The 144179-nt window shown below is 29.5% G+C and overlaps 1 protein-coding gene and 1 long non-coding RNA gene across 3 annotated transcripts; one reads left to right on the forward strand and one right to left on the reverse strand.

The window, feature by feature from the left end:
* Window positions 1-47575: 47575 nt before the first annotated feature.
* Window positions 47576-83115, forward strand: Cib2 (Calcium and integrin binding family member 2). The gene is made up of 5 exons (XM_075358923.1): window positions 47576-47624; window positions 63870-63904; window positions 72085-72202; window positions 78023-78170; window positions 82623-83115. Exons 3-5 carry the CDS (start codon window positions 72134-72136, stop codon window positions 82838-82840), a joined length of 435 nt encoding a protein of 144 aa, XP_075215038.1. The 5' UTR covers window positions 47576-47624; window positions 63870-63904; window positions 72085-72133; the 3' UTR covers window positions 82841-83115.
* Window positions 83116-90697: 7582 nt separating this feature from the next.
* LOC142320937 (uncharacterized) lies at window positions 90698-110670 on the reverse strand. Of its 2 annotated transcripts, none has more exons than XR_012755517.1 (3): window positions 110559-110670; window positions 98900-99027; window positions 90698-91030 (listed from the first exon to the last, which is right to left on the reverse strand). It is a non-coding gene; the product is annotated as an uncharacterized LOC142320937 (long non-coding RNA). The 2 variants fall into 2 exon arrangements; XR_012755518.1 differs by lacking the exon at window positions 90698-91030 and adding an exon at window positions 92233-92375.
* Between the last annotated feature and the right edge of the window lie 33509 nt (window positions 110671-144179).

Here is a 144179-nt window from a genome sequence, read left to right on the forward strand (position 1 = left end):
CTTTACTGTTGTATAGGCGATTAACTGCTAGAATGTTCATATGACTGTCTAATCGCTATCTGTAACTTGAACCGAACCGTTTGATTTTGCCACGAAATAATCCTCGTTCGAACATAATTCATGAACAAGGTAGTCGTGAATTTCATTGTTCCAAGACAACAACAGTGTCTCTGCAATGGATTCTGCCAAATTATTCTGGGAACGTTGTGTAATCTCAACGCTACTTTTGCTTGTCGTATCCCTTAGCTGTAGGCCAAAGTCCAAACAGATTTCAGATTCATCTTGTACATTAAAAGCTTGTTGTACATTAAAATGGTCGCATGCAGTTATTTTTACTATGGCTGTACTGCTGGCATCGCAAACACTGGGTTAAATCCGGAGGTTTTCATGGTATTTCAAAAGAAATACTGCAGTTGGCGACATACTTCAGGTTAAAAATATCTTTATTGTTATTTGGAGGTTCGAGGTTTACAAAGAACGTCGATTTTAATCTTTGACGTGCATTCACTATGCTTCTGATCCTATGTCTGGCCCTCTATTTCCTCCTTGATCATCTCCACCAGGACGGAGTAGTTTAGGATCCCTATAACTACTCGCAGGCTCTTTCGTCCTTCTTCGTGAACGTATATACAATCAACCTCCTGCTCACGAACCAAGTCTATAATAATTTTGTACACTACAATATCCTTTGAAAGGTTGACACCGACTAGCCGTACGTTGTAATCGTTATTTTTTTAATGTATTTTCAGTGTTCATAAAGCCGCAGGACATTAGGACCCCGTACAATAGGCGCAGTTCTGACAGTCTTCATCTAGCTCACATTACGCTGGATTCCTCCACGGCAAGGGTGTCAACTTTATACGACAAGGGTAAATTTATTAGGCACTGTTGGGGGTTTGTCTCAGTAGAATTTCGCGGTACAGGTACAGTCTGCGTACAATGAAAGTTGGTTGGAAGTCCATAATTTCATCCTCACTACCACTACCTGATCCTTCGGTTAAATTGGCAGCAACATCATCTTTAATTAACTTCTTAATTAATTAATTAATTAATTGGGACCCAAGAAAACTAATCGCAGAAAGTGATGACGCCAGTGATACACGTTATCGAGAGATTAGAACAACTTCCGCAAGACGAACTCTCACCATCGGCATTTAGATCAGCTGATGGCCGATCCATATCTACATTCCTCTGTGGCCTATAGGTTAGCCCCATCAAGGTAAAAAAGAAGCATTAAGATGACAGGTAATTATACCTAAGAAATCTATTTTCGCTCTCCCAGTCCACAATAGGTTTACAAAAGTCTTGTACACAAATATTTTTTCCACAAAGTATAAATAAATAACAGCATTCAAATACACACAACTATACTATACAGAACAGCTGATTAATTTAAAAACGTATAATGAATGACAAATAGTGATTTAATAATTTGCTGTATTTTTGCGTTGTCCTCTTAACACATTTTTGAAAATAACTGTGCTTCTTTATGACGGTTTTATTTAATATGACACATTACGAAAAATAAAAAACGTCAATTATTAAAAAAAAGTCGAAGGTTCTGAGGTTCAAATCCTAGTAAAGTTAGTTGCTCTTATACGAATTTGGATACTAGACGGTGGATACCGGTGTACTTTGGTGGTTGGGGTTCAATTAACCACACGTCTCAGGAATGATCAGCCTGAGTTCGTACAAGATTAGACCTAAGTGGACCATAGGGTGAGGGTTGCTTATTGTTCATTAGTTGAAAAGATTATTACAACGAACCAATAGGAAAATAAATAATTATTAAAATTGTTAATAAAACAGTTGTTTACTATCTCAACTACTGATATAAAATAATTATTTATATCATTTATATATATATATATATATATATATATTATATATATAGAGAGAGAGAGAGGGGGGGGGCGGGGAGGGGAAATACTTTTGGTTTGTAAAAAATTTATAAGAATCTTTTCTGGACTTCATTTATCATCTTCGTTAACTGATTCTGGATTATCATTTTCTTTGATCTAAAATCTAAATCTATTTCATTCTCACATTCTTTTTTATTTTTTACATTTTATTTAATATTTGTTTTAATGCAAATATTAAAATTAAGTTAAATTTTATTAATTTAATTTGTGATGTTAACTTTAAAAGCAATTTTTTATAATTCATTTTTTCTTTTCAGTGTTTTACTGTAGCTTTATAATTTAACGGAGTATTACAATTAATTCATTTATATCTTTTATATTATACCCAGTTTAATTCGATATGTATTTTATTAAATGAAATTCTTTATTTTATTAAGTATTATCATCTATATAGTTAATTCTGTATTAATCAAAATAAATTAGGTTGTATTTTGGTGGCATGGATGTATGATTTACTGTTTATTGTCGTTACATGTAGTAGATTTACTATTAGATTGTGCATTGGATTTACAGGTTGATTGTTATTGGTAAAAGTATAAAATTTATTGGTTACATAAAATAACAATGTAAAATAAACCGACTACAATATACGTTTTTAACATTTAACTTTTAAAAAATACTTTTACTTCATACAGACAACGTGTTTTTTGTATATCTATCTATATTTTAAATAAAACTAATGTAAAACAAAATATAATTTTTTAAAACTCTTAATTTTTGTTTTTTTTTTTTGTTTTTCAGCAGGAACCAAATTAAGGATGTTGATAATTGTACTTATTTTATTTTTCAATAAATTTTCCATTTTATCACAAGCTAGAAAATTATTGTTAACCATCATAGTAACTGTTACTGGCCGTCAATTTAAAAACAAAGTGCCCTTCTCGAATATTTTTAGCATTACTTGATTTTATAATTGTCTGAAACAATTAAAAATAATTCTTCAGATATACCCTATTAATGCTTAATAAATAACCTTTGATCGTTGTTTTCACTCAATACAATAAAATCTTTGAATCAATAATTTTTTGGTTATCGGTCTCTTATGTTACTTCTCTTGTGCCGCTTTCATTCGCTTAAATCATCTTTTCCTTCACCTGCTTTAAATGGACAGATCGTGAATATCCACATTCTCGGCTACCAAGATCGCCTGATCTAACGCCTTTAAGTTTTTTCGTCTGGGGATAGATGAAAAATATTGTATACAAAATAAAAATACATTCTTATGAGGATTAATTGTTTGAATTACGGATAGGTTAAGCAACTTAAGAACGGCCCCAAATAACTAAAAAAAGCAAAAAAGCAACAAAGCCTGCGTGCTAAGAAATGTGTTCTTAGTGGCGGGCTCATTTTTGTATATCTATTTTAAACTGGTACGTATAATGAACTTTGATCTAATGTACTCTTTCTAAACAGAATTCCAATTTTCTAACATTTCTTTGATTTATTCAACTTACCTTACATTGTTCAGAATTAAATTCTCTACAAGTTTTGTTTAAACGTTTTATGTGTTTATTACCCATTTAACAAAGTTATTGTACATCAAACATAAAAAGCAGGGTTTTTTACCCCAATTTTTTATTTTTAACTCATATTTCTTAAAACCTATGGCAGATAGGTTCTGGGTTCTGGGACCTATTTTATTCGATTTTCAGGTCAAAATCCATAGGAAATCACTAATTTTGCCCCTTAACTAAGTCCTAATACTTTCCGTGCTACCTCATTTCAGCGGGATAACTGAAATCAGAGTGAAATTTTTCATTAGCCGTAACTCGTAAACGAACCATTTTTGGATATATGTTACAGAACTTTTGCCATTATTTTCACGAGTAGAATAGGTTATGAAAGTTTCAGGAGAACTTCATGGTCCATCTGTATATATACATGTACATATACACGTATATATATATATATAAACATCAAAATCCCATTTTGAAAAATGTATCTTATTTATAAATTTGAGTTTGTTTGTAACAGCATCACGCGACCGATTCCTTTCAAATTTGCAAGTTACATTCTTATTATCCCAGGGAAAAGTTTAAGCCACAGAGCTAGGCAATAGCCCCCTTCGAAGTAAAATTGTTGATTTAAGATATTCATTATAGAAAAAGGAAATAAATCCATTTAATTCATTATTATATTTTTTCACCATGGCGATTGAAATAGGTTGTGGAGATTCCCTCACTAGTATATATACAGAGCCCCTTACTAGTATATATATAGAATGTCCCACGAAAAACCGAAAAAAACTTTCAGGACATATTCTACTGGTGAAAATAATGAAAAACGTTCATATAAATGTAGGTCTGGAAACGCTTTGTTTTCGAGTTACAGCTAGCGAAAGATTTCGCTCGAATTTCAGTTCTTCTCATAAAATAAAGCCATACTGTAATTTTTGCGATCCAATAAAGGAGTAAGGTTTGTGATTTCTTACGTAATTACAGCTGGGAAATAGAACCCAGAACTGTAACTCTAGTAGTTTTAAAAGATATGAAACTTTCAAAATTCAGTATCGAAAATCAAAATTCGGTTCTTTTTCAGTTTTTAATACAATAGTTTTGTTAAATGGCTAATAAATGCGGAAGATTTAGTAAAAAAAACTTGTACAGCGTTTAATTATGAGAAAACTAATGTAAATACAGTCAATAAAAAGTAAATAAAAACGTTTAAAAATCGGTTTATTATTGAAGCAAAACAAAGGAAAAATACAGAAAATGATTATTCATTGTCTATCTTCTTAACATTATTCCTAATATAAAAAAATAAATAAATAAAATATATGAAATTATAAATGATAACAGAATAACAAACCTCAGTTATATTAATTGTTTGATATTCCCTCCTTCATAATGTACACAGCACTGTGCCCGACGTAAAATATTTCCCGTGGCTTTTCGTATCATCTCAGGATCTTTTCCTTTAATATCAGTAGCATTTCGTATTTTAATGAGTGAATGTTGGTATACTATCGTAATTTAGTCAAGTTAAGTCGCAATCAAGTGAATGCTAGTTACTAAAGAAAAATGTAGATTGCACTAACGTGCTAAAAAATCATTTGCAATTTAGTTTGTAAAGGGATATCCTCCAAATGAGCCAGTAAATTATTTTTCAAGAAATGAACAAAAGCTTCTCCCGTAAGGTTTTAATTGAAAACAAACGGTCCCTGAATTGTGTCATCAAACAAAATTGTCAAATTTGTCATCAAACATAATTGTTTGATGTGAAACATCATTATGTGAAATCACATAAATATTGAAAACTAGTTTCGAGAACCATGTGAGATTGTCTTTGCTTTAGACTGTTTTTAAAATTGAAGACTCCGTTTCTCGTAAAAGTGTCTTCATCAGTAAATAAAATTGAATTTACCTTATCAGTACTGTCTAGAAACCAATGACAGAGATCATTGACAGAAGTCTGCTATGAGTAATCTGTTGGCCGCAAATTTTGATCCTTCTACAGGCGGAAAGGATATAGATTTTCTTTCCGTAGGATGCGTCATAGTTTGTTTTTTGACAAATCAGGCGACATGAAATTCGCCTTGTACTAGTGCCAGGATTACGCTCAATATGTTGAATCACATGATATTCATCATTAACACAATGATTTACTTAGTGTAACAGAAAACGAATACGTTGGAAATCACCCTTTCGTTCGTAAATGCTGATACACAGAAGAATTTTTAAAATGATTGCTTTAAAAAAATTGTTTATTACGTACAGAAACAATAATATGATTTTTCGTCTGTTTTGTTTCAATAAAATACCGATTTTTTAAAAGTTTTTATTTGCTTTTTATTAACTGTATTTACATTACCTTTCTCAGAATTAAATTGTCTACAATTTTTGTTAATCTTCCACATTTATTAGTCATTTAACAAAGCTATTGTACTACAAACCAAAAAAGAACTTGCTTTTCGACATCGAGTTTTGTATTTTACGTCGGATATCTAAAAAACTACAGGAGTTACAATTTTGGGAACAGTTTTAACCTATTACCCAGCTTAAATTACATAAGAAATTCCTCACTATACTCCATAATTTGGGTCTCAAGAATTACAGTAATGTGTCTTTTTACTAGAAGAGCTGAAATCCAGGCGAAAGTTTTCGCTAGCCGTAACTCGTAAAGAAAGCATTTCTAGATCTATGTTTGAATGAATTCTTTGCAGTATTTTCACCAGTAGAACATGTCCTGAAAGTTTCTCCGTTTCTTCGTGGGACACTGTATAATACAATCTTTGAAATTATTTTTATAGCACTGTATAAAATCCGTTGAAGCATATTAGGTATAAAGATAAAATTTAAAAAAAATGCTTTAAAAACTAATTAGCTACGTATTTTTTTAAAATCCTTCGAAATAGTAATTTTTTTTAAACATCTAGAATATTCCGATAATTAAAAAAAAAATAATCACATTGACGTAATCGTAATTACATGTTTGTCGTGATTATTATACAATTATTGACTTAAAAACAAGTTAAGTTACATGTTTTGATAGCATTCTAAAATTAATATGAGCAAAATTAAAATTAACGATTACGAAAAAATGAAAACACAAAACGGAACTATTAAATTGATGGTTTGTTGAATTTGTAGATAAATCATATACTTTATATATGATACTGTAGTTACATATTACACATTATTATTTTATTATTCTAAATTGTAGGTTCTTTGTTTTAATTACATCTATTTCTTTATTAAAAGCAGTTAAAACAATATCACACATTAAATTAAATACAAATACAAATCTTAATGCAAGTTTTAAAATCTGACAAGTTCATCTATTCTTAAATTTTTTTTTTTAAATTTGTCAAATGTTTTGAAAGTTTCCTGTTTACAATTTTCTTAAAGGTTTTTGATTCCTTTTGTCTAGTCTATATATATTTTTTAATTTGAAAATTTCATTACGGTGCAACGAAAATAAATTCTAAAACAGTCTTACCGGATTTTTATGACATTTTTACAGATCATAAAATTGATTCATCACACGCAGTTTCAAAAATGTAATTTTCTAATCCTTTATTTTTTCAAAAAAAAAAGATATATCTTTATACTGTACCAGCAAAGAGTTAAAAAATTCTAACTCAGATGTATCTTTTGAGAAAAACATATCAGTAAGATTTAAAATCTATTTATAAGTGGAAAAAAACAAAAAACTATCCCCGCTCTAGTAATAACTTACTTAAAATATAAATAATAATAATAAATGTTTAAATAAAGTATTTGAAAAAATAATTTATAAATCTTAATTTTTAATCAGTGATCTTTTTCATTATTTTTTCAAACGTTTTTCAATAGTATTTTTTAAAAACTAAAAATCATAAATAAAATTTTTAGAAATCCAATCCTTCCAAAAATAAAATTTTATCACACCAAATTTCATGTTTGTAGATTAAACATTTTCAATGATACAAAGTTAAATATACACCAATAAACTTACACATATACGAGTACATACCCGGAGTGAGAGAGAAAGACTCGTATACACAGTACAGATAAAGAATTTTGTAACAAAGATTTTCGGGATGAATAAATTTTACCAAAAGAAATAATTTTCCACCGTATAAAAGGAAAGTTAAAAATTGTAACATCTTGATAAACAAACAAAAATCCAAAAAGTTAAAAATATTAGAATTAAATTTAGTGAATTAAAAAAAAAAAAATAGTTTTATATTTAAATAATTTTATGTTACTTAATTTTAATTAAATATTTTTAAGTTGGCGATTTTTTATTTGTTTCTGAAATTTATTCAAATTTTTAAAATTGCTGTATATTAATTTATTCAATTTATAGATATTATTAATAATCTTCAATTATTTAATATCTACTAGTTACATTTTCACACTGTTTTCAATACAGCTAGTGTTAAGTAACTAGAGGATATTTAAAAAAAATATATATTAAAAATAAAAATTATTGAACAATTTAACAATTAATTTTTTATTCGTATAAACATCTAAGACCGAATAATTGTAAGAAAAACTTTTTTCAAAATTATTTTTAAATTATGAAATATCTGTTTTTAACAATCTGATAATAATGACAGCAGGAATATTATATTGATAATGACGGGAAAACGGGATAAAAAGAAAACATTTATCTTTTTTTGATGAAACTTTAAAGTAATTAATAAGCTAAAATTTAAATTTTCAATTTATAGATGCATTTAATCGTAGATTGTGATTAATTAAATGAGCTAAGTTAAATGACAGAAATGTCTGTGTCCTTATAAACATAAGAAACATAGATTCTCATGTTTAAGAAACACGTGTAAGCTACTCGTTTATAACTATAAAGTTGTTAAGTAAATTTTTTACAAGGTCTTGCATCAGTAATCTAATTTTTCAAGTATGTAGGAAGTATTTCTATGAATCTGCTCCTCGCTAATTCTTTAATAGATCGTTACAGTATTTTAACACGTAATTAATTCAAACAAATAATCCTTAATTAAACATCGCATAAAATTCAAGTTAAATCCAATTCAAGCAAGAAACATGTATTATTAAACAGATAAATTTACAGTTATGCCTTAATTCTGATTTATAATTTCATTCCTCAATAATGATACATCATTTTAATAAAAAAAAAGAATAGATAATAAATTTAGAATTAAATCTATTATGAATTATCTATTAGAATTAATCTATTATTTGAACGAAATAAAATGTTCTGTATTTATAATCTTCTTATCTGTCTACTGCAATTAAAAATCTGATGTGGACACTATGTGACTTCCTTGTATGCCTATTAAATTAAAATTACACATTTTCTTAAAATGAAAAGTACACAAAATTTTATTTCATTAATAACTTTTGATATTTTTTCTGTTTTTATTGTTATTATCGAATTATTATTTATTGTAAAAATTCTTTTACAATCAGAGGTTAATAATTATTAATAAATCAATATATTTAAATTAAAAAAAAAAAAGGGTTAAAAGAAAAAAGGAGATGAACTCGAATTCGAAACGATGTGCCTGCCTCTTGTAAATTCCAAATCTTTCATTAATTACATTTTTTTTTGCTATAACTGGAACCAATGAAAATAAGTACCACTTATGATATATTATTGAAAAGCTCTCAATCAGAGCTTATTACTGCGGCTAAGAAAGAGTCCAAAATCCAATTTTTTTTAATTTTTGACATATTTGGACACTTTTTGTCCAGTTGATTGCAATCAAAAGAGAAGGTGCACCAATTAGATGTTACAACAGTCCTAAATCCAAAATTTCAACATCCTACGGCTAATCGTTTTTGAGTTATGCGAGATACATACATAGGTATATACGTCACGCCGAAACTAATCAAAATGGATTCAGGGATGATCGAAATGGATAATTCCGTTGAAATCTGAAAACCGAAATTTTTCATGATCACAATACTTCCTTTACTTCGTACAAGGAAGTAAAAATATTACTATTACAAAAATTCTACGTATCATGTGATTTTTTATTAACAATTAAATGTTAACAAAAACAAATGAATCGTTACCGAATGAACTAGTGAATTTATTTTGTAAAATAGTTTATTCCAAACTAAATGAGTGAAAAATAAATGGTAACATTAAAATAATGAATAGTCTAAAATTTTATCTATAGTATAAGATGAAATATATTTTCCGAAAATAGCCCAGCCTTTCCTTAGAATAACAAGCGTACCACGGATCATTTTTAGTGTGGAAAGTGATGAGTGAAATGGTCTCCCATTACTTTCTTCATTAAAGAGAATATAAATTTATTTCTAATTCTAGTAGAGGTAAAAATAAATTAAAATATAAATGGATAGAACTGTAGTCTTTTTTAAACAGGTAGTTTAATTAGGAAAGGACATTATTTCGGGAGGTAATTCTAGAGCTAGAAACAAAAAACCTTATAAACGTAGGTCCGTAAATAATTTATTTTCAATTTACGGCTGGCGAAAAATTTGACACTGATTTTTACCCCGTATATAAAAGATAATGTAGTATCAAAATTTTTTGGACATTATTTATAGTAAAAAATTAATATATTTATATGTTTTTCTGGTCTGAAAATTATACAAAAAATGGATCGCAGAACTGTATCTCTAATAATTTTTGTTAAAAATATCGTAAAACTTAAATTGAGGTCAAAAAACACGATTCTTTAGGTCTTTCATAAAATAACTTTGTTAAATGGCCAATAGATAAATAAAAATTTGGAAAAAATTTGTAAAAAATTTGATTCTGTGGAATTGATGTAAATAAAAAACAAATACTACTTTGAGAATTGGACTTTTTTAAAAGCAAATTGCGACAGTAATTTTTGATGATTATTAGTGGTAATCAAACAAAAAATTTATATTATAAAGCAAGTAAAAGTTTAAATTTATTTAAATTTATAGTGCCTACAACTAAAATATAAGCTTGTGTTGGAGAAGGTCGAGACTGCATTACTACCGAACCAGAAAACATTTACACCCATCTAATAGGACAACAGTAATAATCGTTGTACTTTTTTATTCATGCATGTTTAATTCATTACCGTTTTCATGTTTTATAAGTTATAATTCATTATTACGTAATTAGTATTAATAATTCAATAAATAAAGATTCCAAAAATAAAAATTTTAATTTAGGTGTATTTTTAAACTAAAAAATATTTAACTAATACTTGAATGTATACTGTATCCGTAATTACACTAAATTAGATGTAAATTATTATTTTATAATATTTAGAATTTTCAAATTCATTTTTTGGTACGGTTGCTTTCATTGTTGATTGTACAATTATTATTATTATTAACACTTACTTGACATTTGCAATTACATGTTCAGTTCCTGTGCAAGTTCACCATCTTCTCTGTTTTCACCGGAACAGTCACTTTCGCAACCACTGTCGAGATTTGTGATAAATTTAACCTTCATTTCGTCGATTGGGGTTTCGATCTTCTTAAATTCAGTTTCAGCTTCTTTTTACATGTCCGCAATATGATTTCTAACCATCCTAATTGATTTCATTTATTTTTCCTCAACTAATTTTTTATTATCTGCCATTAAAAATGTGTTATTACTACCAACATACCTTTTCAAAGCCAACCATATTGTCTCGATCGCATTTAAATCGATATGGTAAGGTGAAAGTCGCATAATCTGAATCTCGTTTTTTTTTTAATAGTTCATCAAAATTTTACCTTATTTTTGAATTTCTATGTGATTTAATTATGTCGTGCAATTGTGGTTTTAACATTGCTTTATTAAACGGAATATTTTTCTATTCTAACCAGTTAATCATGCCGCTTTTCTTATCATTTGAATTCGGAGGCTTCTCTAGAACTGAATTTTGATAGGACGCATAATCAATAACCACCACTGACCAGAGGAGGTGCTACGGAATTAAGTTTTCATGTGCTCATTTTATGAAATTGTTGGTATTGACGCTGTCGTGATTTGCCACCGCTTTTTGAACTCGTTTTGCAAGTTAATAACGCGTTCGAATGAACCCTATTTCACCACCACTGTAGATTACGATCACCTTTATTAATCGGCACTTTTACTCCTGTATCACTGTCATCCGATCACGATTTTGTCCTCGAATGGGAAGTTAAAATAAACGATTCGTGCAAAAATTTTCTTTACAGCAGTCTGTCATTATTCTTAAATATTCTATCCTCCTCCTCTGAAAACTAGAGAACGTGTACATAAATTAAGATCAGAAGAATTACATCAAACCAAAGAACGATTAAATGATTGGCAACAAAAAACAAACGAAATGATGATCAACTCCGACTTAGGGAGAATATTGTCCGACAATATCAGAGGAGTAAGAACTAAAAGATAAGAATTTTTTTGCAATTTATTAAAGATCGCCGAAAGTAGTCAAAATGGATTCAGGGATAGTCAAAATGGATATTTCCGTTAAAATCTGAAAACCGAAATTTTTCGCGATCATAATTCTGTCTTTACTTTGTACAAGTAAATAAAACGGGAACTTCAAACAACAAAATTTACATCGGCATATGCCAAATGATATACATTTCGCATGCCAGCCCCTAGCTTAAACTTGTGACGTAATGTCGGGTAACAGATACTAACCACAAGGACGTGGTGCACTTAGTTGATAGTCGTAGCATGCACTAACGGTGTATCTGTTTGTGCCATAAGATATCCATGAATGATCCTATTCGTAAACGGAAAATAATAACTTACTCTCGACGGTTATTTTTGCACGAGGAGTTCCCCACGGTGACACAGTGTTCTTAATCGGGCGAAGTTTATTGCTGACGGTAGCAATCCATTCTCTTTGCCTCTCATCATGAACCACCCTCCTCAGAAAATAGACAAAATCGTTCGAAGCGACGCGATTGATGAAAGGAGGTGGAAACAATATTTCCTTTGCCGCACAATCAACGCGCTCACTGCTTGAAATTCTAATGTGGCTGGAGATCCAGCAGAAAATCACAATTGTATTACGGTGATTCTTTTGCGAAATAACACACCGAATCTCACAGACACAGGGTGTCTAGAGTACACATCAGTAATTGCCTATAAGGCATTCATGGTATCTGAGCAAACAAGAACATGTCGAAATGTTGGGCTAATTATATGCGAGGCCTTATTAATAGCACACAGCTTACACAACGAATATACTGGCGATGCTGGGAAGGCCAAACATGTATGTTCTGTTGTCAACCACAAACGCACAACCAACAGAATTAACGTTTCTAGAGCCGTTTGTAAAATCTACAGCATCAGAATTCACGCATTTACAATATTATAAAATTCGTTTTGTAAGATAAGCGGTTTGGATTCTTTTTACGACACTGATAATAGTCGTGAAAGTACACAGTGATTAACAATAACCATTCACAAAACTGCAGTGACGCATTATAATTTACTTGGTTGAAGGCGCTGCACTTTAACATGTCAAATTAATACAATCAATGAAAATTTAATGTTCGTTTACAGAAGTTTAAGGAGTATGAAGTTGCCTAGATATTTTTCACAAACTTGTTGTGGAACTAGTTTAACTGTTTTCAACTTTCTCTTCATGTTTAACTCCACGTTGCGAAGAAATATTAACAGAGTACCACTTTCAGTCATATTGTTAAAATTCTGATAAATATCTAGAACTCTGCGTCTAGGGCACCTAAGATGGTATTCTGCCTCTGATGCATTAGTATTTCCATTGCAAATTCACACACATAAATCACATGTGCATAATGGACATGAGCGAGGCAATGTTAAAACGCAGCTGAAACAAACTTTAAGTTTAAAAAGTCACTAATTGAATTTAAATTTTAAATATAAGTAAAGCATTAGAAATTAATTTCTTATAGTCGCTAATTGAATTCAAATTTTAAACAAAAATAATCACAATTTAGCAGACACAACAGCAGAGCGATTAACCAGCACAAAATTCCGAATTAAAAACAATGGATCACATTCAAACTAATTTTTAATTCATTTAGTCACTAATGGAATTCAATTGAAAATATTTCATAATAATCAGCTGATTTGTAAATAAAACAACTTATTATGTTAAATTGCAATATCACTTTTCTCTATTAGTTATTACCTTTGTTGTTTTTCTCGCTTTTAATTAAAATCGAATATCTCAAACTACTGTTTCAAACTAACTGTATTTTTTTATGACTACTTACCTAAATTTCTGAAAATTAAGTTCTCTATAAAGTATTTCAAATTTTTATTTGTTAATTGCAACAATTTACAATCCGGTAATTGCTAGAAAACGTCTTGGGAGAAAACAAACATTTAAAAAAAACCCTCAAGAATCGTATTTTTAATTTTAATTTTTTAAGTTTTAAGACTTTTCTCAAAAAATCATTTATATAATTCTGGAAACCAGTTTTTGTACAATTTTCAGGACAAAACCAAACAAATATACCAATTTTTTTTTTTATTATTATTATAATTTGAGTCAAAAAATGTTTTATATTATATTATTTCGATGCAAAAATCTGGGTAAATTTTTTTGCCTGCTTGAAAACAAAGCATCTCCGGATCTATGTTTATAAGACTTTTTTTCTCTTCCAAAATAATGTACTTTTTAAGGCAATATTCTATATGACCTTTTTATATATCAATTCCGGTAAGTGGGTATTACACAACCGCTCGTGTTACATTTATTCTATTTTATACATTTACTGAAAGAAGAAACGTTTTGCACTGGGAATATACGTACAACTAAATTATAATTATTTATTGTAAATAAATTATTATTTACAATAAATTGATTGTAAATTATTATATTGTAAATGCGTTTCATTGTTTAATGCATTGACAATTTTACATACAGTACTTATGTTTATACAGAATTAAGTGTTTGTATAAATTTGCAGAACAAAAATTAAAAGACGTAAAATTTTGAACTATTTGAGACTCAATTTTTTATTTTCTTGTACGAAGTAAAGGAATATTGTGATCGTGAAAAATTTCGGTTTCCAGATTTTAACGGAAATATCCATTTTGACCATTCTTGAATCCATTTTAACTAGTTCGGCGTGACGTCTGTAAGACTTTTTACTTTTTCTTAACTGCAGTAATAAGCCCTCATTGAGAGCTTTTCAACGATATATCATAAGTAGAAATTATTTTCATTGGATTCAGAGTTATAGCCAAATAAAATTTTAATTAATGAAATGGAATGAATAAAAGGATGCCGAGACCTGAAGAACCTGAGGACCCTAGGAGTTATCTAGAGACCAGCTGATTATAAACATTTCCGATAGTTGCACAATTAGTCTAGTAACCAGTTTGATAAACCTGAGACTACTAATTCTTCCCAAAAGATAAATTCTCGCTAGGGATGGAATTTTTAGCAAAAGATTTCAAGAGAAGAATTCAGCTAACAAATAAGAAAAAAGACTGAAAACAAAGAGTTTTTGTACTCTCCTGGTATTGGTTATTTGCTCTTACATAATGAAAAAATTAATAATACATGAAAAATACTTTTAAAAATCGCTAATTTAAATATTGATCGGCTCTCAAAGCACCCCCAATGTTGCCCCTAAGAATCTTCTTTGAGCCACATGCACTACTACTATGCTTACGATGACATAAAAAAAATCGTTTACAAATATGCAATATATAAAACAATATTTTTTTTAATTTTTGGGGAAGGGGAGAATTTGTTGACAAATTTTTTTTTTAATGGTTAGATAAGCATGTATTCATGTACTGAGCTTAATATAACGTGAATTAAATTTGTAAAATTTTGATGTAATCGATCCTAAAAACTATCTATTCTATCCCCCGTAGATATTGAACCCAACATTTTACCAACAGATTTCCGTATACACACGAGTTTGACCAAATTGAATGAAAATCGGTTTATCTAGTCAAACTTTATTAAGCTTCAAATACGCTACCATATGTATATGCATACGTTCGTACGAACATTACCCTCACTTTTTATTTGGGTGTTTAAAAAAAAACGACCCAGTCTCCTGGATCATGAAACGTCGAGAAACCCAAAAAACTCATGACCCAATTTTTATTGATTACTGTAGCTTCATTCTTGCAGCATAGCTCTAAAAGTATGACCCAGAAAAAAAATTATTTTTGTTTTTTCCATTCTTTTCTAGACGAATATATATATATATATATATATATATATATATATACAAATATACATTTAAGTTACTTTTGATGCTGGCCTCCGTGGCGCGAGTGGTAGCGTCTCAACCATTCATCCGCAGGTCCCTGGTTTGAATCCCGGTCAGGCATGGCATTTTCACACACGCTACAATTCATTCATCTCATCCTCTGAAGCAATACCTAACGGTAAACCCGGAGGTAAAAAAAAGAAAGAGTTACTTTAGGTACACAGGAATAAATAAGAGCTAAAATAGTAGCAAATTGAGTGGAACCATTGATATGTTACGTTCAATTAAATCTAACAGATTTACCTTTAAGGAAAAAACTAAAAATAAATGTACAGAATGATTAATGACACTAAGTACATAAAGGAAAGTGTTTTTATTTGTTTATTCATTCGTTCACGGCCCTTCTTTTTGTTGTCACTCAAGGATTACAAAATTATATTTATAATAAACTTCAAGTGTATTTTAATTATTTGGCAGTTTTTTGTTGTTGGATATAATATAACTAATACTATTAAAAAACGTCTACTCTTAATACAGTCTTGGCTCTTGGCAGCTGGTGCGTGTTAATCAAATAGCGTGACCTCCACTAATCATTACGGTAACTGGGCCAACCCGACAATAACCAAACTATTTAAATTCACCCACGTGTCTATAATACGACACTACATAAGTGTAAATATACATATACAATAAAAACTAAATAAATATGTTTTACGTTTTCTTTTTAAGTTGCGACTTGCAATTTTTTAATTTGCAATTTCAAAATAATTTTATTCATAAACAATGTTACCAACCTGTGATTTGCATATGCTGTTTGTTTCGTTAAAAAGGTGGTGAAAAAAACGGAGTCGGTTTAGCCTGCTAGACAATGGACTTGATTACCTAATCAAGTCGATTGTTCACATTAAATTTTAACCCCTGAAACGAAGATCTTCACATTGTACAATTATATTTGTGAAGAGTTTGGTTAAATCGAAGGGTACAAGTGGGTAGACTGTGAAATTTATACATACTTAATTTTGTTCGAAAACTTGTCTTTTGATCAATATATGTATATAAAAACTTCCTTTTATAAAGCTGTCTTCGACATTCTTTCTAGAATTTCTAATTCGTATTTTACGTTTTGCTGATTGCTAATAAATTATAATCAAAATTGTATTAACAATTTCAATGGTTGTGGTACGGCTTATTTTATCTAGTGTGTAAGGGAAAATAAAAATCTTCATTTTTACAGAAGTACAAAGTGGTAGTGATAAATAGCATCTATAATTTACGTCAAATAAATGCATTCCACCGGTATGGTCTAGTGGTCACTAGACCACAAACTCGCCGACACAAATCACTGTTTAACACCTGATTTTCGAAATCGAAAGTTCCGATGTATAAATCCTAGTAAAATGTATTTGCTTTTATACGGATCTGAATACTAGACAGTGGATATCGGTGTATGTTTATGGTTGAAGTTCAATTAACCACACGTATCAGGAATGGTCGGCCTGAGTCTGTAAAAGACTACATGTCATACATAACATCCTTATCTCATTGGAACACGGAGGGGTTGCTTATTGTTCACTAGTTGAACAGATTACAACGTACACATTAGAAATAAAAATAATTTAACGAGTACATCGGTATGATGTAAAATAACGTATAAGCAATATACACAAATTATAAAATTTTGTATAAAAAAATTAAATCTTTTAATAAAAAATATAAACTAACAATGAAATATACATATTATGAAAAATATTTATTTACATAAAACACAGACAAATTTAAACATAACACTGAAGTTTAATCATTATTACAAGTTGTGCTTTCTATAATGTACGGTCAGCTATATTGCATCACACAGTAGGCATAGCGGGGAATCAGCTACAGCGTGACGATTTTCGTGACGCTCGTTTTTTCTCAGTTGACTCCCCATTCCGAAGCATGTAATAAGAAGCTTCGCTCCAATAAAAAAATATATTGAAAGAAATTTCAGTAACTGATCATTGATAAAATCTGGTGGTAATTCAATATCATGTATACTACTACTAAATATCAAGAAAACTAAGGGGGATGAAAATTATAAAGAAAGAAAAGCAAGCTTTTTCTAAAATTAAAATATTCTATTAAATAAATTGTGGAAAAGTTAAAAAATATAAAACCGGAAACAGCTTTTTGAGAAAAAAAAATGTTTTACGTAATTAGCAGAAGGGCTTTATTCTTGAAATAAAATATGAAGAATAACTGGAAAAAGATAATTTAATTCGGCTAGAATTCTTCTAAATAGAATAGTATTAGAAAGAGAATTTTTTGAATTATTAATCCAATTTCATAATTTAAATTTCTGAAAATTTTTTATTTAGGTCATAAAAAAATGTAATAAAATAAATATCTTAAATTTTTTAATAGTTCAGTACAGAATGATCGTTATTTTGCATTCTATACTGCTGTATTCTTATGATGCGATGTTAATTTTTCAAGAACACAACAATCACGATGGAGATGAACAGGTGCAGTAATTAACAATCACTTGAGCTTTACTGTAGTTAAGTGAGACCACTAATGTAATCAGAATTCTATATTGTTGATTCATGATTTCAATAATTTATGTGTAAACACACACACACACACACACAGAGAGAGAGAGAGAGAGAGAGAGAGAGAGAGAGAGAGAGAGAGAGAGAGAGAGAAACGCGCGTTCACACACACACACACACACACACACACACACACACACACACACACACACACACACACACACACACACACACACACACACACACACACACACACACACACACACACACACACACACACACACACACACGTTTTTTGTGAAATAAATTCATGTTAGTGTTAAAAGTTACAAATACAAGGTCTTAAATTGAATTGTAAAAGGTTATATATGATGGGAAGACCAAAGATTTCATCTTATATCAATCAATAAAATAATTGTTTTGTTGCATTATTGCATTAGTATGATGATAAAAGTTGGATATAAAATAGCCGTAGGGAATTCCCAGTGCTATCATCGACCCAATTCCCCCCTGGAGGTCTAACCAGAAGGGTTTTATACAAAGTTCACCGACACACCTTGACATAGTTCTTTCCCCTCATGTAGCTTATAGGCTACGTAATACAAACTTATTCTCTACAAATATGCATTTAAACTAAACGAGTTTTATTTAATCACTTTTATTATGCTTCAATTTTAATGTTAAAACGATAATCTATTTTTTTTACGGTTTGCGAAGTTTTGTTTTACTATCTTAAGTACAAAATAAAAAGAAAAGGTAAATCTATAAAAAACAATCATTACCTAGCTATTATCTTGAAGGTAATAGATTGCATTAAATAATTTTCTAGAATATTATACTTCAGTTAATTATAAAACATAGTAATAATATTACTCAGCCGACCTCGGTGATATGCTTCTCTGTTTTTTATCCAAAAGAATCTGGTTCGAATCCCGATCAAGTTTAGCATTATTCACGTGCTACGAAACCCACAGGATATGATCAAATATAAATTGTAAGCTTAGGTGAAAAATTAAAATTACAACACTAGACATTTCATATTTGGCTGTGAAAGATGAAAATATCATCGCCGATTATGTACTGAGTGACCACAAAGTCCCTTCCCATGATATAACATACAGCTTGGTAATATTGATGTCATCAGGTGTCTGTAAAAGTTAATCAGCCGCTTTCATTTATTCAACAATCTGAAGGTTGGTTAGAATTTTATGCTATTTTCAAGTGTTCAATGAGAATGTTGATTTGATCAGCAATGTTAAAGTAGTAGACAAGCGAGTATTCAATTGAAGAAAGACTTATTGCTAGTGATTGGATACACGAGCCTACAAACGCATTATAGGCAGATTCGTTCATGGTTTATTAAGGAAGCTCCATCAACAGTAACACTCCGAAAGTGGGAAAAAGTTTTTTTCCAACGGTCAGTTCTTGATTTTGGTCATCCACGATTTGGTCATCCTTCCAATAGACTGAATAGCTCTGATGTTGTTGAGATATCCTGTTTTACGATCTCATCATAAGTACCACGAAAAAAGGTCTTCAGCGCTAAACATGCCCTGTTCAAAACTTCATAAAATAATGAAAAAACATCTTAGGCTTCAATCCTTTAAGCTGTTCATGTCAATGACTTTTTCGATAGGGTCATGGGTCTAAGAGAAATTTATTGCAAAGTTCTTCTAAGGCATTTTCCCGATGTTCATTTACAGACAACCAACCACATTAATGATAATAAGACATTTGACCTAAAAGCTTTGGACCATAGTTTTTGAAGGAATTAATAATTCAATTCCTAAATTTCGATTGATTACTATAGAGATAATTCCCATTTAAGGTTCAGCTCATTATATTGAGTTGCTAAAGGACTTCTTAGATAGTGGTGAATTTGGAGGGCATTGAAATTCAGTGGATGCTTAGAAATCCATATTTAACTACTGTGACAACTCCGTTTTGGGGCATAATGAAAAAAGATCTACTGTTTGTGGCTAAGTAATATTTATGCGTTGAAAACTGCTTTTAGAGACTGTTTTTAGGCCTCTTATTCTTCATGGAAGAATGGAAGAGACTGTCCAAACGCAGTTGGTGATAAATAAAACTGTGTGCGGACAATAAAGGAGCCCATACAGATGTAATTGAAAGTAAGTTTTATGTGTAAAAATATTAAATAAACTAATGAAAGACAATTAATGTTTATTTGTTTATATAGAAAAGCATTTTGTGGTTACTTTATACAATAAAAAATAACTTAGTAGCACATAAATGTAGTTAAATCCAGAAAATGGTACAAAGTGTTTCGCCTAACAAATGAAGGAAACAGGTAGGGAACTGATCTCTAAAATGATCTTAAATCTAACGTCTATTGCTTTATAAGTTATTTTAAAATTGTCTTGTGTACTAATGTTATAAAAAATATACTTCATCCATTAAAAATTAAAAATAAATTTAAACTCAGTTCCGGCTCGCGTATAGGGAGTGTGGAACTGCAGCACCCCCTATTTCCACTTGATATTATCGATAACATTTAATATAATGTGTCCTTTTTTATTTAATTCTTTCTTTATATTTGTACAATATATAATCCTTAAGCTTAATGTCAGTAGCCATTCTCCAGTTTAAGAAAAAGATACAAAAATATTTGTATGAAACTGTGTGCTTCACAGTTCCAGCGGCGTGGTGTTTGTCTGCTGTGCTTATGCGAACACAGGAAGCTGTACGCGAGGCCACGAGGGAGAGAGCACTGTTGCTCCCGCAGTGCCGACCCCGGCGTGCAGGTGGAAGGTAGTTTTTTTTAACTCTGCGTGTATATGGAACGTTCCTTGTTCGTTCTCTTTTCTAGTTTAGTCGGTAGTCAGTAGAAGGAACACGAAAGTGGTATAGTTGTTGTTTCAGTAGTAATCAGAAGATGGCGGAAAGCAAGGACTCTTTGATTATCAAATCTGTCCAGAAACACGCTAGAAGGGCGAAAGAGAAGGCAATTAGAAAAAAACAATTATGTATTTGTTTCCGTGTACATAGAAATTTAAATTAAGCCCATTGGACTATAATGTTTTTAAGCGGACATTTTATTAAGTTATCTAATAATACTAAAAATATTATATGTATTGACATTTTATTATTTATTCGGTTAAACCGAATACGGTTTTTAAGCACATTGTGCTTAAAAATCGTGTACAATATTCTTGAACGTGATAAAGTGTACAATTAGATTTTATGTTTCCAGCTGCTATTCTATTGATTCATTTTTTTTGGATCTTTTATTTTATAGAAAACTTTAACCATGACCTTGAAAAGGCCCCGAAAAAAAATTTTCTGGAGCACCACCACCACTAATTTTAGTTACGAGTCGCCACTGCTATAGATTATGATAAAGTTTACCAAAAACCCTATTTTATAAAAAACGATGATTATTTATAAGTTTTAATCATAATTGATTTAAAAACATTTTAAATGAAAAACGCCATAAAAACGCCACGTAAAAAAGGGTCTGCAGTCTCAATGGTTAGCAATAATAAAATAATAATCTAAAACTAGGAACAAATGAATAATTTCGTTTTACTATGAAAGATAAGAAGTGTTTAAAAAAACATGATTATAATTCAACATATTATTTGTTTTAAAGCCAAAATGTTCAAGTTATCTGCAATGAAAGAAAACGGAGAATGTTGGAATAGATTAAGAAATTTTATTTCAAACATTACTACTTTTCTAAGAAATTCTAATTTTTATTATATTACAAAAAAGTGTTCATTTTCAAAGATACAGCATCTCGTTTCAGAAGAAATGAAACACGACAACGGTGTTAATGGGATTGGCTAAATGGTAAATTTTATCAGTGCAGCAGTGACTGTGCTAATTCTCCTAATTTAAATTTGATAAAATTATTGCTGGCTGACCTAAAAGGCGTAGCAAAGAGACTCTTATTATCTGAGAACGAGATAAAAATAAATACAATACTTATCAAATTGGCTAACTCATTTTTAAAGAGTATTAAACACTTTTTACAATAACTCGTTTCAGATATTAACGTCATAAATATTAAAATGTGTGAGGGAGACCGGTTGAGGATATATTGATCATTGCCACTCACACTGATCGTCCAATCAATTGAAAACATTATTGTGAGATTTTTAAATACAACTATTATTATTCTGTAGACCCGATTAGGGTCTACACTATTATCTCCACTGAAAAATTTCTGATACTCCATAAAGTTACTCCAGAAATTAAAAAAAATACAAATTTTCATTAATATATATGAATCAAGAAAAGGTTTCTTTCTTATTATTATTTGGGTCTAAATAAAATTGTGAGAAACGTGATGTAGTAAAAAAAAAAAAATTTTTTTTTTTGAAACAAATATACAATTTTGCCTATCCGTACTTAGGATTAACTGTAAATAAATGGAATGAATGCTACCGTATATTTTAGTCACAGGACTTCAATTACCCCCATTCTTTTATGAAAACTGAGAAATTGACTGGACAAAACCAGTTGCTAAACTGTAACTACACTAGGCAACTTAACCCACCGTGTTGGTCCAGTGGTGAACGCGTCTTCCCAGATCAGCTCATTTGGAAGTCGAGAGTTCCAGCGTTCAACTCCTAGTAAAGTCAGTTATTTTTACACGGATCTGAATACTAGATCGTGGATACCAGCGTTCTTTGGTGGTTGGGTTTCAATTAATCATACATCTCAGGAATGGTCGAACTGAGACTGTACAAAACTATACTTTATTTACACTCATACATATCATCCTCATTCATCCTCTGAAGTATTATTTGAAAGGTAATTACCGGAGGCTAAAGAGGAAAAAGAAAAAGATTAGGCAACCTGTTGTCAAGGGTAATAATTTAAAAATAAAATTCAGTGACTACAGCCAATCAGAAAAATGAGTTTTTGTTAAATATAGCCTGACTACGGGATAGTGACACGATTGCGTTTCGGTAGTTTTTCTCTTCACCCTCATTCAATCCGCTTCCGAGTCAATTCCGTTAATTAAACACCAATATTTGAATCACGAGCATTCAAACGTTTGTTGAATTCCATAAATACTTGGTTGTACAAGTTAGGTTGCGACCAGATATAATATAAAAACTAAATAATAAAAAAAACTCCTTATTCCGGGCTCGTTAGAAAAGTGAGGTCTGGAGTGGTTTCACGTTCCCTTCTTCATTAAGCCCACAAATTGCTGCACCTCAGCGTGCAAAGCGCTTCGAAAAGCCCTTGATATACAACTTCACAAACAATCACCTCACTCTATTACCCATAGAAAATGGTAGAATAATGATCATCATTCCTCTCAGAGAATTCCTCTCCAGAGAGGACATCTCAGATTCATTTTGTCTCAGAGATTCCTCTCAGAGACATCAATTGATGTCTCATATACTTCAAATGGTTTACATGCATTTCAGTGATAAAGACTGATGTACGTAGTGTAAAACAAGAAGTGCAACAAAAAACATTATAATAAAACTTGTAGGATGAATTTAACTATGACTGAAATGTAAATTAGCTTAAAATAATACAAGGAATTTTTCCCCTCTTAATTGAAAACAGTTTTTAAAAATTTCTCAGAATGAATTTTATAAATAACCGATACGAACAATAGAGTTTGGTAGAAAATTTTTATGTTTATTTCTAAATGGAACTCAAATCTCTGAAACGATCTATAAGTTTCTTAATTAAAAATGAGTTTTAGTAACAAAATATTTCAAGGTAAAGATTAAATAAGAAAATTTTATTAATTCTAAATAATATTAAAAAACAAAAATTTTCGAAGGAGAAGCTTTTAGACTTCCAAAAAAGATCTTCTGTAAAAAAAATTATTTTTCTTCTTCTATTTACACGCTTAAAAATAAATTTAAGAAACACATTTTAAACTAATAAATTTAAATTTAATTAAAAATAACTTCACTTGAAAACAGTATTTAAAATTTAGAATTGGGTATCAATCATTTAAATAAAACATATTTTTATGCATACTTGGCAATTTACAATGCATTTACTTTAAGCATACATATTTTACAAAATCTTAAAGGGAAACAAGAAAATAGTATTTAATAAAAATAGGACGAGTTTTATAAGAAATGATTTTTTCAAGAAAATTCAATCTCTTTTCTTAGGAAAACATATTTTTTCTTTACTTACTCGCTGAGCATGTATTACATAAAAAAATGATAACAAATAAGATTGAAATTAAAATCTTTTATCTGTCATAAAAAAATTTGTTTAGAAAATTTTCCCCAGGTTAAGTTTGCCTATTCTGGGTAATAAATATGAATGAAGTTAAAATCGAGAAATTACGAAAGCTTTTGGAGAAATATTTCCAAGGAGAAATCGTTAAATAAAAAAATAATAATACTACACCCTAAAATATAAGCTCTTTTATTTTATAAATGCATAAAAAATATTTTTAAACTCTCGTAATTAAAATGATGGGCGTAAAAACACACATAAGCCAGTATGCCAAAATTACCAGTATGCAAAATAAGAAATTCAATTACTGTAGTTATTTAATTTACATATTAAAGGCCTACGTACACACACCGCTGTTGCTTTAAAAACGAGCAGTATGATCCGTATTCATGAACACGTTACGCCTATTTTAGTATTAACTTTTAATGGATTAGTAAACATTTTTTTTTGTCACTCGTTAGAATGGTTAGTCATTTCTTCCCATCGCACATCTTTAACAATTTTTCTTTGTCTTTTACACTTCTATAACCATAGTAAAAATATAAGTTTATGATCTTAAACCTAATTCATTTCTTTAAAAGATATTCCTATCAAATTCTCCCTTCGGTTTTATAAACTGATTTAATTTTAAACATCCATTTCGGAAAACCGTGTTTCTGAAATTTCTATTTTGGCTTTCTACCTCCATACTGAACAGAATTTCTGTAGATTGTGCTGAATAAAAATATTATTTTAGATTCTTTTTAATCGATAAATCTGTACTAGATTTTAATACAATTAATTATTTTCCGTACTTGAACTTTTCTTGCTCGGATACATATACTTTTCATATCTTCAGTAATCTTAATAGACTGTTTTTACTTTGTTTTGATCTTTTGTAATTTTTTTCTTTATAAATAATACATTTTTTACTTCTTGTCTTCCCATAATTTTTTTCCTTTCTCTCAGGTTTCACTTTCGATCCTTTTGTTTAATTCTTATTTATTTCTAAACTGAATTTTATCTCAGGAATTTGTTCATGATTTTCAGTAGATCCATTTCTTCTAACTGAAGAAGAAATGGTTTAAACAAAGTAAAAAATATCATCGGTAAAATATTATCTCTCCTTATATTTCTATTCATTTCAAAAATGTTTTCTTTCATTTTTTTACTGGCTTCTCTTACATACGCAAAGACAAAAAGGTAGAGGATGTATTGTGTCAACTGTATCTGTACTGGGGATAAAGCTTTCTTTTTTAATATATTTGAAGCTTTTTTCACGTTTTCTTTAGTTACTAGATTATTGTACTATAAGCATACTTCTAAATCTTTGGATCTTTTATATTCGACGATCTATAATATTCAAATAAGAAGATGGTAAAGCGCTAGATACCCATCTGGTAACTTAATAGTTCGCGACCTTACCGGCCCGGTTAAATTTCAACATCTTTTTGATAATATCCGAGGGCATTATTCTGCTGTTGAGTTTTAATTATTAACACAACTTGGCTTGGATATACACCTATATAGAATGCTATAGATACACTGTATATACGAATAACGAAAGAAGCTGCTTACAGACCCCAAATCAAGAAAATCTTTACACAAGACCTGAAGACCTACGGAATACCATAAGATTCTACAAAAAACTTTTCTTCATTTCAAATTTTTTATTTAATATTTTTTATCTGACCTGGCTTTCATATCTGATTATTTAATATTTTTAGCAGTTCTGAAGTGAAAAATAGCAAAAAAAACTATATCTTTTATGATGGCCTCCGCGCGTAGATCATTTCTTTAAGTTAGAAACTATCGGGTCCACATTCTTTAGATTCTTTAGTACCTAATTCATACATGAAATTACGTTTCAAAAAAAATTATTACATGGTTAAATTATCACAAAGTTGGAGAAATCAACCAATGAAAAGTTTCGGTCCTGAAAATGGTAATGTGATACATTAATACAAGATAAAATATGAATATTCGTCAAGTGAAATAGTGTAATTGTTCCGCTATAAACTAAAATATTTACTATCATGCTAAGCAATCTGGTTCTTTTTATTATTCCTGGACCCCCAACGAAGTGCTGTAATCAGAGCCCGGACACAATATTACTATCGTTAGTAATTAAAAAGTAACTTATAAATTAGACTGATGTAAAATGTCTATTCCGTATTCTAAAAGCAAATAAATAGTATAAATAGAATAACCATACTGTAGTAAAATTCAAATATTTGAATCTAAACGGAAAGCCTTAAGAAACCGAAAAACATTCAATAACGTCGTCTCATTGTTTCCAAACATATTTCGGACGTTAGCCTCTAGTTTTAACTTTGGACGCAATGCCTCATAACAGACACAAGCCATAACAATGTGGTGTACAATTAGTTGACAGTCGCAGCGAATAAAAACGGGTGTATAAGTCTGAGTCATGAGATATCCATGAGTACGCCTAGTGTCCCTATGCACAAACCAAATTAGTAACCTCCTCTCGACGGTTACTTCTGCATGAAGAGCTCCACGGTGGCAGTTTCCTTAATTGGACGAAGTTTATTGTTGATTAGAATTCCATTAACTTTGACACTCTTCCCGGATGACACTCTTCAGAAAACAGACAAGATCACCAGAAACAACACGATTAGTGAAAGGAGGCTGGAAAAAAGCCTCTTTGCCGCACTATCAGAGCGCTCATTACCTGAAATTCCAGTATGGCTACGGATCTAGCAGAAGCTCAGTTGTGTTACGCTGATTCGTTTCAAAGATAACAGATTGTATATCACAGACGATAGGGTGTCTGGAGTACATGTCTCTAATCACTTATAGGCACTCATGGAATCTGAACAGACAAGTACGAGTCGAAATGTTACGCTAATTATATTTAAGTCCTTATTGATAGCATGCAGCTCCGCAACGAAAATACTGACGATATTGGGATGGCCAAACATGTAACAACCAACAGAACTTAGAATTTAACATCGTGTTTAGAGCCGTCTTTATAAATTATAACATCAGCAGTCACGCTATTTATAATACTATAAAAATGTTTTCGGAATTTAACAGGATTTGTGTTCTTATGATACAGACAAATGCTAAAGCAGTAATTAACGAGAGAAGGCCGTCAAGGGGTATAACATGCAGCGATAGTAAGAACTGGAGGTGATTGTATACTTAGAGCTAAGAAAAGGCGCTGTACTCTGATACCTAGCGACGCAGTAGATCTCACCTGTTTCTAAGTAATCTGGTGAAAGGTTTTTCCAGCCCTATCAGGAAGGAAGATCAGCAAGACGACAGTCTTGCTGATCTATGTACTGGTGGCTGAGGGTTTACAGTTCTAAATTCTGATCTGGCAATTTTTTTATTTATAGTTGGGGGCCAAATCTATTTTGGCTCCACCTAACGAACCGGTTTTGAAGCGACTAATTTGAATTCTGAAACGACCAGTTTGGAATTCTGAAACAGAAGTTATAGAAGATATCAGCCCCTACCTTGTGCTCAACTGCTGAAAGAAAATCCTTTGTACAACTAAAATTTCTTTCATTAAAGAAATTTTGGAATTTGGGATGTGGAATGCTGAAGATTATAACGTAAAGAACAAGAATTTATAAGCCAGTTGAAACAAAACAAGATTAGATTTCTAGCACTGACAGAACAAAGAAAAAATTGAACCATTGAAATAAATATAAGTATGTATTAAATATATTATATACGTACGTATATATATATATATATATTAAATTCAAAAGTATAAAAATTATGTCTTTGACATAATTAGTACGGAGGGGAATATGGACAAATACAATAACAAAAACGTTAGTAAATATATATATATATATATATATATATATATATATATACGTATGTATTAAGTTTGTATAAATATCAAGCATATTATGTAATGTATGACCAAAGTGAATAAGAACTGATTTTGTAAATAGGTATAATGGTAGAAGTCTAGAGAACTAGGGGAGAGCCAAACGTAAGAACCAGAGTTAGACAGAAGGATAACTTTACTTTGAAGGAACACTTTACGTTACAGACGAAAGCGTACAGGTCTGTGTGCCAATAGTAAATGCGGTTTTAATAAAATAAAGTAAAATAACATTCATAATTCTTCTAAAATAACTGATCTGAAGTGAATTGTTAAGAAAACACTTACTTCTCTTCAGCATTTTCAAATTTTGAATCTATTTGGCTAAAAATCTTTCTTATCCATAGTCTCATAAATTCTCTGGCTTTTGGCTTTTAGTAAATATCATCCTATGATCAAGAATCATGATATAACCATATTAACGAACATAGACGCTGTTCATTCCACAAAATGAATAATCAATGAATAATGTTTTTTTCAGATTCTTCTTCCGAGCAATAATCTTCTATTACAGGGATAAATACACTATTCTAAATCTAAAAACTTCCCAATAAGCGGTTGGCTGCAGTGTAAAAGAATAATTATCATTTACTAACACTGACATATCATTGTAAATTTGCGTGGCTGATTTATCTTTTGACTGGCATTCCTTCTGACTGGCATTTTCTGACTGGCATTCCTTTGCACTGATACCTCATTTAATTTTTCATTTTAATTTAAAAGTGATGAAAAAATAAATAATCAGACTACAATTACGAAACTCATGGCAGATTCGGGAAAAAAAAAATATTTTTGACGGGAAATTAATAAAATTAATTTTAAAATTATAGCTGAATAAATAAATGAGAAATTTTGTTGTCCATTTTGATCGGCGGTGATTGGTGGGCGTAATTGCTTTTGTTCATTTTTTTCTTAGAAAATAATTTTGTTCAATGAAATAGTAGAATACATTAATAGAATAAATTAATAATAAAATTATACATCTGGATAAAAATCACAAGATTAATTAAAGGTAATTCTACTTATTAATTATTCTATTGTAATTCTAGCAGCTTCGTGAGGCGATAGTCACGGGAGAATGCGTTAAAAAAAGATTTAGAAGAGCGAGAATGTTACTTATTTAACTTGTTACTGAAAGAGTGAAGGAAGTTCAACTACCTTAACTCCCCTAGAAATTTAATTATCGATCAGAAAATTATAATCTCTTAGCTTTTTCCAGTGAACTCAAAGCTGATTAGTCTTAAAATATCGTTAAATAATAGGCTTATACGGACACTGAATCATAAAAAAGTAGCCTATTAGGCAATTTTGTAATTAACACTGTTACAAATATACTTTTATTTCAAAATTACATAGGGGAGTAAAAGTTTTTACAAAATAAATCTATCTTCAGATAAACCAAATAACAAAAAAAATGACATTATAAATACGATGAAATATCAACAAAATGTTAAAAAAATATTCTCATCAAATTACTACATGTTTTATAAATTTTATCTTTTGCATTTATGAAGTTTCTGAATCATGAGTCAAAAGGAAAATCCTTGCTTGACCTCCTTGACTGATTTTCATAAAAATTAAAAATAGCATCAATGTCAAACAAATGATGAGGCTCCCATAGTAAATTTCATGATAAAATATCAATTTGTTCCAAAAAATAACTGAAGTAATTGACAACTAATATACATCAACACATACCAAATTATAGTGCAGTCTCTTAATTTTTGGACTCAATAGATATAAAGATGTCAAGAATGAAAAAACTTACTACTTTTTTTCAATTTTCATTGGTTTCCCTTGTTATACAGTTGTATATTGCAATGGTAATATAATACATAGAATTTTAAAAAATTAGCATTTTTATTGGTGATGCATATTGCAATCTTTTTTTGTTTAGAATTTTGGAATAAAATCATAGATTATGAAAGAATAGGACTCTTAATTATTTAAGTAATAATTAATTTATTAGATCTGGCTTTATTTAGTGCTATATACTGCACACCCTACTGTTCTCAAAGACCACATAAAGATATGTTTATTGGCTCAAAAAAATACTGGGGCCAAATTGAATATCAGTTTAATTCTTTTAAATTATTTTTACTCTTATGGTTTAATATTGAATTGCATCCAAAACTACAAAAACCAACCATTTTTCATTAGAAATATGTTGAAATATCAATAAAATTTCGAATTAAAAATGAATGAAAAAATTATTTCACAATTTATATAATAATATCGCATCTCTTATTACTTCCTTGTACGAAGTAAAGGAAGTATTGTGATCACGAAAAGTTTATATTTTAAGATTTCAACGGAAATATCCATTTTGACCATCCCTGAATCCATTTTTACTAGTTTCGGCGTGACGTATGTATCTCGCGTAATTGAAAAACCATTAGCCGTAGGTTATTGAAATTTTGGATTTAAGACTGCTGTAACATCTAGTTGTGCACCTCCCCTTTTGATTGCAATCGACTGGACCAAAAGTGTCCAAAAGCCCAAAATCCAAAAACTTTGGATTTTGGACTTTTTCTTAACTGCAGTAATAAGCCCTCATTGAGAAAATTTCAACGGTATATCATAAGTGGTATTTATTTTAATTGGTTCCAGAGTTATAGCCAAATAGAATTTTAATTAATGAAATATTTGTATCTTACAAAGGGAAGGCACATCGATTCAAATCCGACTTCACCTCCTTTTTTTAATTTAATCATATTGATTTATTAATAATTATTAATCTCTAATTGTAAAAAATTAAAACAAATAATTCAATAATAACAATAATATATATATATATATATATATATATATATATATATATATATATATATATATATGAAGATATATCAGAAGTAATTAATGAAATAAAATTTTATGTACTTTTCATTTTAAAAAAAATGTGTATATGTAATTTAATTGACGTACAAGGAAGTCATGTGGTGTCCACATCAGACGTTTTTCATTTCATATGTTTCAAACTAACAAAAATTAGTTAATTGTTGTTGTTAAAAGTCAACGGTGTAAATATTATGAAATAAGGAGTGACTACATGTTTAGGATCGTTAAAACAAAATTATTGAAGGTATTAAAAATTAAATAATACCATGCAATTGAGTTTTTATTATTTATATAATGAAGTTTTAAAAGACTTTATTAAAATGATAAAAGGCTTGAGTCATGAAAGATCCATTCAGCCATGTTAAGAGGAACGATGTTGCAACTAAACTGTGATGAACCGACACAAAGATTAATATAAAACTGAACTGACAAGGCCAAAAGAAAAATATGCTGAGCTGTATTCGGCTGACCCATATTTTAATAAGTGCGTTGTATGTATATAAATATATATTTGAACAGTGTTTTTATTTTTGTATATAAGTAAATTCACTCATAATTTTCTAAAGAAAAAGAAGTAAATGCTTCATTAAAAGTATTATGTTTTGGGGAAACGTTAACTAAGAGAATTTAAGGAAAAAATCTTATTAAGACAAGTATAATTAACATATTGTTTCAGTAATTATTCTTTTACTTTTTTAGAAAAGACGTACCCTCCTTTGGTAAAAATTAAAAATTTACCTGACAAACATGGTTACAAATTTTATTCCCCTGTTTTTTTTTTTGTTTATTTTAATACTAAATCCGAATATTATTATTCTTTTTTTTTGTCACAAGGGGTATCCGTTTAAGTGATAATGGTGTTAGGAACAAATTTACTATTATTTCAAGTCGCTCCTGCATTTTATTTTATTTTTTCATTTACTACATATATTTAAATATTTGGACTCTTTTCTGTTATGTTTGTAGTGCTTTATTATTTCACTGAATTTTGTTCAATTAAAAGTGTTTAATTTCTTTTTGTTTTGTGTATATTTCTTTCTTTTAAAAAAATTAACCTTATTTATTATTTTGTAAACTATTTGAGAACATTTTAAGATTTAAATGACCAGGCGGATTCCTTTTTCTGTCTTAGAAGTGATTTCCCTCTTTAACTCTTTACAAACATACCATGACAGAATTCCATCTTCCTCTTCTATTAATATTAACAAGTTTTCCCTAAAAATATGAAGATATCTTGCCTGAGAGAGAGGTGTTCTGCTCGGTTTCTTGGCGTCGGAGAAGGAGGCTTTGATAGTACGGCTGCAAGTCACGGTTGACCTTGACGAGTTAGGCTGAGAGAGGAGATCGGTTCTCTCAAGAGAGTTATGGAGATGTTGTCTCTTGATAATAGAAATTACCGCAGCTCTTTTGAGTGTCGAGCACGGCCGGGCAGCGAGAGTTTCTGAGGCAATCTCTTGAGATTTGGCTGTCATCTCTTGTCGGTTCTCTTTCTGAGTTGGGAGAGGAGATATTTGACGGTGATGGCTTCACTGTCGTCAAGAAAAAAAAAGGCGGCTAAGGGTTACTAAGACCGGTCAGGCATGGTATTTTCAAACACGCTACAAATCATTCATCTCATCTTCTGAAGCAATACCTAACGGTGGACAAAAGAAAAAAAAGGGCTACTAAGCACCATAAAGTTCTTTTATTCGGCGACAGGCATGAAAAAGACTTGGCCAACCTTACACATAGTCATTTGGATTGGAGTTAAGTATGTCTTTATGGTTAGGCCGACAATGAAGGCGTCACGTCAGCTCTTCCAATTCAGAAACTGAACCGATGAGAAATGACAGCCAAATCGCGAGAACCGGTCTCATAAACTCCCGCTGTCAGACCGGGATCGACACTCTCAAGAGCATTAGGTTCGTAGCTAAAATTAGTGGGGTGTTGCTCAAGACAATTTTTTGTGGGACTTTTCAAGGCCATGGTTAAAGTTTTCTGTAAAATAAAAGAACCGAAAAAATTAATCAAATAGAACAGCTGGAAGCAGGATAATAATCTAATTTTACGCTTTATCACAGTCAAGAATATGGTACACGGTTTTTAAGAACATTATGCTTAAAAACCGTATTCGATTTCACCGAATAAATAATAAAATATCAATACAGATAATATTTTTTAGTATTATTAAATAATAACTTAATAAAATGTCCGCTTAAAAACACTATAGTCCAATGGTGCTTAATTTAAATTTATATGTACACAAAAACAAATACATAATTAGTTTTTACTAATTACCTTCTACTCACTGTCTAGGTAGACAGTGAGAACACGTTTAGGACGGTTCCATCATATATGCTGCATTCAGTGATTGCCTAGTCAGTAATACGGATTGGTCATCAAGTACAGAATGTCCATTGATTTTTAAACAATATTTTTATCTTTGTATGTGGGTTCATCGAATTTATGAGTACGTCCTACATCCATCTTTGTATGCGAGTCGTTCAAGAACGATCTGAAACTGAATACTTTGGTTTTCGTTACCTAATAAAATTATCATTAGACATAACTAAGATCATAACTATTATCATTAAACGTTAACTAAGAGAATTTAAGAAAAAAATCTTATTAAGACAAGTATAATTAACATATTGTTTCAATAATTATTCTTTTACTTTTTTAGAAAAGACGTACCCTCCTTTGGTAAAAATTAAAAATTTACCTGACTACACATTCTGACATGTGACACATGGCTGACAAAACATTCTGGGATTGTTATCTCACTGAGAATCTTAAAAATTAGCTACTGAAACTCTTATTAACCGCAGAAAAAATAAAATAATTATGTAATAAATTTGTAGATAATCCACTCACACCAACTCGAAGAAAGGTGTGGCGAAGTCAAGTCAAGGTTTTCCAATTCTATAAGTAATTTAGAGATTTGTTCAAAAAGGTTGATATTCTGGATCCTACATTCTTCATTGCTAACATCTATCTCATCGCCAGCCCCGACGGGGAGTTTTATTCTTTAAAACTTTTGCTGTCTTCACGACCCTAGACTGCAGCTTTACTTTCTATTGCAAACTGAGCTGCTGAACGTTTTACACCATATTCAAACACTACACCAAAAATACTACAAAGATTACAACATACACACTCATACAACAACACAAAAATATATTACACTGTCTCTTTTACACTTACATTCGGTGGTGTTGCGACATCTTACAAAACGCAATCGTAACCCAAGGTGTTAACTAACGTACCGAAACGATGTCTTCTCGAGACCAGGGTGAAAGCTGTATGTAGTCCTACTTCCAGTACGCGTGCTCTCTGCAGAAGTGGTCCATTAAATCGCCGGTACTCGTGGGAACCGTACGACAGTCCCAGTAAATAATCCTTCGGTGGTTATTGGTCCACTTGAAAAACTAGGAAATCCGGGAGTTTAAAAAGACTTCGACCGACCTTATCAGACAAAAATTTGACAAACAATAAAACAAGAAATGTAAATGACAGAGAGAGGTAAAGTAGCTAGTGTAGAGGATAAATCTTTATTAAAGTTTCTCCATTTCTTATAAATATGGGCCTGCGTCATAGAAGCTTGTGGCTCATCGAAATCTATTAAAAAGTTTAGGAGTGGTGCCCCCTCCTCATTGAGGTAAGTAATGACGAAGAGAGTCGGAAGCTTCTAGCCCTTAGGGACACAGGGAAGGGCGAGGTGATAGTGGACCCCACAATAAATTGAATTTCAATAAGGGTGTGATCTTTTGCCGTGAATTGGCTTGTATTATACAATAAAAAATACCATAAGAACTATCACCGCAGTTATTATGTTCTGTATAGAGGATCATGAAGAAGGAGAATGCTGTTGATGTGCAAACATCCTCACTTATCCTAACTTTTTCGACTCCAACTCTTACCGAGTAAATAAGAACTGTCTACCTCTTCTGTCCGTGTGCAACCGCATATATCAAACCCAAGGAACACGTTTGTGCGGGTTATGGGTGTACGGACATACACTGAAATAGAAAAATGTGTTATTGTAAACACTCGACAAGGTCTCAAGAATGCCTCTTTTATAAGGAAGGCTATATTAAATATGTGTACCGAGCAGAGTATCCTCTCATGTGGCTCGTCGGAAATACAAAAAATTCCTTAGAATGATGAATCCTGTACAACCCGGTGTTAATTTTGTCCAGGCTCCCTCTAACAAAGTAAAAAAGGAGAACCATAACAATGGTTTAAATTCCGGTCAAGTATGAAATTTTTCACCCACGCTGACGATCTCATCGTCTGAAGCAATACCCCAGAAGTTAAATAGGAAAAAACTCTACTTGTGAGAAACTTATCTCAGGTACTTTATATTTGTCAACGATAAGAAACGATGGAACAGACTGTGTAAAGTAACAAATTAATGTACATGCTCTTTTTAGTTATGTACAGTGAATTATACATATTGCCTCGACTCAGTAGGGAATGTGTCATTAATTTTTATTTTTTACAGGGAACATTATAAAGGGACAATTGAAAGAAGGAAAGAAAATTTAGCCCTTTTAAATAATTTTAGTAATTTCTTTACAAGCGTTAAAGGACTTTTAAATAACACTTATACAAGAAATGCTATAAATAGTAGACCTCACTCATTTTGTACCGAATTTAAGAAATTGAAAATTCAAATAAATTTCTGATCGACACTGATTGTGAAGAATTTAGCTAGTATCAAAAATTGTGGACGGTTTTTAGAACCAAACGTAATCTTACTGTACTACCAATATCGTAAGCACTGTTCCAGAGATACACTTATCCTAACTGTTCGAGTACTTTCACCATATCCCCATACTTTTCTTGTAAAGTATTTTTCAAAAAATGTATTGTAGTACAAAAAACAAATATACAACAAAGTCAATGTTTACCAAGCAGTAAGAACAAATCTCAAACGGGAAATTTTGTGAAAAATCGTTACACATAAGTCGTTTTAATTAATATCAAAGAATTTTACTACAGAACTTCATAAAAACTGGAACGTTACTACGTCATAAACATACAAAATACCAAAAAATTTAATAAAATAGGTAATTATTTTACAATTCTGTTTTTAACATTATCTGCATTATCAACCGATTCTCAGGTGAACAAATACCATCATAGTTAAGTAACATCAGAGTTAAGTAATAAATTATTGATAAAACATTCAATTATATTATAGCTCTTCCAGAAGGTTTGTTATTAAAACGGAAAGGCTACCGTAATATTCCTGTTAAATATATTCCACTTAAGCCAGAAAAACTATGATAAAGTAAACATAAATATAAATATATATACATTTTTATATGTTTTTACTATTACGCAAATTTAAATATCCTACATTTTATAAAATCAGTTCAATCACACTGGCCTAAATGATGTCAAAAATCTTGAAACATAATAACTGTTGCCATTAAAAATATAAATATAGATTAAATATATCATATTACAATCGAGCCTATACCATGTTTTTATCATCCTATACAATATTAAGCCTGTATTACTTCTATTAATAATAATACTATATATTATATTAGCTTACAGTCAAATAACCACTGCACAGTACAACTGCTTACAAAATTAATAACCAATATGATACTTAAGTGATCCAATTAATTTTTTTTCTTGGGAAATATCTTTAAAAAATATATAAAAATAATTCAAAAAAAAAATGAATGACGTAATAATAATGATAATATTCTGAAAGATCTGTAAAATAGATTTTCTTGACTCACTGACCCATAAATACAAAACTGAAGTATAACCAATAAGCCTCAATATGTAGGGTTTATAAGATTCGTTTATTGTAGGGTTTTATTTGATTGAATTGGATGTAGTCTACTAACGTCACATTTACGTCATCTTAGGGGTTGAACTGTCTTCAGTGGATATTAAATAAGATTATACGGTCGACAACATGTTAATAAAATAAAGTAGGTCACTCGTATACACAACAATCACCCTTCCCCGCAGCAGTTAAATTCACGTCACCTTTAAATAGTATTATATCATTATATTATCGGAATCAGGTGACTTTGCACTTGTTATTTGTACGCCTTGCACGGTACATAAACTTCCGCTATTTAATTCCGTTAAAGCGATAGTAAATTATTATAAAGCCTACGTTAACCTTTATTTTATTTCTATGAATGGAATTAATTCATAAACAATATAACCTTTTTTACATTTACAACACAAAATGCTGGAACAAAAGAATATGTATTTTACTTCATGACTGTTTTAAAATATTAATAAAGTTATATATTTTCCATAATCAATACCAAAACATGTAACATAGGAAGTCTTTCTAAAAGTAATGTTGTAATACAGAGCCTACAGTAGTAAAAATTGTAAAACTAATTTTGGATTTTAAATAGAATAAAAAAATAGTTAAAATTCAGGAAATAAAATTTTACGAGGAGCCTTATATCTAACCAAACGGTTTATATAATCCACAAAAAATAAAATAGTATAGAAGTTTTATTATCTTCGTTATTTATAAATCCTTCAGAGGAAGTTAGTAATACAATTAAATATAAAACAATGTCAAGAAAATAAAAAGAACAAACCAAAAACGTACTTCTAAAAGGTAAATATATTCCATGCAACTTTACTTTCTATCAAAATAAACAACAAAACTGAAAAATATCGAAACTGTCCACAGGTTTATTCATAATTCTTTGTAGATGTAATTTTAACAATAAAAACTTTCCCGGCTATGCCGGGAAAGTTATGCAATTAAAGTTAAGTTACGCCGGGAAAGTAATTTTGTCAATAATTTTAAGCTCTATTTGTAACTTTACGAAAAATAATTACTTTTTGCTGAAAAACAATAACCAAAATGATAATTCCGTTTTTTCCACATTTTTATGTAAAAATATTTATTTCTAATTTTATCATACACAGGTAAACATAAATACAAAAAAAAATTGATTATTTCTTATACTTGTGGACGACTGAAAGACAGTTGAACGTTGGGACTATTGTTCTGTGAACTTGAAAAATGAATTTTTTTTTTCATTTTGGGAGCTCCCATACTCAAAGGGAAGCATTCGGGTAAAATTAATTTTTATGAGAATAATCCCTACGTGGTGATAATGATTTTAAAAAATAACTTTTTAAAGTTGTTTGAAAAATACAAAATACAGCCATAATTCTAAATAAACAAAGTTTTAATTTTCTAGGAAGGGGGAAGATTTTTGTCAAATTTATTTTTTTAATTAGTACCAAGCCGTAAGTAAGATCTCTCAAAAAATTAAGATTTTTACATTTTAAATGCAATTAGTAATTTTCGAAATGGATTTAAATTTTAAATAAAATAAACGTTTTTTTTTAATTTAAAAAAATAATTTTGTTACACAGACTATTGGAGAAAAATGGGCAAAACGTTTTTAAAGTAATTTGAATATCTCTATTGATGTACAAAATATAGGTGCAAAAAATTTTCATTAATTTCTTTTCTAAAGCAAGATTTAGCTAAAAGAAGAAAAATATATATAGTCATTTTTGGGGGGAAAGGCGATGAATATTAAATAAAACGTTTTGATAATTTGTGATTAGATAAAAATTCAACTTTTGTAAGAAACCTTTTTTTGCTTAAGTGTCCCAATAAAGATTTGAAATTTTATTTGGGCCAAAACATCCCCACCCTTTTTTTCCAATTTTTATAAAAATTTAATACATTTTCCCCCAGTGTTTTGTCATCGATCTAACAAGTTTGAAGCAACTCGATCAACTAGGTTGTAAGATAAAACACAGGCCAACGTATACATATCTACTCATACATAGACACAAACGTCCGTTTGACAAAAATTGATTTTTTTTTTATTTGGAAGCATTAGAAAAAGCTTTTCGCAGATTATTTATAATTTATTTAAATCTATTTTTTTTAATGTCTCCTTAAAGCAAAAAGTTTTAAAAAAGACCAGTTTTTTTTAGATTTTTTTGACCGATCTATATACTTCTCTTTATAGCTAAAGCAGCTATACATCGCTAGAGCCGGGAAAGTAATAATAAAAAAATAAAAAATTAATATATTTAATTGCATTGCTGATTACTTCGTATCGATTATATTTTTTCAATAACGATTTTTTTATTTAAATATATACTTAAAAATTTATTAGGGTATGGATTGTAAACTGAATATAATAGCAAAGAATACTTTCAAATTCAAACATTAGTGGTATTAACTGCATATATGATAATTTAAAGGAAACAAAGATTGTAAAATTTGTACATTTTAATCTCCTTACCAATAAATTTTCATAAATTTCCACTAAAATAAGTTATAATTTTCCAACATAAGATATCTAATTATTCTCATTTTAGTAAAGCTGGTGTTTTCAAGTATTTCTGAATCTCTTTCGTTACACATGCACCACTATAAAATCCATGTTTATTGTATTATCATCTCACTGAAAACTGCATTTTTGCTTGACCCTAACTTTCCAAAATAATATAATACTGATCTCCTGACATTACAACTTCACATATCTTGTATTCCCAATAAAGATTAAACCATATTGTAACCGTTTGAAAAAAAAAGCGTGAATTACTCTTGGCATTAAGTACTTGTTTATATATGCATTATCTTATTACCACTAAAAAATCAACTGCCTTTTCACCAAAATTGTTTTTGCGAAGATAATAGAGGGACATTATGACAACTGAAAATTTTCATTACTACAATTATTAATAGGTATCAAATATTATTATCCATAAGATAATTATAACAGAAAACGAATTAAAATAAGTTTATCTCGCTTATGCGATATCAGGTAATAGTCCAGTCAATGAGGGGAAAAAAGGTTGATTTTTCAAGAAAATTAGTAAAGTTTAGTGAAGTATATGGGATTGTAGAATAAGGTAAGTATAACTTGTTTATATGCGACTGGACAAAATTTCGCTAACTTAACAAAATGGCGGCCGTTCCTAGGCGGTGAAAATCGGTTTTTCAATTTTGTAGGCCAAGGTAAACTTACTAGATGAAAACGTTCTCAATAAAAGTTGTGGGCATTTGCAGTACCTATAATTTAAATCCTTAACGATTGTAAAATTTAACGATTAAATTTCGTTAATTAGTTACTGAAAAGAGCCGAAAAACTGTTAAAAATGACCGTTTTTTGTAAAGCCAATATTTATTGCAAAAAACCAACCTTTTTTTCTATTTTTATTGTTTTAAAAGTTAGCTCTTGGAATTCCGAATTCAATGAGTGGTTACACATGAAAATTGGTTTATTCATTGCTATTGACTCTTCAACAACTGTAATTATTCTGGCTTTTAGGAACTTTTTCGGGTGTACAATAGGCGTTTTATACCGATGGGAATGTCACTAGTGGCACCTTGACAGCGGTCAGACTGAAAGGTGTCTTGAGGCTTTTGAAGACGACCCCGGTAAAGCCCCAAAGGACTAGATTAGGTACGAAGGGGATGGCGTGACACCGAACCCGTCATTTGGCGGGCGTCTTCCCCTTCAGGGTCAACATGTGTCTATTCTTCAAGGCTTGTATTTTCAAATGGTGAAAAGTTGTAGACCAAAAATGAATGTAACAGTCGTTTAAATTTCTTCGAAAAAATGAGCGAAAAATAAAGTGTCTCATGCGGTAATCGTGGAGGGGGAAGCGGTTCGCGGCAATCGCGAGCGAATAAAAGCTGAAATCGTATCTTCAAACGATTTTCTATTTTTCGTCTGTTTTGCTTCAATAAAAAACCGATTTTTAAAAGTTTTTATTTTCTTTTTATTGGATTAATTTTTTCAGAAATAAGTTCTGTACAAGTTTTATTACTAAATCTTCCGCTTTTATTAGTCATTTAACAACGCTACTGTACTACAAATCTAAAAAAACTTATTTTTTACACCGAATTTTGTGTTTTACGTCGGCTATCTTAAAGATTTTTGAAGTTAAAGTTCTGGGACCTAATTTATCCAATTTCCCAACTCAACTTATATAAAAAAAATCCATAAACTTTACTCTTTTATTTGGATTCCAAAAATTACAGTAGGAATATTTTTTAATTAGAGAGAAATCAAGATGAAATCTTTCGCTACCTGTAACTCGAAAACAAAGTGTTTCCAGATTTATGTTTATATGAACTTTTTTCGTATCTTTACCAGTAGAACATGTCCTGAAAGTTTTTGTTTCCTCGTGAGACACCCTATAAATAAAAACTTTCCAGTTGCGCTTTAATATTTACAAAGGGGGACAAGTGCAATGTTTCCCCACTTAATATTTTCTTGTATCCGTTTTTGCAGTGGGTACTATGCAGACACCTATTTATCATTATTTGGAAAGATTAAAACATTTATGGTGTTTAAAACGCAAAGAACTACTTTTGCATGACGAATTCGATTGTTCATATTAAATGAAACATTTCTAAACGGAACGGTAATTTTAGGGGAAAAAGGGGCAAAAAAAGTTGAATAACTTTCCAATGAAGCCAGTAAGTTACGCGATAACTTTATAATAAACATAATTAATAAAGTAACCAAAAATCATATAAATTACAATGTACTTTAATGTAATGCAATTTAAAAATGTAAACGTGTAATTTAAAAAAGTGTTTTTTGCCTCCACTCCTTTAGGGGATTTGAATAAAACCATCAGGAAGTATCTTATCAATCTAAGTAAAATTAGATTATATGAAAAAATTTGCCTGTACTTCGAATAGAATGTGGATATACCGGACCCATAAGGTCCGTATTTTCCGGTCCCCATGACCTATTGTGACCAGAGTTAAACGGCATTAAAGCCCCGTAGACAGAAATCGTCGCGCCAAATTTCATGCAGTCTGGAAATATCAAGTAAAAACCGGATCAACATACATACATCCGTCCGGAATTTTTCAATCCTGGAATTATATTTTTTAATTACGGGAATCATGTTAGTCAAAATTCTGAAACCACCACCAAGAAAAATTTGAATTTGTATCGCTGTTTAAACTGTACTGCTATATAGTATAACTTTACAGCCGGGAAAATAAAAATAAAATAATTTTATTAAATTCTAATACACATACATATACAATAAGTTCAAGAAAATACTAGTCATTCATCTAGAATAACAAAAATAGTAATTTTAAGTTAGAGCAATATATTTCAATACGTTTAATCTTACAAATTTCTATTTTAGTTCAATTTTGTTTTTAACGTAGGGCATTGAATCTTTCATCTGGATTACTTTGTATCAATTAGTATTTCAAAAATTTCGACTAAAAATTCAAAAATGTATTTTAAAATATCTGAAACCCTTTCAAAGTAACAAAAAATAAAAATAAAACTGATAAATTGATTTTTTTTAATAAATTCACACAGTAAAACATCAAAGGAATCACGCCGTAGTAGAACATCAAATTAAATTATAATATTTTTCTGCACATCAGCTCAGATTTTTAGAATTAAACTGTTTTATCATTCTAAAAAAAAGGCCTATCATAAGAAAGGTCAATAATTTTATTATCCTTTTATTTTAACTGCATGCGCACAGCTCTTAATGAATTTACAGGTAATTATAATTAGGTTTGAACTACAAATAGAAATACAGTCAATTTTTATGCCTTCTAATATTTTATAAATATCTCAGAATTTTATAAACATATTGTAATACACTGTATGTATATGTATACATGTGCGTACGTGCTTGCCTTTTATATTAGTAAATTAATAACATAATGTTGTATACGAAAATTACCCGAATGAACATAAACACTATACTAGATTGAATTTTATTTGTACGCTGCTTAACAGTAGAACATTAATAATATGAACATCGCTAATATGAGTATTATCAATATTATACCACTGCTTAAAGTTCGTTATTGTATGCATTATGAATGTAAAATGCAATAAAATTGTTCATGCAGCGAGTTTTTATTGTTAACACGATTTTTTCGTCATTGAAGTTTATAACGCGATAATGAAGGCATTAACAGAACGGATTTCACTATACTTTTCCTCGTAAAATCTTAAATCGAAATCATGTGTCATATGTCCACTTTACTATTTAAAAAAAATTAAGTTTGATTCAATAAGGCGGATCCAAGATAGCGGAAAAAAAATTAAAAACCCACATATGCAGATTTTTTTTTAACTATGTTGAACACCATTTCTTTCTGTTTCCAAATTCCTCTCAGATATGCAATATAAAGCCGTTTCCATACTTAAATATAACCCGGTATATAGTTACTGTCCATTCCATATGAATGGTTTAAACTTAGTTAACTGGAAAAATATACATTTTTTAACTGTTTGAACTCCGTGGCGCGGAGTGGTAGCGTCTCTGCCGCCTTTCATCCGGATGTTCAGAGTTCGACATGAAATTTTTCATATTAAAAATTATTATCGTCAGCCTACTGCTGTTATATAAATAAATAAAAAGCAGTGGAGAAAAATCCATACTACTTTTTTAGACTTCAACGTAATATTTTTAAAGTTTTAAAGGATAGTCCAACAGTCCACTTAAAGTGAAAGAGTTTGGTATAATTTAAACGCTCAGAACGGATTATAATTAAATATTTAAAAGGAAAATCGTACTAAAGAAAATTAAATTTGAAAAAATTCTCATACAACTTTTTTGAATCTGAGAATAAATTTCTCCGTTGATAACAAAAAACTGATAACTGGAAGAATGAAAAGGAATTCACTGATAAACAAACGTCAAGACAATGAAAAAATCATTTTTACATATTTTTGGAGTTACAAATTTTGTTTGTTAATTATATTACCTAAAGAAAATATCAAGAACGGACATGGAAATTCAAATAAGAGGAAATGCTTCTTTTTATTGAATCGGCTGTCGTTTAATTAGAGACGAAGGTAATCATCACTTATATATATTGTAATAAGACCAGTACAACGGACTGCTACCAATAAAGAAGAAAATATAATAACGGGAGGAATCTAGAAGGGGGCTAAAACAAACCCTTTTAGTAAAGGTAACAGGTCCGTTTAACAATCGTCTTTTGTAATATTGCCCACTGACACACTAAACAGATGTTTGTTCCGTGAGAAAAGTTACCGGACCAAGGTCAGGAATGCATGGGAACGAAAGGGCTCGGTCGATCGTTCTCACGCTTCGAGTTGGGTCCGGTCCGACAGGTAAAGAGACTAGAAGTATAAATACTCCGGGGAAGACCAGTTAGAAATCAGTTCCGCGAGGAGAGTCTGCGATATGAGTTTTACAAATCAGTCTGCGAGATTATTCTGCAAGGACGTCAGTGAAGAAGCGAATTTCAATTGCAGGTTCGATGCAAACTAAGGTAACGTCACGAGTAAAGGTTCAGTGAGTTACTGAAGACTATAAGTGAAAGAGATAATGTACTAAATTTCATTCATAAACTGCTGGGTAGTTTTATTTGTGAACAACAAAGGTATTTGCTGTGAAAAAACTTTACACTTGTCTTATCTATTGTACTATTGTTGTTAATACACGACTAGTGGTTAAAAATGTTAGACTAGCGGTCATGCTAATGTCTTTTATCAATGAGACTGAATACAGCTTTTCCATTCTATTTATCTACATGTGAATAAATTAACGATTACTTTAAATTCTGTTTTGTATGTAATTTCTATTATTCTTATTATTGACCTTTATGATTATTTGTTTGTTATCGACATGTATTTTTGTTTTAACCTCCGGGACCACCGTTAGGTATTACTTCAGAGGATGAAACGAATGACAATTTTTGAAGCGTGTGAAACTGCCATGTCTGGCCGGGATTCGAACCCGGACCTCCGGATGAAAGGCCAAGACGCTACCACTCGCGCCACGGAGGCCGTCTTGTTATTGATATTTAATATTATTATCGTGTACTGTTGCCATTATTCTAATTATTATTGTGATATGTTTTTTTTATTGTCTGTTATTATTTTTATTATAATTAATACTATTTTCATTATTTGTTTGTCTTTTTTTATTTATGTTCTTAAAGTAACAGAATGTAATTATATAAACATTTTAAATTGTCAATCTCTCAATATCCTGATCAAGCCGCGAACACGCGACAATATATATTCTATATATATATTCTATCCACATCAGATATCAATGCACTATTGAAACAACTATAACTGTTATGTTTTATGAGATCAAGGGTAGCAACAATAATCAGGTAAATTCTTCGATGAAACCTACTTCATCAAGTATTACAATGCGCGTGTGCACTTGCAACGAAATTATACCTTAAAAATAGTAATGTATTAAACTCACGTAATACAGTATAAACAGTATTTTTTATGCCCAAAAATATTTGTATAGACTATTGCATTTTAAACAGCGTTAAAAACACTTTAGACCGTATGTATATATACTGAATATATATATAAATGAAATAAATCCCTCCTTGACTCACTAATAATTCTTCCACATTCACTATATAAAAAAAACTGAAATGTGGCGTAGCTGTTTCTAAGATGATGTTTAATAAGCAATTTTTTTTTATTAACCGTCACTAGAGGCTTAAATTAAAAATAATTTGTAAAGAGTTGCTGAGAACGTCAGAATTGGAAAGGAAAAGATATCAAAGGAAAAAGTAATACTCTTAGGCAATCTAGTAAGTCCCCACTAAGCACACATTTTTTCTCCACTCTCCCTATGGATGCAAAATTAAGAGAAAACCGGTTGTTCACGATTATAAATGTACTTCAGTTAAGGGAAATTTGACAGGAATATGTATTCCAACAATTTTAAACGAAATATTTACTCTAAATTTAAATTTCCCACAAAAAAGACCTCTAAAAAAATTAAAAGGAATTTAAAGTAACATTTCATAGTATTTGTACTGTCTTCTGAACATATTTTGATAGAAGCTTGTAATTCAGAATAGATGATTATGAATTTCGACTAAAATTCATTAATAAAGATTAAGAACTATCCGTAAAAAGGTGAAACAAGATAATTATGGATTCCTTAATTATTAAACATAATTCATAAATTGAATAGAAATTCATCACATGTGAACTACGAAACTGGAAAAAAATTTCAGGATTTTCCTTTAAATCATTTTTAAGAGGAAATGATTCGTATTCTTTCTTTACATCCTGAAAGTGGTGAAAGCATTTAACAAAAAAAAATTATGAAAAATTAAAAAAATATTTACTGCTTAACTTTCGTTGATTTTTTATGGCAAAATGAAAGGATCAAGATTTATTTTTGTAAACTGCTTTAATCTATATCTAAACTGATTCACTTTTAGCAACACCATGATGCAATGAGATGAGGATGATACTCGTATATATGACATATAAATGAGGAGTAACCTTGTATATACTCAGGTTGACCAATCCTGAGATGTGTGGATCCCAACACCAAAGTACACCGGTATAAAAACTCTTGTATTCAAATTTGTAAAAAAAAGTAACTTACTTTTAAAAAAATTTGAACTTCAAAACCTTCGTCGCCGAAAATCAACTGTTTAACAGCTGATTTTACCGCTACAACAACCGGTAGGTCGATTTATATTTGTATATTAAATTACAATTTTTGTTTTCTTAATATGCTCCTTACATTATAAAATGCTGAAAACACAAATATTGCAATTACTCGAGACCTAATTGATCTACCGGGATGGAAAGTGGTTTAAAACACACCGAGAATTAAGCGTCACACTTAATGAGGCCTCGCCCAAAATTTTTTCTGAGTCGAGATATGAGCGAACATTGGTTCTTCCTAATTACAATATGGCCTCACCCAAACATTTGTGCCCCATTGTACCGGCAACGTAAGTGGTCAGGGGGCGCAGCCCCCTAATTTTATCATAAATTTAAAGAAATAAATATTTATTATTTTGTTAAAAATAAATATCATATATATTCATGGAGTATCGGTTTCAATAGGGGAAAATTTAAGTACGGCAGAATTGGATGGTCGTACATCAAACAGGACCCTCTCGAGAAATCAAATAATTATTTACTATCAAACATGGGTGGATGTAATATTATACTTACAGTACAAAACTCATACAAACTACTAAAATTTTGTAACTTCACCGTCTTTATTTAATTAACCTAATTTTTATATCTTAATACTGTTTATATGTAGACACTTTACCTTTATTGGTTATTTTATTTTAACAATGTTCAAACCTTAACCCTTTCTTCTTGCTTAGAAAACAGACTACTATATATATATATATATATATATATATATATATATATATATATATATATGAACGTTCAACTGAATTTGAGCTAGGGTGTTGCAGCATTACAGAACAGCTTTTATAACAGCCGATTGACAATGATGTAAATCAGTAGTTTAACCGGTATATTGTGTACAACAGAATGCTAAAATAATCGTTACTCATATTCTGTATCGCATTTCTATTAATATAAAATCAAAATTCTCACAGTAAGTTTTTATGTCAACTAAAAATAATAGGTTACTTTTAGTTACGATCGAATATATACATAGATTTTTTTTTTTTAAAAATTGCAGTTATGTTAAATTGTAGCCTTGACGGTGTCTCGAGTCTGAGTAAATGAGAGAGTATACCAAGAACAATGACAAATAACTATTGCGTGTGTTCATTTAATGAGAACAAGATAAATAACCACACCCTCCAGTAAAGAACGGCTTTAGGCAAGTCCAATGTGCTAGTAAAACGCCGTAATACAACGACCAAAGGGTCACACCCTTTTCTGTTCATCACTAGTATATAGTAGACAACAAGATGGGTAATAACGTTGTAACATTCACTGAAGAACAATTGGAAGATTATCAGGTGATTAAATTTTAAAGAAATAAAAAAATATATATTGAATAATAATTTACAATTTATTATAATTTAGATTTAAGTAATTTATTTATAAAAAATAAATCATAATTTATATATTTTAACATAATCAAACAACTGTGATGTTTGATTAAGAAATATATAAATTAAACTGTGAAAAGAATTTCAGTTGTATGAAGCAAATGCTGATATCGCACGCGCTAATGTAAAAACGTAATTACATAAATTTAAATAAAACAAAAAAAAGATCAAACACTTAAAAAATAAAAACATTTGAATGTGTAATTAAAATAACATTACATAAAGACAAAATTTATCGAAAAAAGGTATGGGTTATTATATGAGATTTAAGTCAAGCTGTTACCCTCATTCCCGTTCGCTGACCGTCCACCGGCTAGTCTAATATACTAATCAAATTTTGCGTTAATCGATATATTGTAGTCTTACTAATAATAAGTTAATGACCTTTCTTTTCGTATAAGACGGACGTCTAAATAAGTGAAAAGAGGTTTTTCACATTTATAATCGTAGGCTACATTATAAACAATCAAATTTTCTGAAAACTGTTGAGAATTTTCTATTTCGCAAATAATTCTTCTAGTTTGCGTTTTCCAAAAATTAATATTATTTCAGAAAATAGGAGAAAAAAAATCATAAAAATATGTTCAACAAAAATTATCAAAATTTTTGATACAGTTCACATAATTTTATAATAAACAAGTCATTTTCAAATAGTGGACGTTTTTGGAATTCACATACGAATAAAAATACTACAGGAAAAGTTTCTAAAATCATCTCTGTGAAAAAATAATAATAAAAATAATGACTCTTAAAATTATACTTTTAAAGTTTCCAGGATTGCTGATTAAAAATATGTAATCAAATTTTAAATAAACGACCTTACATCCAATAAAATAAATTTGGAAAAATTATTTTACATCAAAAAATTTTTGCAAATTGTCAAATGTTTTTAAAAAATTAACACCACCACTCTTTTTTAGTTAAATGTGACATATATATTTTTTTAAATATACTTTTCTTGCACAAACTTGAATTAATTATTTTACAGGTGCTCCTTTACAGGCGCGCGCGCGCGCACACACACACTCACACTCACACACACACATACACACAAAAACAAAATTATATCATCAATAATAACCTCTAGTTTTTGGAAATAAAAAAGAAAACATATTTTAATGAGAAAGTCCAGAAACTTTACCCCTTATATAATTTTGGATTAATGTTACTAAAATAAATTAATAAAATGTATATATGTATTTTTTTATAAAATTATCTCCTCATCTCATCACTCTGCCTAGAATATATATTAATAATAGAGAAATAAACAAATTATTCAACTTTTACCATGATTAAATATTAGAATAAAAGATTTTCAGGATCCCAAGCACCATTAATTTAATATTTTATAAAGAAAGAAAGGTTACGTAATGATATTACATTGTACAAACATATATAATGTATGTTAAGATATCAATCTTTACATAAGTAAATAATACCCATATCATTGAAAAGGTAAATAAATAATAATATTAGCTAAAAAAATTAAGATTATTTTAAAACAATAAAATGAAAAGTTCTGGCCAAGAGTACACCATGTTTCTGAATGAGTAAACACTATATCGCTTAAAATTAGCAATGACAAAACCTGAAACATCTTAATAAATACCATAGTGAAAAGTGAACAGATATAAACTTTTAATGACCAAAGTAAATTTTAATGAAATAAAAAGAGTACAGCCATCTTATTTGAAAACAGAAGTTAAATAAAACTATGTGCTGTTAGTTAGCTTCTAGAATGATGGTTGAATGCTGTTATTATTGTAATGTTAACGATTATTATTAAAATTTACCTAAAAAGTAATGTTTGACTATTCTAACTTTAGAAAAATGGTTGAATAGTTTATATATTTAATCTGGATACTTCCACAGACTACATGACTCTAGTGCCAGATGAGGACTTTTCTTAAAGAAGACGTTTCAACTCAAATTATTCTTTAGTACCTAGAGAAAAAATAATCTGCTTTAGTATATATTTGAACTGGTATAAATAAACTCATTGATATGTTGATCAGGAGTATACATCGATACACTGTCTGGAGGAGTCATTAAAACTGCTTTGGATGGAAGTTATTTGTCTTGTTTCTTAGTATCTATTGTGAGTAGATTAGCCCTTTTTTACCATTCACCTCTTAGATTTGACTTGTTCCTCAATTAATTGTGGTTTACCATAGTTTCTGCCAGTTTCCATTAAATCCATTTTAAGGATATGAAGAATCTTTTTGAATTACTGCCTCAGTATTTGTTTGATTTGAAAAGCATGGCTCTGACTGTTCGTCTATTGAGGTCTATCTTTCCTACCTGGTAGCTTATACAAAAAGAAAACTTGGGTCAGTGTTGTTTTTCAGTTATAGCTGTACTTGTTAACTTCTCCTAACAAAAGACAATACAATTTGTTTGACTACTTTTAAAAATGTTTTATCACACTGTTATTTGTTCACTTCCTGAGAAAAATCTTCCACAAAAATATTATAAATTACAATCATCTGACTGAGGTTACACAGTATGTATAGGAAAATCAAATATAAATTGGGAATTTTTATATTTCAACCTGTAAAAAAAATTAATTTGTTAAAAACTGGAAATTAGCCTTTTATATTTTTAGTCAAAAATCTTTTCTGTGCAGATGTTTTTTTTTTTTTTTGATAACTTAATTTAGTCAAAACTTTATAGTAATTTTTAACTATTAAAAGGCATCAGTGTGGGTTTCTTTCTTGGAGAGTAATGACATCTACTTTAAAGCCAACTACTATGTAGAATTATCATCATGATGGTGATGGAGGCACTACTTGGAATGAATAACAACTGCATTTAATTTGTTTATCATGGTGATATGTGACAATATGTCGGTTCAGTGAAAAATACAATTGTAGAAAACTTCACATCTCACTTCACTCTACAACTCTGGAATCGGATCCTCATTATTTTTGAAGATGAATATGCTACTTTCAGTCAGCAGTTGTCTATGGAATCATTTTAAGTTCTCCAACCTGAATCTTTGATACGCTTAGTGCTAAAGTTTTGGTTACCTTACAATGTTACAATGATATTTGAATATCCTTTAATATTCCTTTTTAAATGCCACAAAAATATTAATTGCTTTAACTACATGATCTAAGTTTGTTATTAAAAAAATTCACGAATTAAAATTTTTTTTAAATAAAATAGTATTATATCAAACCTAAAAAAGTTTTTTTAACCGTTTATTTATACCTTTGTATAAATATATAAAATATTAACTGAGATTAAGCAGTGGACCTCTTTCTAATCCCTAATAAAAGCAGATTTTACTAAAAACCTCAAATTTTGTTGAATTATTTATGTTTATAGAAATTTTATATTTTTTAAATTACATTTGGGGCATAAATTTGTGGGAAATTTCTCCAATGGGTAAATGAGAAACCAGATTCTCTTTTAGTAAAGCCATTTTTTTTTTTTTTTATCAGTAGAATGTGTTATTGAAATATGTATTAGTGAAGAAACAAAATTTTGTTAACTCCTTTTTAAAAACCAAAACAGAAAAATGATCCAATCCAAACAGAGTACCCACTCCAAAAATTGTTTTGTTGCTTTCACATGTATCTAGTTTCTGTCAACTGTATTCTCTTGCATTAAACCAGACAACAAAATTTACTATACCAGAGGATATTTTATGATTAAGTCTTTATTATTAATAAATTGTCTAACAATCTAAAAATCTATCAATTAATTTATTTAAAAGTAAATTAAAAGATGATCTATTATTATTCTGTTGATAAGATTTCTAAAAAATATTATTTATTATATAAAGCTAAATCTTTTACATACTTTGTTAATATACTTAAATATGCACACAGATAATTAATTATTAATGTCTTAACATTTTATTTTGTTTTGTATCAGTTGTATTTATTTATTATTTTCATATTATTGTTATTGCTGTTTCATAAAAATATTATTTCTATGTATTAATATGGATTACAACAATTTTCATTCAATAATTTTGACTTTGTAATTCTATTTTGTCAAGCTTTTCTAAGGCATTCCTTAAACCTTCCAGACAATTTCTGAAGGAGTTCCTTTTTCAATCCTTTACATAACATACTTATACATAGATTACTTAAAAAATTACTTTATAATTTGTGGATTACATCAGGACTGGTAGACATGATCTTATACCAACCTTTTCTGAAGAAAAAGAAGTGCATACCTAGGTACCCATTTTTGACATGATTTACAACTTAAATGTATATTTTTTATTGAACTACTGATTTCCAGTGTGAGTTGTGTGTGTTAATATATGTATAATACTGTCCCATGGTCGGATAGGATCTAAAAATTTAAATGAATGATAAGATTGATAGGGGTCATCGTAATTAGAGCCTAAGCATTTTCTAAGTAGAAGCATATATAACCACACTACACCACCACCATAAAATTATCAGAACAGTCCCACCAAACATAAAATCTCACATTATTATAAGAAAAACATTAAACACAATAATCGGTGAAATAAAATGTTTTTTTTTAAATATGGATTGTTAATGCAGCCATCCATAAATTAAGCACAACGTGATGGTCTTTAGGCTGCTACACCCCCACATGAGATTCATCAGATTTTAAAAGGCTCCTCTTTCCAGTTCTTATGTCTATATTTAGTTGTAAGAGTAAAATTAAGACATAAATTTTTTTTTTATCAAAATAATTTAAATATATATATAATTACAAAATAATTAAATTATTTTAAGATTTTCAACTATTTACTGTTTACTATATTGTGTAGATATTTTAATTTTTTAACAAAGCAAAAATCTCTTACACATTTATTTTTCTACGAATTCTGGAAGTAAGAATTGTAATAAATAAACTTAACTTTTTATTTATCTATTAACAAGTTTTCTGCTAAATAAAATATAAAATTATAGTAACTATTAATCATTTTTGAGGTAAAATAATTCTGCTGCTTTTAGTGTTGAACATTTTAGAAGTAGTAACCATTAATATAATCAACTGAAAAAAAATATTCTAATTGTGCAAAAATTGTAATACATGAGTTAATAGAAAAGATAAAAGAACCAATGTAGAACAAAATCAGGAAACTATCAGTTCCAGGGAAAGCTAAAAAAATTATGCAACTCTGGCTACTGAGAACTTTCCCCTCGACAGACTACTACTTTGGAGGAAACAAGTAAAGAATTATGCAAAAAAAAATATTCTACTCCTAGAGAAAAATACAGAGTAATAGTGATGTTTGCTCCCAATTACTCTATAATTTGATGAATTGAAACCAAAATTAAATGGCATCAGTAACACGTATTTGTCATATGAAATTTCGTAAAAATCTCTTAGTCAAACTGAAGATATCAAACAAAATAATAATTGATGGAAAAAGCTAAGGAAAAAATAGGTTTATTATCCGCCCTTGAATGAAACTGTCCAATTATATAACCAAAGTGATATACTAATGAATTTGAATTACCTAAATAGTACAAGAAAAAAGAACAAAGAAAAAGAATAAAGAAAACAAGAACAAAGAAAAGAGATTTTTCACCCAATCTCTTTGTGGGTGTTTGAATAGGTCAAACACTATCAGAAAGTATCATAACTATCTAGAGAGACATTGAATTATATAAAAAAATTTGCCTACCCTTTGAGTAAAATTTTGAGATTTGAGACCCATAAGGTCAATATTACCCTGCCTCTTTGACAGATTGTGACCAAAATTAAATGACATCAAATTAAAGCTTATATACAGAAATTATGCCAAATTACTTCATCCAGCCTGGAGATATCAAGTAAAAAACAACATATATAAATACGTTCTTTAGGAATTTTTTAATGCTAGAGTTGTGGTTTTTTTTTGGATAGAGAGAATCACGAAAAGTCAAGATCTATAAAAACCCTAACATGTAAAAATTAACCCAATTCGCTAATTGGGTTAATTTTTACACTTTCTCTTATAGTATACTGTATACAATATAACTAACTAGCCAAGAAAGTAAAATCAGATTATTTTTTTAATTTATTTGGTTTAAGATATAAGAAACAATATTATTATACTGCACAGATCTAATTAATATTTTACTGAAATGTACAAGCAAGGCATCTTTCAACCAGAAATAAACCAAATTTAAAAACCATAATAGTTGTATAAACAAATCATATTTTAACTAATATTTAATTATCCTATAGGTAATTTTAATATTGTTTTCTTTTACTTGGATGAGTCACACTTTAAATGATGCTGACATCATATCTTTTATAAATGACCTCTAAATAATACTGTACATAACAAAATAATGATGTTATTACTATATTTATGTTTCTATAATATGACACAAATTTTTAAAGTAAGAATAGATTCATTATGCTTTTATTATTACAATTAATAGTATGAATATTAAAAGAAATAATAATAAAAGTTTTAGATATTTTCAGTTATTTATGAACTGAGAACAATAATTAAACACGATAGAAAAATTAGAAATAAATTTAACTATACCTTTTCCAATAAGACAATGCCTACTGGGCTGAAGTTCATACAAAGTACTTTGAGGTAAAAAGAAAATATACATACTTATCTTTTAATTCAGAAATGTTGTAAAAAAAAACAGAATAATTTATACATTTACAAATAAATTAATAAATAAACTTATTAATCTGTTATATAAAAAACCAAAAGTTTTTTTTAATGAGGCAATCTTTTAAATCACTGATCAGATTTGAACCATTTTTCAAATATTCACAATGCAAGTTCATTAAAAATCAGTGTACTTACAAGGGAAAGTAAAAAAAACATTGTTGTTAAAAAATTCAGGACCCCTTGGCCCATCAAGACTCTTAATCAGCATACAAAAATTTTAATATCTTGATATTAACCCATTCTTTTTCTGAAAGTCTTCTGTTTTAAGAGATGAATAAAAAAGTAAAATTTGTCAAAACAGTCTGAGTACTCCTTTCGCCCCCTTATAAACAACAAGCTCACTCAATCATTATAAATCTCAAAACACAAAAATATGGCAAACATTAATATTTATTGAAATCTGTACATTAAAATTGAACTTTTATTTACATACTGCTTTCAATGCAATCTTTTCATATCATAACATTTCAAACATAATTACAGCAAACAGTCATGTATTTCTCTGTTTTAATTTTTGCTCATCGTACCAGAATGAAACCAATTTTCTAAAACTTGAAGGTTTTTCTATCTTAACCTTAATAAACAATATCTTTTAGCAGAAAACTTTAAAAAAATTGACAATCCACATTTTTTATATATTATTTTTAATGTAAACATTCATTATGATTTTTCTAAAAATCAATGCTAATAAAATTTTACAAAAAACCTTTTGAAATTTACGAAAAAATTTTAAAAAATTGAAGTTTTTGAATAAAAGAGTATTATGTTCAAATAGAAAAAAAAGTAACTGTTAATCTTTTACACAAACATTATTGTAACTTTTAACTAGTATAACAAACTGTTTAAAACATTTTTTTCTTTAAATTAATAAAATTATAAAGGATAAAGAAGTTTCAAAATGGTAAAGTGAATTTTTATTGCTTATAAATAGGGTTAAATTTTAATCTCTAAAAAAATAGCTGGAAAGCTTAACAGGATTATTGGTAAACTTTTTCAATTAAAAAAGTGGTACTCCATTTTTACTTTCCAGGCATCATAACTCTAGAACTATGCCACAAGAAGGAAAGTAGGGAAATCACTAAAAAAATGGGGCATGGGTTTTTTGTACTTCTGACATGTCATGATGTCATTTCATGTCATGAAATGTTGAGAAATGTAAAAATGGAATATCAATTTTGCTCTGAATCCTAAAATATTCTGAATGCTCAGTAAGCTTTCCAGATGTTTTCTTAGAGATCAAAATTTAATCCTAAAGTAATAAAGATTTATTTTATCTCTTTGAAGTTCTTTTATTCTTCATTATTTTGTTAATTTAAAGGGAAAAAATGTTCTAAACTGTTTCTTAAGTAAAATATTACAGTAATATTTGTATCAGTAACAGTTTGCAAAAGTATTTCCCTACTTGAACAAAATATTCCTTTCTTAAAAAACTATAATTTTTCAAAATTTTTTCTTCAAAATTCAAACATATTATGTAAATTTTTATGTGCACTGATTTTACACACCATTATATGCTAACTATTATGCAAATAAGTGGTCTGGCCATAATACAAATATTAGCAATATAAATAATCCTAGTTAAAAAAAAAAAAAGGTTGATATAAATGTAAAGTAACACCTAATAGATGCTATTAATCCAATGAAGCATCTTGCTGTAAAAACTGTGCTTTAATTTCAATCACCATGTAAATCAGATTCTTAAACCAATACTTTTTGAGCTTTGAAAGTAAAATAAATTTAAAAAAATGATTATACATTACTATATTAAGTTCTAAAAAATTCACTTATCTGTATCAGTGTGAGAAGTAATGGGTACTGAGAAAACAAAAACTTGAAGTGATTAGGTGTAGTTTCTCTACGGCAGTGTAATATCCCTCTCAGCAACATATGCAGCATCTACTATCTGTCTGTCCTTGTCAGTATAAAGTAATCCTTGTTGTAGGAAACTATCACTCCATAACATTACAATACGCCTGAAACAATAATAAAAGCATTACAAAATAAAATAAAATTAAAACCTTATTAATGCAATTTAATTTTTATTAGCTTTACTTTTTACATTTTAGAAGCAATTACAGTGACATGAATAAATAAAACAGTAAAGAATCTATTTTTATATTCCTTTATTGATTAAAAATGTATCACAAAATGCATTTTAACACAAAACAGAAAAATTAAGATATTGTATGATCTGCACCTATAATACTAGTGTTTACAAAACTGCGACCAAATTGTTAAAGCCAAGATTTGGGAAATGTGAAAACACTTTATTATGACTCAATAATACTGGATTTTTATATTTAATTAGATTATACAGTAACTAGGATTACAGAAACTGTTTCCATAATAAATTACCTCACATATGAAAATAAATATTATTAAATCCTTGTTAGTTCAAAAAAAAAAAAACAAAGATCAGTAAATTAATTCAATCACACGCAGCTTTTTCATTTTTTTCTTTCTGAATAACAGTTTCAATTTCACTCATGATGAAAGATATTGTAAGATAGAAGAGAGATGATATTCTCAAAATTTAAATGTAAAATTTTCAAGCTGTAATGTACCAATGCAGCCATAAATATTTCAAGAGAGATTATTATCCTTTATTTATTTAGGGATATGAAGCAAAAATCTTTTTTAAAAGCCCAATTTCAGTTTTTTTTTTTCATAACTAGTCAACCTATCATTCAACAACAACAATTTTTTTTAAAACTATCCTGTGATGAATCTCATTTATTATTTTATTTTATTGATACATAATATGAGGACACTATGCATGATAAAACAATATGTATATATAATATTACTAACAGGAATGTATAAATGTACAACATTTCAAAAACATAATTACAAAAATAAAATATATAATTAAATAAAAATAATAAACAATATATTTTAACTTTCAAATTAATATCAGAAGCCATACAAGTTTTGAAAACATACTAGTGATCACAAACAAAATCAAATCTGAAAATCTTTATATTAGTTTGTTTTCTATTGGTCTTTTATAATACAAATAGAGTGTCAATGAAGGATACTGTTACCTTAAATTTGTTCACATCACTGTTTGTTACTTCCTTGTACGAAGTAAAGGAAATATTGTGATCATGAAAAATTTCAGTTTCCAGATTTCAACAGAAATATACATTTTGATCATCCCTGAATCCCTTTCGACTAGTTTTGGCTTGACGTCTGTACATATGTATCTTGCATAACTCAAAAACGATTTGCCATAGGATATTGAAATTTTGGATTTAGAACTGTTGTTACAACAGTTGTGCACCTCCCCTTTGATTGAAATCAATTAAATCAAAAGTGTACAAAAAAGTCCAAAATCCAAAAAAAATTTAGATTTTGGACTTTTTCTTAAGTGCAGTAATGAGCGTTCATTGAGAGCTTTTCAACAATATATCATAAGTGGTACTTATTTAACTGGTCCCCGAGTTATCGCCAAATAAAATTTTAATTAAAGAAATATTTGGATCTTAGGGGAGGGCCTATAAGTTGGAATCGCACATAATCTTTTTTTTTTATTAATTTAAATATATCGATTTATTGATAATTATTAATCTCTCATTTAAAAATAAATTCAATAATAATAAAAAAAAAAATATGAAAAATATCATAAGTTTTTAATGAAATAAAATTTGTACTTTTCATTTTAATAAAATGTGTAAATGTAATTTACACATGGCATGCAAGAAAGTCACGTGTTGTCCACATCAGATTTTTTACTTTTATCGTAAGTAATTCGTAACATATTTTCAAAGTCAATACCCACAAGGGTGAAAACCTCCATCCCACACTATTAATTAGTCTACGTAAATTTCACTATCAATACAAAAGTAATGATTTAGTAATATTGAAATATTTTTATAATAATTTATTACACTGTAATATTTTAAAATATATTTTAAGTGAAGAAAATATATTTATATATGAAGTTGTATATATTTAGAGATTCTCAATTAAAGTGATCTCATTTTTCTGAAATATAGAGGAAGAAAAAGAAAATGCTTGCGTCTGTTATTGCTTATGTGGCTCAATGAGCCATACAGTTTTTCAAAACTAATGATTGAAACTCAGAGTATTTCTAAAAAAAATATTAGAAATGTTAAGTATAAAAGTGTTGGCTATTATGTGCTGAAGAGGAAAGAGAACTGGTAAAAAAAATTAAATTGTCTTTAATAAGTTGATTTTATTTACTTATTTTTAATGAACTGTTTACAGTTATAGTTTTGTAGTCTGCATTTTTCATTTTGATATTGAAATTTATACATCAACTACTCAGAACAGGAATCCTGTTAATCCTGTTAACTGCCTTGTGTGACAGTTTTATCTGAGGAAGTCAGGATATTCCTTAAAAAAAAGTTTATTAATTATGAAATAATAGTATTACGTAAATTCATTGTTACAAAATGAATGGAAAATACTTTTATTAAATTAAGAACTACAGCAACCCTAATTGGCATTTATCAAATTCTGGTTGAGTTACCAGATTAATCTCTCCAATTATCAAGTCATATCTGTTACCAAGATGGAAAACTTCAATCAGCATTTAAAATAATGTTTCCCACAAAAATATATTCCTAATTTTGTTAAAATGAATCCTGTGCAAATAAATCTATCCATCTTAGAATGTACGGCCAAATTTAAATTTATTTTTTTTTTATTCATGCAAATTGTTGAAGTACTTTTTTCTTTTTTTTTACTTAAAAGAGATGGGGAACCCTTTGTGAATATTTTAAGAAACAACAACGAGAATCTATTTATTTTCAGAACCTATTCTTACGTACCATGAATGAACAAACAAGGAAGATAAGGGTCATTCAGAAAGCTCTCGACATGACAGAGGGAAGGTGCAAGTATGACCAAATGAAAGAGTTATAACACTTTAAAAATTCTACCCCTTCATTTTCAACTTAAAAAAAGTGAGCTGCTGAATTTAAAATTGAATGGTTGTACATTCTTTTAAGATGATGAACACTCGGGATGCCCAAAAACTGCTACAGCAACGAAATCGTCACGCAAATTCACAATGATCGCTGAAGGTTGAAGATACATGAGCTTGCTAACATTGAAAAAATCTTGATAGACAGTCACCACTATATTTTACTCAAGGTATTAGGTACAAAAAAGCTTTCGGCTAGATGGATGCTGCGTTTGTTGATCAGAATGCATTTGACTGAACAGTTCTCAAGGGTGTTTAGAAGTATTTGAATGTGATCCACTGAGTTTCTTCCATGCTTTATAAAGTAGATGAAACAGGGTTCAAAATTACATGCTAAAGCGAACCAAATAAAGGATGGAAACAAGTAAAAGTGTGTGAAAGAAAGCAAAAATGGTTCCATCTGTAAGAAAAATCATGGCTACATTTTTTGGAGGATTCTCATAATGTGGTGATCATGGACTACCTGGAAGAAGGCTGTACCATAAGCAGTGAGTATTATGCTTCACTACTTGACTGATTGGGGGGCAAATGTCCACATTTGTCCAAAAATAAGGTGATTTTTCACTATGATAATGCATCCACACACAAGTCTCAGGTTGATACTGTAAAACTTCATGACCTACACTTCTAAATGCTTCCGCAAACGCTTTATTTCAGATTTTGCCCCCCGTGACTACTTCCTTTTCGAAAACCCAAAGATATGATCCTGAAAGAGGATCATATCCTGGGTCATACCCATATTTGGGTCATATCCAAAGATATGACCCAAATACTCGCTGAAAGAGTATTTGCTTCAAATGACGAGTCAAAGCCGAGACAACTGCCTATTCACTGCGTATGACAAATCACATTAAATAAAGGTATTAAAAAGTTGGAAAGTTATGGGTCTAAACGTACTGAATGCAGGGTGACCTCATTGAAAAATAAAAAATAAATTTTGAAAAATCTTGTAGTTTCTTCGTCAGGCCGAGAACTTTCCAAACGGCTCTTGTAGTAGACAAACATTTTTACTTTTTAATCAAGATCTGAATTCTTGTAAATTAAAGAAATTTCTTCCAATTAATAAATTCCATCATGAATTCATCAATTGGAATTCTGATTAAAGAATGAATAAATTTTAGTAAACGGTCTATAAATTGGAAGACAACAAGGAAAGAACAATAAGTCACACATTTATGTTTTGGAAAAATCCTCAGTATAACGTTAATAAACTAGTCTATATTCTTTCCTTTCATAAAATGTTTTTAAACTCAATCTATGTCATTATCTAGCAATATAATAAAGATATTTGTGTTACAAAAATCAAACTATTGTAAATAAGTTTTTTGCTAAAACCAAATAAAAACATAATGGCAACGGACTTTGATTGATCATAAAAATAAACTAATTTTACAATAAATCTTTAATTGTATTAAGTTGCAATACTCAGGAATATTTTAATAACACAAAAAGCCTTATAGTCTTTCTTAAACTTAAGGCCAAAATTATTTTAACATTTTAAAAGCTGTGCAGATGAACTCATTTTACATAAATGTATAATAAACATTAAAAAATATATAATTTTTTCAATGATTCCCAAGCACCGTTATAAATTGTCATAAACATTGTTTGTACTACTTTAAATGGCTTTGGGTTCTTTTTGGGGTCAGCAATATGATCAGCCCACTGCACTGGAGTTTCAGACAAACATTCTCATTTATGACACCCATATTCTTATTTGGTTCCATGTAAATGTAGCTTCTTATTGGAAAAATAATATTAATTACATCAAATCTTTTTTTTTATAATACACAAGTAATGTAAAAAAATAAAAAAGGTGTAATTTTTATTTTGTTCGACTAAGCTTTATACTGTAAAAAAAAAGAAGATTGAGCATTGAGCAGGTGTCATCCGCACCCTTTTTGGCCACAGTTTCATTGTAAATATAAAAAATAGCTTCTGTATTCAATAACACACGGATGGATATTAAACATAAACACAGACAGCCATCGGTAGTTACCATTTTTAGTTATGTTTGGACACTGTATATTTTTCATTGTACCATATTGGCTCGTGTTTGCAGCTCGATCAGGATATTGAAAGACTGACAAATGAAAATGTTTATATAATTACAATTTATTGGTTTAAAAACATAAGTAAAATAAGACAAATCATTAATAATAATAATAATAATAATGACAATGGTAACAATAAGAGTAAACAACTAAAATAAAACATCTCACAATAATAATTAGAATAATGACAACAGTAAACAATAATAATACTAATGTCAATAACAAACAAATAATAATAATAATAAACAGAGATTACATACAAAACAGAATTTAAAGTAATCGTCAGGATTTATTCACAGGTAGATAAATAATTCAGTCCCATTGACAAAAAACATTAGCATTACCGCTAATCTTAACACTTTTAACCACTAATCTTGTATTAACAACAATAGTACAATAGATAAGACAAGTATACAGTTCTTCCACTGCAAATACCTTTGCTCTTTACAAATAAAACTACCCAAAGAGTTTATGAATGAAATTTAGTACATTATCTCTTTCACTTATAGTCTAACAGTAACTCGCTTTTTGTTTTCATGTTTGGAATTACTTCAAATATCACTGTAATTGGGTCAAACCTAAATTAGAAATATGTTTCTTCACTGACCTCCTTGAAGAATACTCTTGCTAACCGACAACTTACAGACTGACATCATAAGTCTCGCTTACACTGATTTGCAGAACTCTATCGTAGCTCTTTCTCACAGACTGACATCATAACATCTCGCAGAATTCATCTCGGGGACTCACATCATGTGTCCCCTAGGCTGATTCACAGAACTCATTTTTAACTGATCTTCCCCAGAGTATTTATACTCCTATCCTCTTTCCCTGCTGGACTGGACCCAACTCAAAGTGTGTGAATGGTCGACCGCCACCACATTTTCCCATTAAATTCCAAACACTGGTCCAGTAACTACTCTTCTCATGGAATGACATGTGTTTAGTGTGTATAGTAGGCAGTATTTTAAAAGACGATTGTTAAACGGACCTGTTACCTTTACTAAAAGGGTTTCTTTTAACACCTTTCTGGATTCCTCCCATTATTATAGTTTCTACTGCTTTCTTCTTAATTGGCAGCAATCAGTTACTCAGATCCGCTATACCGATCTTGTTACAATATTCTGAAACTGAGTTTAAAGATTTTCTTGATAATAATTTTGCGCATTTTTTTTCTTATAAAAGTAATTTGTTTTTATTAAATGTATATTTTTCTGTATGGTTAATTCTTTAATTTGTATCTCAACTGTTTTTATAATTTTGTCACAGAAAGAACATGAATCTTTCCTTGGATAACTGAAATTTACATTGTACTCTGTTGCTAATATTTTTCTATAAAACTCATATGATACTGAAAAATCAGGAAATAAATTTGTGTACATTCATGTAACTTTTTAACATTTAGTTCATCAGAAAGATAAATTCTTTTATTTGGTTTTTGAGACTATATTGTGATTTTTTACTGTTAAGAGATTGAAGGTGTTCATGAACTTTAGCAACTGTTGCATTATTTTTTTTTATGGTCACAATTTTTATGTAAGCTTTCTTTATTGACATGGGCCAAACCAGTTGAAGCAAGACATTTTTTAACAGTGACCATCATTTGCTTAGTAACTCTGTGTAAAGAACTAAAAGCTTTATAACACACAGGAATTTCAATTAATTTGTTTTCCCTAATTATATTCTACCTTTATAATTGTATGATGACTGTTCAACTTGATACCACCAGTTTCCTTTCATGCTCTCTGCCTGTAAACATCTTTTACTTCAGTCAGACCACTTAGGTGTGTGTATTGCTTATTCCTATCACCAAGTAAATTAAAATTGTTTATAATATTATTTCATTTATCAGAATTCACATTAGTAAAACAATCAAGTCTTTTACATTCACAAGACTCAATGGTTTCACTTGTAGAAACATGAAGTTTTTATTTGCTTCAGAAAGATGACCACAAACCTTTCTCTTCCTAGTCACTTTAACAGATGAATTAACATCATCTCGACATTCATAAAATAAAATAATTCCATTTTTAACTATAAAAATTACATAAATAACTTAAATGCAGAAGAGATGCAAAACACAAACAAAACAAACTGCAAACAAATTTCACAAAGAAAATCTAAAACTGCACAGGTAATGTAGATTATGTACTGGTAACAGCTGACTGATGGCTGGACATGAGACTCTTTTACTGTTGTTCCCCTTTGTATGCCTAACCTAAAGCCTGTTATATTATAGACCCTGATTGATGTTTTAAAGTTTAATCTCTACAAATATGTAGTTACGTTCAGCATCCAACAGGTAACGCCAAAGTTCACATTTTTGAAAAAATGGACTGACTGTTTTTCCCTTGTAGTGTTCATTTGTCAGTGAATTATATCACAGTGTATAAATAATGCAGATAATACTATGTGTCATCAATCATTTGTGTGCACCTCATAATTTAATGCACAATACAAAACTGTACGCTACATAATTTAAAAATATTTATAATTGACTGCATTTGTTACCATTTATAAAACAGGACTGTACATTCTTTACAAGGAAAGAAATTTTGAGGTAAGTAGTAAAGAAATTTATTATTTTACAACTATATATATATATGTAGATAATAATCATTACACTTAATTTATTACATCTGTTCAATAATTTGTGATACACTTAATAACTTAGAATATTTTAAATTAAATAATTCAAATCAATTTCTTTTTATTTATAAAGTTTCCTTCCTAGGAGAGGAGGCATTTTATGACAACAAAATACCTCTTCTCCTTTCTTACGTAAAGTTAAGAACAAAAAGAATATACTTCTTTAAAAATTAACTTACAGGAAAATTTTAAATATTAAATTTATTGATAACATATGACATGAATAAAAGAGAAATTTACAGAAGGATTTATAAAAAAAAGTATTCTATTATGGCAGATGTAGAACTATTTGGAATTAATGTAACTACAGAAAATGAGTCCAGAGTAAAAACTGTAAGGAGAGATAATATTTAAAGATAAAAAAAAGATAATTAATGAAAGTATCTTGTACATATGTGAGGTTAAAAGTTAAGTGAATGGTTAATCAATTAAATCAATCAAGGAATTACAGCACAGAAAAATCTTGAATGAAATGCAAACCAAATTGTTTTTGGAAAACCATCTTGGAGATTTATTCAATGTAGTACTGTTGTTTTATGGAAAATAAAACAGGTAAAATTACACTTTTTAGATGTGTCTTTTTGTTAACTGGAAGTTTCATACATACTACTTAATAATGAATAAAAACTTCCTTAAGAAAAATATAAAGACTAGTTGGCCGAAACTGGGCCTTGTTTTGAATTAAATCCCCTATAATATGTGTAGTTATTGGTAAATTAAAAATTATCATCTTAACCTGGGAAATAATATAAAACCTACTGATAGTCAGTTCAATTAGTTCATTGATCAATGAACTACTACAAAACTTAATACCAAATTTTTTAGTCAAAATTGTGCTTGCTTGGTTTTCTTTTACACATATTAAAATTTAAATTTGCATTGCTGTTATGGTCATATTTCTTAGTCCATCCACTCCACCTTGCAGTGTTATGATCACAGATGATACCATCCTTTCCAATCCTGAATTACTTCCCTAACTTTCTCTTAATCACTCCACTCTCTTCAAATCTTCTTGTTTCAATTTCTTTGTATCTGATGATCATATCCCTCTACATTTTTCCCATCACATTTAGCTTTCCAAATCTTATCTAATGTGATTTTTTATTTGATATTAGAACAAACCAGCACAACTGCATTTCCCAATTATAGTACATAAATAGGATATGTTATTTAGAGATATCTGGATAATTTGGTTTTCTTATTCACCCTTCAGATAAGTTCCATCTTCATATTTGAAGTTTACAACATGTAAACTTACCTCATAATTTATCACCTTGTTGTCTGGCTAATCTAAGAATTTTACACTTTTCATTTGTACCAGTTCTACTCAATTTTTAATGTTTTCTTCATCTCTTAAAATCAAAATTACAATGGATTTCATTGAACTAATTTCTTTTTTCACGAACTCAATCTTCCTTATCGGATTATCTTTTGCCAAGGTTATCAGAAGAGGATTCTACAGGTCAAAGTACACTTTGGTATTACAGCAATATTGCTGCAAAAACAATCTCAGACCACTTGATGTAGAAAATGGCAAAGTTTTCCATCTTGTATTATCTCTTGTTGCAGTCTTTGCTTGCACAAATCTCAAACCATAAAAAATAAGAATCTTGTGTATATAATTTTCCTAGGTTTTAACTCCATTTCATTATTCCTTGCGTCCCTATGCAATAATCTTACAAGAAGAAGAGGTATATTAATCACGACATCTGCTGAAACAAAAGGGGATTTTTTTTCTCCTGGGTGCACAAATATGTTGTTATCAGCACCTAGACACGATATTTTTCTATAGTATGTAAATAAATATTAAAAACCCAAAAACAAAATAAATCCACAATGAAGTATATGATCAATACTCTAAATTAAGACAATAAGATTACAATATACCATACGCCAAATTGTACAAATAGCTGAAAATTACTACTGAATACTCAAATATTTAAATATAAATAAACAGCCCTGAGAAATCGTAAAAGATTAGATAATAATGTTTCATTGATTCCAAAATACTTCGCGTGTCAGCCCCCAGTTTAAACTTGTGATGTGGTACATTGTTGTTAGTTGGCAGTTGCAGCGAGCACAAATAGGTGCATCAGTTTTAGTCTTCAGATATACATTAGTGAGCCTAGTATGCTCTATTTGCAAACGGCAAATAATAATCTCCTCTCGACAGTTATTTCTGCATGAGGGCTCCATGGTAACACAGTGTTCTTAACTGGACAAAGTTTACTGTTGATGGTAGCTTTGAATTCGCTTTGCCATACATCATGAATCACCCTTTTGAGAAAACAGACAAATCATTCAAAACAATATGATTGGTGAAAGGAGGGTGAAAATAAGCCTCTTTTGCAGCACTACCTGTGTGCCCATTGCCTAAAATTCCAATACGGCTAGGGATCCAGCAGAAGCTCACAGTTGAACCATTTGTGAAATGTTGAGCCAATTGTGAAATAACACACTGATCTCACTGACAATAGTCTGGAGAAAAAGTCAGTAATCGCTTCTAAGGCATTCATGGAATCTGAGCAGACAAGTACAAGTCATTGGGCTAATTACATTTAAGACGTTATTAATAGCATACAGCTCTGCAACTAAAATACTGACGATGCTGGGAAGGCCAAACGTGTATGGTCTACTGCTAACCACAAAAGCACAACCAACATAATTATCGTTTTTAGAGCCATCCATATAAACAATAACATCAGGATTCAATACATAAAAGTTAGAATTTTTCTTGTAATTTCTGGATTTGTGTTCTTTTTATGATATCAATTGTACATTAAGAGCTAAGAAAAGGCGCTGAGCTCTGATGCGTAACATAGTAGTAGATGATAGCCATTCTTCATATCGATTAACATGCTGGTCAGAGAATACTGCATCAGAGAATATTCTATTTCATATATACATAAGTGCAGTATATGGGAGGTGTGATAACATACTAAGCCTGATATTATCATTTCCGGGGGAAGTGTCATGCAAATTATTTAAGGCATACCTTAGCTCATTAGAAGCTCAGTAGTGCGCCACTCCTAAGGTTCTTAATGGATTTCAGAGATTTCAGAGATGGATTATTGGATTTCAAATAATTGCCGCCTTGGTTTAGTAATTTTGGCTATATCTTTGTTTTGCTGGTTCAATAAATAAATACCAGTCTTTATTATATTAATTTTATTATAATATTTGAACTTATAATATTATATATATCAATATTATTTTATTATAATATTCAAACTTATGTGCTTCATAAAGTTTTAATTAATTATACATGACTATTAAATGTTGAGTCTCTGATGGTTTATATTAGACTGACCAATCTAGTAGGAGCCAGCGTAAAGTAAAGCTTGCTTTTAGCGTGGAGGGAGTCGAGTGCAGCTGCCCGAAGCTGTGTGTAGCCGTCCAAAGGACTTCATTATAATAAAATTTAAAGAACATGAAATGAAACCTGAGTCTTAACATAACTGCCTGCCAAAAATCATATGCTATATATTTTTATTTTTTTATATATTATAAATTACATTATTACAAACGATAACATGAATCATATGATTTTTGCAATTACATTAAGTAGTTACATACATGATACAGTCCATAATGAAACATTTCCAACAGAATAACAAACTAGTTTAATTGTAAATAAATGAACAATAATATAATTAAACTGTTCAAATTTATGATTAGTTGAATTGATAACGTAACCAATCAGGTTGGTCTAGTAGTGAACTTCCCAAATCAGCTGATTTGGAAGTCAAGAGTTCAAGTCCTAGTAAAGGCACTTACTTTTATATGAATTTAAATACTAGATCGTGGATACCGGTGTTCTTTGGTGGTTGGGTTTCAATCAACCACATCTCAAAAATGGTCAAACTGAAACTGTACAAGATACACTTCATTTTCACTCATTCATCCTTCAACTCGAACATCCTCATTCATCCACTGAAGTAATACCTGAACGGTAATTCCTGAAGGCTAAACAGGAAAAAAAAAGGATATTGTGTAAGGGTATATGCTGTATGGGATCCAGTAAAAAATGTAATCTTGACGATTGGCATCATCTTACTTCACAATCAGTTTTAAGGATGTTACTCCCAGAGATGTGTTGGGTATTGCTGGACTGTCAAAATGTAAGAAAGTGCAGTTTGCCATCTTAATCTTTCTTTTTATTAATTTTACTTTTGAACCAAGCTTTTATAAGTACCATATATTTTTTCCAAAGCTAAAAGTTAAGTAAGATTTTAACAAATTAAGTTTGAACTTTTTTACTATTTATTCTCTAATTTTACAATAACCTTTCACTCAACTGTGATGACACTATGTTTTTCCTGACCTACTTTAATGTTTATTTTTTATTGTTACAAGAAGACTTGCTATCAGAGTACAACCCTGTTAAATTTTTTATCTTCCAACAATGTTTACAAAGAGAAATTTAATATCTTACCACTAAACAGATGTTATTTCAGTAAGTATAGAAGCTGAATATTTTTTGTGCAAGTCTTCTTTAAGGTATAGACAAAGAGTTTTTTATGAGATTAAATGTCAATTTTCAATAAATATAAAAAAATAATTTAATGTCCTATGGAAAATCAAATATTTCGGCATAAAGAAGTAACTGGATTTGACAGTCTTGAATGAAGAACTAGGGAATAAACAGACAAGTATTGTGTACTGATCAACTAGTAAGATTAACTATTAACAGATTATATAATCATATATTTTATGCACACTAATATTTTTGGCAGATTAGGTTCATATTCAAATTTAACAAGTTAATGGTTAGCAGAAAATTTAATGATGATTAGATGAGCTTGTCAGGAATTAGAAGGCGAGTAACTAAAAACCAAACTGCTACAGACTAAACACGTTGCAACATGCAACATTATATGAATGAAATGAAAACATAAATTAAAATCTGTGTTTACATTAGCAAAAATTGACATATTTACCACATTTTTACAAACGCCATCAATCCCACTGATTTCTTGAATATTCACCTTCTGTTCATCAACAGCATGGGGATTTGACTCAAACTCTATCCTTCAAATAGCCCAAGCAGAAAAAATTGCCACTAAAAAATCGATGTGGAGGCTACCTGCACCTTCTGCTGACAATTCATTTTTATGCAAAAGCCACACAAATGTATTTGATGTGCAACATGTTGCTTTATTTTGATGGAAGAATCCATATCCTTTTTCACTATCTGTTAACTGAGTTTGGATTATTTTTTTAAATTGTATAGAACTTGTCTGTATTAACAATCCAGTCAAAAAATACTGATCCCACTATACGATTTCTAGAATCATCTAAATACACACCAATATTCTCATTGTGAAATGAACGTTCCAAACATTAGTGAGCATTTGCAGTCATCCAAATATCTGTATTGTGCGAATGAAAATGCCTAGATAAATTAAACAATACCTCATCCGACATGAAGTACAGCATCGGATCTATCTATTCAATGGACTATCTGTTCATCGACAATATTTTTGTGAAGCCAGCCATTAATTGTTTCAGTTTGTCCGCTGAATTTATTGCACAACATGGTTTCAATTTACTGTAAATCATGTAGAATCTTATGACAAGGTGAATATTTTATACTACTTTGTTGCAATTACTTATAAACAGATTTGCAGACAGGCAAAGATTCTTCTTTGAATGTTAGGTATGGGCTCTGGAAACCTAACTGAAGTTTGCCTATTTTGTTTAGCGTTTGAAACTAACCCCAATACATGTTATTTTTTAATAGGATAATAAGATTTTTTAATAGGATGCCATTTTTTCTTTGTAGGATAATGCTGTTAATAATAATTGGCAGGTTTCTTTAACGCATATATGCCAAAAACTGTAAAGAACGAAACTATACTACACTGAAGCATAAACAGTTTACAACAAATAACAACAGATGAGAGTAGTAATATAGACAACTAATAGCTGCAGTATCACTGCACTAGTATGTAGCAGCATTAAAGGTGATACTCGAATATTTGCAGTTAGAGCCAGCTCGGGTGTGGTTTTAAGTTATTCACCTACTGTTAAGCAAATGACAGATTAGATCTGTGGACAGACAGAATTCATCAGAATACACAACTCACTTTGTGAATACAAAAAAATGATTATTACAGTAAACCAAATGAAATAAATTTTAAAGTTATAAATTTATTGCAATAGCAATATAACAAACAAAACATTACTTAACTAAATTTCAGCAATTCAAAAATTTGATATTTTTAAGATGTAAATTAAAATTACACTAACACAACTTAAATTTGCAATGATAAATCATCAGTAGAATAAATCGAACTATATGAATTAAAAGAAAAGTTATGTAACATACAGTAATGAGTAAAACAGAAAATAAATTTTAAAGGACAATGATAATTGATGAAAGGTATTAATGTAAATTAAAATGAAATATAGAAGAAGGTAAACCAAAAATTGATACAATACCATTAGAAGGTACAAGATGAAACAAATTATTGTACTGGTTGATCTGAGAGAGTTTGTTGACAAAAAAATATTAATAAACACTGTCTATGTCAGGAATAAATTTTTCACATAAATTGAATCTATATTAACCCTCCCATTGCCAAGCTTTTCGACAACTTTATTTTACTAAGCAGGTTATTTTGACTACCCAATACAATTTTGCGATTTAATGTAACATTTGTTCTGTTATTTTCAATGAATAACTTTATTTAGTATTGAAATACAGTTTTTCAAATTATTAAAAGTATTAAAACTGAAAATAGATGTAAAGTAAAATAAATGTTATATCACTGACAAGAGAAATTCAATAATGGACACCAATAAAATAAAAAATTTATATATTTTGGCTGTCACTGCAGTAAACTAGAACTTAACCTCAAAATAACAAATAAAATTTTTGAACTGTTCATTCATGTAGACTTTTGCCACATGCATTCACAATAACAGTTTCTTCTCTGCATATATTACAAACAGCTTTTTTGCACATTACTTAACAGAATCTTGTTTTACAATCTTCGTTCCTCTTGCAATCTTGACATCGCTGTGGTGTTGATAACTTGGAACTCTGGGGTTGGATCATTACTGTCAGAATTTCAATACCACATGCTTTCAGTGCATCTTGTACATCCTTATGAAGACCGTTGATATTTCTACTCTTTTCTGCATGTTGCCTTTGCCGAGTCCAAATGCCAGCTCAGTCATGAAGTATTTCCATCAGCTCTGATTATTCTCAGGAAATCTTTGTGTGTACAGAATACATGCATTCAGTGCTGCAATATCTACCACCTCCATAAAAAGTCTTAGTGGCCACCACCTGGTTCCTCTAACACAGCTGTATTCTCTTGTCATTTTGTCTCCATTATCTACAGCACCTTTAGTTTTGTTGTAATGGAGTATTATTTCAGGTTTGTATTCACTTTCTTTACCACTCACTTGCTCTCATGATGCTGAGTAGAGAGTAAGATTACAGACTTGCCCCTTTTTGAACTACAGTCAAGTCATTTGTGAAACCAAACACAAGAATGAATTTCTTTCTTTCTGTCATGCAAAAGTTGTTATTTGAACTAAACAATAGATGTATGATAAAAATCAACAATGGAAAAACTAAATAAGGAAAATGAATGAGAGAAATATTTTGTAAAACCTTCATTTTTGACAAATAAAGATAAGACATTTCATACCAAGTGGGGTAGTCTCACAACTTCACCAATATAGCCCATCAATAATAACTACAAAAACAACAAAAAAATGGGTCAGTCATGAGTGTGAATACAATTTCAATCATTTTAGGACAAAGTCATGAACCACATGTATCTCTTCAGATAAAATTATTATAGGGAAAAAATTAACCTGGGGAAGTCAGAATACCTGGCTTGGTAATGCGAGAGATAATTCAAATCAGTTTGTTTAACCATGTTTAGAATTTTAATTTAAATGTTAATATGCAAATATTTTATGTATCATTTTTTAAAATAATGTGTTGCAAGAATATAGTAAAAGAATGCTTTCTTTTAGCTGTGAAACTTAATTGCTCAATTTTATTATTTTAGTAGCCTTTTTTTAAATATTTGTTTTATATAAATTGTAAATTTAACCTTACTGATGCAGGGTTCATAAAAGATTTAGAGAAGTAAGTCCAGACATAGTCCCAAAAAGCATGACTGGTGATGAAGCATCAACTGTGGCTGTACCTGTAGATTTGATGGAAAAACTTCCTGAATTAAGGGTCAGTAGTTTTATAAATTGAATTAAATATGGTTTTAAATTAGAATTCTTGAAAATACAAGATTTATAATATCTAAATCTATACATCTTCCAAGTAATAGTCAAAATTTTTCTACCAAAAAAAATATCTGTATGAAGATTTAAATTTTCATTAATATAAAAAGTGATGTTTTTATTTTTTATGGCTTTACAGTTCCAACTTGGACCTTGGCTTTCTCAACAAGTCATCTCCATTTGTCTCTAATCAGCATCAACTCCTCCAGTTAACAAAATCCATGCTCCTCAAATCTCCTGTCACATCCTGCATCCATCAAGTTCTGGGTCTACTGCTTCTTCTTGGTACCCTCATTTCTGCATCCAAAATTTGTCTTTGTTGTTGATGTGCTGGTATTCTTTGTAAATACCCCACCAACCAATTCTCCTGTCATTATAATCATTATAATTTAACCTCCAGCTTCCATCCTCATTGATAAGACCACATATTCTCATGCTTTTCCCTTCAAAGACTAGCAGCAATTTTATGTCTACTGCATTTAGCATCCCTGCTTCACTACCATAAGTTACTATGACTAATAAATGATTAATGTTTATGAATAATGTCTGATTAATGTTTCACATATCTTCATTTTAGTATTAAGGGAGGTAGTTTTAGATTTCAAACAATTCATATTTGCAAAACATACCTTGTTTTCTAATTTCTTGGAACAAATTGTCCTGAGTGATTTCTGTATAAAGTTATGTAAAATAATCTACCTACTCGAAGGTATGGTCATCGATTCGTACTTCACCATTCTGTCAAATCATCCCCGTTTCTGTCGTCTTATATTTAGTCTTTTCCTTGATCACCTCCAGGTACATGTTTCTTTCCTCATTTTATTTGAGTTATCTTCCTATATTTCTTTTTGCCACTGAGAATCTCTTCCTCTTCTGCTTTGGGCCATTTACCCTGTTAGATAGGGCCCCTAGAAGGGTTTTACAATCTGTAAGAAGGACCTTGGTTTTTTAGCAAGGTTGTTACTCCTTCTCCTCCACACTTCCCCATCCTCTTGAGTGATTGGTCTATGCTTGGGATCAGCTTGTGGTGGTGTTACCAGTTTTTATTTAATCCCATTAAAATTCAGTCTTTATTTTATTCAGTTAAAATTAATTTCTTTTCCACTGTATGATAATATGATTGGAATGGGAACACACAAAAAAAAACATTTTAAACCAAACTTAAAAGAACACTAGTATAAGCCCACCTTTATAAAAGGTTTATTTATTATTAATTTAAATCTAAAATCTTACAAGAATTTTATAACTTGTTCTATACAAATATTTTGTATGAATATGTGAGCACTATGTCATCAAAGAAAAATCTTCCATCAAATATTTCTAAACCATCTAATGAGTTTTCACTACTACTGACATAATTATATTTCATTTTATATAATTTTAGAATAAAATCTTATGTACAAACAATTAATTCTGTTGTTTTTATAGATTTGTAAAATCATAACCATCTTTAAAAGCAATTACATAAATACACATCTGTAATCTAATTTCTCACCTATTTCATAATGAACATGTCTGTTACATTTCTGTTTGATAGTTACTAACAATTGTTACTTTTTTTTTTATTATGCAACTATTATGTTTATTTCCTATGGACTTGTTTAGTGATAACATTAGATATTAAAACATTTCCTTCCATAAAAGAAATTTCTCACACTTTATTATTTTATATTATCAATAATTACTTGGAGTTAATATTGTAAAATTTAGTTTAGTTTTGTTATGTGCATCTATGTAATAAATTACATTCTCATGGTTATTAGCTAGTATTTCATTGATTGGTTGATTGTTGTGTTTGACGACGGCTATATTGTTGCGATCTGATTGGAGCATTTTTGTTTATTTACCTTATTGGTTATGTTTATTTATGTTTTCGTGTTTAGTTTTTTATTTACTTACGTTGTTTGTGTTTTGTTTAAATCTAAATTTAATTTTATTTTTGTTAGTCTTCAGATATTTGAATGTCTGATAAGGAAGGAAAAGAGACAAAGAAGGCCAAGCGAGTCAAAACCCCTGAAATGGTTGGGGTGAGATTAGATGACTACCTCTTCTTTTGGAGAGGATGAGGTGTGACCAGGAAACTCTGGGGATGCAGGGGCCAGTCTGACTATGGCGGGGGGGGGGCTCTGTTCCTCTAGTCAGAGTTTTTGATGAAGAGTACCTCATGCAGTTCCTTGAGAATGCCAGGAGTGCTTCTCTTGTGGTGCGAAGGAAGATTATCATACAATTGAAGAGTTTTAAAAGTATTGTGGCGGCTTTAATATGAGAATGTGGGACCTAACAAAATTAGATAACAGATATACTTATTATACATTCTTGGTCAATACAAAGAAGCAATAATCAACATTTGTTACTAAACTTTGCCCAAAGACTATATCGGCAAAATTGGAAATGTGGTAAGTATAATATTTTGTCGTGATATTTGTGGTTATGCAATATGAAATAAGTATTGTAAAAATATTTCAGCATTGCATGTAGTATTTATTTTTGTGCAAGAAGATATTTTTGTTATTACCCGAGTTAATAATATTGCAGTTGTATGTTCTGTTTTTATTTAGTGATATATGTAATATTTTGCTATGTGTTTTATACATACATGCAGACATGTAGCCTTAATTATTTACGGAGTGAAAGTGGAAAATTGTTATGTAAAGATCAAGTAGAAGCAGTAGACTTCATTAAAGATGTAATGTACCAACAAACAGAGAGTACATCAGATGATGTGAAAAAGTAGTCAAACACATCAAAAGCTGGCCATGAAATACTAGTTATATATAATCAAATATTAGTTACAAATGCACACCAACTTATATTTATTTAATTAATTTTGGAGACAATAGCATCAAACTATACAGAAAAGAAACATAATCAGAAGAAATATCATCATAGATGAAACATCAGCCATTACACTATTGCATAAACAAATTACGGCTCTTACTTAAAAATATTCCAAACACAGCAAACAAACAACAGAATAAAGGAAAGCAAATATAAAAATGCAACTAGTGGAAAAAACCAACAGCAAAAAACAGTTATTACCAATTATTTCAATGACTGGGGTTATATCAAAGAACCTCAGCTCTCATTATTCCTTCCTTCTAATCACAAATCACAAACATATATTTACAGCAATCAGTCATACCAAAATATATTACCTGTATGCAAACAAAACTTCCAGAACAATGAACAGAGACTATGTTTGAAATTTTCCTGCATGTAGTGGTTTAAGGAGATTGGAAATCTAAGATAAAATAATAAAGATTTAACAGAATTAACAAATTTGGGAATTTAAAAACCTAAGATCAAAACTTCAAACATTTTGAACAAAAAATATTATGATCTTTCATTGCATATCATCAAAATTTAATCATGATTTAATTCCAGTGTGATTTTTACTGTTTTAGGTAAGATATCTTACATTTTTCTCCATGTGCATTGGTAAAAATAAATAATTATAATTTTTTTTTTTTTAAAGTAGAGAAATTTAATTTTGTCAATTTTTTGGGTTTTTCATGTTCATATGTTTAAGTAAATAATGTGTGACCTAATGATTATTTCCAACATCCATTGTGCTTGTTAATGCGAGATAAGAGGAAATATTAAAGGTGATATTTTTGTATTGTTAGTTATACATACTGTGTTATTTATAAACTGTAAATTTTAATTATGTATTTTAAAGCATGGTTAAATTAATTCAATTATGTTAGTTTGTGAATATATTCTTGATCATTTTGCAGAATTATTTTTATTATCCTTTAATTATTTTCCTTTGTTAGGTATTGTTTAGGAAATTTCATGTATACAAAAACATGTATGTTTATTTGATGAGTGTGAATTTGGATGTGGCTATTGGAAATAAGTCACACTATTACTGGCTAATATTAAAACACAAAAAGTTTCTTGGTTTATTTATCTCTAAACATCCTGACCTCCCTTAGGGGAAGACCTAGTGACAATCACAGTTGCCACATCACCCCATCCGTTCCTAGCCCTAATGAGCTTTACAGGAGGTCATCTTTTAGACTCTCAAAATTTTACAGCACAACATAGTCATCTGTAGTTTGGTCCTTGTCAGAATGCTACCAATGTAAATGCCTTGGCAGACATTTTCATCACTGTATTTACACAACCTAGTATCACCTTCGTATGGACTTTAACTACACTAATTTACAAACCTCTATCAAATTAACCAAATCAGAAAGTGTAGTTCCCTACACCTTCCTCTAACACTGATGGTATCACTCAAAATCTCTTCCTATACCTAGTTTCAATTAAGACTACCCACTCATTTGATTGAGTCTAAAAATGCTATCATCATACCAACAAAACAATTGTTGATCGCAACAATGACAATTGTCCTACAATTCAATTTACAAAGTCCTCTTGATTTAATTAAAACAAATTTAAAAATTTAATAAGCCTCTAATGAAAACAATCTGAAAATCTGTTTCTGTTCTGGTCTGCTTTTGGAAGAAAAGTCAATGCCTACACCTCCACCACTGCAGTTCCAATAGAGTACTGCACACATCCATTCTCATCTTAACAGCAAATATCTAAGCTAACCAAGGCCAAGGCTTGATGCCAAAACTTTGTAAAGTACCGATGCAGGCCCCTAGCCATCCAGACTGCAGTTTTATCTATACATCTATAACATCAGATCCTCTCAGCCATCCTCTGCAGGGCTAAGAATCATAAGAAAGCCACCAACTATGTTGCAATTAACTTGCAGATCAAAATCAGAATTTATCCTCACAAGCGCTCTAGCTTCTTTGGTAAATTAACCTTCATAACTGGAGCAGACATACAAGACATGGTGCACATCATCAATAGCCCTACAATTTGGAAACAAGCCTGCTGAATTAAATCAAGCCAAATCTGGACAACCTATCTCGGAAATCACCATGTCCAGAAAAAACTAATATGCTGATTGGAGAATATTACTTAACTACCTGCATTTTTCTCATATCAGGAAAAATACCATGTTTGTCAGTCATTGGACGAATCAGTCCATCTGACCTGTTATAAATGAAAACCTTGACCGTCTACTTCTTTTATGCACCCAGAAGTAAGTTCACCTACCTTCTAAGCATCATAAGGTAACTGGTGTTCAATCGCAAAAATATCAATGGGCTTAATACAAGAAATAACAAGGACTGCCTCTCTCTCGAGTGTCTTATAGGCACCAATCACATATAACAATATTAGATACTGAGCTCTCAACAAAATATATTTATAAAATTTATACCTCATTTGATGAGCCCAGACAGGTGCAGCATGCAGCATTAGAGATTTGCATATACCTTACATAGAATACACATAGTTCTGAAATTAAGCCCCCAATCTGTGTGACCTGCTCTCTGTGAACACTGAAAAACAAAATAAGCCTTTTTAGCAGCATACAGAAAGTGCTGCTTGAAGACTTATCAAATGTAACAGAACATACCTAATTCGATCACCTGCCAGTGATGCACAAGGTCGTCATGTAAGAGCTAGTCTGCCCTTGAGCAACCATCGTACTTTTCTCTGGGCTAATCATCATCTTATATTGTAAATATAAGCAGGAGCATTAAAGGCCTGTAGGAGAAACTTATCTTGTTAATCACAAGTGTTATTACTTTGATAACATATTACTATAATTTTTTCTTTTAAATCTTAGGAAAATGTGGTTTCCATGTATTGGAAAGTATATCATACAACATTTTGCAATGCTTAACAAAAATGTAATCATGTTTCATCATTTTAATTGATAAATTTAATTATTTCTCAGGAAAATCCATTCAGAAGAAGAATATGTGAAGTATTTTCAAAAGATGGTAAAGGAAATCTCACATTTGAAGATTTTCTTGATTTATTATCGGTATTTAGTGAACAAGCACCAAGAGATATAAAAGTGTTTTATGCATTTAGAATCTATGGTAAGATAGTTTTTCTAATTATGGTTTATTGAGAACTTTCAGTCACCAATTATTTTTGCTGACAAAAATAATACAAAATTATTTTCATAAATTAGGTATTAGTATTTTCATTATTGCTGACAAACAGAAGCATTCTGTTGACAGAAAAAAGTATACCGGACAAGGCCTAGGATGCCTAGTGAAAATCTTACAAGCTAAAGACAACCCCTATGTTCTGAACTATATTGAGTTGTCATTAGAACTAGAGCTGTTATTAGAATATACATCTAATATGATCTGACATACCTGAAACTACTGGAAAGGAGTTAAAAATAGGTTTACTCGCGTATTCAACACATTGGTGCAGCACATTTTAACTGAAAAATCAATGGAAACTGCTGAAATTATGAACATATCTGAGAGGAATGCAGCAACAGTTAAGAGGTCAGCAATATTCACCATACCAACTACTCAACCCTATAATGAAATATTAATGGGTTCCACCTTCAGAGAAAAACTTGGAATATCTTATTAATCAGTTGATCCAACTATGTCTTCAACAGACTTACTTTAATAGTAACCACAGTGCAGTACTGAAGGGTTATAACGATGGTTTCAAAAACAGACTGGACATTTCCCATACCAGTTTTTGAAGTCATCTATATCAAAGATCGACTAGCCTATTCAAAAACTATTACAGGACCTTTAATGTCATCAACCTAAACAAATGTAACACTCATCAGCCCACCTCTTTGAATGTGGAGTTGTATATGTAATCTATGGCAGTGACAATTTTCCAACTGAGATAGCGTTTAAATACTGCAAAGAGTGGGATGTTCTAAATAGTGAACCATAGGTGGCTATACAGCATGCTGACTGGGAAATATCTAAGAAACTGATTTCTAAAGGAGGTCTGTGTGTGGCAGATGATGGGGCATAGATAAATGAATATGTTAAGGGACTTGGCAGATCTTGCAATGTATGCTGAGCTCTGTATATTCAAAACTTCTGGGTACATCAGTAAAAAATAACTAATGGGTACATCAGAATACAAAAAAAACATTACTTGAGGAATAGGAGGTATAAAGAAAGCAATCACCTTGCTTTGCTTAATGGCCACACTCCCATGAATGAGGTGTAGAACAAGATAACTTTAAAACCAACCATATGCACAATCTGGTTGAGAATGGCAATTTAATACATATTCTTATGAAATAGTGAACATATTGGGAGACAATTATTGAATTTGAGTGACTCACTCTGATGACAGTTAGCCTTCAATTCAGAATGAAGAATAGCACTTGATTCAGCTGTGAATACATGCTTTGGTGGGATATTAACATTAACTGGGAGCTGAATGCCCCCTCTAATCTTGTACAAATAATAGGATATACTTGTAAATTTAAAGTCTTCTAGCCCAGGCCTGATGGAATATTGATGTTTTCATATGGAAGCTCCCAGATTAAGGACTTGACTGCCCCTTAAACCTGTTCTACACTATTCTGGGGGAAGGGGTGTTTCTGGTTGTCTGGAGGGAGGCTGCAATTATTCCTGTGGCTAAGCCCAACCATCAATTCAGGAGAGATTGATTGCCTTAACATGCACCCTTTGCAAGTTGATTGAGAAGATGATAAATAAGAAACTAAAATGGCATGTGAAAGAAATTAGGTTCTTCTTCCCTTACAAATACAGGTTCAGAGTAAAGAAATCTATCATAGATCACCTAGTAGTATCTATACAGATAGATGTCTTGTGAGGCATTCACCTCTAAGAAGCACCTCTTGCAGTGATCTTAAGACAGTGAAAAGTCCTATCAAATAGTTTGGAAAGACAGTATAATCCTTGACTTACTACAGAATGGTGTTAATGGGAACATGTTTTACCTTGTGGCTAATCTCCTGAGCAAATGGATATTCCATGTTAGGACTAATGAGGTAATTTCAAACATATTTGAAATTAAAAATGGAATCCCCTCAGGCATCTGTTCTCAGAATGATATACTTCTTGTTAAATATAATATAAATGGGGTAGCAGATGAGATCACTCCGTCTGTGAAAAAATATTACGCTGATACCATAACTATCGCCTTTAGAGACAATAAAACTGAAACTACTATGGAAACAATACAGAAATTGCTTAACTTAGTGCAAGGATAGGTAGTGGTTTAAACTGTCAGTAATGAAGTAAAGATTTATTATTTTCTTTAGATAGCTAGACGGATATAAGATCATGGTCAAATTATACTTAGGTGAAGATGATATAAAGCGAACATTCAAAATAAAACTCCTAGGTGTGTTTTTATGAAAAGCTGACATGGTTGACCACATTAAGCAAACTAAGGCTGAATGTCTAAGAAGGATTAATGGTTAAACTCATACTATCCTGCAACTGGGTTACTGCCATACGCATTATCCTGAGCACATATGGAAGCATTTTGTCAAAGCTAGAATTCAGGTCTATTCTGTACCTCTCTATACATTAATAGTGTGGAGTAACTAGGCTCCTTGCACAATGTTTGCACTCGAATATCCATACGGGCATTTGCCACAAGCCCTGTAAGAAGTACATTAATCAAATCCAATGAACTACCACTACATTATAGGAGGAAGTACCAGGTTATCAAATATGCAGTCAGCAGGTTCCACATCTCAGACTGCTAAAGACAGGCAACCAGGTCCTTTCATTACCCTGCCCTCCTTTCAAGATTGCTCCACTATCTCCAGGAACAAGCCCTATCTATTCGAGGAATGCTTCTAGGAAAGGAAATGAGATGTGGCGCTTGTTGACTACATGCACATCTAAAGACTGAATATTTACCATCTGTTAGACATAAATAGGATCCATATTTCCAGGCTGCTAGGGACCAATTAGTGATTAAGAAGCACAATGGTTACACACGTCTATGCAGATATCTCTGTCTCTGCCAATGGGGGTACGTGTTCAGTAATACTCCCCGAAATATATAGGCTTAGTCCCTACTCTTCTGTGAGGCCTATGCAATTTTCTCTGCTGCGAGAGTTATTGAAGCTCACTCTGACAACAGCTTATTGATAATGACTGACAGAGTGTACGTGAGGTCTTGATCAAGTGGAAATTACAATCAGTCTATTTTTAAATATCAAATACAAAAAATTAAAATTTTTTATGAAAAAAATAGTTTTTTAATAAATAAAAAAAAACTGGACATGATCTGAGCCCATCATTCAAATTATCTGACACACTCTCAAGAGTAAACAAGACAGTGGTATTCATATGGGTCTCCAGTCCATTCCAGAGTGGACCTTTGAGAAATCTTTTACCCCAAAAAACAGAAGTCATCCTAACATACAAAGGTTGGGCACACAAAGCTAACCCAACTGCCCAACTGGAAGAAATGCATCAAAATACCATTGCATTTTCTCTGAGATAGTAAGATGAAGAACTAAATTTAGCAGTTTTGCTTATGAGTACTGTGAGTGTAGTGAAAAACAGTCTATTGGTCATGTTCCTGCTTTGATATTTGTTATCCATTTTCGGTATTTATTGCCTCACTACTTATAAACACTTAGTGATGTGATATAAACAATGAAAAAAATACTTATTGTACCATTATCATTATTAAAATTTTTACAGATAATTTTATATAGAGTAAAATTATATATTTTTTTCTCTCAGCAGGATCCAACAACAATTTACCATCCAAACTAAAATTTGGTTTTGCTTACAAAAATTATAACTACGGTTTGTTTTAATTTCTTTATGTAGATCAAATTTTAATTTTCCTTTGTAATAACATGTAATCTTTACAATTTTACTTTATGTGATAAGGTACCACACCTTGAAACCAATCCAATCATTAAAACATTTTTTAAGATAAAAATTTCAGTTTGATTCTATTTATCAAAACAGCCATTATATTCTTAATATTATTGGTGTAAAATATATGAAAAATATAACTGAAAAATTTTAATATAGTTTTATTAATAATAATCACTTTAAAAGAATGATCTAATCCAGTTGAATTTATAAAGATGCAAACAAAAAAGATTGAAGTAGAATTTGCAGTATTAGAATTTTTTATTTTCACATTTTACAAATTAGCATTAAAAGAGATTTATTTTGAACATAAAAAAACAATGAAAATAAGAAAAACAAGATTTTTAAGTAAATTATTTTTACTTAAAAATAGATGAATTAATATTAATGCAGTTAAATGAATTTAAGTGCAAGCATTTACATACTGCATTACATAGAGTAAATAAAAATTATCAAAGGAGTATTTCTGGCCAGGAATTGTAGTCGTTAGTAAGTTACTGTTAGCATCTGGTATTGAGTTTGCTAGCCAGCAAGAATGGTAATATTTTTTCCGTCATTGAAACATATAATTAACTTCTTTAAAATTGAAATTCTAAAATACATAAAAATAAATTTAGATGAATAATTATTTACAATTATAAAAAGCATCTTAAATTCCATGAAAATGCAATGTTTCAGATTTTGATAACGATCAATATATTGGTATGGGAGATTTAGAAGTTGCATTACGTTTGTTAACACATAATGAACTAACACCTGAGGAAGTGGCACAGGTTTGTGAGAAAGCAATTGAAGAAGCTGATGTAGATGGAGATGGCAAGTTATCCTACATGGAATTTGAACATGTTATACTGCGTGCTCCAGATTTTTTCTCAACATTCCATATACGTATCTAAATATTATTCAAAAACATGTTATTTAAAAAAGACTTTCTGAAATAATGTTAGTTACTAGTATCTAATTAAGATTTCTTTAAAATGCCAGCATATTTCTTAATTTCTATATTACAAAATATTGAAATATAAAAAATATCTAGATGACAAAAACGAATTTGTTCTGTTTTATAATTACATTCAGTTAAATTTAAATCGATAATCAACAGATGTTTGCCAATATCAAAAATTGTAGATTAAATTATTAAGATATGTATGATATACATATAATCTTTATATTTGTATTTTAAACAGAAAAAGCAACGAAAATAAAAAAATAACATTGTATATTTTCAGATAAATTATTTAAAAAAAATGAAGATGTCATTAAACCTAATTTGAGATCATTATCTGAAATAAGGTTATGTAACCTATAAACATAGTTGTCTTCTTAATGTATCAGGGCCCTTAAGGTAAGATGTATTAACTGATCGATCAAATTTGAATCTAGATCTGTACACTATTCAAGAAATGAAATGTAAGTTCTGCAAACACTTTTTCAAATCCTGCTGTAATACATTAACTAACCTGGATGATTATAAATCAAAGATACGGATGATTACATCAAAGATACGGCGTTACCAGAGGACTTTTCATGCAGAAAAATTCGCCGAGAGGAAGTGATCCTGTGCAGATTGCGATTAGGATTAACCAGAGCTACTCACGGATAACTGATGTCGGCAGAAAACGCATCACTACACATACGACGCGAGCGTCGTTTGTCTACGGGCCACATCCTTGTGGACTGCATGTGTTATGCGGCCTTACGCCGCAAATTTAACTTACCGAGAGACATGCAGCGCTCCTAGGAAAAGAATATACTAGAACGGGTATGTTACTTTTAAGAAGAATGAGTATACTTCATAAGATTTAATGACAATCAACCAAACTTTATTTTGTTATTCTTGAAACATATTTTGTCCTAATGATTACACGTTTCTTCTATTATTTTAGTTTTAATCTTATCTGTCTTAGTTTTAACCTTATTTTATTATATTCCAGAAGGGGCCTTTTTGGTACTTTTTGACTCAGGCGATGATAAAGCGAAAGCGTTTTTCGCCCCAAAAAACATCCCAACAGTATAATGCCTATCTATTAGCTACAGTTTTGGAAGCTTTTTTTTACATTTTTTTTGAATATCCAGTTTCAATGATAGTTGAGAATTTTCATTCGTATGTTTCTTGTTTATTTGCTCCGACTAGTACAAACATTTTTGATCACATTTAATATTATATGAAATAAAACTAGTAGTTAGATATAATATACTTACAATATCAATTTCAAATAACCGGTTTTGGCGGTATCCTGCATCTTCAGTCAGTATTAAATTTAATTTTTATTACATTAAACAGTGACTCCCACAACCTTTTTTGCTCCACAACCCCCAAAAAGAAAAAAATTATATAATGAATATTTCGCGACCCCCTAACCCCAACTCAATGAAACCTGAAAATTGTTTAGCTGCGTTATTAGCGACGGTTATGAATATGCATGTATGAAGGGACGACCAAACATGGGCTATTTACACGTTCCAATTTGATGTGTACGTGCTCCTTGAAACTGGTCTGCTTGCATAATATTCGCTGCAAAAGCGTCATGCTTGAACGTGTACATAAAATACGTGTTTTAGCACGACTTGCTCTCAGCAGTATTAAAAGAGCCCTTAGGGACTGCAGAACGTCAATTTAGTTTCGAATGTGAAGCGTGGGTCTGGTGCCTTTTTTTAATTAAGTTTTTAAAAGCGTAGTTTCATTGAAAAATAATAATTGAAATATTGGTTTTTTAGTGTGCGGTCAACGGTGTAGCCTTTTTCAATTAGATTCACACCACACTACAATTTTTCTTCTAAGCATTCGTCCAATTTAAAATTCGCTTATTGTAATACGTGTAGCAGTGTTTATTTTTAATGCAGTTTTTTACTTAATATATTTGTATAATAAAAGGTTCTGTAACAGATTATCATTGGCCTCATAGTTAAATATTTAAATCTTTCAGTTTAACGTCTGGCCTAAACAGGAGTTTCTTACAAACTTCTTGGAAACATGGGTCTCTGATACCCCCAAGCAGAGCACCAGATAGTACAACGAATTAGACTAGCAATTATAATGAAATGTGGATCCACCGAGTCGAATTGTGTTTAAAAGGATATTATTTACAATCGTAGCTCAATGGATCTCTAGAACGACATCCAAACACGTAAATATTAAACTAATATTATTTCACAATAAATCTGGTTACTACAATTTCTTGAGATAATTACTTTATTCCTTTAACTCATAATTTAGAACATACAAAATTAGATTTATCGACAATGAAAGGTAAATTTACGGTTATAAAATCAGCCATTCCTAGGATATAATTTGTTAGCAGTTTCGACCAACATACTAAGAGTAACATAGGTGTGCCATTACTGTAATTCAAATCATTATATATATATAAATTGCTAAGAATATACCACACATCCTGTATGAGTGAAGTTTTAACTAAATAGCGAGTTTTTAATGGTTTTGCTAAGTCTTTCAATAATTTCTGACACTAGCTGGTCTTTTTGTTCAGCAAATATATCTTCTCAGCGTCAGATTTAGGCTACATAATTATTTTCTTACCACTGACATAAAAAGATGTATAGGCAAATTTTGATCACTCCTAAAGTTAGCAACTCGCCAAGAATTTTATGACGGTGACCTAGGATTAAAACATTGTGCATTAAGAATCGTAACTTGTGGTACAGCTAGTGCCTTCTTTTTGGCTACTTAACGCTTTATTCAAAATGCTAATGATAAAGACAAATTTCCTGTTGCTTGTCAAACTATATTAAATGATTTATGTCAATAGTTTTATAACAAAATGTGAAATTTAAGATCTACCAAAAAGTATATGACTTTCAAATGATTCATTCAATCATAATTACATTAAACGATAATTGTAACAATTATACAAAGGTGAAAATGGATGCATATTAGGAATCTTAAGAACAACCAGAAAAATGGGTATTTGAATTTATTAAACAAAAAAATAACACATGACTAAATAAATTTCCTACAATTGCTGGAATTTACAACATAGCAGGCTTACTCGGAACAGTAGTATTTATGAAAATATTTTACGCATCAATTGTGGGAAATTATTCAATGAGGCGACATATTAAAAGATTTCTTTTTATCCAAATGAAGATTTATACATCAGTCAGCTAACAGTATTACAATTAATAGAAAAATTAAGAAGAAGATGTCTATAAAAATCTTTTCAAATTCATGGATTCGCAGATTCTTCACTGAAAGGTTGAGGGTTGTATAAGTCAGAATCATTTATTCTAACTAAGATTTCATTCAACCTATTGTTCCAAGTCTAGGGTTTCACCACTAAACAATTTTATAAACTTGATATGCTTGTTCGTTCAACTAATCAAGTATTCAGCAAACATAAATTTGGCACGCTACTAGGCCGACTGAAAAAAATTGTCAGTTTAATATAGATGATATTTATAACCAAAATATACATACGATGCTGTTTAATTAAAACTAGTTTTAAAAAACATAATTCAGAATGGTGGGAATCTTTAAAAAAAAAATTTCGCAATCATCGCCTCCCGATGCAAACGCCACGACGACCAGGGTCATCCTCGAGATACGTCCGTGACGGTCAGTCGATTCTTCAGTCGAACGCTAAACATCTCCGTGCAACTCCGTCAACGCACGCACGCGAACACATGCGCACACGCCGCCTCCTGGTGCACGAGCCCCGTCGGGGTCCTGGAGTGGCGGGTGGCGCCTCACGTTGCAAACGCCACGACGACCAGAAACATCCTCGAGGTATGTCTAAATTTTTATTCTCACACACACAATGACATTCAAATATATATATATATGTAAATATTGTATGGTAAGTGTGGCGTACCTAAGAGAAAAAAATTTAACACACACAATTACACATATATATATATATATATATTTGTAAAATTGACAATTAAGAAAAAGTCAAAAATACTTATTTTTATTGGTTCCAGAGTTATAGCCAAATAAAATTTTAATTAATGATATATTTGGATCTTACAAGGGGAAGGCACCTAGGTTCGAATCAGACTTCATTTTCTTTTTTTCTCAATTTAAATATGTTGATTTGTTAATAATTATTAACCTCTGATTATAAAAAAATGTGTTCAACAAATAATTCAATATATTAAAAAATAAAAAAATTATTAATAAAATAAAATTGATGTACATTTCACTTTAAAAAAAAGTGTATATGTAATTTAATAGGCGTACAAGGAAGTCATGTTGTGTCCACATCAGATTTTTTAATTAAGTATTTCCAGCTGATTGGTTTCATTTTACAAATATCAGCTGATATTAGCAGAGGAAGTTAATTTTTATTTTGAAAATAATATCAGTTGATATAATTTGTCGTTTCATTGATAATTATTAGTTATTGTTTATTATTACCAATATTACAGCTTTGCTATTGTATGTTTTATGAATGGAAAATGCAATAAAATTGATCATGCATCGCGTTTTATTATTAACACCATTTTTCCATCATCAAATTTGAATGCTTAAAACTCTATAACGTAGGCGTTAACAGAAAAACGGCGTTCACCACTGTTTTTCTTGTAAAATTTTAAACCGAAATCATGTATCATACGTCAACCTTCCTATTTAAAAAATTAAGTTTGATTCAATATGGCGGAAAAAAATTAAAAACCCATCAAAATGCAGATTTTTTTAACCGGGGAGAACCCCATTTCTTTCCCCCTCCAAAGACCTTTCAGGTATGCAATATAAAGCTGTTTCCATACTTAAATATCACTCTGTATATAACACTTATAACTGCATTTCAAATGCTTTTTCAATCTAGTACAGGAACTGAAATATTGATCTGAAAATGTGTGCGTGCGCGCGCATACGCTTTTTTTTCGAAGTATAATAAATTATAGAGAAGGATAAATTATAAGAAGGATTCGGTGATTATATTTCTTCTTCGCTTCCGTCGCCCCGATTTAGCGAATATACTAGCTGCAGAGGCATGCCTATGGCACGCCCTCCGCATTTAGACCTTCCAAACGGGTTGCCTTGGCGGGTGGCGTCTCGAAATTGGATTATTAGGTGTCCAAAATTGATTACCTCTTGGATAAAAATATTTTTTTTGAATGATAAATACTGATATAATGAAAGTTAAATAAGAAATTTAATTCTAGAAATTGAAACTAACGAATCGGGATTTTCCGCCAGTGATCGGTACATTGAAGTGCCTACTTTTTGGTTACAGTTCATTAGTTTATGAACAAAAACAATCGCATAAATAAATAAAAACTATGTAAAAAAATGTTTATAACAGCACTCTTAAATTAAACGCACTAAAATATAAAAATAATTTTGGGACGGTATCTCAGAATGGATTTGACAAGCTTTGACGGTGATATGCAACATTAGCTTCAAATTAAATATTTGATGTTTTTGCCAATTTTTTCTTATGCGTGTTTGAACCCCACTCTTTAGGCCATTCATCACGCATAAGAAAAAATTGTCAAAAACATCAAATTTTGAATTTGAAGCTATGACTTTCACATAATGTTACATATCACCGTCAAAGCTTGTCAAATCCATTCTGAGATACCGTTCTAAAATTATTTTTTATATGTTAGTGCGTTTAATTTAACAGTGGTGTTTTAAAATATTTTTTATTTTCCACTTTTCAGTCTCGATAAGTTTATAGTTTACAGCTACGCTAGCGCACAGGTTTGGGCGTATTTAGCGAAAGATCGGATCGGTACGTTTTACGTCGGGTGAGTGCAATCAAAACATAGGGCTAAACGAATTAATTTCCGGATAACCAAGATCCGGTTGATCAAGTGTGAACCAGATTTGTTAAACAGTCAGCGCTCGGCCTACCGATACTTACGCCGTTTGAATCGTAAAAATCGGACGAGCGGTTGCTGAGATAATACAGTAGCACCCCATCGCACCCCCTCCCCAATTTCCGAACGGCGCCTCGGGGGCACTTTAAAATATTATCATCTGACAGGAGCAATTGGGAGCGGATGAGGTTGCGTCGAGGATGGTTGAGAAAATTTTTCAGGGCGCTAGGACCGATCGTTTTCTTCCAAAAATTCGGATCCTGTTAAAAAGTACTAAATTTTTCCAAAACTTCGATATAACAAGTATACACCTGACTACCACGAGACATGTACTAACGAATCGGGATTTTTCATGAAAAATAAAATATATATTAGTATACTTCGACCATCTTGTGACGTTTTACAAATATATGTGTGTGTGTGATTGTGTGTGTGTGAATTAAATTTTTTTCTCTAATTATTATAGTCCCACTGTTAGTATGTGACGGCACACCTACCATACAATATTTATATATATATTTGAATGTCATTTTGTGTGTGTGTGTGTGTGTGTGTGTATGGTTGTGAATAAAAATTTAGACGTACCTCGAGGATGTTTGTGGTTGTCGTGGCGTTCGCAACGGGAGGTGCCACCCGCCATTCCAGGACCCCGACGGGGCTCGTGCACCAGGAGGCGGCGTGTGCGCATGTGTTAGCGTGCGTGCGTTGATGGAGTGGCACGGAGATGTTTAGCGTTCGACTGAAGAATAGACCGACCGTCGCGGACGTACCTCGAGGATGACCCTGGTCGTCGTGGCGTTTGCATCGGGAGGCGGCGATTGCGAATTTTTTTTTAAAGATTCCCACCATTCTGTCAACCAATTAGAGTGCGCGATGACTCCGTGTGCCTTGCGCGCCCACCGTCATCCATTCTGTAAAATAAAAAAAACCGTTACATTTTACGAGCAAAAACTACCACACCCAAATAAATGCATTTATGTGTTAAACACTCTTCTCACCGTTCGCGAATGTAATTCGACAACAGATGGTGAATCTGACGTCGGATTAAAAATAATGAAGATGGACAACTGAATATAAAAATAGGAAAAGATTATGGAGGTAGAAGAATTCTGTTATTTGGGAAGTAGAATTACTAAAGATGGACGAAGCAGGAGCGATATAAAATGCCGAATAGCACAGGCGAAACGAGCTTTTAGTCAGAAATGACAGTTAGTCATTTTAGAATCTGTTGTTGTCAGGTCAAAGTGCATCAGAAATGTAAAAGGCCTCGAGCCATTGTCTATGATAGGCAGTGAGCTCACTGCCGAATGCGGATCAGAGCAGAGAGAAGGGTATGTTTTTATTAGATGCTTTACTAACTTTGTAAATGTGCTTCTTGATTTTTAAGTAAATCAAGACGACTTTAAGTAAATTGAACTGTGGAACAAAACTGTCGTTGTTGCAGTCAACACTTGTTTTGTTAGCAGGAGGATAGTATTATTGGCGTTTAGAGACACGATCAAAAATGATTTGATTGCATTGTCTAATTGAAGTTAGATATAGGGAGAATTTTTGTGTGAAACCTTCGGTGTTAGCAAAGACCGGACCTAATATATACCATTTAATAAAAAACATCATGTCTCGAAATTAATTTATAACAAAATTCATTTTATATTTAGCAATTGTCATTGATATTAATTAACAAATTAATACCTTATTCTGTCTTAGAGAACATAATACTACCAAATTTTTTTTCTTAACTGAAAAAAATAAATATCGGTGCAAAAAACAAAAGTTCAGTTCTGTTAATTATTATTGCAAAAAAATTCTGTTAATTTTAGACTACATCGGCAATTCTGAAGACGTAATTTTTTTTATAAAATAATATTTCAATATTGGTAAAGGCAAAAAAAAAAAAAAATTGTTTTGAAATTAGTTCCTTCTTTTTATTTCAAATTTATTATATTTTAAAGTGACTATTTATTGAAAATTACTAAGAAGTTATGTCAGGAGGGATTCATTAGAAAGATTAAACAACTGTAATAACATTGACCAATCAGAAACACAGAAACGTAATTAACTTGTTTTTCAATTCTTATGTCTATTGTCTGTAGTTGTTTGTTTTAACTGTGTACGGATAAGATACGTCATGAGGGAGCGCTTGAGTCTCTAGTGACTACACAACTCGATATGATTGACCAATCAGAGACAGAGAACGGTAATTTAGTTGTTTCTGAACGTCATACGCAGTAAAAGACCGTCGTATCCTTTCAGTTGCGTCGTATTCGTTGCTGTGTGCGTGTCGTCGTTTGAACAATGAACTTTGAACAGAAAAGAAAACCACACAATTTAGGACATTATTTTAAGTGAGGGACATTTATTTTATTGTATGCAACATAGATTTATTATTATTTTTAATATATCGGTTTTAAATTAAACATTTCTTTCTTAATTTACAGTTTAATGAAAAGGAAAATTTAACGTGTTTTTTTAAAGCACGTTGTTACAGTTTATTTATTGAACTACCGTAATTTTGTTTTTTAATGATTTTTTTTTTAATTTAATATCTATTATACATAAATAATAATCGTACATTTTACAAAATTTGTTTAATTAAAAAAAAAACAGGGGTGATGTAATCTTTCTTTTTGAAATGGATACATCACCATGGAAAAATTTTTATAAAATTAATTACTGATAAATTTTATGTAGGAACTAAAATTAATTTTATTCAACAAAATGCTATAAAATGTATTAATATTTTCAATAATTTTATAGGAATTGCCTATTTTTATATTGCATCTGGATAAATTATCTGTATAAATAATAAATGTAATTTATCTGTACTGAATAGACATGTTTTATCTTGCGCTTCACTACCTTTGTCTACTGAAAATAAGTACAAATACGTTAGTACAATGAATATCTCCCAGGAAATATCAAATTTTATAGTTTGATGTGTCAAATACTTTAATTATTATTGCTGAAACAGGAAATATTTTTTTGAAACTGTATTAAGAGAATAGGAAAAAAACAATGTGCAGTTTTATATCATATTTAAAATATAGTTATAACTTTTTAGTTTTTTTCAGATCATAATTGTGTTATCCTCCCCACTAGAACAATCAGAATCTTCTTTCATACAAAATCATTGAACTAAATCTTATTGGACATCCACACATTTTCACATCTATGTTGTTTAATTTCTTTTTTCTGTAATTCTCTAGAAAATTCTAGAAATAAAAGCCAATTATCATCACCTCTACAAATATTTTCCATTATTGAAGATATATTCTTCATTTATTTCTCAAGAGTTTATAATAATAAGAAATTATCTTTTATTTATTAAAGTTAATTTAAAATTTATTTTTGTTTCCTATGTTTCTAAATTTTTCCTGGACGTCAGTTGTAGTTAACTGCATTCATTTCTGGGTCTCTCAATTGTAACCTGATAAAGAAATCTTTTGTAAAGCTGTTGTATTGTGTAATCAACCAATCCTGTTTCAAATTTTTTGCCTAAATTTATTTTAATGTTGTTCAGTTCACTAATAAATACCAACAGAATATTCTAATCCAAATAAAACTTGTTCTAATCCATTTTTAATATTTTCATTTGATCCATACCATGTTTAGTGAATTGCCAACCGGCACACAAATTTCTGAATACTGTAATACAATCAAAAAAGTTTAAACATATTTTTTAATTATTTTCAAGCAGGTGCAATTTTTTTTATTTTTCTGATTATACAGGAGACTAGGTAGAAAGAAAAATAAGGGCATAATTTTTTTAATTACTCATTTTTCTTCTAAATGAATTTTAGTATATGCTTTAATATATTTTTTATGTAATTCTTAACTTTGTTAGGTTAGGTACTTTGGTGGTTAGGGTATTGGTGTCCTATACCTCCCTTGTTGTTACATTCATATTTAGCCAATTATTTCAAATAATTTCTTCATTGAAATCATTTACAATTTTTTACTCTGCTTTTACTTTTCAGTTACGATTATTTTACTGAATTTATTTAATTATGTATAGCCGTTTGTAAAACTTCATACAGGAAGAAAAATACAATCCCATTTTATATTCATGCCTTTAAGTAAGTAGCCAAATGGCCATATACTGTAAAGGCTCCATATATCTTCATAATAACAAGTAGTGCACTGTAATTTTGTTCCTTATATGAATTTTTAATGGTTTTTTAATGTAATTTAAATAATACAATTTTTTTTAAATATTAATAAGCATTATTTTCCTAACCTTTTAATTAAATATTTAACTTTAACCTCTTTGGAGAGAGATAAATGTTTTTACTATGCATAGTAAATGCATAACAAATTATGTTAACGTGGTTTTGTTGGCTCATATACAGTAATTTTAATGACATACATAAAATAATTAGGTAGCTTGTAATTGCATGTACTTGTTATGTGGCTAGTAATTTCATGCATTTTTATGTAGCTTGTAATTGCATGTTCTTTTTATGTAGCTTAGATATATAACTATCATAAAAAATTGTTTTACTAACATTGACTAACTTAATTATACATTAACATTAATTATACTAATTGAAGTTTTGTTGATGGGTATTTTATGTATATCATTCATTCTGCTGTATTTGAGTTGAATATCTAAATTTAAATATAATATAAATTGATTTTCAAGTATTAAATTAGAACTGTGTCTTCAAAGAGGTTAAACTACAATATAATTGATTTTAAGAAACCACTTAACAGGCTGTTTATACAATTTCTGCTATTTTCATTAAATTTATTATTTTTACTACAGTTTTTTTTTAAAATAAGCAGAATTTTGTGATTTGCTAATTCATAATATTGGCTTTTTTCAATATTATTTGATCTGTGTATGTAAAACAGCCACGCATCTTATTTTCTTTGTGGATTCGATTTTATTTTATAATTACACTAAGTAATTTCTTAAATAAACAACCATATTTAACAACAAAATTAACTCTAAAATGTCCCTTTGATTATCTACATATAAACAAATTTATGAATATAACACATCATCAGATTTTTTAGCTTTCATTTAAAAAGAACTTTATTTCACCCTAACCATCTAATGTTACGTAAATCTATTTTTGACACCATCAAACAGTATTTGAAGTATACTGGTCTTCTGCAGAGAACCATCAAGGAACTATTACAGTATATCAGTCAGGAATCATTTTAGTTCTATTTAAAAGGCCCATGACCATTACCATTCATAATTTTTACAGGTATGTTAAACCTAAAAATACACTACATTAAACCTTTCGTATGAGCAAACTATATATATAAACCCCATGGTTTTAGTCTTCTACAGTATATGCAATATCTTACCTGGTGTTTATTCGCTGAAATTATTAGTTTATTTCTATAAATGTATATTTTTTGTAAACCATTTTCCAAAACCATGTAAAACTGAAATCGAGCACATTCTCTTTTCCTATACGAGATTAGAATTTCTGATTTAATTGGTACCTGTCACCTGCTATTAATCATTTTGCACCACTCACTGTTCACAGAATTTCATTGTAATTATATTTCATATTGTTGATCTAATTTTTTTCTGTAATCCTACAGATAAAGGTAACTTCAATATTGCATTAAGTATTTTCAATATTTAATACCCCCTTTTCACTTGGATTGTCATCAATCACAACCTGATTCCATTTGCTATTCATTAGTAACTTTACCTTTTTTCAATAATATAAATTATAGACTTTTGTTTTTTTAATTCCAACTGGGATTGGCCATATTATGCTGTAAAAATGCATTCTTAAGAAAATCTTAAAAGGTGTAATTAAGAGGTCTGTTTGGTAATGCATACATCTGCACAAGTGCAAAAGGGAAAAATAGAAATATGGAAAATACAAGTAAATTCATTATGATTAAAAACTATCAGAGTAACTGATTTCTTTGAAAAATCTTCGATTTTTAATATTGAAAATAATAGAAAAATCCCGTACGTTATATTTCATCAAATCAATAACATTTTTGTGTTGAAATTATAAAGCAAAAATCTTATGGTTAATTCATATATTTCCCTAGTTCAATCTTCTAATTCGGTCTCATTTTTAGAAATACAGTTTCAAATTATGTTATTGTAAAAATACACATATTACAGGTAATACACATATTAGAGGTAATACACATATTACAGATAGCAAAATTGCAGATATACTTTGGCACAGTTCGGATGTATTGTTTTAGATTGTTACTCAACAGCTAGCAAATCTGATATGCCCTGACAAATCAGGATGTATTATTTTAGATTGTTACTCAACAGCTAACAAATCTGATATGCTCTGACAAATCAGGGTGTATTATTTTAGATTGTTACTCAACAGCTAGCAAATCTGACAAATCAGGGTGTATTATTTTAGATTGTTACTCAACAGCTAGCAAATCTGATATGCTCTGACAAATCAGGATGTATTATTTTAGATTGTTACTCAACAGCTAGCAAATCTGATATGCTCTGACAAATCAGGGTGTATTATTTTAGATTGTTACTCAACAGCTAACAGATCTGATATGCTCTGACAAATCAGGGTGTATTATTTTAGATTGTTACTCAACAGCTAGCAAAACTGACAAATCAGGGTGTATTATTTTAGATTGTTACTCAACAGCTAGCAAATCTGATATGCCCTGACAAATCAGGATGTATTATTTTAGATTGTTACTCAACAGCTAACAAATCTGATATGCTCTGACAAATCAAGATGTATTATTTTAGATTGTTACTCAACAGCTAACAAATCTGATATGCTCTGACAAATCAGGGTGTATTATTTTAGATTGTTACTCAACAGCTAGCAGATCTGATATGCTCTGACAAATCAGGGTGTATTATTTTATTTTGTTACTCAACAGCTAACAGATCTGATATGCTCTGACAAATCAGGGTGTATTATTTTAGATTGTTACTCAACAGCTAGCAAATCTGATATGCTCTGACAAATCAGGGTGTATTATTTTAGATTTTTATTCATCAGCTAACAAATCTGATATGCTCTGACAAATCAGGGTGTATTATTTTAGATTGTTACTCAACAGCTAACAAATCTGATATGCTCTGACAAATCAGGGTGTATTATTTTAGATTGTTACTCAACAGCTAGCAGATCTGATATGCTCTAACAAATCAGGGTGTATTATTTTAGATTGTTACTCAACAGCTAGCAAAACTGACAAATCAGGGTGTATTATTTTAGATTGTTACTCAACAGCTAGCAAATCTGATATGCTCTGACAAATCAGGGTGTATTATTTTAGATTGTTACTCAACAGCTAACAGATCTGATATGCTCTGACAAATCAGGGTGTATTATTTTAGATTGTTACTCAACAGCTAGCAAAACTGACAAATCAGGATGTATTATTTTAGATTGTTACTCAACAGCTAACAAATCTGATATGCTCTGACAAATCAGGGTGTATTATTTTAGATTGTTACTCAACAGCTAGCAAATCTGACAAATCAGGGTATATTATTTTAGATTGTTACTCAACAGCTAGCAAATCTGATATGCTCTGACAAATCAGGATGTATTATTTTAGATTGTTACTCAACAGCTAGCAAATCTGATATGCTCTGACAAATCAGGGTGTATTATTTTAGATTGTTACTCAACAGCTAACAAATCTGATATGCTCTGACAAATCAGGGTGTATTATTTTAGATTGTTACTCAACAGCAAGCAGATCTGATATGCTCTAACAAATCAGGGTGTATTATTTTAGATTGTTACTCAACAGCTAGCAAAACTGACAAATCAGGGTGTATTATTTTAGATTGTTACTCAACAGCTAGCAAATCTGATATGCCCTGACAAATCAGGATGTATTATTTTAGATTGTTACTCAACAGCTAACAAATCTGATATGCTCTGACAAATCAGGGTGTATTATTTTAGATTGTTACTCAACAGCTAGCAAATCTGATATGCTCTGACAAATCAGGATGTATTATTTTAGATTGTTACTCAACAGCTAGCAAATCTGATATGCTCTGACAAATCGGGGTGTATTATTTTAGATTGTTATTCAACAGCTAACAAATCTGATATGCTCTGACAAATCAGGGTATATTATTTTAGATTGTTACTCAACAGCTAGCAGATCTGATATGCTCTGACAAATCAGGGTGTATTATTTTAGATTGTTACTCAACAGCTAGCAAATCTGATATGCCCTGACAAATCAGGATGTATTATTTTAGATTGTTACTCAACAGCTAACAAATCTGATATGCTCTGACAAATCAGGGTGTATTATTTTAGGTTGTTACTCAACAGCTAGTAAATCTGATATGCTCTGACAAATCAGGATGTATTATTTTAGATTGTTACTCAACAGCTAGCAAATCTGATATGCTCTGACAAATCGGGGTGTATTATTTTAGATTGTTATTCAACAGCTAACAAATCTGATATGCTCTGACAAATCAGGGTATATTATTTTAGATTGTTACTCAACAGCTAGCAGATCTGATATGCTCTGACAAATCAGGGTGTATTATTTTAGATTGTTACTCAACAGCTAGCAGATCTGATATGCTCTGACAAATCAGGGTGTATTATTTTAGATTGTTACTCAACAGCTAGTAAATCTGACAAATCAGGGTGTATTATTTTAGATTGTTACTCAACAGCTAGCAAATCTGACAAATCATGGTGTATTATTTTAGATTGCTATTCAACAGCTAGCAAATCTGATATGTTCTGACAGTTCAGGGTGTACCGTTTTAAATTTTTGATCAACACAGCAAATCTGATATGCTTTCACACAGTTGAGGGTGTAACCTTTTTAATTTTTCATCAACACATAGCAAATCTGATTAGCTCTGAAGCAGTGTAGGGTGTATATTATTTCACCTTTTTCCTTAACGGGTAGGAGATTCGATGTGCTCTTGCACAGTTCGGGGTGTATTATTCACATCTTAGCTTATCAGGTAGCAAATATGATACACAGTTATTATTAATTATAATTCTTGATTACAAATTGACATTGTAAATATCTATGTTGTATGCAATGAATAGTTCTCGCGATTGCCGGTTACATAAAACATTCGTACCGCGTCAACCTCGTCGCGACCGTATTTCATCATAAATGTGTGTATATAAATGTATCTATATATTGGGGGGTGATATATAAATATGTTAATGTTAGAAATAGTTTAGTCATCATATTTATAGTTATTGTCTGTTTGTTATGTTTCTTTGTCTTTTTAGCTCATCACTTCACTACCCATGGCTGAAGTCCTCCTTATAAATCACGTAAAAATTACTTTTGTAGTTTAAATTGCTTAATAAAACTTTATTTGAAATATTAATGAGTAGGTTTTTAAAATTACAATTTTTATAAATTATTTTAATTTTATTAATTTCATTGACAAAATTAATAATTTAAATAAGTTCAAGAAATTTAAAAAATAAGTAAAGATATAGAGGCAATTTCTTAATTAACTGTAGCTTTAAATGGTTCACGTAGGATATAAAATATATTTATTTATATATGTGTATATTTTTTTTTTATATTTATTATATTACATAAGCTTTTTCTTATTTTTTTTTTGGTAGGCATTAATCAAATTGAAGGTTAGAGCATATTTATATCTAATTACAATTTTAAAAATTTTATTTTTTTCTTTTATTTGAAATATTTTAAATTTTGAATACCCCTTTGCTTTCCCCAATCAGCATTCAGCCACCTGCTTCAAAGAAGATGCATGCTTGCATGTTAGTTTAATTTTTTCAAACCAGGGTCAGCTGTACTAAGAGGTGCCATAATAAATTATTTCATTTTATTCATTAGTTTATTTATTTAAAAAATTAACTCACTTGCAAAATTGACAATTTTATTGTGGTAAAATCCTAAGTAGAATGATTATTTGAAAAATTCATCTAGCATAACAGTAATCCAAATTTCTTCAAAATTTAATCATTTATATATGTAATATATTTGCCTTGCATATTAAAAAGGCATGAACTGACCTTGGTTTTTAGTGTTAATTATTTTATTTTTTACGTATTTTGAAATTGTGGGGGAAATAAGTGATTGGTGTAAATAAAGTGTGAAATTGAAGTGCGATCAAGATCAAAGTGTGAAATTAACTTTATCTTCCTCACTACAAAAATTTACAAACTATAAATAAAAATGAGACTTGAAATAATACAGATTACCAGGTTATATTCAGCATCTCATCAACTTTTCACTTCATCCTGCGTCCTATATCTTCAGAGTACCAGATCGATCGATTCTTTCAGCTGCTCTATGGATTTGATCCTTGGATTAGCCGTGGTGATGAAAGCTGTGTAGCCAAATGGTAAAATATTAAGGTACTACTAATTCTTTACTACATCATATATATTTCACAATAATACTAGTATTTATTAAAAGACTCCATATCCATTTATGCAATGTTTAGCTTCAGCTAGAGCAACCAAGTAATGGAGCTACTCACTCTGTGGCTTCAACCAGCCACTATCACTTACCTTGTACCAGGGGCAGGGTCAGGGCTTTACCTCACCCGGTCTTGTCTAGTGGTTAACTCATCATTGCAAGTCAAATGATTTCAAAGTTGAGAGTTCTAAGGTTCAAATCCTAGTAAAGACTTTTAAATGGATTTGAATACTAGATTGTAGATATCAGTATTCTTTCAAGGTAGGGTTTCAATTAACCACACATTTCAGGAATGGTCGACCTGAGACTAAACAAAACTACACTTAATTTGCATTCATACATATCATCATCCTCTGAAGTAATATCTTATGGTGGTTCTAGAGACTAAACAGAAAAAGAGAGGGTCAGGGCAATGTTTTAGACCCCAGTTTACATCTTCGATAGGTAACTTTCTCTTTTGATACTGCAGTTACTTTTATTTCTAACTTTTTTAATAATTTTATGTAGATCTGGCATTAAATGTCATGTGAAACACAGAAATTTTGTGTGGCAAATTACAATATAAATGCAATAAAGGAAAAATAAGTATAATAAAGAAAAGAAATTTAGTAGTGTTACATATCAAGATATGCCAGTATCTGGTCAGTGCCTAATTTGTTTCTGATAAATATATTTTATTTGAAATATAAAGTACAAAAACACACTAATTTATAAGTTAAACTTGCCATATTAATTTCCATTGACTGTTTTTCGCAGTACAGATCTTCAATCTATTAAATTCTATTTTTATTACATTAAAACTTATTCTTTTTAATGATTTCTCTTTTTTAACATAAATTATAATGTTATCTATTGTGAAATTTTAAATGATATTATGAACATAAATGTAGTTGTGAAAATATTTATAAACACAAAAAAAAATACAAATCAATTAAAAAGTACAAGTTATAATTTAATACACACTGAAGGTGCAAGATACTGCACAAACCGGTTATTGGAAATAGATGGTAAGTATAACTAATCTAATTACTGTGTTTAGGTGGTTTATATTTCATATAATGTTAAATTTTATATATATATATATATATATTCAAATTTTGTTAGTTACTGCAATGAAACTTCATAAGATTATCTTGTACATTTGTTGGCTTATATTTCAAGAAGACTGTTATTCATATTTTAAACCTTTCTAATAATATTTTAAGTATTTGTCAGTTAACAGTACATCACTTGATTTTTTCATCATTGTTAATAAAATTGAAATGCAATATATATCATTAACTAAATTATTCTTTTTGTAGACAACAATTAATTGTTTATAATGTAAAGAATAGTTATGAAAAGCAGTTGATTTTGAGACATTACATAGTGTAAAATAAATGAAATAAGAATCAAATTATTGTCATCAGTCAACTTTCACTTAGATACCCCCAAACATTTAATTATAATAAAAATGAATTTTATCTATGTTTACAGATAGACAGCGGGTTTTGATTGATGAAACAAAGCGATATCTTAATTTAACAAATTATTTTAATAGAAGATATACTGTGTGAAAATTTAGAAATAGTTTCACAAGTTTTTTTTTTGACATGGAAATTCTGTTTAGTCCTTTATTGTTTTGTTTGCTTTGATGAATCTCTTGCCTGACAGTGGTTTGAAAATTGAATGAAACCATGCTCGCACCTCTTTGTCAAAACTTTTGTAGAATATACTTACAAAGTAGATGGTACATAAATATTTCATGAATTTTAAATACCAGAACAATCAAAGCAAGTGGAAGCCTATATAAAATTGTAAAAAATAATAAGAAAATAAATGATGCATTTCATTCTATAAAAATATTAAGTATGATTTTAAAAAAATAATATAAAAATTAGTAAAAGGATCAGGTGGTATACCGATATCCTGTATCGATTTTTGTTACCATTCAACATTATTCTTAGCTGAAAATTTTAGCTCGGGCAAGTAGGTTCATATAACACACATCCCTGGATGCGATATAGATTTGTTACAATCTACATCAGTGAACCTTAATTCAGAATAATGTTTTTGCATTTATTCTTGGTAAAGCTCTCTGATCTTGTACGAGAGGAATCCTTGCTGCCTTAAAAGGAGCTTAGAATTTTTTTGAGCAAGTTGTCTTGTTTAGCAATCTTCTGTAGATTATTCCTTTCTAACCTTCTAACTTCCACTTTTTTCCTTTATTTTCTTCCACCTTGATTTATTAAAAGGGTGTTTTTCAATGATTTTTCAATGGATATCCAACGATGCGGGGTCTGTAAAAAATTCAATGTTCTTTGTATCTATCTAGTCTGGAGGAGGGTCTTTTCTTGTGTACCTACCTAGCTAGTGATTTTATTTCTGTAAAAAAAGTCTATACAAATACTTCTACCTCAGGTTAAATATTAAAGGAGTAAAAATGGGGCACCTAATCAATCCTAATAAATATTTTTGTTAGAAAAAGTTCAGTGCTATCATACATGAAATGAATTTAATAACTAAAACAAAACTATATTAATTTCACAACTGCTAATTGAATTTGTCTTATTTTCTTTTGTTTCAGGTAACTCAACGGTTCATTTAATATTCTAAGGGAGAGCTGCCATGTAAGTGGCCCTCCTTACATTGTGGTACTCCCTTTTATTGTAGGATTATTTTCTACTAAAGGTATTTACTTTGGTTATTATTGTTTAATATTATAAATTTTCATGTTAAAAATAAGTTGTGTAGTTTTAAAGTTGATAGTATAATATTCTTATAAAATCGCGGTAGGTGCCTAGTCCCAGTAGAGTCCCCTGATAGGAACTTTCCTGTAGGGAATTTTTTATGTTTATTTTTGTGTATGTTTCTGTTTCAGGTTTTAACATAAATTTTACATTAAAATTACTTAGATAAGCAGTGTAAATTAAGTTTTATGAAAATAGATATACATTTTGTATATGCTGTGTATGTTTTTTCAGGTACAACGTAGATATTATTTTATTATTAGTTACTTAAGTCGGGTCCGCGATCCCAATGCCTAGTCCCAGTAGGGTCCCCTGATAGGAACTTTCCTGTAGGGAATTTTTTATGTCTATTTTTGTGTATGTTTCTGTTTCAGGTTCAACGAAAATTTTACATTAAAATTACTTAGATAAGCAGTGTAAATTAAGTTTTATGAAAATAGATTTAAATTTTGTATATGCTGTGTATTTTTTTTCAGGTACAACTTAGATATTATTTTATTATTAGTTACTTAAGTCGGGTCCGCGATCCCAATGCCTAGTCCCAGTAGGGTCCCCTGATAGGAACTTTCCTGTAGGGAATTTTTTATGTCTATTTTTGTGTATGTTTCTGTTTCAGGTTCAACGAAAATTTTACATTAAAATTACTTAGATAAGCAGTGTAAATTAAGTTTTATGAAAATAGATTTAAATTTTGTATATGCTGTGTATTTTTTTTCAGGTACAACTTAGATATTATTTTATTATTAGTTAGTTAAGTTGCGTCCGCGATCCCAATCCCTAATAGGGTCCTCCTCCCTAAGGGGGAGGTTTTTTAGTCGGTGAGAGCCCGACACTACCGTCTGTTGCGGGCGCAGACGGTGGCTGTTAGAGCTTTTTCCTCCTCCTACGCAAAACAAAAAAAAAAAAAAAAAAAAAAATTAACTGTTCATATTATGTGCATTACTAATCGTTTACAAAGTGATTTTGAGTTGTAGGCGCTGTGCTGGGAGTATTTTTAAATTCATGGAAGCTGTGACAAAAAAATGGTTACCGATTCTCAAATGTAATATTGAAAGTGGAGAATGATTATGGAAAATTTTAATTAAAGTGACTATCAACCGTAGTTTCAAATCTGGATTGAATAAAAAGTAAGTACCGTAAAAGTCTAATAGAATTTTTAAAACGCAGCAAAACATAAAAAAAAAAAAATGTATATCTAGAATTGTACATGATTTTAACAAATTTTGGGTGCTGAATTCAATACTTATAAAATTTTGTGTAATACATTGCATTTTTAGATACATAAGATTTATTTACAAATAAATGCATAATCAGTATGATAACAAAATTTCAAAAAAGTTATTTATGTGTATTCATTTATAATTTGTTTAAATCGGCTAAATATTTGTTTATTCAAATACAGACGAATTGAAATATATTCAATACAGTTTTTAAAGGTTTAAATCATTGGAACTGAATTTTTAAAATATGTTGACAAATTTTTTCACTCGTGCGATGTTTGATCAGTTTCTCTAAATAAAAACCAACAATAGTCGTCAATCATTCTAGCATCCCATCTTCCTTGGTACTGATGCTTCATGGTCAGAATATCCTGACAGAAACACTCTCCCTGCTCATCAGTGACAGAACCCAAATTTTCAGGATAAAAGTCCAAGTGGAAGAGTAGGAAATGAATTTTTAATGACATCCCCTACATGCTAAATTTTTGTAGTTTTTTAACAAAACTTATTAACAAATTTTATTTATTAATTTTTAACACATCTTATTAACAAAAAAAACATAGTTTTCATATTTTCTGTTGCCTAAAAAACACCAACAATGTCTCTGAGGACTTCCATGCAGCTAATGCATGATAAATAACAGGGCTCATCGTTTCCTGTTGAACCATTCAGTTACTGAGCATGATATAAAAATAACATGAGGCACCCAGATTTTATCTTGATCACTGAGTGCACAATCAAAATTAACAGGGAGTTTTTATCGATTCATAAATAAGTTTTTCTTTGAGATTTATGCGTACATTTACCTCTAATGTAACAATAACCGTCTGGATGATTTGAGCATCCACTAACTTTTACAGAGACCATGTAGCAAATAAAAATGAGAAAAAATCTCAGTATTATAAAGAATTTATGAAAATAACACTAATAACTGTGTGAATACAACACACAGTATAGACAATTGAAGCTAGACTGAATAAAATTTTAAGCTTTGTAATGGTAACAACAGATATCTGTATGATATACATGTCTACTTCCATGATACAATATACACATAATTTATTTATTTTTTCTTTATTAAGCATGTGTGCGTACTGTTTAAAAGTTAAAATACAGAAACTATTCTGAATTGTAACGAGTAGTTGATCAAAATGAATTTATTATAAAAAAAAACATTACAAATTTATGATTTAAGTAAAACCTTAACATAGTAACACAATTTCAATGGCATATTTGAGATCAGCACCCAAATTACATTGAGGAAAGTTGTGTAACATGTTAGATACAAATTTTGCGTCGACAGTGTTATTTCAACATTTGACAATATGTTTAAATTTAAATAATGTTTTTATTAAAATTTAATAAAACATTTAATTATTTAAAACAAATAATTTTAATTAAGTATTTTACATCTGCAATGATATTACATTATAAGAATTAATTACATTTTTTGTAAGTAGAAGCAAAGTATATAATGCGCTAACACCAATCAGCTATGCATAATCTAATTACATGTTCACTCATTTAATGCTGGTAAAAAAGAAGTCGATGAAACACATGATGTTACTGTTCCCAACTGTGAGTACATTTCGCGAATCATTTTCTGTGACCTAGCAGAAGTTGTAAATTCAGTTACAGAATTACATAATCTGTCACAATCACAATGTAGTAATGAATATAAAGCACAAAAGAGGTAAGAGCTACAATTGCTTTCTATTTTATTAAGAATGATTTTCATACGCGACCAGTCCCACTGGTGAACGGAGTGAAGGTGTTGCTTGTAGAGCTGAAAGATTTCCTGCATTTTAGTGGGCTAGGCCTACTCTGTGTAGAAGATGATGGGCAACTGCTTCAGCTCTCACTTTCCTTACTAAGCCCGGCATGAAATGCTTTTTTCTTGAGAATGCCAATGCCATTTTGTGGGACATGCATCTCGTATCTTGTCGCATTAAATTTTTTGTTTACGGCAAATGACATATATAAATGATTATAATTATTTTATTGATTTATATTTTCAAAGTACAATTTCTTCCTAAGTAACTAGAAATAAAAAAAAAATATAACAGCTGCGGTTCCTCTATCGTGTTTTAAAATAAATATCTAAATATCAATCAGGTTTAAGGTTATTCTTGATTACAAATCATTATTCAGCTGTTCTGCAATTTTTGGACAAATTAATGAAAACTGCCAAGTTTTACTTTAGTGAAGATCTAAAGCTATCACGAAAAGTCTCTAAAACGTATAGACAAATATGGCATGACCATGAATTTTGGTAAGAAAAAAAAATATCTAAATATTTTATTTAGACCACTATATGCACATATCTAAAAATGCTGCACTATCAGGCACTTGTTGCACCACAACAAACTTTTGTAGAAATGATTTTAGAAAACAACCACCCATCCGTTTCTGAACCCCTTGTTAGTTTCATTATACTGATTAACAGACAAATCTTTATCTTAATAAAGAGATGGTATTCAAGCAGAGTCCAAACAGGAGTAACAATAAAATCTCCAACTTGAACCGACAACTAAAGCCTTTGAGTGGCATTTAGCGTAAGGTTATGCGTTTTCATTCAGAAGAATAATCGCCATTGAGAGCAGTCTGCACGGTTTGATTTGTCCAAACTCCTTCAATTCATAATAAGACTCTGATATGGCTGCAGTCCCAAGATCCATCAATTCTGCTAGTAGATTCTTTTGTTCCCAAAATGTTGTGAAAATCATTTTTCAGTTCAATAATATCATCTGAATCTGTATGGCTCACTTCTCTCTGATTTTCTGGCATCATGACTATGTCACTCATAACATTAGTATAAACATGAGATTGTCATCAACAGATTTTAGTTTCACTGTATGCTTAATCATAAAAATGAATTACAAAACACAGAATTAAAAGTTGGAAACAGCAATATCATCATGTCTATCATCAATTGCTCCTTTACCAGCACTAGACAGAATGAATAAGCGGTTGAACAAGTGATTGCATAATAAATTCCTAGTCTGTGACTTTGTGTTATACAAGTCATGTAAGATACAAGTGATACCATATAAAGTTGATTTCTTTATATTTATTATGACACGATATAACCATTCAATGTGAATAGAGTAAAAAGACCAATTTCAGGGCTGAATATCAGCTATAGTTTAGTCAGCTTTGTGCTGGTGTGTAATAATTTTTAGACAAAGGCATCAGAAAAACAATTAAAATATCCATTTTTCTCAGCAAGCCTAACTCGTGATGTTGAGTTTTTATTAAGACTGGCTCAGCGTTTTTTTTGGGAATAGATATGTGTCATGTCAGATTATCTGTTGAGTTGTGACACCTTCAGAGACATATAAATATTAATTATTATTATTATTGTGAATTGGACTTCTTGAGTCGATTGGAATCCCTTTTCCTCAAATAAATTCCATGAATATCAATTACATCTTTGAACTCCATCTTTGATACAATTCTGGATTTATCTCTTGTACTGAGGCAATAGCTACTTTCTTAATGTCCCCTTAACAAGAGTGATATCTGTCTGCTTATGAAACTTATTTCTCAAGCAAATTATTCTATTAAAAGCACAACATACTAGACTTGGATATCTTGATGAATTAATTTACATTTCTTATAATTTAATTCACCGAATTTCTTCGTAACGTAAAGCATAAAGATAATTTTATTATCACTAAACAAATAATTATACTATACAACTTGTAGACTTGTTATTTATTTGCAATAATTTAATAACTAAACTGGTAATTTTTATTTTTCAGCAATGTCAGGAGTACTGATATGGAGGACTTTTATCCCAGAATTTAATCAGAAATAGAATCTTCATTTTCATTAAATTAGATTGGAGAGGAAACTGTAAATCAGTGAGTTTTTAATTTATTATAATATATAAAATGTGGAACAGAATAAGTAAAACCCATTAAAAAATTAATGTGGAAAAGTGGTAACATCAACGTACATTTAAGTGTCCAGCAGCTGTTAGAGAGGGGAAGACAGTTGTAACAAAAGATTAGAAGGGTTCTAAGAAAAAAAAATTCGATAGGTTTTTTAAGTTCACAGAAATTATTTAAAGTATTACGAAAACTTGGGATTAACTCATCGCTTCTTGATTCTACAAATTTTTGTTTATTTTATTATATTTGAAGGCTTAGTTCTATATCATAGTTTATAAATGTAATTAAATTGCATTATATCAAAAATTATTATCTTGATCAATACAATATTAGTAATGAAGCGATTAATTTGTATAACATCGAAAGTTCCAAGTTAACTTCAAGTCTTTTAGATTACTTGATATAAGAGATGCAGCATATCCTGGTGGGTTTCAATCTACTTAATTTTAAAGGGAAAATTTTTTAAGTTTTTTGGGATAAGAGTGACATTTACACTTTCACTGTTGGGAAATTTTATTTATAATCACCAATATTCTTTAGCAGAATTTACAAAATTTACTGGAATATTATAATTTTCAAACAATATAAAAATCATTTTTTTTTTTTAGTAAGTGTTAAGAGAATCAAGCTCATCAAATGAAAACACCTTTAAACCATTAATTCACTTTCAGGCATGATTTTTATTTGTAACTTACCTGTAAATTATGGTAGTAAATAATTTACTTTGTTATCCACTAAAAATTTCTGTACCTGCATCTGCATATAGAATCTGCCGTAACTGTTTAAAATTATATTTTAATAAATGATTATTTTGTCATTATAAAATTTTTAACAGTTAAGCCAAAAAATATAGTTTTAATAGAACATATGAGATGAAGAGGTAATAATGCTTTGAAAATTAACATAATCACGGTTTACTTATTAACTAGTAAAGAAAAATTCTATTTTAAACCAGACTTTTGGCATTTTGTAGTGTTCAGGACAGGTACAGTGGTGGAAAAATTTCTGTTATCACACCATAATTTCTAAAAAAAATGAACAAACCTTCCAGCTGCTGTTGATGTAACCTATCATCGAAATAATCTGTTGGTTCCAATCTATTCTCAGCAGTTATATAAAATACACTTTCATGATTTATTACACCTTCAAATCTAACATTTTCCTCCGAGATCGTTTTGTTATTATGTAGCATTACTTTGTTCTTAGTAGTATATTAAATTCTTAATTTTTATAAATATATTATTTTTAATTTTACCTTCAAATAATTTTTGTGAACAAAAAAGAAAACAAAAACACAAAAAAAATGGGCATGTGGTGGTTGTAACTTTTAAAATATTATTACCATAAATTTATATGTAAATTACAATACAATACTATTGCAAACAATAATTCCATTTTACAATTTAATTTAATCTTCATTGTAGTTATTATCTATTTTAATTTTAAGAGTTTAATTTATTGCTAAATTTATTGCAAAATGAAGCATTATTTGTCACACAATTATTAGTTTATCAGAAAAGGTAATAACTATATAAAATATTATCAACATACCTCAAAACTTACTGAGAAATAATTTAAAAAAAAAAACAAAAATGGGACAGATAATATAGATAGATACATAAAACTTTTGATGGTAATAAATGAACTTTTATTCTGTTTTTCATATACTGAATCTGTTCTTAAAGTATGCATTTCTTAAAGTTCTGCATTACCTATCCAAATGCTACTTGATCAGAGTAAGATGTGTATATTGCATACTTAAAATATCATACTCAAATGCGTGATAACTAAAAGAAAGTGTATACTTATACTGCTATGTTTATTCTTGATAAATATTATTGTGCAGTGAACTGACGGGACAGCTTAACAGCAAGTGCACCATTATATTTATAAGGTAATCTAATTTTTATATTTCCATTAGCAAACATGTCTTAAAAGACGTAGCCATTTCCCAGATTTTGGAAAATATTTTAAATTCTTTAAGACAAAGAAAATTTCATTTTCAATTTTCTAAAATATAAAAATTGGTACTTACATATTAACGCCATCCCAGCTACAGCTTTATTTAAAAACAAAGTGGAAAATGAACAGCCTCTTTATTAATTTTAATAAATGGTTATTTATATTTATTTATTTTATAAATATATTTTAACCAAACTTAACCTACGCTCGCTAACCTTGACTAATTAACACTGCAATTTTTTGAGTATTTATTTAATAAATTCAGTAATTATTGCAATTATTTATTATTTAAATAATCAAAGCACTCCTGTTAATTAGTCAAGGTTAGCAAGCGAAGCGAGCGTAGATTAAGTTTGGTTAAATTATATTTATAAAATAAATAAATATAAATAACCATTTATTAAAATTAATAAAGAGACTGTTTTGAATCTATGTTAAACTAACTCTATATCGGCCCATTTTCCACCGAAATCAGATTGACTACTTTTTTTAAAAATAAAGCTGTAGCTGCGGTGACGTTAATACGCAAGTATCCATTTATTTACACCGATAAAACAACTTGGTAGCTGTAGTATCAGTATCTAAAAAGAAACTTACTTTTCAAGTCGTACCTCACAAATTGTATACAAGTAGTAGAAATTTTATCATTTGCTAAGAATACACATGTAAATTTAGGTCCTCGCTTCAAGATGTAGAGTGTGGAGCACCTCAGGGAAAATTTTATGCTTTCTTTATTGTTTATTAATGATCTGCCGCAAATTCTTGAGCCTTTCATTACAACTCTTTTCACAGATGACACACACAACTGTGTATCTATTTCTAAAGATAATTAATAAAAATGGATTGAAACTTTCACAATTACAGCTTTAAAAAATTTTCACTGGATGGATTGTAACAATGTAACTTAAAATATGGATAAAACTGTCACACAGAGCTTCTTGGTTAAACATAACATTGCAGATTGTGTGGCCAGAATTCCCATTATATTAATAGTAATTTTGTTGTCCATAAAGCAAAACCTTTGGGTTTTTTATTTGATAAATTCTTGTGGGATAAAACTGATTTTGTTTACCAAAATGGAGTGAACAGTTTTACTCTGAAGCATCTTTATAAAACAAGCTTGTAATCATTATTGATTACTTTTATACCTAAATATTTTCTCGTATAATGAGTAACGACCAATTTGTGGGCTTTTTAAAAACATAACCTTTTAGGATAAAAAAAAAGTGCTTTCAGATCATTATTGAGGCATACTTTATGAAAAAGGAAACTGTGTAATCAGTTACCCATCAGCTTATTTTACAATTAAAAGATTTAGTTTTACAGAAACAATATTGTTCTGTTGATGAAAAAACAATTATATGATTTAACTGCGTCCACTTCTACATGTACAGATATTATATGTTCAAAATGATTTTCAGTAGCGATTTCTTTACTGTTAATATTTTGTAGAAATATTTCATAATTAATTTATTTACCTTAACGTCATTTCATGTGTTTGATTAAATAATTAATATGAACTTTAAACACACCTATTTCGTTTTTCGAATTTTATAATTTGTTTTGATCAGAAAAAAACATTTATATAGTAGCAAGTTAGGTTAAATAATTTGTTATAAAAATCAACCTTACCAACAGTTTATATTATTTCCCTAGCGTTTTGGGTCATTTGACCATCAGGAGATAGATTTTTTGTAATTAAAATTAAAAACGTAAACAACAAAATATTTTTAACAAAACAAGCCGTCATTATAGTAACTAGATAATAAAGTTAGGCAACTTGATAATTATTAATTTAAATAGAAAATCATCTTCAAATTTTATATATGTCCCTTTATTAATTTATTGTTGTAAAAATATACATAATTTTTTTGAGATTTCTGGTTTTATAAAAATTTGTTGGAAAATCTAATATATAAATAAAATTATCCGGGCTGTAATTATGTCTATTTTATAAAATGTGTTTAGCATAATTGGATTTATCGAAACAGCCTTTCTTTATACTATTAATATGTTATTTAGCTCTAATAGAAAAAGAACGATTGGTCATAACAACATATTGTTGGCAGTAGTTTTCACGTTTTAAACTATACCAATCTTGTCTATCTAAGATATTTATTTCATTATTTTAGTAGAATCGCTATTGTGTATAAAATTGATGTTTTAAAAAGTAATAGAACTTTAAATACATCTTTATATATTTTTTTTCTTTAAATTGAGATTATACCAAGGGTTAGGGTAGTGGTGTACGTGTCTTTGCAACTCAGCTGATTTCGTAGTCGCGAGTTACAACTTCAAATCGTAGTAATATGATTAGTAATACTCAGTATAACTCATTATTTCAGAAATAATACCCTTGGTGATTCACGGATACTACAGAAAAAAAAATTAGAAATTGAGATCACGTTATATAGATTGTTATATAAAAGCTTTTTCCGTGATTTTCATAACCTATTCTGCTTGTGAAATTAAAAAAAATATATTTTATAAAACAAGGCTAAAATGCTTCGTTTGTAAGTAACGATTAATGAAAGATTTCGCTCGGGTTTCAGCAATCCCAGTGAAAGAGGTCGTACTGAAAATTTAGGACAATAATTAGGGGCAGAATTAGTGATTTCTATGGGTTTTTTACCTTAAAAATTGAATAAAATAGTTACCAAAACAGTATCGCAATAGGTTTTAAGAAATCTGGGATGAAAATCAATAATTTAGAGTAAAAAACCCGTTATTATGTTTGATCTACAATAACTTTGTTAAATGGGTAAAAAAACATGTAAAACCTTTAAATAAAACTTGTAGAGAATGTAATTCTGAACATAATTGTGCAAGATAAGTCGAATAAAACAAAGAAAGTTTAGAAAAATTAGAATTCAATTTAGAAACAATACAGTAAAACGTACCTACCAGTTTATAACAAATATTGAAAACCAAGCCCACAGTTTCAAAACCTACCTTCTGTACTGCCTTTGTAGCTCTTTATAGTACTTCAGAGCTATGCTTAAGTTTCTCAGCAGCATCTATAACGCAAACAATTAATAGCTCATGAGAATGTATTTTTGTTTTATATATAATATTTCTCATCTGTACCTAGATGCAAAAATCTAAAGGTGTTATATCAAGTGTTCTTGGTGCCCAGAAATGTGGACCTCCATGACTGATCCATTTCTCAGTGAAATGATTGAAACATTATCCATTAGGTTTATTTATTTTATCAATTTTTTTTTTAATGCAAGTATTTGAATGATTATTTATATATCTTTGCAGATTTCATCAAATGTAGGATCATCAAGACAGAGGAAGTAAAACGCTTATAATTTAAGATCATATGATCATCGGGTTCAAGAATTAAGGAGCCAAATCGTCTAATAACATCCATTTAGTTATTTCATATGGCAATCACAAATTTCATAAATAAATTTTATGATGGCTGTGCCATTATATTGATCGATATTACTGTGAAGTCAACTAACAAACTTTAAAAATTAAAAGCGTCAAGTACCATAAAACAATAAAACTAAATGAAGTACAGTCAAACTAAAAGAGAATGATGTGAAGTTAAAGCAAAATTAAGTAGGAACAAGTTTTCAAGTTATTACAAAAGTAGATTCTACAGAAAGCCAAATGAATAAATTTAAAAGATAGAAATAATATAGTCAATTAGAAGGAATGTGGAAGACAAAGGATGCAGTGAACAAGTTAAATACATTCAACAGAAACCAGCTAAGGAAGATCGATTGAAAGATACTGAGATATAGGAATGACAATCATTAAAGGAAATTGATGTAACCACAAGTAAGGAAACTTTTAGAGAAAACAACACTGATATGAAATAGCAAAAGTGCATACGATAGCGTTTAGGGTGGAAGAAACATAGCAAATGACTATACAAAGTGTAAAGTTATAGTGCTGGTAGAGGAAATGAACCAATTTTGAAATATCAAAATTTGATTAAACATGAGAGACTTGAACAAGGAGCAAGAACTGAAATGTACAATCACAGTAACTATGTTGTGTACACAAAAGACATGAGACCTGTGTTGGCTGTGTAAGATGAGTCTGGAGAAGTACCATCAAGAATTTCAATAAAATGTTTTTTTTTTCTATATAAAAGTAAAGAAAACTCCTGGTTTCTTATGCTTTGTACAAGAAACCAGGAGCATCAGGATGTATAACAGTTTTAGTGATTAGTTGTAAATATCTAATTAATATATAATTCTTCTTATCATCTGTATTTCTGATTTTTTAACTCTTCTATCTGCTTGAATTTTTATACAGTTTCATTCCTGACGACTTAATATAATCGTATGGAAAATCATTAGGAAAATATTTAAATATAAAATTATTTGTAAATAATTATAAAATGAATACAGAAAATCAATGTTTCAAGTAAAATGAAGAACATAATAATATACGATTTTGAATCATGTTTTGTTTCATTATTAAATGTATTGTAATGTTTTAAATTCTTATTTGTAAATATTGTGGAGAAATTATTCATTAAGATTATAATACTTAGTTTTATATTATGTAAAATTAATTTTTCTTTCGGATTTTGTTGTATATTAAATTTATATTAAGAAATATTTTAAAAATATTTTATTACTGAAAAACATTTATTAACTTTTATACTCTTTATTTATGTAAATATATTAATTGTTATTTCTTCTACAAAATAAAAACTAAAAATATTTAAAGTGTTAATTACAAATATTTTGAAGAAAAACTTTCACGTTCCCCAACAATTATATTTTAAGGTACTAAAATTTAATTTCTTGTATATCAAAACAAGGGTTTGTTCTTATTTGTATTTATAATCATAACTGTGTAAAGACAATTGTAAATGTTTGATGGTCACTAATGTAGGGCTTCTTCCTGACAAGAATATGTTCAAAAACTATGAGATTTTTCTTTCTTAATTGATTTTATTTCGGAACATAATATAATTGGAAGAACTTAAATTATTTCTGATTTAACATTTATTTTTTTTGTACAATGAATGTTTTAAAATATTTTTGAAGTTCTGACCAAGGTTTTACCATGGTTTCGCTTGGTTGTAAGGCAAATGTCAGAACAGTTCATTTTGCATTCATGGTTTGTGCTTAAATTTTTTTGTATGTGCATATTATAATTTAATCAGAATAATAAAGCAATATTTGTTTTGTTATAACACAAATTTGTTCAAAAATATTTAATAATAATGAACATGTTATAAAACCATACAGGTAATTACTTAAGTCTATTTATTCAACTTCACCTTGTATACCTTTATTTATTTACAGTTTTTCTATTTGAGTAGGTACTCAAAATATAATATAGCACAAATAATTATAATTATCTCCATTGCCTACTACATCTAAAAGTAAATGAGGGGCAGAGCTTTCATCATTTCAGCACTGTTGTGAGAACACCAAACAACTTTGTTTGATGTTGCTATTGCATGTATAGTACAGTAGCACCACATGAAATATTAATGACTGTGTTGTTTGCTTAAAATGTTACCGATAATTATCAATTTTCTAATCTTTTATCAATAATTACTGTTTATAGTAAGTAAACCAGGTTCATATATATTCCTATAGTTCAACCTTTACAGGCCCTAATGAGTTTTATTCCATAATATTAAAAAATTGATTGCGATTAATAAATGCATTTAAACCAAACCCAAATGAAAGAAATATCTTCATTTTGTAAGCTATTTTGATTAAAATGAAAATATTACAAACATAAATTTAATAATGCAAGTGAATTTATAATGTAGATGTTTATGTCACCAGAAGCATGCTGTATAAATTATGTTTTAAAATATTCACAACATAATACTTAAATCGCTAGAAAATAAATTTTTTAACAACCCACTTATTATTTGATCACAACTTCTCCAGCAAAAATCATGAAAATGGATATTACAGCTAATAACTGATTTAGATTGTTTATTAACCCTAAAATGCATGAATTTTCAAATTTAGAAAAAAATGTGCAATTTATCAGAAAAATGGTTAAAAGATTAAAAATTGGGTTTTTAAATTATTTAGAAATTTTTTTTATATGGCAAACAAACGGCTACTTTATGCATTTCAAACCATCTATTAGGTTCTAAATTATTTATATGTTGTTTATACCATTAAATTTTATTACAAAAATATTTTCTAATGCTAAATCATATAAAATTCTATCATTTTCAGCAATGTAATTAAAAATATGCAATTTTAATAAATTTGAAAAAATAAAAAACAATATATAAATATACAAATAAAAATGTTAAATATTTTTAAAAGATGAATCTCAAATTATTTTTATTTTTTATTATTTTTTAGTTTTTAACACATTTTCGATGCTTATAATCAAAGACTTTAAGAAAAAACACTTTTTTAAAAATTAATACTCTATTTTTGATAAGCCACAAGCTAATTTTTTAAATTTATTTATATTGACATTTTTTAACATTATAATACTATCCATTAGCCAACACAATAATTATTCTCTAATCACTTTACATTATTTTCACAAATAAACAGTCTAATTATGTTCATCGGTACGACAGTTCATAATACAATTATTTTTGTTATTGAAACACAAAGTAAACACTGTGCACTTCACTCTTGTAAATCCTTTACAATTTGGAATTTTACATTTTTATTTTTTGATACGTACAGGCCAGTGTTCATATTTATCCAAATGAACATCAGCTGAAGTATCGGTTGAAGATTTTAATCTTTCCTTTGCTGGAACTAGTATGACCTCTAGTCGATGTTATATTTATTGTTATTAGGTTACGATGCACTGTGCCCAAGGACAGAATATCCCAAAATTTTTTAATTGTAGGGATTCTAAATAAAACATGATTATACATTGAATTTTTTACTCTTAAAAAGTAGAATTTCTGAAAAATATAAATTACTTTGACTATCTGAAATAATAAATTTTAATTAATTGTAGGCTTCAACTGGAGAAGTCTCTTTACGTGTTTCACATCTATGAAATTTTCAAAAATGTTGGGTAATAGAAAGAGTCTAGAGTTCACATTCGTTTTCAGAATCAGAAAACAGATGAAAATTATGTATCGCATGTTAGGAAACATCATTGTATCATTGTATTTAATATTAATATGTAAACTCATATTTAAATGAATACTATTTATTCTAATATGATAATGTGCTATACACTAATGGAGTGGTAAACATATTTTTGTGTGTGGGTATATATTATATACATATATATGATTTATTTATAAACAAATATATATGAATGTATGACTTTTTTTAAGAATTATTTATCAGGCCTACCAATATTGAATGAGTCTTAAAATATCATTTAGCAATTTAGCAAAATATTTTTATTAAACACAGATACAGAATTCACTGTTGCAACTAGAAATGATGAAAGCTGTCATAGAATTTATTCTTCAATTTCTTTTTGTTTATCTAGACTGGTTTTTTATTGAACGAATAATTTTTTTTCTATGATTTTGATAACGAATTTCAAATTCTTAAAATATAGATGAACCTTCTATTATGTTTCTTATGCTACTTATATATACTATCTTTTGAACCGATAGTGTAAATAATTCTAATTTTTCTTTTAAAGAATTTTTATAAATGCAGTAATTGTAGTGTATTGGAATTACTTGCATTTAATTTCTGGATAAAATTGAATCAAATGTTTTGTAAAACTTTTACGTTTGTTTTTTACTGTAACTTTTAGTAAGAAACTTACGCAAATGCCCCTACTATTGTGTACATACTGGTTTCAGCAAACTCAGTGTAATGAATATAGCCGCTCAATTAAAAGCAACCGACTCGCATATGTGCAACCAAGACTGCAGTAAAAACTTCTGATATGAATAGGCTGTGCAGTCTTCAGTAATTCATGTAGTTTTCCGAGCAGTAATCAAATAATATTGAAAGTACATGTTGGTATAAACAATGGGTGTAAGGAGTAGGAGAAAGTAAAACAAAACAAAAATTATAATAACACTCACACACCTGCGTGCGCGCACCTAGACACAAAAATGCACATTTACATACCTTGGATTAGTTGACAGAATTAAATGTACTACATATTTTTGAAGTTAAATATCATTTTTGTAAAAATTAACCTTCATCCTACATTAATAGTGTACATTTTTATTAATATAAGTAAGTTATATTTAATTTTTTTTTGTTTTTTCTTTTTAAGAATACATGTTTTTTTTTTTTAGAATTTATTCATTACCTTAAATCTGAAATCATTTCAACCTCTGTGAGCAACATACATATGTATAATAAAAACAAAAATAATTGACAATATATGTATATATATAAATTTATTTTTCAGGTACACTGGTGAAGTACAAGTTCAAAAGATGTACGAACATGACATTTTTGAAAAATATTTGTTAATAAACATTTGAATGTTTGAATATTAAAAATATTTTAACATGTAAAATCAGTTTAACGAAAAAGGTAGCGAAATTAATTATATATATATATATATGTATATAATTAATTTTATTTTATATATTTTAGGAAAGTAGATTAAACAAATAAACAATATTGGATGATCATGCCGCCCTACAAGGAACTTGGAAGTTAAATACATTTTGAAATTTCTCAATAAAATATTTAGCATACCTTTTTCAAAAAAGTCATGTTCACTCATCATTTGAACTTGTACTTCACCAGCGTACCTGAAAAATACATTTTCGAAATTAGAGTACTACAATTGTATGCTTTATAAAGATGAAGGTACAGTTTTAAATTACATTGAACAATATAAAAATTACTTAATATATAAAAATTTTTTTTTTACAATTAGTAGTCATCTTGAGCAAATTTTACCGACAATTCAGAGAAAAGTACTCCTTTACTTTCGATCGGTTGGTGAGTGTAAGGATGAAAATGAATTTTCTTTATAGGTTAATGAGAAAATTTGAATTTTGGTATGAAAAGTTTTGCCTTATGAGAAGAATAGGTATGAAAGGTACAAAAATATCATTTAATTAAATTGGGGTTTCCTTATATATATGAAGTTGTAAATAAAATAATGAGACTGGTTCAGAGAAACTTTTTATTTGCAATCCACTTCTACATGGACTCTTATCACCTTCTAAATATTTCCCCTGGGAAGCCATGCAACACTTCAAATGGTTTTCCCACATTCAAAGCGGTGTTGGAACTCAAAAATCGGAATATCCTTAGGAATTTAACCGACTCAAGTCGGCTAAATTGTTTATGTTTTCTACTCTTCCAAAATGGGGTGCTTTGAAGCGTTTTTTAAAGTCGGGAGCAGGTAAAAGTTACAGTAGAGCCTCAAGTCAGGTGAATAAGATCGTTGAGGAACTACAGAAATGTTTTTCTTTGTCAAAAACTCAATAATTGAGAGTGCAATGTGACAAGGAGCATTGTCATGGTGCAGCATCTGGTTGTCTTTGATGGCTGGTCTCACGCGGACGACTCTTTTCCGCAGTCTTTCAAGAATTTCACGGTAAACATATTGATTTACAGTCTGTCCTGTAGACAAAAAGTCCTTATGGGCAATGCTATTACTATCGAAGAAACAAATTAGCGAGGGTTTGATTTCTGATTTGTTCATTTTTTTTTTTTAAGACGAGGTGATTTTCAAGCGTGCCACTCCTTGCTCTGGCGTTTTGTTTCTGGGTCGTACTCAAATATAAAATATTCATTACCAGCAATACCATTTTTTTAGAAAATCAGGATCGGTTTCGATTCGTCTTAGATCACGTCTCACTTCCACCCTATTTTTTTTTTTTTTGTTCAACAGTGAGGTTTTTTGGGACCAATTTTCCACAAACACTTTTCATATCCGATTCATTCGTCAAAATTTTATGGACTCTGGTAGGGTTCAAATTCAATTGTTCTGCAATCTGACAGTTAATCGCCGATCGTACCGTGTCAAGTCTGTGATTCGCTCAACACTGTCGTTACCGGTCTTCCATAGCGTGAATCGTCCGCAATTATTTCCTGCCATCTGAAAATGCTTTAAACCACCCAACAATTTGGGCTCGTGACAGAGCGTCATCTCCATACGTCCTTTTCAATTTTGAAAAAGTTTCAGTAGCATTCTCACCGAGTTTAACACAAAAATTGATCGCACAACGTTGCTCATAATTAGTATCACTCGGTTTTGTAACGCACAACAAAAACTCGTTTCACGAAAAGTTCACGTCTCGCCTGGCAACAATAGACTAAAAATATTAATACCTGATATGAATCAGCTGTTCATATAACCATATGTTTACTAGTAACTTTACAGTGGTTGCAACCTTGGCTGCCAAAAAAAGAGAAGCTATTTTATATATATATATATATATATATATATAGGCCTCCTGTGTATAAAATGTCTGTGGCCTTAAATTCTCAAAAATAATCAAAAAAGGTTAATTTATTTGTAAAAATAATTTTCACACTAAAAAAGAGCGGGCACAAAACATCAAAATTTGAATGAAATTCTATTTTTTGCAGTTGTTTTCACGGAAAAAGCAACTCATCCGTATGTTTTTTTTACCTATACTAGGAACATCATTATACTTAACCATTAGGGATAAATGTAATTTTTTAATATCATTAACAAAAAATGCAGTAGTTGGTGCCCCTGCAAGTATTGTATATATCCTATTTATTAATATTTTTTATTCAATTTACTAATGAATCTTCATTTTTCTTTTTTATAATTGTAGTGTTTTTAATATACATTTCTCATATTGCGCATCCATTTCTACTTCAAATTATTTTCCTGCAAGGAAATTTGTTAAAGTTAGAAAATAATGATTGTGCCTGTTTAAAGAATTACTCTAGTTATAGATAAATTGAGAAATTCCCCTTCGGGTTTAATCTTATTTGTTGTTGAAGTCCTTTAATTAAAATCATAAAATAACAGAAAAGATTTCTTACTTTAACTAAGAAAACAGCAAAGTGTAAAAGTGTTTACTCGATTAAAAATATAACATATAAATTTTTTTCTATTTTATCGGCTCTGTGATGCACCAAAAATAAAGCTGCTTAACTTGTTGGTGTTTCATCTGTACTCTTAGTGTTGTAGTTACGCCCATAGGGTTTTAAATGTGTGCAGTAAGTTTCCTTAGTGTTATGAGAATGATTATTTGTATAAATATTAATTAAACAGTTCTCTTTCAAAATTAAAATCGTGGCTATTTTCTAAACTTAAAATGACGTTAATAGAAAATAGTTAGTAAAGTATCAGCAGTAAGTTCAGCTCTTTGTCGATACTTCATGTAACTATAAAATCTGGCGAATAATTAATATAGAGTACGTTGTTAAAATACGATTTTCAAATGCGGAAATGTAAAAGATTCTCCCGGCCGACATCGATGTTCAATGTTCATCTTTCGGATTGTTCTGGTTGAATCACAGTCTGGCATAAACAAGGTGCATAACATAAACAATAATTATAATTGTGTCATAAAAAAACATAGACCTTTTGTATCTAGTAAGTCGTTTCCACTAGAAATACGTCCTTGAATTTCTATTATTTCTCTTGTATAGGTTATATCATATAGAAAATAATTTTATCGTTACTTGTTTATTTTTAAATTTATTAATATAGTTTATCGTTGCGTTTTATTAAGCAGAAAGATGAGTGTTTTTATCAGAATAAAATTTCCAAAGTTGGGGATTTTTTGTATGGCGAAAATTGTGAGAAGTATGCTTGTGAGAGACGCATTGTACCTTTTCAGACGAAATTTGTTAAATATATTTTAGAAAATCTTGTGAATGACTAAAAATGACAAAAGAATGTAGTGATTTTTATATTTAATTCAGAACACCGCTTATAGTAGAAATAAAAATCCGACAAAGGTTTCCTATAGAATAACTGAAAAAAACGATTTCCTTTAAATAAGTCCGGTTGAAAATTTTTAATGACAGTTTTTAACGGGTTAATGAATGCATTATACAACATATAGGTTCTTGATAACTTTCTGGTTAAAAAGGACTTTTGCAGGGATTTTCATTTATTGTCGGTTACGACGTCTTAATATATAGTAAAATCTTTTCGAACACTAAATATACAAAATTGTATAAACCCTTAAATTTTCATTACTGTTTAACAGTGTACTTAAACAACATAAATGCAAAGGAAACTGATTATTAATTCAAATCTGTAGACTGTGTCAATTTCAGGGTCTTTTATTGTACTTATCTTTGAGTGTATGTGTGTTCGCGCGCGCATATTTGTGGAGGGGGCGCAATTTTTAATGATAAATTTACTTTTATTTAATTAAAAATTAAGCTCGTGGTTCCTTGCTTTATTGATTCCTTTCAATGGTTATTACTTACTTGTACGAAGTAGGCAAAGTATTGTGATCGCGAAAAATTTCGGTTTTCAAATTTCAGCGGAAATATCCATTTTGACCATCCCTGAATCAATTTTGACTAGTTTCTGTTCGTAAGTATATACGAATCTCGCATAAATCAACAACGATTAGCCGTAGGATGTTGAAACTTTTTTATTTAGCACATCTACTGTTGCACCTCCCATTTTGATTGCAATCGACTGGACCAAACGGTGTCCAAAAAAATTCCAAAACCCAAAAATGTGGATTTTTGACTATTTCTAAATTGCAGTAATAATCTCTAATTGAGAGCTTTTCAACTATTTAAGTGGTACTTATTTCTTATTTTCATTGGTTCCAGAGTTATAGCCAAATAAAATTTTAATTAATGAAATGTTTGATCTTACAAGTGGAAGGCACATAGGTTCAAATCCACTTCATCTCTTTTTTTTATTCTTTTTCTTAATTTAAATATATTGGTATATTCTAATTGTAAAAAAAATATATAATAAATAATAATTCAATAATGTGCCGCTGCATAACTTTTGATTTGATGTTTTGTGTTGCTTTGATTACCTGTACGCACTTTTATTTTGTGCTTAGTTATTTTCGTTGTTAATTACCATTTTTGTTGACTATCTCCATTATTTGCGAGCTTTGAATTATTATAATTTTTACTACTTTCAGCCTACAGTTTCTAGGACATTTATTGGCGACAATGGCTGTTGCATTTGTTTATCTTCATGGTAGGAAGCCCTCTAGGTTGTATTTTGACACGTGTTTACATTGAAACGGTGATTGATAGAATAAACAGTGATTTAATTTATTAATTTAAGTTAACAATTAATTGATTATGTCCCGTTCTGATGATTTGCAGGATGTCTCCCATGCCTTTCGATTAAACAGAATCAGTTTTAACAAATTAAGATTAAACAAAATCTTTGCACTGTTGAGATTTATTAGTGAATAATGATACCATAATAAAAAATGTCACTTAATGTTTATTTTTAAAAAAAAATCATCTTATCTGTTTAATAAAATTGATTTTAAAACATTATTGATCTATTAATTTGATTTTTTAAGTAGTATGAAATTATATCACAGTCATTAATTTGAATTAGACAAAAACATGTGTAAAATCTAAAATCTACTTCTGTAATGCAACACAGTAATGATTTTCACAGCATTTCATTCTAATGGGAGAAACCAATAAATTTTTTTTTTTATTGGGAAAAACAGAACAACTGTTTGAATCATTAAAAGCGATATTTTTCTGACATTTTTGGGCTAGAATGTACAATATGGGCTTATTTTAAGGCTGATGAATTACTTTTCATATGAATGCATTTTACTTTTTTCAGTATTTACCATAATAATTTCCAATGATTGGTTTTCACAGTATCCACATCTTCAGTTGGTATTAAATTATATATATCTATTACAATAAAACATATTATTTTAGTAATTTGTAATTTTATTTTAAGTTATGTTTTCTATTTTGAATGATATTACGAGTGTATGTGTAAATTTTGTTGTCCAGTACTGGAATCATATATATATTTATTGTATAATTTTATGTATTGTTGGCTGGTGGTCAAAACCTGCTAAGTCTTTTCACTGGGAGAGCTAAAAGTTATCCTCATAATTAATATAGCTCTGCTGTTAACATGATTTAGCATATATTCATAATTTTTCATATATTATTAAGTTGCAAATATAATAAAATCGTGATAATAGCCATTTTTTCTTTGTAAATAAAGCTTAGCAGATTTTGCAATGGCACTATAAGAAGGAAATTTAGCCAATGAAAGATCATAATAGCAGTAAAATTGTTTATTGTTAAAAATTACAAGTTTTATAAAGAAGAAAATTGTGTACTCGTATAATAACTTTTTAAACATTTCTTAACTTTACTATACGTATCAAACTTAATATACCAAACGCACATCAAAAACTTTGATTAAACAAAATAAAAAAATAAGAAAAGTATAATGGAAAAAATATTAAAAACAGAGGTAGCAGAACTTGCAAAAATATGAGAATTTGAAATATAATTATTACTCATGATTTAAACTGTCATAAAATTAATTGTAATCAGCTGGAATGAACAATTTCAGCTGTTTAAAGATGGTTGTATTTTTGTTCGTAATTTTTCTAGTCTGGAAGTATAATGCTTTCAAAAACGTTTAATTTTCATCGCCAAATTTGCTGAAATGCCTAGGAAGAGGTTTCCACTCATCATCGTATTTTAATTTATAAAAAATTCCATCAGAAATGTATCTCATAGATCTGATATCAGTTACGTTTGGATCTCTTGCACTACATCCTGGCCTAATAGACGATACATAATTTAATCCTGACCTTTCCCATAAAATTTTTGAATAATTGCAATATTCAGCTTTTGACTTGGATGAAACAAAACATTAGATAATGTCAAATTTCTATTCTGATAGGTGCAACCATCACTAAATAAGACGACGGTTTCACCTGATTTTACACCATTCTTTTAAAAAATAAAATTGCAAACAAAAGAAAATTCTTGGGAGATGATACCACCTTCTGATTCATGCCATAAGTAGCAATCCTTTGTTTTGTAACTATAAAATGTAAAATTATGCACACAGAGTTTCAATTTGTAATAAAGAGCTGAAACTTTAAGGTTTGGTTCCAGAAGCACTTTTTCTAAATCCATTGTGAACACATTAACCCCATCACTACTCAAATTATCTTGTTCTTTCTCTTTCCTAGCATCCCTTTTATTTTTTATAATCATCTTTAGTTGTTATCCAGACTTAGTTGGGTTTATAACTGGTAGACAGATGACACTGATCCTTTTTCACAGATACATGACAAATCTAAGATTTTTCAACATTTGTCCAAACATCTTGATCTCAAAGGTGTTCTTTCTTGTGAATGGCACACTTCTTTGTATTTGAACAATTCCACCTTTGAGTTCCAAATTGTTTCAAAGTATAGTTTCTCAGTATCATGACAGTGATAATGGGATTCCATTTTTGCAAGTCTTTCAAAAATTCTTCCAGATGATTCTTTTTTTTCAATAAATTTCTTATCTGACACAAGACAACTTCTTTTAGATTTTTCAGCCAAACAAGAGGGTTCATCAACCTGCTCATCTGAGTCGCATTTGGAAACCTGGTTTGTGGGCAAAGTTTTGTTATTTTGAATCCACGATGAGGCTGAGAATTTTTTCAATCCTAAAGTGTTTAAAAACAAAGTTCGACAAAGTCTTTTTCTTAGTTGTTCAGCTCATAAGTGAAAATTATAGCTGTATGTTCTTTGATAAACTTCATTCCATTTAGTGTACCTATGAGTTGGTGCGAGCCTATTAACCATACGATGACTGCTATTTTTGGTCAACAAATGTTACTTGTTTCAATTCAAATAATAAAAGCAGTATTGCATACCCTAATGTTTGTTTAGCAATGAGCCTGGTTCTTCATGGTGTTGATTTACAGATTCCAATTGCTCTAACTTCTTGAAAAGAAATTTCTCAACTGATGAATTCTCAACTTCAATAGATATTATAAATTCCAGAACAATCAAACACTGAACCTCACCTCATCTCATAAGCAGAACTGAGTGACCTAATTCACGACTTGTATTTGTCAAAACATGCAGAACTCCTAGGTTCATGCCTTAAAGAGTGAAATCTATTAAACAAGGATACTAAAATTTCAGTATATAGAAATTATAGAAAATTCAGTACATAGAAATCAAAACAAAAATTTACTGAAATACTTTAGAAGAGATGGTTTAGTTTGTTCCTGCCATGATGTTAGGGGGCTAACATCTGAACTGGACATTGAAAATGTTATTCATGATTGGTGTTTATTTATAGACTCATCAAAAAGAAGCTTAAAGGTGGTGTTGCTGCACAACTCAATAAGTTTTCTTTTACACCAGTAGCACACGCTGTAGAATGAAAGAAACAAATGAAAGTATGTCAAAAATGTTAAAAGCTATTAAGTATGATGAAGACTAATGGCAAATCACTGCTGATCTAAAAGTGATGGGTTTCTTCTGTCTCCAGAGTGGCTTTACAAATTATATGTGTTTCTTGTATTTTTAGGATAGTCAGGCAAAGATAAAGACTATGCAGTTAGATTGGCCAAAAAGAAATCAGTTTACCTCAGAAAAGGAAAATGTTATCAATATTCCTCCTGTTATTGAAGCAGATCATATTAGTTTATCACTTCTGTATATAATACTAGGCGGCCTTATGAAGAATGTTGTAAAAGCATTAGATAAAGATAGAGGCTGCTTTAAATATTTAGCTGAGGTTTTTTCACAATTAAGTGAACCCAAATTAAAAGATGGAATATTCATTGGACCACAAATAGAAAAATTAATTTTTGAAAATATATTTGACAGCAAACTGAATCATGAACTAACAGCATGAAAGTTATTCAAAGATGTCATTACTGGTTTTCTTGGAAACAAAACAGCTGAAAACCATGAGCGGCCTATAAATGAACTCCTAGTCAACCACAAAAATTTAGGCTGCAGAATGTCATTGAAAATTGATTTTTTTATTCTCGTTTTGACTTTTTCCCTTTAAACTTGGGTGACATCAGCGATGAACAAGAAGAAAGTTTCCATCAAGATATATTACAGATAGAATAAGGTTATCAAGGCAGATAGGGTGAATCTAAGAAGAGTGACTACTTCTGGGTAATAAAAAGAGAAGACTTCACTGAACACCAAAGGAAAATAAGAAAAATAAAATTTAAGATAAAAGTAAATGTCTGCAAAATAAATTTAGTAATTTTATTGTAATTATTATTATTATTTTTGGATTCTTATTACACAAGCCAACGATGAGTTGTGTTTTTTAGTTTTTGATAATTGATTCTATATTCTCTAGCGCTGAATCCGAAAATAACCTTCTTTTTTTCCGTTACATCGGGCTTTTTTGCAAATCATGAATTTCAAGATTTGTAAAAAGTTGAAAAATTGTGAAAATGTGATGCAAAAAAATAAATATAAAACCTTTTTTTTTAATAAATTAATGTAATATATTCACTTTTATGGCTTATACTATGCATTCTTATAGTAGAACAGTTGAGTGGTTGAAGAAATTGACAGGACAGGCACTGACCCCTTTATTTGTAATGAAAAGTGCCACAAAATAAGCCTAATTTCTATTATAGTGCATTTTAAATTAATTTTTTTGTATTTTTTATTTAATTCATTTTTATGAGGTAAGTCATGGCTTTGGAAAATATTCCCCCCTCTTCACCTACTGTTAATGATGAAGTATAAACTACTCCTCCTGTTTGTTCACCCATCCTTAATGGTAAAATACTTACAGTTTTATTCCATGTGTCGAAGTTTATTTGGGTGGCTTACACTTTGCTTTGCACTTTTCCTTCTATGTTCTCTATAGGGTTCATCTCCGTATAACATCTAGCAATAGTCTGCCATCATCGTAGAAGTACATTTTCCTTGATACCTTCTTTCATGTTCTGATGAAATCTCTCACCATCGCTTCACTAATGACACCCAGCTTTTTAGGAATATAGTCCTAGTCCACAAGTGAATTTAGGAAGTGAAACTTCAAGCTCATCCTAAATTTTTGTTCTACAGCAAGTTTTCAATTATTGATTTGAAGTTCAGATCCTTCTTATTGCCCAGAGACTTGATTACTGTATCTTTAAAGGCTCCACAGGCTTTTTCTGTAACTTTCATTTGTTTCTCAAAATTACCACCTTTAAGAAGTTTTCTAATGTCAGGACAAGTAAACACACCCTCTTTTCGTTTGGCGGTTGATAAAACTGGAAATTTGTCACAGATATATTTAAAACATTTACAATCTTTTGGTAAGGCTTTGACAAATTGCTTCATCCAACTTAGCTTGATATGCAGAGATGGAAGAAGAACTTTCTTCAGGTATATGAGAACTTTTTAGAGCACAGTTTTGGTTCCAGGTTCTAATAAAGCTCTATTTGATCAATCTTTCCTTATCCAACAATTTTCTCTGTCTTTGCTACCCCATTCACACATAAAACAAGGAAACTGTGTATCCTCCTTCTGTTGTAAGAGTATCGATATTATTTTGAGATTGCCGCACATGATCCTTAACACACACATAATCATTTAATTTCATTGAGAATGAATTCCAAATCATTGTAATCCTCCTTTAAATGAACAGAATGTCCGACTGGTATTGACAGACATGTATTCCTCATTGTGAGGAAAGATAACGTTGAAGCTTCTTTTGGATGAATCTATGAACACTCTCCAATCAGTACTTTTGTATGGAATATTAAATCAATTAAAAGTCCACTACATCAGTGCAGAAGACTAATTCTCCTTCTTCCAAAAAATCCTTTTTTCTGTACATGAACCAGGAAAACGAGGTGTTGACTGCTAGCAAGTTCTTCTCTTTATGCATCAAACCAAGCAATTCTGAATTTTCTTTGATCAGTTTGTAAGTCTCAAACTAAATTGTTTAGTTCAGACTGTGAATAAAGCTCTGGTGCGCAGCTATCTCCAGGTTTGTACTCCTCAATGTTATCATTACTTATGGAACCATCTATTTCAGGTTAATTTTCTGGTGGAATCGGCACTGGTAATAGACCATAAGGAACCGGGTGTAAAGCAAATGGAAAATTTGGATAGATAATTCTTTTTTTATTCTTCAAATTAAAGCTGTGAACACCAATCGAACAGAAGTAACAATCATTGGTATGATTTCATGGCAATATTGGAACTCTAAATCTGAACGCTTCTAGTTCACCCTTTGAACATCATCTAAGTCCTTAAACCCATGGGTAGCAAACATAGTAGGGTGCCCAAGTTTCGTGTTTAAAAACCATTACAATTAACATCAGGATAAAACTTTGTAAATCACCTATTACAGGTTCAAAACTAATGAACAAAATATTAACCATAACAGGAAACTTAACATATAGCATGTTATTATAATTGCAAATATGATGGAACAGAATGGAATTTAAAATTGCACTAAATTTGACAAATGCAACATATACAAACTGACATCATGCGAACTAAATAAACTATTTGACTACATATTAAGGGGTTTCCAGACCACTTTTAAGATAGGTAACATCATAACAGTGATAACTTTTATTTAATTTTTTAGAATTTTATTTAAATTCATTTTATCACCTTCTATGATGTCAAAGATTTATTTTTTGTTTTGAGTTCACTAAGCTCAAAAAAGGAACTAATTAATGCAACATGCAAATTCTGTATTTATTATCAACAGAATTATTAATTAAGATTTATTTTACACTCCCAGTTGTAAATTTTCAACTGTTTATTTTCCACAAAAACAAGTTTTTTAAGTGTAACTAAAACGGTTATAATAAAATGTTTAGTGGAATCTGTTTGACTTATAGTGTCCGTTAATAAATTACAAGTTGAGTTACAAAACCGAGTTATTCTTTTGACAATTGCTGTTAATCAACCAATCTTATATTAATCAATACAAGACAGTTCCAAATTGAATGAAATTAATTTATATTAGTAAAGTGATATTAATGTTTGATAAAAAGTAAATTTTGTTTTTTTTTTAAATGGATTTGAATTAGATTTTTGTTATTTTTTCTTTTGTGATCCCTAGTTCGATTCTTTCCAAGACCTAGTATCCTTATATCTGTCATTTAAATCCTTGAGTTTGTGTGTAGTATGACAGGTATCATAATACAGTATTTTATTAAATGTTTCATCCTAACATTTAATTTTTTTGTTACAGGATTTAAAGGATGTATGATATTCAAGAAGTAACGATTAAAATTCATCAAATTTTATTGTTTAAAAGCTAATTAAATTATAAATAATATACAATGAATGTATCGCCAATAAATTTCTTTTATTATGTATATGCCTTTAATACTGCAGCATATTACAGACATAAAATATTGTAAGCTCTTCTGACCAAGGTTTTACCATGGTTTCCCTTGGTCCAGTAGGGTAAATGCCAGAACAATTAGTTTTCTTTTCCGTGGTTTAAATAAATTTCCTTATATCTTAAACAATAAAATATTATTAAATACTTAACTAATTATTTGATTGCCTTAATCCTCAACTGTTAGTTGTTAATGTATTACTGTTTTATACATATTTCTGTTGTTTAGTTGAAAAATGAATTCAAATTATTGTCAGATTGATATAACATTTTTATAATAAACTATGATGCTGCTCTGATCAAAATTTTACCATTGTTTCCCTTGATTTATCCAGCTAAATGCTGGAAGAATTCCTTTTTTATCAGAGTAGTATATATTAGAAAAATGAATTTAAATTATGGTGCTGAAAATATATAACTATATATGTATAATTAACTGCAAATTTTGTGAAGTTGCTATTATTATTATATTTTTGTTAATTTTTTTATCAAAAGTTTTACCATAGTTTCCCTTGATCTATCCAGCCAAATGCCTGCACAGTTCCTTTTTTATCCATGAAGTAGTAATCTACGCACTTCGAATGTGATGTGTATAATGTATTATTAAATACAAATTAGAAGAAATGGTTTATTAATCTATATTTATTGAATTAAATACTAGAACACAAATGTCTGCTTATCATTTGCACAACTACCATCTGATGAATCCAGCTGTATCCTGTTTATACCACATTCAAATTTATTGAGTATTCTGTTATTTTATTTGTAGAGTGAATACTTTGTTCCAATTTGTGGGTTTAGAAAATTTTTCATATAATTTACCTTCTAATAAAAGTATTTTTTCATAAATTTTGCTTTGACATGGTCACTAAAAAAAATGCTCTTTACTTTTGTTTTAGAAGTCCCTAATGAGTTATTATTGCCTCTTTAAACCAATTTAAATCATATAAACCAGTGATTCTTTACCTTTTTAGCTCCACAACCTCTAAAAAGTAAAAAAAAAAAAAAAAAAATATAATGAATATTTTGCAACCCCCTAACCACAACTCGATAATGTAGTTCCTCCCAGAACAAGAATTGAGTTATTTAAATGTTCTTTCTTAGGTCTAAAAATATTTAATCACTTACCAAGGGAATATAAATCCATAGAAGACTAAAAGGTTTTCACCATCAATTTATGATTGGTTGTTGTCGACTGAAGATGTAGAGAGTTTTATTAATTGAGTGGTCTGTGATTCTGGGTGGAATTGATGACTCTAAGTTTCATATTTTTATTATCTTTATTTTCTTTAAATTTTATCTAGGATTAATTTCATTTTCAATTTTATCACTCTATTCTTGTATTGTATTTATGGTTCTGAGTTATTTAATCTGTATGCATGTATATATAATCTTGTACTAGTTGAAATTTTAGTACTGCAAGACTTGTATCATGTAATTAATTTTGAAATCCACACTTGACACAATTATTCAATAATTGATTAGTTTATTATTTTACTCACCGAAAATATTTGGATAGTAACCTCCAATAGAGTTATTACTATAGGGGGTATCTAGTTCCACAAGATTATGTGATAATTGTTTACTTTTATTTTATATTGTTTGGTTGTATGTCTACTAAGCTTATGTATTAAGAATTTTTTAACTAAATAATTTTATTTTCACTTGTAATCTGTTTATTCTGTGGAATTAAAATTATTATTATTATTTAACATGTGTGTAACATTCCTTCTTCGAGATTCAGTAGTAATTAATTAATCACTGGAATGGCAAAACTTATTATGATGATTTATATAAATAAAGTTATTTATTTATTACTAGCAAAACACAAAAAGTAATATGAACAATTTGGTGCAGTTATCTGTATTCAGTTCATTATTTCAAATATTCAAATTCTTATTTCAACAAGTTTTTAAAATCATACCATGCAATGCCACGTTGGTTACGGACAATTTCTGATAATGTTATAGTATTATTTGTATTTAGTTTCTTATAACATTACTTAAAATTGGTATTTACATAAAAAAATTGTAATTGTATATTGTTACAAAAATAAAACTTTTTTTTAATTTCAATTCTGAAGTGTTCAAAAGCAAATTTTATAAAGTTAAATATGTTCTTCCTCACCAGCATTCTTATACTTTTCATGTTCATCCATCAACTGCAATATAGCTCTCTTTGTTACTCCTTAAGTTCACTTCTGCTGATTTAAGAATTTCCTTAACATTCTCCCATTCTTCTTCTATATTTTCTAACATATCAGTTTTACTCAGACCTCTTGCGATGTCATCCTCAAAATTCTTCTTTACCTCCTCCTCTTCCTTAAGAATTTCTAAATTCCACTGATTCTTCTGACACCTTTTTTTTGGTTTTTAAACCCCAATCTAAATTTCATCATCTCTAAATTATGGTTGGTATCAATGTCTGCTCCTGGACATGCTTTGCAATCGTCAAGTTGATTTCTAAACCTTTGTTTAACTATGATACATATATCTGATAACTGCAGTATTACCAGGCTTTGCCATGTATGAATTTTAAACTGGGTACTAGCAATTACTAAATTATACTTCCTGTAAAACTCAGCAAGTTGTTCCCCTCTTTCGTTCCTTTTGCCCAGATCGTATTGCCCCACAATATTTCCTTCCTTGCCTTTTCCGATGCTTGCATTCCAATCTCCAACCACTATTAAATTTTCATTTATGTGTTTAAGTGTTTCATCAATTTCTTCAACACACTCTACCTCATCATCATGGGTACTAGGCATATAGAAGTTAACAATCATTGTCGATATAGGTTTTGATTTTATCTTTTTACAATGATTTTATTGCTAAGTTTTTTAAATTCTCTACTCTCTTCCCTAACTACTTGTTCATTACAAAACCTACAACTGCCTGCCCTTTATTTGACACTGAATTAATCACTCTAAAATCACCTGACCAAAAGGTGTTTTCCTCTTCCCACCAAATCTCGCTAACGCCTACTCCAACTACATTCAATCTATTTCCCTTTTTAAATTTTCTAACCTACCAACCTTTTTTATTAATTTTTTGGATATATTGGACAGCACTTTTTACAATGATACATACAATTGGCAGATATTTTTATTATTTGAAGCGTTAGCAAAGAAATTTCATTTTCTCAAAAATTTCATATTGATCATTATTTTATTAAGAAATGAAATATGTAGCAACACACTGCATTTCTGTTTTTGTCACACCTATTCCTATTAGAATACAAAATATGAGAAGAGTCTACAACAACAATCATTTCTACTGAAAAAAAACACAATGAACTATCATCCAATAACACTGGTAAACATAATTTTTTTTCCTAACATGTGATACACGATTTTAATCTGTTTTTTGATACTGAAAACTGATATGAGTTCAGAATCTTTATATTACCTATAAGTTTTTTAAAAAATTTTAATTTTAATTAAAGGATTTTTTTTCATTTTTCAACATATAGTTAGCATTTTAAGCTCCTATATTGTATTTTGTTAGCTCATTTTTTATTGTTTAACTTTGCTAACATAAATTTCAAGCCATAAATAATCAATATTAGATAAATAATTAAATCATATAAGAATCACATACTATGACATCATATCTAATACTGAAAAGTGAGCCGTCCTGGACAAGATTAATCACCTCTGTGCTGGTCAAAATATGTAGCTGAAAGCACTGTTGTGTTGTTTGTATTAAGCAATGGATTTAGGAATGAATTAATTTTGTTCTGTTTTATTGCTGTCTTAAGTTTGTTAACAGTGCAGTGTCATGCCTTAAAATTGTGTAAATGATGTGGATGCCTTTTGTTATGTATGTGGTGAGTTTACTGTAAAATTAAACAGAAAAAACATTACACCTTTAATTAAAAAAGCATATCATTTGTATTTTCAGCGTAAAATTGGTGATCAGGATACGACATGGGCTCCTTATATAGTATGCACTAATTGTTTAAGAGGATGGCTGAAAGGTACATGGAAGGCTTTGCAATTTGGTATACCTATGGTTTGACATGAACCAAATGATCATGTAACCGATTGCTACTTTTGTTTAAAAAGTGTGCCTGGAATTTCTAAAAATCTGAACATACTCTAAAATATCCTTCATTGCAATCTGCAATCAGGCCTGTACCTCACAGTGAAATTATTCCAGTTCCTGAGCCACCTGTGAATGTATGTTTTGAATGCAGCGATAAAGAATCAGGCAGTACAAAGGAAGACAATGATTTTGATTTCTTCCAATAAGCCACATATTATATCACAAGATGATTAAATGACTTGGTTAGGGATTTAAATTTTTCAAAAAATCAAGCCTAACTATTAGAATCAAACTGCATGATTGGAATTTACTTTAAAAAAAATACAAAAATTTCAGGCTTTCAAAGCCGACAAAAAGAACTTTCTCAGTTCTTTATTAATGAAAATAATTTGGTTTATTGCACAAATAATGATGACTTTATGTTGCACCTAGGACAAGTTCATAAACATGAGGAATGGTGTTTTTTATAGATTCGTTCATGTATAGTTTAAAAGTAAAACCAATCGCTTATGGTATTAATTTGAAAGAGACATACAATGTGATGAAAGATGTTCTTGAAAAAATAAATTATAAAAAACATAGCTGGAACATATATGGTGATTTGAAAGTTATAGCTATTTTGTTAGGCGTGCAGGTAGACTATACTACAGTGTTTTCTTTGCGAATCGGACAGCCAAGCTAGGGATAAACATTATGTTACCAAAGAGTGGAAGAAACGAGACAACTTAAATCCGAATGGGAAAAATATTTTTCACGAGCCCTTAGTAGAACCCAAAAAATATTTTTGGGTTAATATGCTTATGCTATCTAAAACTGATTGTTGTGGTAACCATTTTCTTGTTATAACATTGTTGAGCACCGAAAGATTATTGTTTGGGACTTTCATACGGTTCCCATGAGTATCAGTAATTGAATGACCACTACAGCAGAGCGTGTGCATACTAGAGCTAGCTTCATATAACTGGATTCACCCAGGTGCCATCACTCAAGACTCAGTACATAGAGCCATCCACCCATCAACATAATAGTTTCCACCTTGGGTTATGGTTGCATTTTGTAAGGTGTCACATCATCATCGAATGTTAATTGTAAGTAGTGTATGATGTTGTGTTGCTGTGTAAGGGTATATGTTGTAATTTGTGTAGTGTATGTGTATGGTGTAAAAGGTTCAGCAGCTCTGTGTGTAGTAAGTGGAAAAACTGTTAAGGCTAGGGTCTATGGACATCAAATCCTAAAGACTACTCTTGGGGAAAAAAAAAGGTTGTCTTGCTTGTAAAATTTAGTCATCACAGAACTACTGTGAAGGCCAATACGTATTATGAAATGTTTAAAATTCTTAGAAGAGCTATAAATAAACAAACGACATGGGATGGTAAACAAAATTTCCGCAGGATTTTGTTTTGTTTTTGGATGACAATGCTCGGACACATATGGCAATTGAGACAGTGACGAGACTGGAAAAATTTCATTCATCGACCATATAGCCCTGACTCCTAGCGATTATTTTCTTTTTCTTCACCTTAAACAATGGCTTGTACCACAATTTTGAAGATAAAAATGGTATTACTGCATGGTTTAAGTCACTGGTGGCAGAATTTCTTGAAGAGGGAATGAAGGAGCCAGTGAAATTACATAAAATGTGTAGAGTTGTATGTAGAAGAGCAGTAAATAGATATAATTTTTATGCACAAGTAAATGTGTTCTAATTTTTTACTTTTATTTTCATTTTAAAATTATCTTACTTTAAAAACACGCATTGTATATTCAAATCCAAAAAGAGAAAGTAGTTGAAAGTTTTGTTTTTAAACTACAATATTTTGTAGTTTGAAAATCATTTGTTCTTAATAAGAGCAATGCTACTTTTTGGCTCGTCAAGATTGGATATGGTGTCATAAATATATGCCAAAATCATTCATACAGATCATAAACATAAATAAAAATGTGTGCACAGAAGTTATCATTAATTTATAGGGAAAAATACTTTGCCTATTTGTGACCGGTTATTAAAATTTTAAATGAGTGCAATTAATTATACAGTTTATTTTACTATGGTTGTCCTGAATCTAATTTCTCAAGAGGATTACAACAAAAAATAATTTTAAAATACTTTAGCACCAAAAAAAATAAAAAATGCGTTAAGAGAAATTTGGTTATTGGGAGAAACTAATATTTTAACAGATTGCTTCTGCCTACTCAAGCAATTTAGTGATTTTGTGACCAATCAATGTCTTAATTGATTATAGTGACTATTAATTGGTTTGGCCTGTTGTTCAAGGCTGAAATAGAACTCTTGCCTAAAAACCAGAAATGATTCTTTGTAATCCAGTTATCGTTCCTTTTTTTGGGAGTGTAGGTCTGAGATCGGGCGTTACTAATTTACAGTGTGAAGTAACCTGTTATAAGTACAATTACTTTTTTTTGAGATGGTGCAATATTTAATATAAGAATTGACATAGCTCAGAATCAGGGTTCAAAATATACCTTTTCCATTAACTGCACTTTACATAAAAATCTTTGTTTCACCGAGACGAATGTGATGGATGCTGTATGTTATGTTGATGTTTTGAAACTGATATAAATGAAAATAAAAACAAAACACTTATTCAATGATTTAACATAATAATAAATACCAATTTAAGTATTTTGTAAAATTTATCAAACTATTGATTAATCACACTAATATGCTACTTCAACTTATCAGAGATAAATATAATATTAAATTTCAATAACACGATTTTTTTATACCTATTTTTTCTTCTTCTGTATGTAGGTTTTACCTTTAAAACATATTATCTGTAATACAACAGAGGAACCCCCAATACAGGTGATATCAGCAAAAATAGTAGGTCATTGGCTGAAAATTTCATTTGGTCCAGAAAATTTACCAGTTGTTTCATCTATTTTTATATGCATTTTTAGTTGTGAATATCATCCCAATAAAACTTTTATTAAAATATCTGTAAATTAAGATTTATATAAAGCATAATATTGATAACATGGGCAACAAAACCTATAAAAATTAATAACACACAGCACACAGTTTATTTTATATATACTCCAAATCAGATTCACACTTGCTGACATTATTTTGTAGTAGATAAAAATTAAATCACTAACATTATTAACAATAAATATAAAATATTTTTTTATGTTAATAATAAAACATATACAAACAACAACATAATTAAATCAAACTACATCACCAATTTTAAAACAAAAAATTAGTAATACATTAATATATATTCTATTTTAATTAAGTAGCAGAATAATAAACTAGTAAATTGGAATAATAATTAAAATAATATATAAACCCAATAAATATAGCACTACTTTTCTTAATTCATAAGTAAATAATAAAGTATATAAATAAAAAAATTCTGTCAGACTTGAGTGCTTTTCTCCTTAGTTTTCATTGTTTTCAATTATTTTTGTTTTGTATATGCTACTATGAAGTCAACAAAAAATGTTATGTTGATATTCAATAATAGATGCAGATATTAATGTAGCAGGGTTGGGGATGTCATAAAATTGAGATTTACGGCAGTAATAAATTTCCAATTAATATCTAGTTCAAAACTATCCTAAGACAAAAAAATTGAATAACAAAATGTTTTTACATTATTGAATTAAAAGTGTACATTGAAGTTAATTACAAATTTAATGATCCTTAAAAGTATGTTAGCTATAAATCTAATCAAAACTAAGATTAATTACTTTTAAATCAAAATTTATAATAAAAGTAATTGATATCAAAAATACAACTTCATTAATTTTTTCCTTTTAATTAAGCAGTAATAGATAATGGTATAAAAATGCTTAATAAATAAAAGAGTTTACTACATTTCACAAGTGGATACAAGTCAATACAGCAAGTTTTGATATGCTTGTTTGTTATAAACATCGCTTCATTTTTCTAGTTAAATATGTTAACAATGCTCTTTTTGAAGCCAGAAAATGTTTCCTTTATCTAATTATAGAATCAATTGAAACAAACTTCAATTGTCTCAAAATAAACTAACAAAATTACAAGTAAATATTGTGTACTGCTCAATTTGAAGATTGTTTGGGAGCATTTATCCAAGTACCTCTTTCTAATAATTCTTTCTTCAATTCTTTATAGCTTTGAAAATTAATACTTTTCATATTGTGTTGTAAATATGGTAATCTCATTTCCTTTTAGATCTTCTATCCTTTACACAGTTTTCCACATTATAAATTTTACTACACTATCATATCTCAAAGGGTGTTCAATTAATTAATTTTTCCTTTTTTTCCACTTGAAAAATTTTCTTTTCCTACTCAGGATTTCTTCATAAATCATTGTATTACACTCACTTTATCTTTAACACCCTTCTAAAGCACCACATTTAGAAGAATTAAAGTCTTTTTTCTTCTTGTTGTATTAATATTTTGCTAGCGTACATATCTTTACTTGAGAAATAACTTAGTAATAATCTCTTCCTGAATATACAGTGACACTGTATTAGGTTTTAACAACCATTCTGCTATTAAAACCAAACTTTTTTAGCAAGTTCATTTTGCCTGATTAATCCTACAAATGACTGTCATAACTCTATATGGCACCTTAAATGTTTTGCTTAATACAGCAAAAATGTTGTTAGGAACCAGGCAGGGATTAAGTATGGTAATACATGAGTCCATACATATTACCATACTGTTACTTCTAATAACAGGAGAACAGGAGCTTCTTTATTGCAGGATTGTTTGAGAATTATTTCCTAATTGGAAATAATAAGACAGTCCATGGTCCATAATGACTGACACATTTATACATGAATTGCAAAACTATACAACATAAAATCACAGAATGTCCATTTTAACAGAAATAGAATCTTCACTAAATAGAAAGGAATAAGTACTTTAAATCAGAACAACATAGATTATAGTATGAAAAGACTGATTACATTGCTTTAGGCATGAAAACAATGAATATTACTGTATTACTACATATTTAATAATATTATTATTAACAATACAGAAATATTTTTTTTATCATTTAATATTCAATGGTAGTAGTTTTTTATTGTTAATATCAACAACCATTAATGACTGATCTTAATAAAATTTTTACCTTCATAGTATCATATACACAATTTATTAACTGTTGTGTATTTTCTGTTTAACAGTTAATATTATACACTATAATATTTCGGTAAAAATAAATTGAATAAAATTATCATTTAATTATACCCGTTATATATATATATACATAGAATTACAAACAACAAAACTAAGTGTAGCACCAATTATATAATATATGCATTATGGTACTTAAAATTAGCAATAGACATGAACAGACGCCGAAGAATGTGGAGCATATTTAATGAAATCTTAATATTACATGTAATAAATTGGTTCAATATTCATGTTTATTGTTAACTAACAACACATAGTTTATGTGTACTTTCAAATGTGTAATCTTTGTCAAATAGTTAAAAAATTTCATTATGCATTATATTAACAATTGAAAATCCACACTAACATAATGTTTACCTTTTTTATATGCTACAAAATTCTAATGATAAAGATGTAATACTAAACTTCTTTTTTTTCCAATAAAGATAAAATGAATTAATTATTACTCATATAAGGAAATAACAATTAACTAATTCAAAATGAGTAAAATTTATTTTTTTGTGAAAACTATGTTTTATCAAAAAAATAAGATAGTAAGATACTACAATTAAAAAAAAAATATATATTAATCCATATCAAAATATGTTATGGTTAGATTAAAATAACTTTTAAGACAGTTGATTAACTTTAAGACAGTTAATAACTTTTTTAAGACAGTCAACTTAATTTTATACAAATTCAACATAGAACTAATAAACTTTTCACATAATAATGACATTTATATTTATTTACAAGTTATTATTTATTAACGAACCATCAAATAATTTGCTTTCCATTTAATATGTTAATTCTCTTAAACTTACTTAGGAAGGTAAGTTGTCAGTTTTAATACTAAACTGGATGTTTATCTCATTTTAATTAAATAAGAGTGTAAGATTTTGCATGGCCAGACAACTAGCCTCATCATGAATAATTCTTTTAATAATTCAATCCCAAAATAGGGGTTTATTACTTTCCTTAAATGTTCCTACACATTATAACATAAAAAAATCAAAAAATAGTTATAGACATGTTATTTAAAGTCCAACCATTATAATCTGAAAATTGCATAATATCTAGAAAATCGCAGTAAGTAACATTCTAAAAATTAAAGGATGTAAAATATAGCAGCAAATCTCAAAACAGTGGATAGTGGGCAAATCATAATTTACAGAAACGGGATTATGAAATTAAATAAACATTACTACCCAAAACATTGCTACAAGGTCCTTCTAGGCTCTGGGAGCCTATCCTGTCTACAGCTATTTAATAAGTATATGTATTCTTACTTAAGATGGGACATAACAGTACTGATTATTAATTACTGACTTAAAAGAATTTAACAAAAAAACTGCTTTTCTTTAAGCAAGCTTTTCTCAAATGGCCGTTTTCAAAAAGGTTCAGGATTCATTAAGCAAAACCCAAGCTTATCACCTGAAAAGTTTTGTGATGTATAGAAGAATTCAGCTAAATTGTTAACTGTTGATTTGGATTTCTGCTGCAAGATATCTATGGGGAGGGCTATCTGGGAAGGTCAATATATTTTAACCATCTAAGCAAGATTCAAACCAACACCCATCCACACTAAGATTGGACTGTTTAACAATTCCAATCATCCCCCATCATTATATTAATTTACAAATTATCGCATAACCAAATATGTGGTATAATTTTTATATGAATGATAAAACATTTTCTCTCATTTTTTTCTTCATTACGGGTTCCAAAATAATATTATGTTATAGTAAGAATCATTATAATCAGCGCTTCTGCAAAGCAATATTGAGATGTCAATAAGCAAGAGTTATTGAGAGTGTGGGGCTCATTACTTTCTAACTAATAATCAATATTTTAGACAAATGTTTACTGCCGATTTAAATACACCAAGTTCTGCCTAACAAAAATTAATCAATTGAATCTCTGTAAAAAGCAATTTCATTACAAATTATACATTTTACAAAACATTTTTTTAAGAAAATGGAGAGCTTACATTTTAACCTCCATACATAGATTACTAGATTTATATTACTGGATGTTAAAAAAAATTAGATAATGTAATACAGGATTCAGAAATTGTATTTATATGCATTAACAGGGGCACTGTTAATTAGAGTTTATGGAATAACTACTTCCATAAAGTAACTGAATCATTTTTTGACATTTACTCATATTGTTTGGTTGCTGGATGGTAGCACATGCTTATGTAACAATCAGACAAAAAAGATAAGTATAATGCTGTTAAAGCAGTAGCCCTTAAAAAAAATTGTTGCAATATTCATACTTGAATTTCTCAGAAACATATTTATTAATTGTAAAAATAATATTAAAATATGTCTTAACAACAGTATAGTGAGTAGTAGTATCAGTATACATTGATGGTATCTGCAAATAGATAAGTGCTGTTCCTGCAAATTATTTCTCAAGATCTCAAAGCACAATAATTAATCCCATCAAACTTATTTATTTTGATGGGATTATTTTGATAATAATGAGTATTGTATTGATACATTTAAATCAGCTGATTATAACATTTCAATCAACCACAGGTATAACTTGGTGAGTTCAGAGACTAGTGTACGTGCACAAAACTTCACAAGATTATGTGGAAGTGCAAACACTTCACAAGATTATGGGGAAGTGCTTAGTTTGAATAAAAATGGTTTTTGAACCATTTACATTTGTTTTATAGGTGACAGTAAGTCACAATAAACTTTCACAGAGATCCTCTAAGCTATTAATGAATTCTGGCAATATTGATCAACAAACAAAATACCAGAAAATAATTCAATTAGAGGTAAAACTTATGGAAACAATTTAAATATATATATACTTTAAAGAAAGATGAGTGATCAATTTTGTTCAGATAAATAAAATTATACCTGTTACAATGAGCAGAAGCTGTTAAATGTTTTCAAAAGGGCAAAAGTTATTGCATTGCCTAGAAATATCTTTTAATTGATTTATGGTATGAAAAAAAACCTATTTGAATTAATATAAGTTTACCTTGAAAAAGAAAACCCATTAAAGTAAAATAATGTGCAGCAATATTAGACTTTGAACACAAGGCAATTTGACAGAAAAACATATATAAAAAAATTTTTACAACAGTAAATTAAACATAATCACCTTTATTGGATAAAGCTAGAATGATACAGCTTGTTACAAAAAAGTTACATATTCACATATACATCTCTGGCCATGAAAATGGAAAACTACAGATTTGGTTAGAAAATATAATTTTTTATTGCATGGCATGCATGATTGATAATATTTTATACATTAATTATTAATGAGTAATTTATACTTTTGAAATGGAAAAAATTAGCTTTGATCCCATAATATTTTAAAAAAAATCTCTCTCTAGCACTGTCTGGTATTGAACAGCTGACAGAATAATATTAGGTTAAACTGCTTTCAAGCTGATAATAATATTTGTATATCCTTTCTTTTAAATTAACATAGGTGATATACATAATTCAAATAACTAGTTTTGGAATTAAAACTTAAGCTATATAATTAAGTCTATAACTATAATGAAAAAATGCTTTTTTTTGTTTCATTCGAAGTACTTTTACAGTCTCGTAAAAAAAAATTAATACGTTAACATACTTCTTATTTTGTTTAATAACTATTTATATAATTGTGTATCAATAATTTTTAAGGTCAAAGATAATTATATCAAACATTTTTAATGTTTAAAATTTTTATATGTTCCATAACATTTAATATGCAGCAGCTTTTGGTTTGAAAATTTCAATCTAGTTGACTATTTGATAAGTAAAGGTTGTGTACTGATAAATCATTTTATTCAAGTTTTCAAAAATTGAAATCTTGGAAAATAATATGAGCATATTTTAGATTTAAGAGTTTGTTAAATTAAATATATTAACTTTTTTTATACATACAAATCTTCCTGTTTAGAAAAAAAAATATAAGAAACATACATTTTATAAATAACAGATATAATCATTAAAATATCTTGCTACACTAAAAATACTTAATACTCAAAATATAAATCAATTATAATATTCTACTTTCTGTATTTCTATCAACAAAACTATACGTGCATTGTTTGAATAATTAACAAAAAAATATTTCCTTAATGTAGTACTACTTCACTTTATACAAAAGGAACTAATTGATTATTACAATAAATATTATACAGTTTAATTTTTTCTAAATGCAGTAAAATGTTTTGGCACATAAACATGTATATTATTGTTCAATAAAGTAAATCATTATAGATTTTTACTTCTCAAAAAAAAGTTCATATCTGAGGAGCATTTGATAAATGTAAAGAATTGCAACAGATGGCAGGTAGGTTAAGTACAAACATTTACAAGACTGTTGTCAAAATTTCATGACGTCCAATTAATTAGTTTATTTATTATACTGTTTTGAAGTATATAGCATTTGATTTTACATTAAAAAATATTGTGTAGCAAGTGATTAAATATGTATTTTTGTTGGGTATAATGACTCGACATTATCACAAAGCTCAGCAATTTTTTTTTGTCATTACCGCACCATCAAAATCACCATTAATTTTTGGCTTGATGAATTCAAACATGGTCACAATATAAACATAAAAGATGAACACAGACTGGATATTAAAATAAGATAATCAAAAATTGTTGAAAAAAAATCATAGGTATTGGTTTGAAAAATTATTGAATGAAGGTACACAGATTGGTGTCAACTGAATGTGTTTGCTAATGTAAAGGCTATCAGCATGAAAGGTGCCACATTAGCTCACAATTAATAAAACACTCATCTGTAAGGATTATACAAATTGTTTAAAGCTGTCTGAACAAAATAAAAATGAAATTCTATGTCTCTTCATAACTATGTAAAAAGCATCTAATTTATATAACAAAAATGAAATAATTGATATAGTGGGTAGAACTTCGACAAGTGCTCTGAAGAAGATTGCTGTACATCTTCTTTAGAGCATAACAATCTTAAAAATAATCTTTTTTCTTCTTCAGAATAAGATTATAGTAGAAGAAGGAACTGAATTTTTTAAATGCAGAAAGTACAATCTTAATCAATTATCCTGTAGAATACAACTGAATCAAAGAAGAATACTACATAGCATTACTCAATCTGTTGACAATGAAATCAAGAATCTCAAATGTGGCAAAAAAAGAAGTAATTTTTTCATCTTAGTGAAGCATCTGTTTAATCACATAGCAGCAATAGCAAAATGTTATATGAATTATACTAGCTATAAATTGCTTCAAATGCCCTCATATTCTCAAATTTAGCATCATGTGACTTTTTTCATTTTAAAACATGAAGAATGCTTCATAAAAAGAAATTGTATCAATTAATAAAGTAACTGATAAAACCAATGGATATTTTGATGGTTTTGACAAATAACATTTTTCTGATGGTAATCAAAAACCTGAATGCTAAAAAAAAAAGTAAAAAAAAAAAAAAAAAAACTGTAAAAAATTTTTTTTATTTCCATTTCAGAAAATTATTAAATGCCCCTCATATTTATGAGTAAAAATTTTGGCAATCAAAAATCATACGGCTTTATTAATTTTAGGTATAAAATGGCTTAAACTAGTTTATATCAAACAGAATTTTTGCAATACAGCTAAGCCAGGTAGAAAAAATTAAATTTGCACCATTATACAGCAAGAGAAATATGAAAATAAATGTATAATGATAAAAAATGAAATAACAGAGAATTACTATTCAGTGGTTAGCATAATCTGGCCAGTTGGTCTAGCGGTTAGCTACTGGCTTAGATTGGGTGTTTTGGTTCATTAAATAATAACAAAAAGAAAAGTATAACTACAAAAGAAATTTTGTAGTAAGATTTTTTTCCTTTTAATATTGTCATCTTATTATATAAAGTGACTACATTATAATACATTAAT

Source organism: Lycorma delicatula, chromosome 3 (genome assembly GCF_047948215.1).
Source record: "Lycorma delicatula isolate Av1 chromosome 3, ASM4794821v1, whole genome shotgun sequence".
Lineage (NCBI taxonomy): Eukaryota > Metazoa > Arthropoda > Insecta > Hemiptera > Fulgoridae > Lycorma > Lycorma delicatula.

Bases quoted from the DNA above. Each gene is read 5' to 3' on its own strand.
- Cib2 (XM_075358923.1), top strand. From the start codon at position 72,134: ATGACTGGTGATGAAGCATCAACTGTGGCTGTACCTGTAGATTTGATG. The intron at 72,203-78,022 runs GTCAGTAGTTTT...ATTATTTCTCAG, and splicing joins AAAAACTTCCTGAATTAAGG to GAAAATCCATTCAGAAGAAG. The intron at 78,171-82,622 runs GTAAGATAGTTT...GCAATGTTTCAG, and splicing joins TTATGCATTTAGAATCTATG to ATTTTGATAACGATCAATAT.